Source organism: Artemia sp. Qi Xiang Cuo, chromosome 2 (genome assembly GCF_049724085.1).
Source record: "Artemia sp. Qi Xiang Cuo chromosome 2, ASM4972408v1, whole genome shotgun sequence".
Lineage (NCBI taxonomy): Eukaryota > Metazoa > Arthropoda > Branchiopoda > Anostraca > Artemiidae > Artemia > Artemia sp. Qi Xiang Cuo.
Genome location: NC_142795.1, coordinates 11,476,371 through 11,618,973, shown reverse-complemented (window position 1 = coordinate 11,618,973; position 142,603 = coordinate 11,476,371). Strand labels below are relative to the sequence as shown.

Sequence of the window (142,603 nt, the reverse complement as noted above, 5' to 3'; positions counted from 1 at the left end):
GTGTGTGTGTGTGTTCTTTGTGTGTGTGTGTGTGTGTTTGTGCGTGTGTGTGTGTGTGTGTGAGTGTGTTGTATGTGTAAGTTCGTGTGTGTGTATGTGTGTGTGTGTGTAAGTTTTTGTGTGTGTGTGTGTGTGTGTGTCGTGTGTGTGTGTGAGTTTTTGTGTATGTGTGTGTGTTGTGTGTGTGTAAGTTTGTTGTGTGTAAGTCGTGTGTGTGTGTGAGTTTTTTTTTGTGTCATGTATGTGTTTTGTGTGTGTGTAAGTTTGTGTGTGCGTGTTTTGGCGTGTGTGTGAGTTTTCGTGTGTGTGTGTGTGTGTAAGTTTGTGTGTGTGTGTGTGTGTGTAAGTTTTTGTGTTCATGTTATTTTTTGTGTGCATGTCAGTTTTCGTGTGCATGTGTATGTTTTTTTGTGTTTGTGTGTGTTTGTGTGTTTTTTTGTGTGTTTTTTCGTTTTAGTGTGTTCTTTTTTTTTTATTATTTCGTGTGTGTGTGTGTGTGTATTTGTGTTTTTTCAATTTTAAGTTTTTGTGTGTGTGTAAGTTTTGGCGTGTGTGTGTGTAAGTTTTTGTGAGTGTCTGTGTTAGTTTTGTGAGTGTGTGTGTGTGTATGTTTGTGTGCGTGTGTGTGTGTGTTTTTTTGTGTTCTTGTGTGTGTTTGTGTGTGTGTGTGTGTGTGTGTGTGTGTGTAAGTTTTTGTGTGTTTGTAAGTTTTGGCGTGTGTGTGTGAGTTTTCGTGTGTTTGTGTGTGTAAGTTTTGTGTGTGTGTGTGTGTGTGTAAGTTTTTGTGTGCATTTAAGTTTTTTTGTGCATGTAAGTTTTCGTGTGCTTCCCAAATCATAAGTTTCAGACAACACACTCCTATGAGTGGCTATGAAATCTAGCTCAGAAAAGTCAAAAATAGCAAATTAATCATCCCAAATCATAGGTTTCAGTCAACACACACCAAAGAATGGCTATGAAATCCTGTTCAGAAATATAAAAAAATATCAACCCACACACCCCCCAAATCATAGGTTTCAGACATCACACACCTACAAAAGACTAAGAAATCTTGTTATGAAAAGTCTAAAATAGCAAAATACATATCCCAAATCATAGGTTTCAGACAAAAATCATCTATGAATGACAAAGAAACCTAGCTCAGAAAAGTCAAAAATAGCAAACTAGTCATCCCAAACTATATATTTCAGACAACACACACAAATGAAATGCTAATACATCCAGGCCAGAAAGGACAAAATTAGCAATTCACCCACCCCAAATCATAGGTTTCAGACACTACACACATAATAGATACTAAGAAATCCAACTCAGAAAAACCTGAAATAGCAATCCCACACATCCAAAATCATAGGTTTCAGACACCTCACACCTACGAAAGACTAAGAAATCTGGTTATGAAAAGTCGGAAATAGCAAATTACACAACCCAAACTATTGGTTTCAGACAACATTCACTTACGAACTACTAGAACACCTTAGCTCAGAAAAGCCTGAAATAGCAAACTACACATCCCAAATCATAATGTTCTGACGAAACATACCTATGAAATTCTAAGAAACCGAGCTCAGAAAAGTAGAAAATAGAAAACTACACATCCCAAATCATAGGTTTCAGAAACTACACATCAAAAAAAAGACTAAGAAATACGGCTCAGAAAAGCCCAGAATAGTAATTTACAAATCCTACATCATAATTTTCAGAAATCATTCACATACTAAAAACTAGTAAACCTTAGCTCAGAAAAGTCTGAAATAGCAGACTATTCATCCCATACTTGAAGTTTCAGACAATAAACATATATGAGTGACTGAGACTCCTAACTCTGAAAAGTCCAAAAAGCAAACCACACCTCCCAAATCATAATTTTCTGAAATGACACACATATGATGGGCTAAGAAATCTAGCTCAGAAAAGTCAAAAATAGCAAATTAACCATCCCAAATCATAGGTTTCAGTCAACACACACCTACGAATGGCTAAGAAATCCAGCTCAGAAAAGTCAAAAAAATAGCAACCCACACATCCCAAATCATAGGTTTCAGACACCACACACCTACGAAATACTAAGAAATCCGGTTATGAAAAGTCGGAAATAGCAAATTACATATCCCAAATCATAGGTTTCAGACAACACTCACCTATGAAAGTATATTAAACCTATTTCAGAAAAGTCAAAAATATCTAACAAGACATCACAAAAGTTAGTTTTCAGTAGATTAAAACATATGAATGCGACAGAAATCCAGCTCAGAAGTCATAAGTCGCACTTAACCTACCCCAAATCATAGTTTTCTTAGAACACACACCTACGAAAGACTAAAGAAATCCAGCTCAGAAAAGTCAAAAATAGCAAACTACATGTCCCAAATCATCGGTTTCAGTCAACACACACCAACGAAAGACTAAGAAACCTAGCTCAGAAAAGATCAAAAATAGCAAACTATTCATCCCAAACTGTTAGTTTGGTCAACATTCACCTACGAAATACTAGAAAACCTTAGCTGAAAAGCCTGAAATAGCAAACTATACATCCCAAATCATAATTTCTGACAACGCATACCTATGAAAGGCTAGAACAGCCAGCGCCAGGAAGGATGGGTTCAGCGTAACGAAACCAGAGCGCATTTCACCGGTTTATCGAGTACCACACGCCTGTCATATAGGGACGTTTGTATAGGGAGGGGTTGCCGGAAATATAGTAGAGGGTGACCACGGAAAACAATTTTATTTTGAAAATAAAAAATGAAAACAGAACTTACATTGCTAATTGTGGCTGCCAAGGCTTCAAGTTCATCAATAATTTCATATGTTCTATCCATTGTGTCACAATACTTTCTGATAATTGAATGGGGGCACAGGGAGGGCCTTTGGGGGCCGGGGGGCCATGGGGGGCCCGGGGGAGGGCCTTTGGGCCCCCGTTGGTCCTTGGGGCGCGCGCGGGGCCGTTGGGGGGCCGGGGGAGGTCCTGGGGGGGACTGGGGGGGCCTTTGGGGGCGCCGGTGGCCCTTTGGGAGCTTGGGGGGCCTTTGAGGGTCCGGGGGACAGTTGGGGGCCTGGGGGACATTTGGCGACCGGTGGAGGGCCTTTGGGACCCCGTTGGTCCTTTGGGTGCTCGATGGGCCTTTGGGGGGCCCGGGGATGGCCTTTGGGGGTCTGGGTGGGTCTTTGGGGCTCCGGTGGCCCTTTGGGAGCTTGGGGGGCCTTTGAGGGTCCGGGGGGACAGTTGGGGGCCTGGGGGACATTTGGGGACCGGTGGAGGGCCTTTGGGAGCTTGGGGGGCTTTTGAGGACCGGGGGCTTCCTTCGGGGTTGGGGTAGGAGGATTGGAACCCTTTGGGGTTGGGTTAGAGGACCTCACAACACTGTTCAAATGAAACTTGTGTATTATAACGACCACACTCAAATTCTCTTCTAAAATCTATTCAAAAATCTTCTTTTAAAATTTCTCTATCTGTTTCGCCGAAATAGTTCCATAACCTGTCTAAAACGGTTTCGCCCAAATAATCACTAAACGCAAATTCAGCGTGTTCCTTTGTTATTGGCATCTCTGCGCTAACGCATTTCAAATTAATAGGAAACCTTTTCGCGCGCTAAAACAATTCATCGCTAAGATGTTTCTTGCCTAATTGTTTCCATGGCCTTTGGTTATTAATATCCTTGGGAGTTCGACCAGTAGAACTGTTCCCGAGGCAAAGACATTAATGATTTGGATCTATTCCTGGAGAAATGTTTCTAGGAGAAAATTTTTAAAGTCTGACAGATGATGTCATTGATTGATTGATCTGTCAAGAAAGGGGAAATTAATTTGTTGTTTCTAAGTGGAATTATTGATTCACGATAGGTGAATTGAGGTCGACAGCACAGGTGTTCTGACTCGTGACTACACCACGTGGTTTATGGTTTTCTCAGTGAGAAAGTTCCTGTTTTTCAAATTCTCACTGAGAAAACCATAAAAACATACAAAAATGTGAGAAAGTTCCTGTTTTTCAAATTCTCACTGACAAAAACCAACCTAACCTAACCTAAACATAAAACAGACATGACTTGCTGTTGACATCCATAAATGTGACAAAGTTCCTGTTTTTCAAATTCTCACTGACAAAAACCATTAAACATCCATTAAAAACATCAAATAAATCGACCCACACACATAAACATCCATGAAAACATACATAAATGTGACAAAATTCCTGTTTTTCAAATTCTCACTGACAAAAACCATAAACCACGTGGTTCTCGTGCCAATATATGGTGTTAAAAAAAGTTGTAGGTGGCAGCACGGTGTTCTCGTGGGGGCTTTAGGGTCCCCTCTACTCGTGTCCCCAGGTGGCGATAGGGAAACGCCCTACGAATATGTAGGGTACCTCCATTGGAGACACAGACCAAGGAGGAACCTTGTCCCTGGGGGTCTGTAATAGAAACTGGGGCACCCTCAACCAGGGTCATAAGTTCAGGTGGAGGAGGAAGAAGGCCCCTAGAATGTACACTCAATAAGGCCCACCAGTGTGTCCACAGGTCCTGTGAATTACAAACCTTCTCCCAGTAATGGGTTAAATTGCATGGTGATGCAGAACACCAACGCGGGAGGATTCTCTATAGGAGGACAACTGCGGCAGGGCGTAAGATCCAGATATTTGGACAACGGCCTCTGCAATGGGTTGCCTCGACCCTTTCGGGGTACCTGCAAGACTGGGGACCCTGCGGTCAATTCTAATCCCACTTAAGGAGTGGAGCCCCTTGAGGAAATTATAGCCTAGTAAACGACACAGCATTCGCACGGGATTCTGATCAATGGATATTTCTTCTGGGCTTGGTATGTTTTGAAGGACGTCTTCAGGCTGAGAAACCTCTCCTAGCTAATTTATCTACTATGGGCTGCCTCCCCGTAGTAGCATAATATTTTTAGGCATGAATATATAATGAGTCGGAGATAATAAGCTTGAGATTGTCTCTGCAGGAATTTGACTCTTTTTGATAGAAGAGCATCGCCAAGTGCTGAAAACTATGTTGCGACCAGGATGGGCCCAGGATTGCACAAAGCCTCCATCCATGGAGGTCCCAGGGACTTCTCGCTGTCCGGTTCTAAGCCGGCTTAGGTACTTCGGTGTAGACGTGAGAAGATATGTGATCCCCGTCCTGCACTGGTATCCGGGATCATTGCTTTTCCTGAGGCCAAAATAATTTTAATGATTTAAAGAACATGAAAATTGGAACTTGGAATGTTACGACGTTAATAAATGACCATCGTATCAACATTTTGACTGACGAATTCAGACGATTCGAACTGGACTTATTAGGAGTGTCAGAAACTCATATCCCAGGGGTAGGAAACATGAAATTGGATGACATAATTAGTTTACTCAGGCAGGAAGGATGGGGTGCATAGACAGGGAGTAGGGCGTATGATGAGTAAGGAAGCTGTTAAGTCTTGTTTAGGCTGGGAAGGTATTAATAATAGAATAGTAATTGCTCATTTTATGACTAAAAAGTTCAGGGTATCAGTAACAGTAGTAACTGTAACCGACTGACGTAACCTTGTAGAACCGACTGACGGAGATACTAGTGACTCAGATGAATGCTACTTACAGTTACAGGAGCAAATAGACAGGGTCCCAGGCAGAAATATGATGTTTTTACTAGGAAATTTTAACGCCCAGGTCGGTAGAAATAGGGTATCCTAGCCTAGGTAAGTTTTGGTGTAGGAAAAGAAAACAGCAATGGATACAGACTTTTGCAATTTTGTAGGTATAACAATCTAGTTATAACCAACACAGGGTTTGGTCTTAAAATGGCTCATAACTTAGCCTGGTATTCACGTGAGGGTAAGACAGCAAACCTTATTGATTATGTTATAGTAAACGGAAAACTGGCAGGATCAATACAGGATACTAGGGTATATAGGAGTGCTGTTATTGATGTTAAAAGTAAAGATCAGAATATGGTAGTTTCAAGGGTTAATTTAAAGCTCAAATTTCGGAAGGGTAGCTACCTCCCGGGAATTTATGATGTTGGTAGACTCCACGATGAGAATTTGAGAGAAACTTCCCAGGAACAGTTGAATACTAAACTTCAGAGTTTAAAATTTGATAATGTGGAAGATGGTTGGAATAATTTTAGAAAAAAAATTTGTGAAGTTGTTGATGATGTCTTGGGAAGAAAGTTAAGACTGCATCTAAGAACATTAGTTAAAAAGATTTATTTTTAAGAGATATAATAAGGGGTTGCCACAAGAATTATCTGAGTGATAGATCATATGAAAACAAAAGAACTATAAAGAAAGTGGATAAAGTATTAAAATACGAATTAAGGGGTTGTGAAGTAGAGGCCATGGATAAAATTGTCGAGGATCTGGAAAATGTCTGGAAAATGCAGCTAGACGGCAGAATAGTAAAATATTGTACTGGCATGTCAAGAAATTGAAAGGGAGTAGTCAATCTTGACTTTGCCCAGTTAAAGATAGGAATGGGGACACAATTAGCGATAAGGAAAGAATTAAAGAGAGAGGGGCAAAACATTTTGAGAATTTGCTAAACCGAGATAGAGTTCCAGGAATAGATATAGAGGAAAATGAAAAAGTGTGTGGTACCTTGGATGTGAAGGAAGATTTGTTTTGTGAGGAAGAATTAACGACAGTACTAAAAGGGTTAAAAAAATTGTATAAGGCTCCAGGTGCTGATAGGGTAGTAAATGAGTTTCTTAAATATGGTGGCTCTTAGGTTAGAAATAAGTTACCGAAGATTATGAATAAGATTTTTGAAAAAGGGGAGGTACCAAATAATTTTAGGGAAACATTAATTAAGCCATGTTATAAGAAAGGCGATAAAAGTGAGTTTGGTAATTATTGAGGTATTAGTCTGGTCTCTGTAGGTAGCAAATTACTTAGTAATATGATGCTTTTTAGACTGAGAGATGCCGTAGACAAAGTTATAAGAGAAGAACAGTGCGGTTTTAGAAAAGGTAGAGGATGTGTAGACCAAATTTTCACTCTTAGGTTAATAATTGAGAAGTGCATGAGTTGTCAAACACCTTTGGTCCTTAGTTTTATAGATTATGAGCAAGCGTTCGATTCTGTTGATAGAAGAGCTTTAGCAAAGGTTTTATCCTTGTATGGTATACCAGACAAATACATTAAAGTGATTAGTGCTATGTATGAGAATAACACTGCTGCGGTTAAGATAGGATATGAGGTTAGCAGCTGGTTTTGTATTAAATCAGGAGTTAAGCAGGGTTGTGCTCTATCCCCCTATATATGAATTATTTTGATGGACTTTGTATTAAGGAGCAAAGGAAAGGCAATGGGAGATCCCGGAATCAAATGGGGAGGGAAAAGTCTCCTGGACTTATATTATGTGAGAACCAGAGAAAATTTAGGTTTTCTCCTTCACCCAAAACCCAACGTCCTTCTATCCCCCTACATAAAGAGAACAGGGTATACTTACCCGGTTACTTGCTCATCACCTCTTAATGAAACCTAGTGACAGCATGCAATCTCTATAATGAAATATAATGTCTTGCCTTTAAGTAAAAGAAAAGAAAAACCTGATTTCTTATAAGAATCCAAAATTTCACTTACATATCTATCCTCCGCTCCTTGGGAAAACTTCTGTTACCTGCTCTATAGGATCTATAGTAATCAGATCGTAGTTTTCAGACTAGCCTATTGTATCACACATATACTGTATTATTATAATCATTTTACCCCTGTCCCAGTTACTATTTCATGAAAGTATCTCTTTTTTTCAATTATATTGTTAAATTGCCCCTTAAAGTTTGCCAAGGAAAAGGATTTTATATTTCGTCTGTCTTCTTCTTCTGAATATGCTGAGGTGCTGTCTAATAGATGACCAATTAATACCTGGCTTATCGAGGTTATATCAATTCCAGTCAATGTGGATGCACCTTGACTAGTTACGTATTCCTGCTTCTTTTGGCTAATTTTGTCTGAGGCAAACGAAGGCGTTACTTTAGGAGCTTGTAATCCAAAATCTTGTATTTTTCATTCAGTTATCGGTATTGTCGATGAAAAAGAAAATTTACACAATTTAGACCGTCATTTGTAATCTTATTAAATAAAAAAAAACAAGTTTTTTAAACTGAAAGTAAGGAGCGACATTAAAACTTAAAACGAACAGAAATTATTCCGTATATGAAAGGGGCTGACCCCTCCTCAACGCTTCGCTCTTTACGCTAAATTTTTTTATTGTTTTAAAAAATAAAGTTGTGAGACAGAGTCAAACTTTAGCGTAAAGAGTGTGGCGTTGAGGATGGGAAAGCCCCTTTCATATACGGAACAATTTCTGTTCGTTTTGAGTTTTAATGTCGTCCTTACTTTCAGTTAAAAAAAAACTTGTTTTTTTTATTTAATTTCTGATCGTTTTTTACTTAATGCAGCTTTTATTTTGGCTCACCGTCATTGAATAAGTAAACAAAATTTGCATAACAATTTAACTTTTCTCTTGCTAAATAGATGTCTCTAAATTTGGTTCTGACGTAATTTACAAATTAACTTACGTAACGAACTTCTATATTCGTAGGCCCTATATTTTTCTTCTGGCAAAAAATACAAGGTTGCAGATTTTTCCAGATATGAGCTTGAAACCTATGTAATAGGGTTTTCTGATACGCTGAATCTAACGGTGTGATTTTCATTAAAATTCTTTCACTTGTAGGGGATGTTCCCCCCCCCCTCTTTAAAAAATCAGGTAAATTTTCTCAGGCTCGTAGCCTTTGATGTGTAATACTAAACTTAATAAAATTTATATATTTATCACCAGTATTATAAGTGCATTCTTTTGATACATTTATTGACATCAAAATTCCGTTTTTAAAAGTTTCGAATACTATTGAGCCGTATCGCTTGTTTTTTCTATTGTTTTTTTTATTACGTATATGTTATTACGTATATGAGGGGGTTCTCCCCTTAGTCAATACCTCGCTCTTTGCGTTAAAAGTAAAAAAAAAAATTTAATTCACAAACCCCTGAATCAGAAAGGCCGTTTAATTAGAATAGATAGCTCTTTTGAAAGCACTAAAAAAAACTGTAGCGTAAGGATCGAGGTATTGACTTGGGGGAGAACCCCCTCATATACGTAATAATTTCTGTTCCTTTTAAGGTCTAATGTTGCTTCTTACTTTCAGTTGAAAAAACTAGTTTTTTTATTTAATTTCTGATTTTTTTTAAAATAATGCTTAGAAATCCGGCGCCCCCTTCATAGAAATGTCCCTTACTCCAAAGAAACATCCTCCACGGAAAGATTCTCCCGAGTAACCCCCTCCTCCATCCCCCCCCCTCCAGAAAAAATACTTCCTGAAAATGTCAGTATACTTCCCAATAACCAATACAATATGTAAGCAATGGGCAAAGTTCATAACTTGCAGCCCTTCCCTTGGGAACTGTGGGGGATTAAGTCATCCTAAAAGACATATTTATTAAGTTTTCGACTATGCTGAACAAAATGGCTATCTCAAAATTTTAATTGGGTGACTTTGAGAAAAAAATGAGCGTGGGAGGGGGCCTTGTTGCCCTCCATTTTTTTTGGTCACTGAAAAAGGGCACTAGAACTTTTAATTTCCGATCCAATGAGCCCTCCTACGATTCAAGGACCACTGGGTCAATACGATTACCCCTGGGAAAAAGAAAAAAAAACAAATAAACACGCATCCGTGATCTTTCTTCTGGCAAAAAAAAAGAAAATTCCACATTTTTGTAGATATGAGCTTGAAACCTCTAAAGTAGAGGTCTCTGATACGTTGAATATGATGGTGTGATTTTTATTAAGGTTCTAAAACTTTTAGGGGGTCTTTCCCCCTTTTTTCGAAAATCAGCCAAATTTTCTCAGGCACGTAACTTTTCCTTTTTACAATTAAACTTGATGAAACTTATATATTTGAAATTAAAATTAAAATCTGATTCTTTTGATGTATCTGTTGGTATCAAAATTCCGTTTTTTAGAGTTTCGGTTACCATTGAGCCGGGTCGCTCCTTAAAATCTCAAAATATTGATTGGATGTGTTAAGGGAAATAGTGGGCGTGTAAGGGGTGTGAGTCGCCTTCCGATCAGTTTCGAATATTAAAAAGGGCACAAGCCACTCCAATTTCGAATTGAATGAGCGCTTTTCGAAGTTTCTACGACAACTTCTTCGATACGAAGTGCACTGCTCTAAAGGAAAAAATTAATAAATAATCTCTTGTGCCAACATCGTTCTTATATGCCCCCAGGGCATACCTTAAAATCCTTGCCCTGAGGAGTGGGGGGGGGGAGTGTCCTCCTCTTTACTTAGTCCTCGTTGCTTGTCTCGTTCTCGAGTGTCCCCGTTCTTTACTTAGGCAGCGCGATCGAGCTGCCTAAGACTTATACAATAAATTTCTATATAAACCTTACATGCGCCCCAGGGCAGAATTTACAACCCTTGTACTGAGGGCTTTGAGGGGGTTATCTTCCTAGAAGACCTAATTTCCAGAACGTTTAACTACGTTGAACAAAATGGCAACCTCGGAATTTTGATTGGATGTGTTTTGGAAAATGATGGGTGTGAGAGGGGCGTTAGTCACTGTCCAATCACTTTCAACTATTAAAAAGGCACTAGCCCTTTCAATTTTCAATTGAATGAGCCCTTTTGAAGTTTCTACGCTTTCAATAAAAATTTTATACGCCCCCAGGGCATAATTTACAACCCTTGCACTGAGGGCTCTGAGGGGGTTGTCATCCTCAAAGACATCATTTCCACAACTTAAATCTACGTTGAATAAAATCGCCATCTCAAAGTTTTGATTAGATGTGTTTGGGGAAAAGGTGGGCGTGAAAGGCGGGTTAGTTGCCCTCTTAGTCACTTTCGAATATTAAAAAGGGCCCTAGCCGTTTGAATTTCCAATCGAATGAGCCTTTTTTGAAGTTTCTACGACAACGTCTTCTATAAAATATCTTATATGCCCACAGGGCATAACTTACAACCCTTGCCCTAAGGGCTGTGGGGGACTGTCCTCAAGAACATAATTTCTATCTGGAAATTAACTACGCTGAACAAAATGGCTATCTCAAAATTTTGATTGGATGTATTTAGGGAAATGGTGGGCGTGGAAGGGGTGTGAGTCGCCTTCCGATCACTTTGGAATATTAAAAAGGGCACAAGCCACTCCAATTACGAATGGAATGAGCGCTTTTCGAAGTTTCTATGACAACTTCTTCGAAACGAAGTGCCCTGTTCTAAAGGAAAAAATTAATAAATAATACACTGTGCCAACATCGTTCTTAAATTCCCCCAGGGCATAACTTAAAACCCTTGCCTTGAGGGTTGTGGGGGAGTGTCCTCCCCTTTACTTAGTCCCCGTTGCTTGGCTCGTTCTCGAGTGTCCCCATTCTTTACTTAGGCAGCGCGATCGCAATTCCTATGATTTATACAACAAATTTCTATATAAACCTTATATGGACCCAGGGCATAACTTACAACCCTTGTGCTGAGGGTTCTGAGGGGTTTATCTTTCTAAGAGACCTAATTTCCAGAACGTTCAACTACGTTGAACAAAATGGATATCTCAAAATTTTAATTGGATGTGTTTTGGAAAATGGTGGGCGAGAGAGGGGCGTTAGTTGCTGTCCAATCACTTTCAACTGCTAAAAAAAGCACTAGCCCTTTCAATTTCCAATTGAATGAGCCCTTTTGAAGTTTTTACGACAACGCCTCCAATAAAAACTTTATATGCCCCAGGGCATAACTTACAGCCCTTGCTCTGAGGGCTCTGAGGGAGTTATCATCTTAAAAGACAATTTTCCAGAACTTTCAACTACGTTGAACAAAATGGATATCTCGAAATTTTAATTCGGTGTGTTTGGGAAAATGGTGGGCATGAGAGAGGCGTTCCTCGCTATCCAATCACTTTCAACTATTAAAATAGGCACTAGCCCTTTCAATTTCCAATTGAATGAGCCCTTTTGAAGTTTCTACGACAACACTTTCAATGAAAACTTTATATGTCCCCAGGACATAACTTACAACTCTTACCCTGAGGGCTGTGGGGGGAGGGGTTGTCATCCTTGAAGACCTAATTTCCAAAACTTTCAACTACGTGGAATAAAATGGCTATCTAACAATTTTGATTGGATGTGTTTGGGGGAATCATGGGCGGTGGGGGGGCTAGTTGCCCTCCAATCACTTTCGACTATTAAAAAAGGCACTAGCCCTTTGAATTTCAATCGAATGAGCTCCTTTTCAAGTTTCTACGACAACGCCTTCAATAAAAACCTTATATGGAACCAAGGCATAACTTAAAACCCTTGCCCTGAGGGTTTTGGGGGAGTGTCCTCCTCAAAAACATATTTTCTATCTTGAAATCAACTACGCTGAACAAAATGGCTGTCTAAAAATTTTGATTGGATGTGTTTGGGGGAATGATGGGCGTGGGGGGGGGGGCTAGTGGCCCATCAATCACTTTCGACTATTAAAAAGGGCACTAGTACTCTCAATTTACAATCGAATGAGCCCCTTTTGGAGTTTCTACGACGACCCCTTCCATATGAAGTGCGGTGTTCTAAAGGAAAAAATAATACATAGTACATTGTGCCAACAACGTTCTTATATACCCTCAGGGCATAACTTAAAACCCTTGTTCTGAGGGTTGTGGGGGAGTGTCCTCCTCAAAAACATATTTTCTATCTGGAAATCAACTACGCTGAACAAAATGGCTATCTCAAAATCCTTATTGGATGGGTTTTGGGGAATGATGGGCATGGGGGGGGCTAGTTGTCTTCCAATCACTTTCGACTATTAAAAACGGCACTAGCCGCTCCAATTTCCAATCAAATCAGCCCTTTTCGAACTTTCTACGACAACTCCTTCGATACGAAGTTCCCGGGAATGGAGAAAAAAAAAACACATTGTGCCCACATCGTTCTTTACTTAGGCAGCGCTAGCGCGCTGCCTATGATACGCACATACACGCTAATCTTCATAAGCTCATAGATATTTAAATTTTACACATTTTTGTCATTTTACCAGTTTTATTTGTAATGTTAAGAGATCAGATTTGTTTTTAGTGACAATTAATTTTGTGTCTTTATTTGTAGTAGAATACAGATTTATACATTATAAAGTAGTAATTATTGATTATGGAGAGGAAATAGGTTAACTATTCCATGGCAAGGAGTAAAGAGCTAAGCTCTGAGCAGAATCGTATGAAGGAGGAGCACGCGCAAATTAACATAAGTTGGGCGCAAAACCCCTATGCCTTCTCAAGGCCAGAAAAAAATTTGCACTTTACTGAAAAAAATACAAATGAATGTGCATTGTCAGTTTAATATAAATATACTGATATTTAGTCATCAAAATGTTAATATTATTTCATTTATTAAAGTTATAAAGTAAAAACGTTTAGTATAGTGCAAATTATGTTCTGGCCTTGGGAAGGCATAGGGGTTTTGAGCCCAACTTATGTTAATTTCTGCTCGTTTTGAGTTTGACTCGGTTAACTATTGTAAGTTCTGTTTGTTTTGGGTTTCATTTATTTATCGATGCTGATTTGTGGTAGTTTCACGCTTGGTAGATTATTACATTTTATTTTTGCTCATTTTTTGTTTAATGGAGTTCTTTACTTTTCTTTGAAAAACTTGTTTTGTGGAAAAAGTTTTTTTTAAAATTAATTTATGTTCGTTTTATATTGACATAGTCTTTTCAGGGAAAAAGAAAATAATACTTAAAATCTTTTCGTTTTATAAGACTTTATAGTTTGGCCTGCTATTCGTATGCTGGATAAAAATTTTCAGTAATTTTTAACAACATACACCCTTTTTAAAATCTGGACACAAATAGTACTGTTTAATTTAGTTTCATACATCATCTAGTTGACCTGAAATGGAAAACTTGATACCATTCGCAAAAAAATCTGTTTAATTTCTTTGGTAGCTTTGATACACTTACGCTATTTTGATTTGGTTAAATTTTAAGAGCAGAAATGGGAGGCTTGGCATGGGAGGGTGGGAGTGGCAAGGGGATTAGTTGCCCTCAAATCACTTTCGACTATTAAAAAGGGCATCAGTCCTTTCTATTTTCAATCGAATGAGCCCTTTTCGAAGTTCCCACGACAACTTCTTCGATACGAAGTGCCCTGGTCTAAACAACAACAACAACAAAAAATAATATATAATACCCACTTCGATCTTTACTATACAATGTTAAGCCTTCCAATCACTTTCGACTATTAAAAAGGGCACTAGGGCTTTCGATTTCCAATCGAATGAGCCCTTTTGGAAACGACAACGCTTTCTATAAACAACATATATGCCCCCACGGCATAAATTACAACCCTTACCCTAAGGTCTGTTAGAGTGGTTGTCATTCTCTAAGACCGAATTTCAAGAACTTTCAGCTACGTTGAACAACATGGCTATCTCAAAATTTTTATTGGATGTGTTTGGGGAAATGGTGAGCGTGAGAGGGGTGTTAGTCGCCTTCCAATCACTTTCGTCATTTCTATACAAATGTCAAGCCTTCCAATCACTTTCGACTATTAAAAAGGGCACTAGGCCTTTCGATATCCAATCGAATGAGCCCTTTTAGAAACGACAACGCTTTCTATAAACACCTTATATGCCCCTTGGGCATAAATTACAATTACCCTAAGGTCTGTTAGGTTGGTTGTCATTCTCTAAAACCGGATTTCCAAGACTTTCAACTACGTTAAACAACATGGCAATCTCAAAATTTTTATTCGATGTGTTTTGGGAAATGGTGGGCGTGAGAGGGGTGTTAGTCGCCTTTCAATCACTTTCGACTATTAAAAAGGGTACAAGCCACTCCAATTTTCAATTGAATAAGCGCTTTTCGAAGTTTCTACGACAACTTCTTCGATACGAAGTGCCCTGCTCTAAAGGAAAAAATTAATAAATCGTTCTTATATGCCCCCAGGACATAAATTAAAACCCTTGCCCTCAGGGTTGTGGGGGTGTGTCCTCCTCTTTACTTAGTCCCCGTTTCTTGTCTCGTTCTCGAGTGCCCCGTTCTTTACTTAGGCAGCGAGATCGTGCTGCCTATGATTTATACAACAACTTTTTATACAAACCTTATATGCCTCCAGGCCATAACTTACAACCCTTGCACTGAGGGCTCTGAGGGGGTTATCATCCTAAAAGACCTAATTTCCAGAATGTTAAACAGCGTTGAACAAAATGGATTTTTCAAAATTTTCACTGGATGTGTTTTGGAAAATGATGGGCAAGAGAGGGGCGTTAGTCGATATCCAATCACTTTCAACTATTAAAAAAGGCACTAGCCCTTTCAATTTCCAATTGAATGAGCCCTTTTGAAATTTCTACGACAACGCTTTCAATAAAAACTTTATATTCCCCAAGGGCATAACTTACATCCATTGCCCTGAGGGCTGTGGGGGGAGGGGTTGTCATCCTTAAAGACCGAATTTCCAAAACTTTCAACTACGTTGAATAAAATGGATATCTAAAAATTTTGATTGGATGTGTTTGGGGAAATAATGGGCGTGAGAGAGGGGTTAGTTGCCCTCAAATCACTTTCGACTGTTAAAAATGGTACTATGCCTTTGAATTTCAAATTGAATGAACCCTTTTTCAAGTTTCTACGACAACGCCTTCTTTAAAAACCTTATATGCCCCAAAGGCATAACTTAATACCCTTGCCCTGAGGGTTGTGGGGAGTGTCTTCCTCAAAAACATATTTTCTATCTGGAAATCAACTACGCTGAACAAAATGGCTATGTAAAAATTTTGATTGGATGTGCTTGGGGAAATGATGGGTGTGAGGGGGGGGCTAGTTGCCCTCTAATAAATTTCGACTATTAAAAAGGGCACTAGCCCTTTGAATTTCCAATCGAATGAGCCTTTTTTGAAGTTTCTACGACAAGTCCTTCTTTAAAAACCTTATATGCCCCCAGGGCATAACTTAAAACCCTTGCCCTGAGGGTTGTGGGGGAGTGTCCTCCTCAAAACATATTTTCTATCTGGAGAATCAACTACGCTGAACAAAATTGCTATCTCAAAATTTTGATTGGATGTCTTTGGGGAAATGATGGACGTGGGGGGTTAGTTGCCCTCCAATCACTTTTGACTATTAAAAAGGGCACTAGCCACTCCAATTTCCAATCGAATGAGCCCTTTTCGAAGTTTCTATGACAACTCCTTCGATACGAAGTGCCCGGCTGAAGAAAAAAAAACACATTGTGCCCACATCGTTCTTTACTTAGGCAGCGCTAGGACACTGCCTATGATTGTGTGAATGGCAGTCCTAATCAAACAGTTCGTGGTAACGAACTGTAAGTAAGGAGCGACCCGGCTCAATGGTAACCGAAACTCTAGAAAACAGGTTTTTGATACCAATAGATATATCAAAAGAATCAGATTTCAATGCTGATTTCAAATATATAACTTTCATTAAGTTAAGTGCTACCCATCAAAACTTACACGCCTGAGAAAATTTGGCTGAATTTCAAAAAAGGGTGAAAGACCCCCTAAATGTTATAGAATCTTAATGAAAATCACACCATCAGATTCAGCGTATCAGAGAACCTTAATGTAGCGGTTTCAAGTACATATCTATAAAAATGTGGAATTTTACATTTTTTGCCAGAAGAAAGATCACGGATGCGTGTTTATTTGTTTGTTTGTTTGTTTTTTTTTCCCCAGGGGTGATCGTATCGACCCAGGGGTCCTAGAATATCGTGGGAGGGCTCATTGGAATGGAAATTAAAAGTTCTAGTGCACTTTTTAAGTTTCCAAAAAAAATGGAGGGTAACTAGGCCCCCTCCCACGTTTATTTTTTCCCCAAAGTCACCCGATCAAAATTTTGAGATAGCCATTTTGTTCGAAATGGTCAAAAATATGATAAATATGTCTTTTAGGATGACTTAATCCCCCGAAGTTCCCAGAGGGAGGGCTAAAAGTTATGAACTTTACCCAATGTTAACATATAGTATTGGTTATTGGGAAGTATACAGAAGTTTTCAGGAGGTTTTTTTCTGGTAGTGGGAGGGAAGGGTGGGTCGGTGGTTATGTTGGAGGATCTGTTCATGAAGGAAGTTTTCATGGGGGAAGGGAAATTGCCATGAAGGGGGCGCCGGACTTGCCAGCATTATTTATTGGTTATTGGGAAGTATACAACCATTTTCAGGAAGGATTTTTTCTGGAGGGGGGGGGGCTAGAGGAGGGGGTTACTCTGGAGAATATTTCCGTGAAGGATTTTTATTTGGGGCAAGGTACATTTCTATGAAGGGGGCGCCGGATTTCCAAGCATTATTTAAAAACGATCAGAAATTAAATAAAAAAAAACAAGTTTTTTTAACTGAAATGTAAGAAGGAATATTAGAACTTAAAACGAACAGAAATTATAACGTATGTGTGAGGGTTCTCCCCCATGTCAATACCACGCTCTTTAAGCTACAGTTTTTTTTTTAGTGCTTTAAAAAGAGCTATCTATTCTAATTAAACGGCCTTTGTGATTCCGGGGTTTGTGAATAAGAAATAGTTTTAAATTTTAAAGCGAATAGCGTCGTATTGACTAAAGGGAGAACCCCTTCATATAAGTAATAACACATACGTAATAAAAAAAACAGTAAAAAAACAAGCGATACGGCTCAATAGTAATCGAAACTTTTAAAAACGAAATTTTGATGTCAATAAATGTATCAAAAGAATGTGTTTATAATGCTGATCCTAAATATATAAATTTTATTAAGTTTAGTATTACTCATCAAAGGCTATGAGCCTGAGAAAATTTACCCGATTTTTTAAAGAGGGGGGAAACATCCCCTACAAGTGAAGGAATTTTAATGAAAATCACACCGTCAGATTCAGCGTATCAGGAAACGCTATTACAGGTTTCAAGCTCATATCTGCAAAAATCTGCAACTTTGTATTTTTTTTTTGCCAGAAGAAAAATATACGAATATAGAAGTTAGTTACGTAAGTTAATTTTTAAAGACATTCATTTAGAAAAATAAAAGTAAAATTTTTATTAAAATAAAAGCTGAATTAACTAAAAAACGATCATAAATTAAATAAAAAAAACAAGTTTTTTAAACTGAAAGTAATGAGCGACATTAAAACTTAAAACGAACAGAAATTATTCTTTATATGAAAGGGACTGTCCCCTCCTCAACGCCTCGCTCTTTACGCTAAAGTTTGACTCTGTCTCACAACTTTATTTTTTAAAACAATAAAAAACTTTAGCGTAAAGAGCGAGGCGTTGAGGAGGGGACAGCCCCTTTCATATACGGAATAATTTCTGTTCGTTTTAAGTTTTAATGTCGCTCCTTACTTTCAGTTTAAAAAACTTGTTTTTTTTATTTAATAACTCTAAATTTGACCCATTCGAAGTGGCCCTGTATGCTCGACAAATTCTGTTCTGGATGATTGAAAATGGACTTTGATACCTTTTCTGATCATAAGAATTGTGGTTATAATAATAGGTTGAAAATAGGATAACTACATAAAAAAAGACTAATTAACTTAAGAGTAAGTTCCTCTTCTATATTCATCAGGATCAAATATGTTTGGACTGTTAGAATTGTCCAATTTGTTCTCAAAGGCTGCAATACAAGAGGAAGTCACAACTTCTCCAGGCTTAAGAGACAAGGAGCTTTACCAATGTTATTTATAGATTCATTAATTATATTTTTAAATGAGTATACCGTGTAGAAGGAAACAGTTCAAATTGGGCAAAATTGATGAATAAATACTTACCGACGTTATCCCACGCTGGCTGGCCCATAAGGCAAAAACAATGCCCCTGCAGGACGATTTATCCAGTACTAAGGACCAAAGATAATCCAGGGCAACTTCAACATGGTAGGCTCGTAGCCTACCATGGGTAACACTAAACTTATTAAATCTTATATTTTGAAATCTTCATAAGAAACTAATTGTTTTGGTTTATTTATTGACACCAAAATTTTAGTTTCTACAGTTTTGGTTGATATTTAACCGAGTCGCTATTTATAGTTCGTTGCCACTTGCGAGTTTAAGATTTAAGAGTGTGGAAGATGGTTGGAATAATTTTAGAATACAATTTGTGAAGTTGCTGATGGTGCCTTAGGGAAGAAAGTTAGTACTGCAGCTAGGATTAAAGTAAGCATTAAAAATAAGCGTAAAAGTATTAAAAGTAAGCATTAAAACATGAACTAAGAGGTGTAAAGGGGAGGCCATGGCTAAAGTTGCCGAGGATCTGGAAGATACAGCTAGAAGGCATAATAGTAAAATATTGTACTTGCATGTTAATAGATTGAGAGGGGGCAGTCAATCCAGACTTATCCCAGTTAAAGATAGGAACGGAGCCCCAATTATTGATAAGGACAGAGTTAAAGAGAGACGGGCAGAACATTTTGAGAACGTGATAAACTGAGATAGAGTTGCAGGAAAAGATATAGAGGAAAATGAAAAAGTTTGTGATACCCTGGATGTGAAGGAAGATTTGTTTTGTGAGGACGAGTTATCGACAGCACTAAAAATTGCAAAAATAATAATGCTCCAGGTGCAGATAGTGTGGTAAATTAGTTTCTTAAATAATGTGGCTCTGAGGTTAGAAGTAAGTTACTGATGACTATGAAAACTATTTTTCAAAAAGAGGAAGTACCTAACTATTTTAGGAAAACCTTAATTAAACTTCTGTAAAAGAAAAGGGATAAGAGTCAGTGGCGTAACTGCTAAGGCATCATCCTGTTTCCATTAGGTAGTATATTACTTAGTAATATGATACTTTTTAGATTGAAAGATGCTGTATACAAAGTTTTGAGAGAAAAAAAAGTGCAGTTTTAGAAAATATAGAGGATGTATCGACCAAATTTTCACTCTTATGTTAATAATTGAGAAGTGCCGGAGTTGCCAAACACCTTCGGTCCTTAGTATTATTGATTATGAGCAAGCGTTCGATTCTGTTGATACAAGAGCTTTAGAAAAGGTCTTATCCTTGTATGGTATAACAGACAAATACATTAAAGTGATTAGTGCTAAGTAGAAAATGAGGTTAGTGTGGTAAAGCTTTCTAATTTAGTTAATTATGAATTTAATAAAAATATATTAAGACGCAAATACAAAGTTTAGAAATACCACTTTTTATTAAGATAAGGAATATATCCTGCCAAGTTTATGCTTAACGGGAAATTGAGAAATAACACTTCCCAGCTATTGCGTCGGTTGGTTAAAGGAAGGTGTGGTTGATAAAAATGTATAAAAGATATATTTTATGGTAAGGGGCAGATTTAGACTGATAGTAACTTTATGCCGGACTGACCTCTGGTCCGTTGTTTTTAGAAATACCTTGGAATATTGTTGAATCATTGTAAGTGTCTAAGTATCTTATTATATATTATTGTAGTTTCTGAGACTTGCGGTCTGCTTGGGACAGCCAGTCCCAGTAGAATATCTATATCTGAAATTATTATATGTTAATTGAATAAAAGTATTGCATTATAACCAACCTCTCTACAATCTACCTTTAGTCCCTCGTGCATGCCCAGTTGGTACGCCTCATTGGTTCGGTCATAGCCTAAGGCACGCTACCAAAGTTTAATTACCTTAGGGCCAGAGTTTATCTCCCCTGTAAAGGGAGAATAAAGCCATCTACAACAACATCACCCAAATAACATAAAATACCCTTTACAACATTAGCAGCTGGTTTTGCATTAAATCAGGAGTTAAGCAGGGTGGTATTGTATCCCCTCTATATGAAATATTTTGATGGAGTTTTTCTTAAGGAGCACAAGAAAGGCAAAGGGAGACCACGGAATCAAATAGGGGGAAAAAACTCTCCTGGACTTAAATTATGCAGATGATTTAAGTATCCTTGATGAAAGTGTGAGCAAATGAATGAACTCTTAGAGGTTTTGTAAGTTCAGGGTGCTAGAATAGATTCGAAAATTTTTGCTAAGAAGACTTGTTAAGAAGACATAGTCAGTCTTAAAGGACTTAATCAGGTGCCTTAAAAAAATCTATGAAAACAGCAATAAACTCTGTTTTCCCATTTATATTCCCCTTTTTTCAAAGGAGGCCTAATCAAGCGTCAAAACCCCATCGTAAACAATAGCACTTAGAAGATAAACTATTTGCTGGATGGATATAGAAATTTGCTTGCACCAGGTACTGATAATTTACCGACAAATGCTAAAAAAAATTTCAAGATAGCTCACAGCTGAAGAGGGTAGAAATTCACTCACTAACTTGTTCTTCTACGCAGAAATCTACGCAGAAGTAATAAAATAATGATTAAGAATTTTTTTTATATTTTACGCGTTTCTTTGCTTCAATTCCTTTGTGCTTAGTTTTATTTGTTGCCAAGGTCATATCCAGGGAGGGGGGTTAAGGTGTTTAAATTCTCTCCCATATTTCTACCTGACTCGTAAAAATGTAACAAGAATACAAAAAAAATTGATTTGTTTTAAAAACAAAAATTTGCACAAATTGCAAAGTCCGTTAAAACTATATTATAAAGGCTAAAAAATGGTTTTCCCTGCAAAATTGGAGGAATTACTCAGAATTGAGAATTTGTGCACCATTCTCTATTGCTAGCCTATAGCTCATATTTGTATTTTTTTTTTGTACCTATTTTGTTTACTTGTGTAATATTGTAGTGTAGAGCCGTTTTCAATGGTGATTTTGGTGAATTTAGCTCACCAAACAACCCAGAAATTTATCCAAAGAACATTACTGATTGTGGATATAGGATCGTTGCACCATCTACAAGTAAAGCAATCAGACTTCGGTTTGTAGACTTCTCAACTGAAGCAGAAAATGATGTTGTAACGGTAAGACCACATCTCTTTCCCAGTGATTCCATTTTTCCCATTTTTTGGGAAAATTCCCTAATTTCCTCAAAAGAAAATTGATAACTATGAAATCTTCCCAGAAATTAAGGTCAACAAAATTAATAGTTTGATTTCCTTGCTAGAGTTCATATATTGATGAATTTGAAATTTGTGAGAGGTTTTTGGGAACCCAATTTTCTTTAGTGGATATTCCAGATAACTCTTGTAATTGTGTCAATTTACTTTCGTAGTTATAGTACATTAGGGAAGAGGAGAAAAAAGAAAAGGGAATAAATCAAAATTTATAATTTATGGGGTTGACGACGTTGCGAGCGATGAGGCTCGACTCTCCGTCCCTGGACAGCAGTGGAAATCCGTCAGCGCACCTCAACGTAGCGTAGGGGTGTAAAACTATCGAACTTCATGCCGAGTAAGATTGTGGCTAACGCGCTCCGGGTGTTCCAATTCATTAGTTGGTCTGTGGGCTAGTAACCCGACACCGAAAAAACTAATTACTCAAGAAACAGCAGCAGATAGCCTCATATTGACTTCACATTCTTCTGTGATGACGACTAATGCACGCCCCGGACAGGATTTTGAAAACGGCCGAGTGCTTTTATATTGGATACTGGAATGTTAGAACAGTTAATCAAGAAACACAGCCAGGGAAACTCAACAGTGTTATGAGAACCCTTGATAAGTTCCGTATTAACATTGCTGGACTTCCTGAGACCAGGCTTACTGGTTTTAGGACTTTGGAAACTGAGATTTACCACGTCTTGTATTCCGGACTTAAGACTAGAAAAGAAGCAGGTGTCGCAATGGCACTAAGTAATCGGGCCAATAAATGCCTAGTGGACTGGGAACCAGTTAGTGAGCGGATTCTTCGTGCCCGTTTCTCCACTTCACAGGCCAAATTGACTGTTATTGTAGTGTACGCCCCAACGAATGACGCCTGCGATCAAACCAAAGACGAATTTTATCGTGTGTTATCGAATGTTGTTGTAAAAACGCATTGTCATGATATTGTGACCGTGTGTGGGGACTTTAATTCTAAAGTTGGAGGTGATGCTTCTTATGCCCCAACTATCCTTGGTAAACATTGACTGGGGGAAATTAATGACAATGGTGTGCGAATAATCGATTTTTGCGCTACTCATGAACTTATCGTCGGCGCAACATGGTTCCCACATAAACATATTCATAAGTATACTTGGAACTCGCCTGATGGTGTAACACGAAATGAGATAGACCATATCCTAATTGCGAGGCGTAGGCGACGATGTCTAGAGGATGTTAGAACCTTCCGAGGTGCCGACTGCTATTCCGATCACCAATTTGCTGTTGCCAAGTTCAAGCTGAAACTAAAAACTGTGACAAAGCCCCAGTGGCCAGTGAAAATCTTCAATTTGAGGAAATTGCAGGATCCGAACGTATTGCAAAAGTATACTACAGCTTTATCAAACAAGTTTTCCCTTCTAAGGGACGAAGTGTCGCTTGATATTCAGTGGGAAAAAATTGCAGAAACCGTGAAAGAGGTCGTACGAGAAGTTGTGGGCTACAACAGGAAGAAGAAAGAGCAGTGGATATCTGAAAGTAGTTGGGATATTATTGATCAAAGGGCACAACTCAAAATCCTCGTTGATAAGTATGACAATAGCACGACTTGTTCTAGAGAGTATGTAGATAACCTGAAAGCGCAGTACAAGCGTCTCCATAGTTAAGTCAAAGCAGCAACCAGGGATGATAAGAGGATGTACCTCGAAACTATGGCCCAACAGGCTGAGGCAGCCTCTAGACGGGGAGATAGCCGTACTGTATATGCCATAACCAAGCAGTTAGCGGGTATTTCAAAGGCGTCTTCGACCCAACTTCAAAGCAAAGAAGGCATCTTATTAACCCAGACTGATGACATAGTCCGACGCTAGAAGGAACATTTTAGCGAGGTACTAAATCAGATGGCTCCCACAACTACTTTAAATATCCTTGAAGAACCACAGTTTAATGTCAAAATATATTCGGGACCTGTCATGCTTAGTGAAGTCACGGAGGCCCTAAAGAATTTGAAAAACAAAAAGGCTGCAGGCAACGATGGCATATCACCAGAATCACTGAGGTACGGTAGAAGCGCCCTAGCCAAACCCATATTTGAACTTCTTTCCCGTGTTTGGGATGAAGAAGAAGTCCCTAGTGAATGGTCGAAGGCAGTAATTGTAAAACTCTTCGAAAAAAGGACAAAAGACAAAATGTGATAATTGAAGAAGAATTGATTTGCAGTCTGTTGGTAGTAAAGTCCTGTGCCGAAAAATTCTTTACAGGATTCAGAAAAAAGTGGAGAATGTGCTGAGAGATGAGCAGCAGCACGGATTCTGGCAGGACAGATTATGTTGTGACCTAACATTTAGCCTGAGAGTCCTGCTGGATGAATCCAATGATTGGCAAGTTCAGCTACTTATAGAATTTATAGATTTTCTCAAAGCCTTCGACTCGATACATCGCGGAACCATGTGGAAGATATAAGTGCATTATGGAATTCCGACCAAAATTGTAAATATAATTAAAGCGCTATATCATGATATCATGTGCGCAGTACAGACAGAGGGTGGCCTAACGGAGTGGTTTTCTGTTCAGTCAGGTGTGAGGCAGGGCTGCATTCTATCACCATTACTGTTTGCCATAGTGATAGATTTTGTTCTTCGTGAATGCAGTTTTAATGGCGGTCTACAATTAAATCAACTGAGGGAACTCAATGATGGTGATTTTGCTGACGATGTTGCACTTATTACCCACGACCCAGAAGATACGCAACGCAACATTAATGAACTCGGTCGTATGGCAAATGCTGTCGGACTCTCCATAAATGCTAACAAGACCAAATCAATGTCGAATGCAGTCACACCTGACTTAGCCGAAGGACTTTTGGTTAATAACGAGGAAATTGAGGAAGTGAGAGAGTTCAAGTATCTCGGCAGCATTCTTACACAAGATGCCAATTCCGAAAGAGAAATACTGTGCCGAATAGCATTGGCTGGGTCTGCTTTCTGTTACCTTAGAAATTTTTGGAGAAATAATAAATATTCCCAGAAGCTAAAGCTTAGAATTTATGATAGAAATGTGGTCTCCGTCCTTACGTACGGCTGCGAAACTTGGAGCATCACTGCTCAGCTAGAACGACAACTCCAGGCTTTCGACAACAATTGCCTAAGGTCTATCCTAAATATACATTGGACGGAAATAACACGAAATGATGAAATCTATCGTATGACAAATCATACCCCCATCCTTGATCTCATTAGAAAGCGGCGATGGATGTATTGGGGGCATATGGTGCAAATGGGGGATGGAATGTTGCCGCACAACGCATGGTGTTGGACACCCCCCGGTCTCCACAAATCAGGGAGACCGAAAATGACCCTTGGCAGGTCGCTAAAGAAGGAGGCGAAGCTGGTGAGGTCCTCGTTGGAGGAGCTATTGTTTAAGGCTCAGGACAGGTCGTCGTGGTGAACCACTGTTGCTGCCTTATGCGCCGCCAGGCGCAGGAGGACATAAGTCTAAGTCTAGGACACACGTGGAAAGGCTGGCAACTAGGGTGGAGAAGCACTGCTAAGAAGAATTTTTCACTTAGTAAATTGTTACATTATAATAAAGAAAACTTGAAGTTGGCCTTATTGGAGAGTTGCCTTTATTGGAAGTTGCCTTGAAGTTGCATTTACTATGAAAGAGGCATTAGTGCCTTCTAAAAGAGCAACGTCAAAGTAACGTTTGAAGACAGCGTAAATAAATCGTAAAAGATTGTAAGTAGTCCCTCTGTTTTTCTGTGAAACAAGAACATTAAAAACACATTACGTTCTGGAGATCTATTGCGAAGTTTAGTCAAACTCAATGGCTAAATTAGAGTTTTAGAAATAAAAAAAAGTTAATAAATCTAAAAACATTAAGTTTTTCTACCACATCAGCATACTTATTAATTTATGAAATGCAGCATGATTCAGAGCCCTATTTGCAGAATACATGGTATTGGGAACAGGAAGGTGATTTTGGAGCTCAATAATTTTGGTTAAAAACGCTGATAAGGAAAGCCATTCGCCATTTTTTTTGTAGGTGGAAACCCCTCCCCCTGAACTAAGAATATTTCTCCGCACAAGTAATTTTTATTCGACTCTTTTTCTAAAACTAGGCGAATTTGTAGTTCGAAATATGCATTGGTTCACATTGGTTATATTTTACTTAACTTGTTTTAACGCGAGGTCATTAATGTATCTAGCGGAGGTTCTAACCTTTTCCATATCTAAATACTTAATAGAACTACATATTTTTTTTACATTGTGGAAATATAAAGATTTTTTGGACACCCTTCCTTGCTTGTTTAACAAAAAAGCCTTCCCCTGAAGTAAGTTCGGAATCCCAAGCAATTGAATCATATCCAAGACCCTGCTTTTGATAAACGTTAATTAACTTCTTGTTTCTTTTCTAAGTGTATGAAACAGGAGAAGAATTAATCAAGAGCGAAATCGGTATTTGGCTCTATATTGTACCTGAGGATCTAAGTTTGACTCAAAGCAATTAAGTCATCAAATTTTAATAAACTAGTTATATAACTAAATCTCAGTAATTTAACTTTGAAGTAAGTTATGCTTTTTTGACACTCAAAAGTCGATAATAAGCGTTGTACTGAAATATGTACGCGATCAAATAGTAACGAAAACCGTTGGACATATAAATGACGAAAACTTCCCTTTGAGCTGTCTCTGGTTCAAAAAGAAAGACGAAAAAATGTGCGATAGAATATTAGAATAAACTGAGAATAATAGAATATTGACTATAGAAAATACAATAGAAAATTAAAAATATATGAAACAAAAAATTACGCCCCTCATATCTTGCCTTTTTATTTTGTTTTGTGTATTATAGGGCGTCAACCCGACGCCCTATATACCAGTAATGGCTCTAGGGGATCTTTATCATTATCCTTTTTTGGGTAGATAAATTCGGAGACCACACTGCCTTTTTCATGACGATAAATAAAAGTTCAAACAGGGATCAAATCCTTTTAATAGATAAAAATTTTTGGTCAAATCATCCCCATAAATATGACGTAGATAATTTCGGAGACCACACTGCCTTTCCATCACTGGTGAATTTTTATCACTGTTTGTGAAGCACTGTCTATTAAAAGGATTTTTTCTCTATTTGAACTTTTATTTATCGTCTTTTTTGGATATTTTAGCCTGTTTTAAAATTGTTCTTTCTTTCTACACTTTCTTGAGTGTTTTGGCCGAGCTATATGCATTAGGCTCCAGTTTTCCTCATGGATTTATTCGAACTTAGGAAATTTTTGCTGGTAGCTTGAAAGAAAAGTTGCAAGGACCTCCCCAAAACAAATGCTGCTCGTATGTGTTTGCATGTCATATGCGTTTTCATGTCACCTTTATATAAATTGATGCAAGTATGTTTTTTAATAGCTAAACCCTATTGTCATTATTTGTTTTAAAGGTTTTACTTACATCATATTTAGCCAGGGTAGTCTTGGACCTTATCTACTAACAATTACAAGCAACATTTTGTTCTTTTTAAGGTCTACAATGGTGCGGGTTCAACTGCAACTGTCTTAGCAACCCTAAGTGGTACCGATCTAACTGAAAATGAAGCTGTTATTACAGGATCAGGCAACAGCCTTTATGTTAGCCTCACAACAGATTCTTCAGTAAACGATCGTGGATTCTTAGCAGAGTGGTCTCTTGTGAGTTTTTTTATTCCGTTTCAAAGTTCCGTTTCAAATGAATAATGAGTAGCTTATGTAGTAAAGAGAGAAAGAAAAAAAATGCACGAAATAAATTAAATGCACTGATAAACAGAAAAATTAAGAGACATAGGTTTTGCCCCTAAAAGGTTTTGGGTGATTTCAAAGAAAATCTCTCATAATTAATTAGAATAGGCAATTAGCCCTTTTCTGATAAAATTAGGATTTTTACCCAGGCTTTGCACCAATATTTTGAACTTTTTTTTAATTTTGTGGTTTTAGAATTCTCAAAAAATCAATTGTAGTTGTCCAGTTAAGTGTCCTGATGCAGTTTATTGTGTTAACTCAAAACTTCCATCAGACCAAGGTGTCACTAAAATCAGGTCTTTAGTACCTAGACCAGATCTCAATTCCATCAAAAATATGGTAATATCTTGCTAAAATCATTGCCACTGCTATCCTGTCTAAAGACAGGATAGCAGCTTGCTAGTTTTGTTAACCCCAGAAAATCCAATAAATATAAAAATATGGCATTATAGCACCTCCCAGCTTAAAAGGAGCTCCCTACACTCTAAGGAAAACGCATAGATCACAGAGTTTCCTAATTTGAATCGAAAGGGTTGGCCCTCTGAAAAATGGTCCTTTTCCCTTTTTTCCTCAGTTAATGCAAAAATATTTTCCGTATATAATTAATTTTTGTTCTCATAATTTTATATTTTGTGTTGAGGAAAGGAAAGGGCGGAAATAGTACATAAAAAAAATATTTGTCCCGATGTTTTTTCAATTTATAATGTTGAACTATTACGGTTTGAATAAACAATAATATTAGTTGTAACGAAAGCATGTTCAAAAGCAGGCAGATTTTTTTTTTTTGATAAAACAGTGGGGTATAAATGTATGACCACGCCAGGTCATAATAAGACATGTTAAGAAAACAATTCTTACTTCATAATACGTAAAATCATCCTAGTTAATATATTTTCCAGGGGGACCAACTTTACCCTCACTATTTTCCTTGTTTTTCCAGTTTTTCAATTACATTTTTCATTTTTATGCCTATTCTCCAAGTCTTGAAAATCGTTTATTTACATAAACACCTTAAGAGCCATCTAGCTAATGTAACCTAACCAAATCTAACCTAACCTAACTTAAGCTAAAATTATGAATTTTTGCCTATTTGTATCTTTTAGTTAGATGGCAGTAATGGTGTTTAACTTTCATATAAATGCGGTGAAATCTGTTTATTTTTCGCAATTTTTCTTAAAAAAATTGTACAACAGTGAAAATAGTGAGGATAAAGGTGATCCCCCTGGAAAATATATTAACTAGGATAATTTGCATATTATGAAGTAAGAATTGGTTTCCTAACATGTCTCCTTATGACCTGGTGTGGTCACACATTTATACCGACAGTGGAAAAAAAACAAAAAAAACTCAGTTATACAGAAATAGTTATGAAATTCCCAATATTTTAGGTTCGCATACGGGAGCCTTTATCAATGGAAAAAAAGCTATTTTGAATAACGCTACATGAAAAAACTAAAACAAAAGGAAACTCACATTTAAACAAAACCTAATACGATATTTCACGTAACGAAAATAAAACGAAAATAACCAAAGACAAGAAAAGATGCCACAATTATCTATCACTGTCCCAGCAGTCTTCTCAACGATATCCCTTGACGCAGTTTCATGCTATCTACATTAATTTACTGATTTTTCTGAGTGTCGAACTTAACAGATAGCACCCCAGTTTTAGAAGCCTTAATTTATCTGGATGCTAAAATTAGCAAGCTGCCACCCTGACTTGAGATCGAAAGAGGCCTAGCCCGGGTAGCAAACAACCATTTTCAGACTTGCCGACCTAGTTATTTCTAGCACCCTGATTTCTTGTGTTGTGTCCTCCTAAACTCTTATTGCGTGAATTGCTGGTATTTTAGAAAAAGGATGCGATTCCGAAAAACTTCATTTAGGAAAGAATTTAAATGATGTAAAAAATCATTTTAAAACTCAGTGTCAAAATTTCAATCAAGACCATGTACTTTCTGGAGAAAAATATTTTTTACTCTATTTTACAGTGTGAAGTACCAAAAACATCAAAATAAAAACACTCTTTGACCCCTGGAGCATGTCTTAGGTCAACTCATGCTTTAAAACAGTTAATTTTAAAGATGATTATTTGAGTTGTTCCAAATGAATGAAGTTTTCAGGACAGCACAACATTATCGTCAGTGGTGACACGTTGGGCCGTAAGAATAAACTACCAAAATCAGTTAGATAAATTTAACTATACAATTTTTTTGCAAGGAATCACATAGCCTATATACTGGCATATATTTGACATTTACTGACATATAAGGGCTTTTTAGGACATATGTATCATTTTGGGATTTAAACAAAAAGAAAAGTTAAGTAGAAAGCAATCACACGTCAAGGGAGAAGATGGGATATTTAATGTACGAAAGGATAACTCTTCCGGAAGTGTTTTTTCCGGAAGTGTGAAAGAATGTCCAAATATGACTGAAATTAAATAGGATATTTCATCCAAAGAAAGAAAACCCTTTAGCCTATTCCAAAATACAATCCTTTAAAATACCCTGATTAACCTACCCTATTTGTTCTATTCACCCAAAACACCCAGTTTGTGAATTGCACAAGGGACAGTTACAATTTGTCGAAAATCCTTAAATGGAAAAGCAAATTTGGAATATATATTATTACGTTGTCGAGACATACTCGATACCTAAATGTATTTTTTTCACCACCTTTTACCACTTATCCTGACAATCCAGATGTAATAATTAAACAATACCACTTGCCCACTTAATCATGACACATTCTCCTAATTATATTTTGTAGATTGGGATATGTTTTGTTAAAATAAAATGATCCCTGCCAATTTCCAATAGAAAAAGAAGCTAAATTGAAGTTACATTTGAACACCATTCATGTTTTTAAAAAAAAGAATGTTTACTCTTCTAAAGAAAGTTTTTTCCTTTTTTTAGGCGTATAATATCTGTCTTGGGACTGATGGTTTTCTTTTCCTCTAGTTTTGGGGTAGTTTTCTGCGTTAAATTGAAATAAATCAGAATTAAACAAAAGTACCAAGGGATCGAGCTTCGCTCGGCGAAAGAAATTCAGTTTTTTTTTTAATCTCTTACGCAAAAACTTCTAATTTCATTTAATTCACTGTTGATCAAATCAACTCCCCAAAATTACGTTTGAAGGACAGGTACACTGCACACGACCTCGTGACTGACCTCGCAAAAGATGGAACGACAACTTCAATGGCCAGAACCTCACCCAACTCCTGCGTCTTGCACTAGATATAACCGAATACCGTCGCCATATTCAACGACTACTTAGAAGAGAAGAAGCCCCAATACAGCCACAAAGGCCGGATGGGATATAAGTCAAGTCAAGTCAGAAAGTAAAATCATTAGGATGTTAGATGTCTGGGTATTTGTGACGTCACTCATACTAAAAATGTTTTTTTTCCAAATTAATTAAGGCCTCAATGAATTTTTCAAAAATTCAATCGCTTTTTTTCCGGTAAAAGAATAATTATCTTATTACGGATAATCTTATTTAAATAACAATAATCACCGAGTGAAGCTTGGTCCCCTGTTATATAAATTATTATTGTAGTTTTTTGCCACAATGCGTAGCATTTAATACGAAGCAATTAAGAATCCAAGACCTGCTTAGCAGCTATCAAGTTCTCTCATATATATTTTTTCTAAATTCTCAGAGTCAACTGATGTGTCAACAAACAAATTAGGTTTTGAAATATCTTCTATTTATGCCCATGGCTTTCAACCTTCAGGGGTTTCTAATTTCAGTCAGATGATGATTTGTGAAAAGCGGACTGGGAGGAGTAAACACATCATCCCAAAGTAGCAACCTGTCTAGACTGTTTTTCCAATCCGGAGAATGGGAGCTTGCCAATCTTCAGAAAAAATAACAGTGCCGTTTTCGAGAAAAGAAATTGAAGACGGGGATAAATTTATACATATACACAAATATATAATTATTTCTATTAATAACATAGAATATACTAGTCCTCATGATGCGTAATCAAAGTCCTTAGAATTCTTAGATGTCATCTCTTTTTAGTGTAAGAAGATTTCTGCAATGTTGAAACCTTTACTATACATGCTGGTGTAAAACTTTGTTTTGTTACATTTACAATCTAATTTTGATATTCAGCCTTAGGGAACATATATTTCGCTTTGTCGAAATTTTAACTCTCTCTCTCTCTCTCTCTTTCTCTTCTCTCTCTCTCTCTCTTCGTTTCCCTAACTTTACTTATTAGGCTTATTACTTCAGGCATGTGGCAGTCGCTATACAAGCATCAAAGGTGAAATCCACACTCCTGGTTACCCAAATCAATATGCCGACAACTTGGATGAGTGCTATGATATATCAGCACCCGCTGGTAAAGCTATTCGATTGGAGTTTGCAGAAGTTGACACAGAAGCCGATGTAAATTTTATACGCGTGAGTTGACTATATTCAGTTATTGGGACTGACGTTTGAAATCTGTTTTATTAGAACTATCTTTAAGTTTAGTTTTAGAACGGACTTTGATTTTCTACGAGTGATGGTATTCTATTAATAGCTGACTTTTGAATACTGATTTATTAGAACTGACCGTGATATTAGTTTTTAGAAGTGACTTTTGTGAACTGCTTATTAGAACTTACTTTGGATTTAGTTATTTGAAATGGTTTTGTTTTATAGGAGTAAGTTAATTATATTCAGTTAATGAAGCTGAATTTTCAGGAATGATTATTAGAACTGACTTTAAAGTCAGTTTATTAGAAATAACTTTGATTATATACGAGTGGCTTGATTATAATTAATTATTCGAACTGACTTTCAGGACTGATTATTAGGACTGATTTTGAATTCCATTATTAGGATTAACTTCCACTTTATATGAATGAATTGATTATATTTTACTATTAGAACTGACTTTACTGATAACTTGTAAAACCCTTTTTTAACTTAAGACAGGAGCATAGCTAGCCAAAGTACATAGTAGATAGGAGGAGGGGATTTTATGAACTGACTCTTTTTTACCCAGCTATTCATCCTAAAGATTGTGGGATTTCAGTAAATAGGGTTAAAACTTTAATAATATGAGTAGAATTACATTACAGGAGTCTTTTTAATGAATGAAAGAATGGAAATGGTGGGGAAGGAAATTTTCTACCTTCCATGTGATGAAGCAACTGATAGCAAAAACTGATAAGGTATTTAAACATTTTCAGGAATTGGATTGGTTGCCATAAGAAGTCACGATACTGGACCTTAACGGAATTATTTAAAAAAATAAAAAAAATTCAACTGAAACTAAGGAGCAACATTAAAACTTAAAACGAACAGAAATTATCACATATATGAGGGGAATGGCCCCCCTCCTCAATACTTCGCTTTTTACGCTAAATTTTTACTAGTTGTTCCAATTATTTTAAATGACTCCTGAAACACAAGGGCCGTTAAAAGTTCAAAAAAAACTTTGGCGTGAAGAGTGAGGTATTAAGCAGGGGGAAATCCCCCTCCTAAATTTAATAATTTCTTTCTGTCTTTAGTTTTAATGTTGCTCCTTATTTTCAATTGAAAAAACCTGCTTATTTTCATTGAATTTCTGATGGTTTTTTAATAATGCTGGGAAATCCTGCTTCCCCTCAATAGAAAATTTTCTTCCTCCAAGAAATATTCATCCATGGAAGGATCCTCCCGGGTAACCTCTCCGTCAGAAACATACCCCCCCCCCCAAAAAAAAAAATGTAGCAATAAAAAAATTTGGCATTTGTAGCGATGAGAAATTTTTGCTTGCTATACTAAATGTGGTACTAAAAGAAAGGGGACTGGGCTTAATTGTGGTCATAAATATTGACCGCGTCAAATCTAATATCATACCTTGAAGCTGTGAACTTACACCTTATAAGTTCTCCGATAGCGCCGCCTATAGCGCTAAAGATTGTGTCAACTAGGCTAGTGCCGCCGTCAATTAATGAGAGAAAATAGAATATGTAGACATATGAATGTGGCCTCTTTTTTTCTCGAGCTATCTGGAGATCAGATTCCTCTGGGAGCGTTACCTTGGAGATTTTGCGAACTAATTACCTGCTATTAGGCTAGAATCAGACATATAAAATGAAATAAACACAGATAAAAAAAAGCAATGGATTTATTGAGACTTACATATTTAGGTGAACAGCAGTGGGTCACTCCAAATGACAATAACGGTGACCAAGATACGACATGAAAGGATTGCAAGGATCGTACGCCAAAAATTCTGTCTGAATGGTCCTGATTCTACTCTACGAATCCTTCCAAATCTGATTTACGAATAATAATACCAAAAAGCAATTTTACCCCACTATCCAAGGTAGCTCTTCAGTCCTGCGCTTTAAGGACTGGCTTGCAATTGGCTCACGTGGTCCAAGGATGCGAACCGTTCGTCCAATAAATTCTTTTAAATATTTCCGATGATTTAGGCGTTCACACGGTTCTTATCGTTTAAACTTCCTTAGAAATATTGTACGTAACATCTTTTTTATTGCTCACTGTCTTAGCGAAATTCAAAGCTTGATAGCGCCGTTCTTTGTCTGGGGGTGACTGCACTTTTTCTTTTTGCTGATTAAGGACTTTTCATTTTTGAAACTAGATTTAACTTAATTAGAGGAAGTCGGAATTATCTTTAAAAAGAAGGAACTTTGGTATTTTAAATACATTGCATTTTACTCACGGCACAAAAAAAGAAATGTCTGTATGCTTTCCAATATCCAATACTATATGTAAGCAATGGGCAAAGTTCATAGCTTGCAGCCCTTCCCCTGGGGACGGTAGGGGGTCAAGTCATCCTCAAAAACATAGTTATTAGATCTTTCGACCATGTTGAGAAAAATAGCTATCTAAAATTTTGATCGGTTGACTTTTTGGTAAAAAAAGAGGCGTGGTAGGGGGCCAACTGCCCTCCAATATTTCTGGTCACTTGAAACAAGGCACTAGAACTTTGGATTTTCGATTAAATGAGCCCTTTCCCCATCTTCTAGGATCACTTTTTCGATACGATCAGCCCTGGGGAAAACAAACAAAAAACATGCATCCGTGATCCTTTTTCTGGCAAAAACATGTCAAATTTTACATTTTTGTATATAGGAGCTTGAAATCTCCACAGTAGGGTTCTCTGATATACAGAATCCAATGGAGTGATTTTTATTAGTATCACTTGATGTTTTGAGGGTGTTTTTCCTTTCTTCAAAAATTGGGCAAATTTTTTCAGGCTTGTAACTTTTGATGGGTAACATTAAACCTGATGAATTTTATAGATTTTGAATAAACATTAAATTTGATTCTTTTAATGTAACTTTTATTATCAAGACTATTTTTCTTAGAGTTTCGGTTACTATTGAGCCCGATCGCGTACTTACAGTTCATTACCACGAATTGTTTGAAAACGAGTAATATCTCGAGTAATATCTTAACGGAAAAACGAGCAAGAACAGAATAAAGTGTAATATATTAACCAAAAACGAGTAATAACGGAAGTATCTATCGACTATTTGGTTTTAGTGAGAAGTTCTGTCAACTTTCATGTTAACATTGACAGTAAAAATTCTTAAAGACCTGTTAAAATTCTGGAAATAAAAAATACTAATCTAAATTTTTACAGAAAACAAACAACGATATTCGTACCCATCGACTATCTAATCTGGGGAGGGGGGCTCATTTCTAAATGTGATTTTACTGTTCAATTTTGAGTTTCTTGTTTTTTCCTTTTATGCTATCTCTTGTTTTCTTTTTTCAGATCCGTGCAATAATTTTCTAATATGTACTTAGCTTTAGTCGTTTTGGGAACCAACGTTTGGGATATGTCTTACATATTGCTAAATTTACACTAAAGTTTTGTTAATTGCTATGAATCCTCCAAATTATTTCGAACTCTTCGACGAATTCCGTGTTTAAAGTGAGCTATTCAAATATGTGTAATGAGAGAAAACTATAATCATTTGATGAAAATGATCATATCTGGACTGGTTAATTATTTTTTCTACCATTTCAGGTTCACGATGGTGATTCTGAGGCTGGTAACCTATTAGAAGAATTTATGGACAGTCTGCTGGTGAAGTGTTTGTTTCAACCATGTCCAACCTTTACGTTGTATTTCGATCAAATGCTGGAGGATCAGGTCAAGGTTTCATAGCATATTATAGACAGGTATAGGTGACCATTCCATTCTTTTTCTATCAGGTTTGCGCCCATTTTTTAATACTAATGATATGCAGAATATTAGAGTTTTGTATTTCCGTTATTGTAAATATCTTTTATATTTGCCTCGTTGGTATAGAAGCCGTAAGATTATTCGAATATTTAATGCAACTGATATATTGACGTCATATAATAAGTTGGACTCCAAGTTAAAAGATGAGGCCTGCAAGAGGTTGGGTCTTTTTCATCCTCTTGTGCGATTGTTTTGATTTGTATTTGTAGTTTTTATATTGATATTGTTTTGCATGTGTTTTGTTTTTGTATGTCTTTACTTTTTATTTTCTTTTGTTACTCCACTTTTTTATAATTGTTAGTGGGTCAAAAATAAATTATTATTATTATTAGTATTATAGTGAATTCCTTAATTCTTGTGTAATTTCTTTGGCATTAGCAAAATATTTTTCTTAAAAAAAAATAATATAGGACCAATACCTGCTGGGCAGAATTTGCCCTTTTTCTTTGTTGAAGAGCCTTTCTTGGTAATGTCAAGGTGTTGACCGTTGTTTTCCCCCACTTCAAACAAGCTTCAGACTAGCTTGCTAAGGTAAGAATCATCCCTCAAAACAGAGAAGAGAGTCACTCACCGCTCCTCCAGCCATCAGTTAGTGCAATCGGCACTTAATTTTCAGAGCTCGTGCGACAACAGAATTTCTTTCTTCCACATGAGGTTGCTCCTCAAGGGATCCTTACTTGCGTCAAAATTAGTGCTTCTTATGTCCTGGAGTATTGACCCCCAGGCATTATTTTTGCGGTCATTTCTGGCTTTAGTCCATCCAGTTTCGGATGTCACACCTCAAATTCCCCACTTTTGTAGGTAGGAGTTTGAACCTGTACAACAGGGTTTTCTGATGTGCTGAATTTGACAGTGACATTTTTATAAAAATCACTTGCCCCCTAAGCTTCTTTTTTCCTTTTTTTTGAACCAGGCCAGTTTTCTGAGTCTCGTAGCTTTTAATGTGTGACTTTAAACTTGATGAATTTTCTACGTTTGGAATTATCTTAAAAATTAAATTCTATGATGTATGCATTGCTATCAAAACCTTTTTTAAAAGATTTCAGTTACTTTTAGCCATGGCTGCTTCTTACTTACAGTTCGTTATCACCAATTGTGATAACAATGCAATTGTATTTGAAAAAGATGGATTTGATCCCCCTGTCACTTGTTCTCACTATCCAAGTTTAGCCCCCGTCAAGAATTCATCTAGAACCTCTGACCCCATCTGTGATATAAAAAAAAGTAAAGTGTAAAAGCGGTACCTTCACAAGTCGCTTTCGATTCCCCACACTTTTGTTGAGCAACGCTGAAAGCCTTAACTTTGAAAAACTTAATGAATTAGACACCCTTTCTAAAATATATAGATTAGATGTAATCGCTATTACTGAAGTTCAAGCTTAAAATTTTGCACGTGTTAAAGATTAACATTTTTTCTCAATTTGTTAAAATCAGACCAGAAAACCACCCTCTGGGTAAGAGAGGTGGCGGAATTCTGTTCTTTGTTCATAATGACTTGTACCCAAGTGAAATCTCAATTCCGTGTCTTGCTCCCTTAGATGAGATTATGTGGGTATGTGCTCAACCTTAAATCTTGCCAGATCCTTTCAGTTTAATTGTTCTGTTTTGAATTCATCACTATCTTAATCCGATTTCTTGTGACAAAATAAATTTTATCGAAGAATTACATGCAAGTGGTGACTTTATACTATTAACATACCCAAATGCAGGAATTTTCCTGATGTGTGATGAAAACGATATAAGACTTGATTCTAAATGTAATGCTATTAATTTATAACAGTTTGTTAAAGTCCAAACTACATAAGGCAATACTACTCTTGATTTAATTTGCATTAATCTTTCAAAGTTTTGCAATACCGTCTCCACTCTGACCCATCGAGGGAGTTGTTACCCCTTCAGCCTTTTCATATCTCTTCTGGCTAAAGTTATTTTCTATAACTGAAACCCCTTATAGACCTCTCACTGACTCGGGACTTTTTAATTTTGGCTCCTGGATTACTACTGAAAATTGGTCCACTGTGTATCAAACAAATGACGTAGACTACATGGCTTTGTCCCTCCAAAATTTATTGAGGAGTAATTATGAATCCCACTTCCCTGAGAAAAAATTTAAAACGTGATCTACAGATAAGTCTTATATTACTGAGTCTTTTAAAAAACTTATAAGGAAAAAAATAAATTTTTTCAAAGCAGGTCGTATTACTGAGGCTAATAGTCTAAGGAAGTTCCTAAAGAGAAAATTAAGAAAAACAGCTTCTAATTATTATAACAGTAAAGTCAAAGATCTATGTTCTAACAAGCCCAAGCAATGGTATAGAAAAATTAAAGAAATATGCAGAAAAAGTCCTTCCGAAGTTGATTTTCATCTCCCTGAACCCCCTAATAAGACTGCCAACGATTTGAACTTGTACCTTGCTTCCATCGTGCAAAGTCTCCCCTCTTTCACTGGCTCAAGTCAAACTATTCCTCCCAATACTTCCATCCCCTTTATTTCTCCCTCTGATGTTATACATAAAATTATAAAGATTAGAAAATCAAGTATTTGTCCCCTGGACATCCCAGTTAACTTAATTAAAGCCTTTTAAGATGAAATTGCTGACCCTTTATAAAATATTTTCAACCACATCACAAAATTTGGTAGATTCCCAAGTTGCTGGAAACAAGGTTTTATAACACCTGTCCCAAAAAAATGCACCCGTCTGACTTATGCCAACATTCACCCCATTACACTCACTTCAGTTTTTTCCAAACCTTATGAAAGTTTCCTCTGCGACTGGCTTAGGGATATAATTTGTCCGCGTATTACCGGCAGTTTGGTAACTTAAGGAAAACTTCCACAATCCATTACCTTCTGCACTTAATGCATACCATCGTAAGTAACCTTGATAAACCAAATGTTTGGTTGAACCTTGTGTTAGTTGATTTTCATAAAGCTTTTGACCTAGTTGACCACACCATCCTAATTCGTTCACTACTGGTTAACTTTGAACTTGATCCTCTGTTAGTAAATATTGTTAAGTCGTTTCTTTCGAATAGATCTCAAGTTGTTAAATACAAAATATTTTCTCTAACCCCCCCCTATATATTGTGGAATTCCTCAAGGAACCTTATTGGGACCACTTTTATTTCTAGTCATGATTAACGATATTGGTAAGGATTTCCCCCAAAAGTGGAAATACGTGGATGACTTGTTGATCCTTGAAGTATGTCACAGGAATACTAAAAGTCACCTCCTCGAAATCCTAACCCACATTTTGGATGAAGCTAAGAACCTAAATATGAAAGTAAATTCCACCATATCAAATATAATGACGATAAATTTTTTGAAATCCACTCCCGCTTTCCTTGACCCTATCCCACCCGGAAAGCTTGTGAAACATGTTAAACTCCTTGGTGTCACAATTTCAAATAATCTCAAATGGGACATGCATGTTTCTAATGTTGTTAAACAAGCAAACGTTTCATTATGTATGTTAAAAATTTTAAACAGATTTAATTGCCCTAAGATGCAGTCCCTGCGTGTTTATTTATCATTTATCAGGCCGCTATTAGAATATGCATGTCCGGTCTGGCATTCACATTTTTTAAGCGAGCTTAGTGACAAAATTGAGTCGGTCCAAAGCGTTCGCTCAGGATCATCTACAAAGAGAGCAAAATTCCATACTCCTTCCTCCTTAAATCCGCAGGTATTACCACATTAAAAGAAAGGAGAGTATAAATTTGTTTGTGCTTTGCTAAATCCGCAATATCTAATCCTCGTACTGAGGACATCTTCCCGGATTTACATAACCCCATTAGACCCCATCTCCCCGGTTTAACGTCTTTGGTAATTCTAGTGGAGTTAAACATCAATAATATTAACTATATGACCTGGAAGTTTCATGTGCTTAATTTTGGTACAACGAAACAGTCATTGAACAAAGTCCTGTAAAAAACTTGTACACCTTGCACCTTATTTTAGTTGTTATGTATGTTCAAAATAATTAGGTGTCTTTTTTCTCTTTATCTTTGTCCATTTTATTTTCCCTTTTGTTGATACTTATTTATGCTAAATTTCTTTTCTGAAATTTAGTTGAAATTTTTTTTTCCTTTAATTGTATTCATGTCTTGTATTGTAAATATTTCTTTTGACAACTAATTTGGCTTGATTTTAAGTGTTTTTTTTAATTTTATGTATTTACTTTGAACACGATTTTGGCAATGTTTTGCTTCTTGATTGTGATTTTCTTTTATCCCCAACCCCTTCTTCTTCTATTTTTCTGTTTCTATTCTAGCCATTTTTTAAATTCTTATCAAACATTTTTATGCTTGATAGGTGCTTCTTTTATTGTTGTATTAATTGTTTCTTCGTTTTGCTTTGTCTATTTTTTTTGACATATGAAGTGAATCCAGCTCTATTAGAGCTTGTGATAGCCTTTGGAAAATAAATATTATTATCTAACTGTTTGATAACATAAAAGATAATTTAAGAGATTAGTGCTATGGGCGAGAGTAGTAATGCTGCATATTATAGGAAGTGATGTTAGTAGTTGGTTTGGTGTTGGATCAGGAGTTTGGCAGGATTGTACTTAAATGATCTATCACAGTTTATATGGATGATTTTAATGGATTTTGTCCTGAGGAACACAGTAAAAGCTATGGGACAGGATTAAGTCAAATTAGATGGTGGAACTCTTCTAGACATCGATCATGCAGATTATTTAAGTAACTAGATTAAAATGTTAACAAAGTGAATGAATTTTTAGAGATTTTGAGGTTTTAGGATGCGAGAATATGTTTAAGAACTAATGTTAAAAAGATCAAGTCACTTATACCAGGATAAGGTAGGGTGAAGAGGTAGTGTAAGATAACGAGAAAATCGATCAAGTGGATATCTTCACTTAGCTGGGTAGAATAATCGGTTAAGATGGTGGGTGCATGAATATGTAAAAAGTAGAATAGCTAAAACCTTGTGTATTTTTCAAAGTTGAAAAAAACTTGAAAGATTAGGAAAATAAGTCTTCGAACCAGGATTAGAGTATCAGAAGCTGCAGTGATGATAGTGGTAAAGTATGGCTCTGAAACCGGGGCGCTTCAAAAGGATGAGGAAGATTCGTTAAATGATCTCCAGAGGAATTGTACAAGGATATCCTTAGGTATCCATTCGACTGACCGTCTATCAAACAATAAGCTGTGCAAAAATCTGGTTTGATCCTATTTTGTAAAGCTATGATGAAAGAAAGGTTAATGTACCGTGAGTAATATGTGATATATTTAAAATACAAAAAAATAAAATTCTTTCCTTCTAAGGATAATTCCGACATGAATCAAACTTCCCCTAATTAAGCTTAAATCCCGTTTCAAACTTGAGTCTAAATTCTTAATCAACGAAAGAAAAACTGCATATTAGTCTCAGCCAAACATTGGCGCTAATCAAGGGAGACGATTTTGAATTTCGCAAAGATACTTTGCAATAAAAAAAATCACTAAATACAAAGTTCACAGGAAGTTTAAGTTATCATAGCAGTATGAATGTTTAATCATCAAAAATATTGAAAACAAATTATGGGATGGGCAGTTAGCACAATGAGTTTAGTTTGCAAACATAATCACAAGGTAGCGGGCCCTCCAAAGAGTTGGGCCAGTCGTGAAACAGCTCTTAGGGCGCAAAATCAAGACTAGTGTTTTATAATATTAGAAAAGTGTTTTTCGGATTATTATTATGCAGAATCCAGGCATTATGTTTACAGACATTATGTTTCTATCATTCTGCGAGTAATTATCACTCAGATTAAAGTGAAGCCTTGCTCATATATATCCAGTGTTGTACACCTGAAATGTAAGTCTCAATAAAACCATTACTTTTCTATTTGTGTTGTTTTATTTATTTGCCTGCATTTTTCCGTAAGTAGATGACTATTTCAATTTTACTCCATAGGCAGTGCTCCCTAAGGAATCTGATTCGGAGATAATTTGAGGAAAAGAAGTTACTCCTTTGTAGTTACATATTTTATTTTCTCTCTAAGATTGAGAGTGGCATGGTCACCCATTTACCTTACTCCCCATTGCTGTGGCGCAGTCCTCGATGGCACAATTGGCACAATCCTTAGCGTTACAAGTGGCGCGATCGGTATACAGATTAAACCCCTTAACATTACATTTGGCGCGGTCGTAAACTTGGAGGAAAACATGCGAACTAGTTATGCTACAGAGTTCGTAATTTAAATTTATATCATTGCAGAGATACAGACTTATAAGAAAAAGTGATTAGGCCTATTACCGCTAAGTTATTATAGGAAAACGCTTTAAAATATTTCATAGGAGATAATAGCCTCCCCCAAAATAGGTTAAGTGAAAAAAAAATTATTTAGAGTTATTCAAACGCAAAAATGTCAGAAGAACTAAGCGAACTATTAATGGCGCAAAAGTTGGTCGCAAAAAATGTAGAGATAACAAAATTTATTCCGCAATGTGATGGACAAACAGATATCGACGAATTTAATATCCAATTGGCCCAGTTTGTATAATTAACAAAAACAGAGCTAGAAACGTTAGTCGGTATGCTCCTACTAAGATTAAGCCTTAACCTTCCTAAAGCAAATTGAAAATAATATAGGAGGATATGACAATTTGCCGGTAAATACAATAGAAAAATTGTTAACGGCATTCAAAGATAGATTCATCGAAACTAATTCAACTAATAAATTAAAACGCGGAATGGTATGCTTTGACCATACACAGAATATAAGAGAATATTTTCACAATATACGGATTTCAGTAGAAGCAAAATTCGGGAAAGGTTCAGGAGAAATGTACGAAAAAATCATACTACACGCCTTTTTGCAAGGACTTCCCCCAAATTATATAGGATGGTAATATCCAAAAATATTGAGACATGGAAGTCGCAGTTAAGGAGATGGGACGAATGATCGAAATTGATACGATTGTAGCAAACCACAGTAAAGCAAAAATAAATAGCCTAGGCGAATCAAACGAAAGCCTGACCTTCAAGGGCGATAAAGCTTCTCCAAATTTCTTTTCAAGGGATAACTCCCCAGTGCTACAAAGGAATTGAACGCAAGAACCCAATAGGCAGAAATCCCTGCGTTTTCATCCTATTAAACCAATCAATTATGGAAATAGTTCCACAATTGTAAGATGCTATAACTGCAATCGACCTGTGCATATCGCGAGATAGTGCTGCCTTAGGATTAGAGACAAAACGACACCAAGGATTGCCATCGGTAATACGCAAAATTATGGCAACCATTTGTTCGGGGGAACAAATTTTACCGCCAATGGTGCACTATGCTATAGCCAGGGAAGATTGCGCCAATCAGTACCTCAAAACGCGTACCAACCAAATTTGTACAATCCTCCCCCCAATAGACAAAATAATTATCGATTCGAAAACCCAAATACTCGTCAAAACCAATATGGTGCAAGAATGGTATATAGAAATTCCGAAAATTTGCCGACGGGAAATGAAATTTTTTAAGCCAACGGCATTTGCAGTCGACGTCCGTACCCAGCACTGGCGCAAGACATCTAAACTACCGTAATAATACATGGCAAAATCAACAAACAAATGCAAATGATTTGGATGGAGAATCCATGGAGAGATCGGAGTCTCTAAGTTAGGCAATAATGTATAAAGTAAATCCTCAGAGAAAGATTTCAGGGTTCTAAAAAGACAAAACTGGACCGAGCGAGTGCACAAACAATCTTATGCACTCAAAACAATAATAGTATTATTGCTTTTGTATGTTCATTAGCCACCACTTGTACTTATCGATTTTAGCGTGTCAAATGTTTAATTTGAGGATTTAAACCACTCTAGTGTATCGGCGACTATCATAAGTTCATACGTATTTAATATGTTGCCTCTGCATATTAAGCGATAGATGAATTTTAATAATCCCAATTTAACTAGCGTGATAGGGCATAAATTGGATGCAAAAGGTTCAATTCGCCTAGACATAAAAAGGGATAATAGAATTTTTCCGACAAACTTTAAAATATGCAACAATTTTTCGTATGAAGCCATCATCGGCGCAAATTTTTTAAGGTCTAATAGAGTACTATTAGACGTAGCGAACGAAAGGCTTGTCTACCCGGCTAAGGTAGGGGAAGTAATTTCTACCTCAAGAAATTGTAACAGAGGTTACGAAGAGACTGTAACAATAAATAAATTTTCTGGCGGTATAATGTCGCAATCTTTTGAACCTTATTTCTCGCTATAAAGAGGACATGGCATAATCAGAAATTTTTTCACTTATTCTGAAAGGCATTGCAATGATGAAGTAAATTTAAATGATAAATGGGTTTAATCTACAAAATGAAAATAGGAAACATGCAACGGTGTATGTCGAATGATATCAAGTAAATAGTGGAACTAAGGAAGAAAGAAAGGAACCCCAATTCGGTTCAGACGCTGCCAATGATATTGGCGGATAGCGCCAGTCTAAATTTAATAGACAATGAAAATAAAGAAAAATATTATGGATTCGTAATACGGAAAACAAAATTCATTCCCAAAACGATGCAAAGATTTCAAATATCACAGATGATTGAACAAGTGGATAGCAATTTGGAAATATGGCTCGCGATCCCGTCAAATGAAATTCCTGAAAATCTGTTATGCGAAGAACAGATTATATCTTACGAAAAAGGAGAAGATATTATTTGGGTAACTAATAACCACGAAAATGATACAATTACAATAAAAAAAAGGGACGTGTTTAGTTCAAATCTAAATTATTTCGGAGAATGATTTAGATATATGGGAAAATTCCAAAAGAAACCTAGTTAACGGCATTAAAACCTAAATTAACAAATACCCTCTAACTAAATCACAATTCTTAAACAAATTTAATATTGATCATATTACGGACTTAGAACTTAAGATAAAATTATCCGAATTATTATGTAATTTCAAAGATGTATTTTCCGCATCTGAAGATGACATCGGACTGATACCTTTTTATGAACATTCAATTCTAACGACCGGTAATCCTGTCGCGAAACAGTCATATCGTGTTCCGTATAAGCACAAAGAGTGGTTAAAAAATAAAATTCATGAATTAAAAAAAAAATGAAATTATACGCCTCAGTATAAGTCCGTATTCTGCACCAGTGATCTTGGTACCAAAAAAGAATGGTGATCTAAGACTTGTAGTAGACTATAGAGCCCTTAACAAACAAGTAGTTAGTGATAAATTTCCCTTACCAGGAATAGATGAAATCCTTGACTCTATCTCGAGCAAAACAAAATTTTTACTTCTTTGGATCTTACCCAAGGCTACCACCAAGTGAAAATAGCCAAAAAATATGTCCATAAAACTGCGTCTTCTACAACTGAGTGTGGTTCCTATGAATACTTAAGAGTACCTTTTGGACTTAAGACAAGTTCAAGCACGCTATGTAGTCCCTTATTACATCTATTACGAGGATTAAAGAATATCATTCATTTTGTTGATGATGTCATATGCGTAGGAGAAAAGACTGAATAACACTTAGCAACATTAGCTAATGTGTTCGAGAAATTCAGAGAGGGAAATTTAAAATGCTGGCCTGAAAAAGTAAATTTATTTCAACCTAAAATAAAATTTTTAGGAGCAGTGGTGACGCAAGGAGAGATATACCCAGACCCAGACAAAATAAAATGTGTTGAAAACCTCAAACCCCTAGAACTATGAAAGAATTAAGAGGAATTCTAGGTCTTACTGGTTACTCTAGAAAATTCTTGCGCAAATACGCCCAAATTGCGAAATCCCTCACAGAGTTAACCAAAGGAGACTCCCAAAATGCTACCTGATTCCAGGAAGCTCAAACTTCCCTAGACCGTCTCAAAAAGGCATTCACTTCGGAACCAATATTATCGCTGCCTGATTTTGAAAACGGACAATTCGTGGTCACAATCGATGCAATTTCGAAGGGCAATGGCGCTATTCTTTCGCAAATAATCCCGGTAGAAAACCTTAATCCTCTAGAGGGAACGCCTAAACAAAATATAACAGAAAAAGTTATATACTGTTCGAGTAGAACTTTATTAAAAGGCAAAAGTAGTTATTCCGCCATCAACTTAGAATTATTATATATAATCCACAACTTGGACAAATTTGGAAATTATTTAATTGGTAGAAAATTTATACTACGTTCAGACCATAAGACCTTGCAGTACTTGCACACTTTTAAAAGCCCCACGGTAATTCTAGCTAGATGGATTATGAAAATCTAAGATATAGATTATAAATTTGAATATTTAAAAGGTAAACAAAATGCAGCTTGTGACTTTTTAAGTAGATTCCCAGAAAATATGCCGTCGGAAGCCGTGGAGAACGAAATTAACGGTATCAATACTAAGAGTAAACATAAATGAAACAAAAACAAAGTCAAAGACACAGTAAAAGAAAATAAGGATAACTATTGTCCCTTATCTTTAAAAAAATATAAAAAGAAATCAAAAAGGACAAAATGTGTTTAGCACTTATTAATTATTTTGTGAATGATGATGTGTTACCAGATAAATTCAAAACTCTTAGTAAAGAAATAGATAATTTTTACCATGATTATGATGAACAAATACTATGCAGAATCGTGACTGCTGAGGAAAATAGAAACCAAACCTCAATAATACCTGTATTACCCCAAAACTTAATAATACCTGCATTCGAATATTTTCATTCAGATATAGGTGGACATTTAAGAATAACAAAAACTTTCCACAAATTCAAACAATATTTTTACGTGCCGTAGGCAGTAACAAAACTTAAAGAATTTGTAAGCACATTCGAAGCGTTTAACTTAAGAAAAACCCCCAAGCCTATCCTAACCCCCAAATGGGAAGAGTCCCGGTAGCGAGGTTCCCCTTTGATATTGTCTCATATGATTTATATGGAACCAGTGGAGGCTTACCTGTTTCCAACAGGGGCCATACTTGTATTCTTTCAGTTATAGATCATTTTTCTGGATTTACTTTTGCTAAAGCATTAAAGAATCAAGGTTGTTACGCCACGAGTAAGGCATTAGCGAAATTATTTTTTAAATTTGGCAGTCCAAATAAGGTTATGAGTAATAATGGAAGCAATTTTGTTTCAAAAGTAAAAAAAGACTTAATGAGTTTTCTTAACATAGAGAAATTGGTGACATCCCCATATCATCCACAAGCTAAAGATAAAATAGAAAATAGGCATAAAATATTTTCGAATGTATTAAGCATTTATAAAAAAGACAACAGGAGCGATTGGGATCAATTCTTACCTTATTTAACCAACATAATCAATACTGCTTATTCAGAAACAACCAAAGAAAACCCTTTTTATTTATTATTTGGTCGCGACTTCAGAATACCGTATTATGATATTGTTGAACCCCGACAATATTATAATAACTCGGAGGATTACAAACAAAAATTAATAAATAGGATGAGGAAAACTTATAAGATAGTTAGGCAAGAGTTGGAAAAATCTAAAATAAACCAAGAGCTAAGAAACTAACCCAAAGTCAAGGGGAACATGGATTTTAAGATAGGAGATTGCGTCTACCTAAAAAATGAGTCAAAGGCGGAAGGCAAAAAACTTTCCAATAAATATTCTGGACCGTACAGAATAGTAAAAAAGTATGATAACGATTTTACTTATAAAATGGCGAACCCCGATAAAGGAAGAACCTATAAGGCACATGTTAGCTGAATACAAAGAGCCAAATTTCCGGAAAGATGGGTACCGCGTCCCTCGTCTACCGATTCGTCAGATGCAGAAGATGAGCTCCCTAAATCAAGATTGGTAGAGCTAAAACCCTTTAATTTCAAGCAAGACTATTTCGAGAATGATGGTGACGAGGAAAACTTTGAAGAATTTTTAGCTATGAAAAATATAGTTATTCCTAAAGAAAATCCCTAATACCAGTGAGAATAAAAACGCCAAAAAGCCCAAAAAGTTCATCATCAGAGAGTGCAGGAGAATTATATTATACGATATCTCCGAAAAACAAATTTTTTCCTGATAGAATTTCGACCCCTTGTCCCCCCAAAAGATTTCCAGATAATATTGTTTCCCCAGCAACCCCAATAGAGAGACCCCTGTCGTTACAGGAGGAATTTAACAGAGCTGTAGAAACTCCGGGTATTACTGTAAAGAAAACTCCTCCCAAAGATTCAATTAAAACAAATATGTGAGAAGCTATGGATTTAATAAACTTCCCCATAAATACGAGGCAAAGTACATTGCCCTAGAATCAAACTCCCGATGATGTCCAGCAAGTACAGTATCATGATGTAACCATATCGATGGTCAAAGCCAGACAGTGGACTTCATGGAGGGAAACACTAATGCAAAAATGCCCCATCTCCCTGAAGACAAGGCGTTTAAAAAGTGAAGGAACCCCGCAAAAAATGTTGATTTCTATCAGAGTTCTCAAGAGTCTTTCAAATCTCCAGAGTGTAAAACACAAAGTGAGGACTTAGAGAATAAACCCTCTACTTCCAGAAGAGTAGAAATTTATGAAGGAAGGGCAGGTGATACCTCAAAAACGCAAAGTGCCACTTCTAAGAGTTCTAATGCGGAATCATCGGAAACCAGTTCCGAAGAGTCTGACGGCGAATCAGACCATATGGTATTTAAATAAATAGGAAAATCAAAACCGAATTCAGCGGCCGCGCATGCAAAAAAAACAAAACTAAAAGGTCAAGAATTTTTGAAAAAACAATACAAAAAGTCTGATCTTATATCCCTAGCAAAACCGAAAAAGAAAAAACCGCAAGAAGTCGAGGAGAAAGTAACGACACAATCGGGTAAAACGGTTAAAAAACCTGAACCAAAACCTGAACCTAACCTGATAGATGGAATTACATTTAGTCAGTACAGGATTAAGAGATTTTTAATGGGTAGGCGTCATAAAAGAATAATAATTTAAAAACTTTTAGCTCACAAGTAAAAAACATACAATTACAAAAATGCTATAGAAACATTTTGTTCAAATTATATCAGTTGCCGAAAACAAATTCTAATTAAAAAGTCATATTGCATATAATTAATTCGAATAATTTCCTTTAATATAAAAAGTCTACCCGTACCATTTCAGTACGATGTATCCAGTCCATCTGAAAGAAGGCGGAGTGTGGCCTGGCGGTTAGGAGTTTGGTGGGTAATGATATTGAAGTTAAAAAGGCAAAACTTCGAGCCGACAGACTGGCTCCCAAATCCCCCAATTCCTGGACAATTCCCAATTCCAAAACCATTTCAAGTGAAGTTAAATTAAAAAATTGTAGAGGCACTGTTAACTATAAGAACAACCCAAAGATCAGGCTAAGAGTTTTCATAAAAATAACAATGTCTCATATTGTGCTCCCAAATTGTACTCCCAAAGCAGTATGATCAACCGTAAAGCAATATAGTTTAATTAAAAATATAAGTGGCTAACGAGAAAGGCCTGATGTAGGAAGCTCGTGGTCGACTGACGACGACAAGTGGTGTTGGACCACGTTTTTTGGGAGGTCTGGGAGGAGCTCGCCCTCAAGTAGCGTTTGCTTTCTTGTGGGCGTGCTCGTCCTCGGTTTTCTTATGAAAAATCGACTCATGGCCTAACAAGAATTGATGGTATCCAAAACCAAAAATAACAGTATAAAAGTGTGTAATGTTAAATTGATCACTTTCAGATGTATATCAAGGCAACGGAATCAAAGCCTATCCGTAAGGCGATAATTGATACTGAATTTATTACAATAACGAACGTGAAGGAAAACATTATATATTCGTCAACCACCAACATAGTATATTTAAGGATATTTTTATTCTCGAATCATAGTAAAGATTAAAGAATATTATATATTCGGCATCTCAAGCATCAACATAGCTGGTTGACGAAAAAGGAAATCAGATATATGCGAAAGAATGGGATTTAACCTACAATCTTAAAGGATATGCACCCCACACTTATAAGTACGGATTAGCACTCGCAAATACCCCCAAGTATCGTCCGGCTAGAGGGGAAGTCAAAACAAAACATAGAAAAAGAAGCGCGAAACAACTTGGTTGTTTACAACTGTTAATGAGACGTCTACAAAAGAACCTCAATATCAAATATTTCTACTCTAAAGGACCCACTCAAACAGACCTTTTACTCCTTGATAAATGCAGAAGCCCAAAAATTTGCTATAATCTTGAAAAAAATCCCCAATGTGTCAAATATGAAGGCATACATCATCCTTTAGCAGAAATTCAATATTACAAACAATTTTTATTTGACCCTGAATCTGCAGAAAACAAATCCCTGGGTAGTAAATTGTTTCTAAAACGAATGAAAACACACCAAAGAAAAAGTATCGCCTATAAAATAATAGCAAGAAAATTAAAAGAAGATTCTAAACTCTAAACCTAACAAAAAAAAACATCATAACCTCTGTTTTGGAATTTTTTTTTTCGCAGAATATAATAATAATAATGAATCAATTGAATCAATACTAAGGAAATAGGAATATGTAACTATGGAATAAGTTAATCTCATATATATAAATTATTTTGTCTTAGTGCAGATTCCAATAATTCTACTGGCAATAACAAAAATAATCTTATTAAAAGGCTTATAATGAAAATAGGTTAACAGCGTATTTATATGTTGCTTGATTACTTATTTATGTGTTGCTTATTCGAAAAATATAATGTAAGATTAAGTCGTATAGTAATTATTAACTAGGCCTTTAAGGTATATCACAACCAAAGTAAAGATAAGACTTCCGCGACCATATTAATCGCAAAACATAATTCATAAACAGAAATTCCATTTTGCGTATACAATTTAGTTTTGTTCGGACAATGCCATAAAGCAATTCGAAAATTGAATTGATATAAAATAATAATAAAATAGTAAATAAACGAATTTTGCAAAAATGGGTAAAATTAATGATAAATCAATTCTAGAAACAAATAATAAGATGAGGCTTAAAAATATCATCATAGTTCTCGTTGTTCACGCAGCCTCCCAATATATTGTAAAGCATGGAGTAACATTCAAGCATAAAAATTCATTTCTAGCTAGCAATGATTCATGGAACACTTTTATGGAATTGGACCCCAAACCCTTCGAAACCTTGTTTCAACAAGTAACAAGACTAGAGAAAAACACTAGAGAATGAACTCAAAGAATCGATATTTCAAATCCTAATGTCGGATAAAGGATTACAGGCCAGTAAAATGATGCATAGTAAAGATAATAAAGAGTTTCCAATTCCAGTTGTCCCCAAAATAAAATCAAAATTCGTAATAGATGACTTTGATAAGAAAATGGCAGAAATTGATATAGCAGTTGGGATGAGCGCCAAGAAAGATAGAAGGAAAAGATCAGCGAATAATATTGAGTACTCGCCAAGAGCCTTACTACAACTAAATCTATAGAAAACCCTAAATTACTGACTACAAGAAAAGGAAACCTTACGATGGAAATTACGCAATGATAAACGAACAACCATTACCTAATCTAAATGAGAAAAGCGCCCAAAAAGTCTCACCTCATCAAGCCTTCTTAATTTTATATTGACAAAGATTACAAGCCTTATTTGATATATTTAATATGGAAATACAAAAATTAAAACAAAGTATCACGAAGATTTTTGGAGTATTCTTTCGATGAAATAAATACCGTGCGTCTAAAGGCCTCATTCTCATCAGTGGAGAACTCACCTCCCATCTTTTTGGTTTAACACCGGAGGAAGACTTAAACAGCCTGAGGGAAAATGTAAAAAAGTCGAATAATTCCATGAACATAACATTACACGTTCAGAAGATACAAGCCAGTATAGCAAATTACCAGAGAGATAAAATTGAAATGCTGTCTAAGAAAATCTCAAAAACTTTAAATGTAATGAATTATTTAAGGAACGAAGTGGATCGCGTGGTGACGGACTCAAGCCTTACCATGGTATCACACGATATAATTACCATGTCACTACTAAACCTAGCAACAGATGTTACTAAGTTCGAATTCACATTATTTGTCCTCACGGGAGAAACTTTGTCATACGACCTAGTATATCCTTCTAACCTAAAAAGTATGTTAGACGAAATGAAGACGCACCTAACCTTTGGTTTACATTTACCCGTGGAGCCAGAAGTATCAAATTTATTTCTTTACTATACCAAATAAAAAGTCCCCATCACGGAAATAAATGAACAGTTATTCGCAGTAGTAACAATTCCATTGATAAACCAGCAATCCATTTGCGACTTGTACAAAATTTCGACGTTCCCTGCTAATATAAAGAAGACAAATTCCTTTATGCCTATCACACCTGCAGCAGAGTATTTGTTTGTTGATCAAGGTAGACGAAAGTATGCCCTTGCCAATCCACAAGACTTAAAAGAGTGCGTATCCTTCAGAAACCTATTATGCCAGCTTACGTTTCCTATTTGTAACGTCAAATCTGGATCTTTTATGTTAAATATATTTTTAAAAGACACACAACTGGAAGAAATACCTGATTCGTGCGAAGCCTTGATAGGAAGTACTAAACGAGAAATATTCATGCACCTAAGAAATGATCTTTGGTTATTTTCTGTTCCAAGAGAAACTGTTGGAACTTTGTCTTGTTATAATAATACAGAAAGAATAGATCCAAGTTACAGGACAGAATTACTATTACAAAATGTAGGTACGATAACAATAAAACAAAGATGTGGACTTGTAACTAAAGAGTCAACAGTTCAAACGCCGTTAATAGCCACGAGCACAACTATAATAAGTCCTAAAATAATCAATTTTAAGGCAAACAACCTGTCGTACACCATTCCCAATGTAGTAAGTGAGGAAATGAAAACCTCGATAAAGTCCACAATAGAAAAGAATAAAGGGACATTAAGGCTTACAAAAATAAGAGAAGCATTAGATTACCAGATCCCCCTATTTACTAATGAAGACCAGAGACTAACGTACGTGGATAATAGATACGGATTATTCTATAACAATTTTTGGTGGAACATACTACTGACCGTATGTTTCGTATTCGCAATTTCCCTGACCATGAGAACCTTACTAACTTTTAATTATGGAAGATTTTTGAGACTAAGAAGGCAAAACCCAAAAGAAGAACAGGGGGAAACGGCTGAAATGCAGGAGTTAAACCCGGAACCCCATGAGAACGTCTAAGCCAAGAAAAATGGAAGACATTAGAAAACGACTGGGTATAGAGGTCTCCACTCGTCCTTGCTATGTCTTGTTCCCTCATGGTAAGTGTTGTTTACGTAAAACCGTGCGGTTACGACGCTACAACATGCGTTTCTTAAACAGCACTGACAAGCGTGAACAATGAAGGCATGAAATATGTTGTAAACTGAGACCTCAAACTAAATAATGTAGTGTAACCTATGTTTAAATGGTTATTTTAAATCTAATGTAGAATTAAATAAGGGCTGAAGAAGATTAAGATAAAGTGTGTGTAATAACGTATACTAAGGAGAATAATAAGAGACCTTACTTAAAGTAACAATGTCATTTTGTTAAATTCAATACATGTGCATTAATATTGGCATTTGCTTAATATTGCCTTGTAGCGTAACGTTAACCATTAAATGTAACCAATCGTATTGCTTATTATGTATAATGACGACTCGTTTTAAAGAAAGTGTGATTCTGCCTAGTTATTTTTATTCCAGGAATTGGAATGACATATTGGGAATCAATTATTACAATACGTAGTCCAGTGCAGATACAACCTAGTAGCATCTATTTTCATCATACCTCAACCAACGAAGAGTACTCACCATAGATTCCAGGCAGTTTTCGTCCTAGCTTCGTTTACGAAAACTACGGTTACCTTTTTGATCGTTGTTCCTCGATCACAAACCATATTATGCACCAGGTAACACTATCTAATAAATCTCAGTATCCAGTGCATTATCGAATTATATAAACACATCAATTCTGAGAACCACATCAACCAGCACAAGATATAAGTACATAAATATCACCCTTGATAATTGTTATTGACCCATGCACCATGTAACTGTATAGTTACGATATTTGATGAACCCAAATTATTTACGTGTCACAGAATCACGCGTTGAATCACTTTCGACCATTTCTCGGGACCCATCCTATCACCTCTATCAAATGCGAAAAGTTCCTATCTCTGTTGTCCCATAAATGTTACGAGATAATTTCTGAAAAATGGATCTGGAAACTAACCACTGAATTAAAGAAACCAAAATTAATCCCAGTGAATAACCCCTCTGTGACAATATAATCCTCCCACAAGTTACAGACAATATGTTGAAGGAGTTACTAAAGTTTGATGTCGACCCATTCTAAATCCAAACATCAATTCCCCTGTGATTAACCAAGGAGTCACCGCAAAAACTAATAGATGCAAGCCATGAACGAACAATTTTATAAGAGAACTTAATCTTTAAGTGCACGAACGAACAATTTTATACGAGAAATAAATTCTCTATGTACTTTAAAATATCCCAAGAACTATATTCTGAGAAGAAAATCAGCCCATCTATTATCAACGCAGTCCCAGTGTTCAACCCCTTAACGATAAGGCACCTTATGAACTATCCAAAAACAGCAGGTGAGAATGAACTCTAATATCAAAATTCCACACAACTGTACCTGGGAGTATCATTTCCCGTTTGACAATTAGAGAAAGCTTTTCGTCAAAGATGAACATAACCAAGCTCGAACCGTTCTCTGAAGAAACTATATTGTAAATGTTTAGAATTTTTTTGCCAAGACGAAAGGAGTGAAGGACCATTATTTACAACAGAAGGAGTGAGTACGCTAAGAGACACGTAAGGTGGTGAAGTAGGTGTGAATTTACACATGTCACATTTTAATAGTTTTGATAAACAATAGTTTTGAAAAACAACTTCGATAACTTATCATCAGAATTATATAACAAACAAACCCAGTGAAAATGTTTTAATGATCACCAGTGAATTTAGTGAACATATTATTGTATGCTTTAAGTCGTTCATATATATGTACTGCTAGTTACTTAGACAAAGTTAATGTAAAATCGATGTATTTCCCCATTAATTTAGCGTAGATAGGAATCATAATTATCCTATAGTTAGCAAAGGATAAAAACTTGTAAAAGATGAATTTTCAAAAAAAAATCTTGTAGTAATAGTAGAATAGTCCCAACCACATAAAACATTTCCCATGATGATGTTTGATACAGTTGGAAATGTAGGAGTCATCAGTGTTCGATGTAGAAAAACAAAAAAAAAATCTTTAGTATAGTAGCTAGGCTATAACCATAGATAATCCTAGTCCGGTAGAGGAACTTTAGAAAGGGATATATAATAAAATAAGAAAAGTAATAGAGAAAATTTTTAGTACTCCTGATTAAGCTTATATAAAAGTATAAAATAATACAATGTCAATTAAAATTACGTAGGACCAAAAGTAAATAAATCGCGAATATTTCAAAAACCCAAGGGCAAGCAAATCCTAATGACGGGACGTCATTAAATAATGAGAAGGGTAATATGTACCGTGAGTAATATGTGATATATTTAAAATTATAATAATGTTAGTAATATGTGATATATTTAAAATTATAATAATGTTTTATAATGTTAGAAAAGTGTTTTTCGGATTATTATATTATGCAGAACCCAAACATTATGTTTACAGACTTTATGTTTCTATCATTCTTTGATTAATTATCTTTCTGACTAAATTGAAGCCTTGTTTATATATATCCATTGTTGTATACCTGAAATTTAAGTCTCAATAAAACCATTACTTTTCTATTTGTGTTGTTTTACTTATATGCCCGTATCTTACCGCAAGTAGATAACTAGTTCAATTGTACTCCATAGGCAGCGCTCCCTAAGGAATCTGATTTGGAGGTAATTCGAGGAAAAGAGGTTATACTTTTGTAGTTACATATTTTATTTTCTCTCTCAGATTGAGAGTGGCGCGGTCACCCATTTACCTTACTCCCCATTGCTGTGGCGCAGTCCTCGATGGCACAACTGGCACAATCCTTAGCGTTACAAGTGGTGCGAGCGGAAAACTTATAATGTGCAAGTTCACAGCTTTAAACCTCAACGGCGCAGTGGTCCCGATCGGTATACAGATTAAATCCCTTAACGTTACATTGAGATAGATAGGCCACGTTTTATGGATGAAGGATGACAAATTGCCAAAGATGACAAATTGCCAAATGTTTGACTCTGTCGCACAACTTTGTTTTTTAAAACAATAAAAACTATAGCGTAAAGAACGAGGGGTTGAGGAGGGGGCAGCCCCACTCATATGCGTAATAATTTCTGTTAATGCCGCTCCTTACTTTCAGTAACTTACTTTTCAGTAACCACTTGTTCTATTAAATGACCTGGAATCCAAACTAATATTTGATATAAATAAAATGATTCCATTTAAACAATAGGAAATTCTTCCCTTAAAAATTTTCTCCGTGACTTTAGACAACGGTGACAGAATCACAATTAGGCGAAAGTTATTTATATTAAAGTTTTCTCCTTATATTATATAAGGGTATTAAATGTATCTGAACTCAAACTGGAATTAATCATAAGAAGAAGTAGTTCAAGAATTTAGTTTGTGATAATTTGTAGAAAGTTCACTATCATAGCTCACTATCATTTACTTAGGCAGCGCTGGCGCGCTGCCTAAGTAAAGAACGATGTGGGCACAATGTTTTTTTTTGTTTTTTTTCTCTTAAGTCGGGCACTTCGTATCGAAGGAGTTGTCGTAGAAACTTCGATAAAAGCTCATTCGATTGGAAATCGGAGTGGCTAGTGTACCGTGAGCAAAATGCGATATATTTAAAATACAAAGATTCCTTCCTTCTAAAAATGATTCTGACAGAAATTAAACGTCCCCTAATTGAGTTCAACTACCGCTTCCAAGAGTCTATATTCTTAATCAGCAAAAAGAGAAATTGCATTCTAGCTTCAGTCAAACAACGACGCTAGTCGGTTTGAATTTCGCTAAGATAATTAGTAACAGAAAAGATGCTACGCACAATATTTCTAAGGAAGTTTAAACTATAAGAGCCGTGTGAACGTTTGAATCATCAGAAATAATTAAGACAGATTATTGGACGAAGGGTTCGCATCCTTGGGCCACCTGAGCCAATTGTGAGCCAGTTCTCACAGCGCAGGATAAAAAACTATGTTTGATAGTGGGGTAAAAGTGCTTTTTGGATCATTCGTAAAGCAGAGTCAGGATCATTTAGACGGAGTTTTTCGACGTTCATTCATAAATGAGATTCAGGACCATTTAGATAGAATTTTTTTGATGTTCAAGCTTCGCAATTCTCTCATTGTTGTATCTCAGTCACCGTTGTGTCACTTGAAGTGACCTACTGCTGTTCACCTAAATATGTAAGTCTCAATAAATCCATTGCTTTTTACCTGTGTTTATTTCATTTTATATGTCCGTATCTAGCCTAATGATAGCTAATTAGTTCGCATGTCTCCAAAGACACGTTCCCAGAGGAATCTGATCTCCAGATAGCTCGAAGAGAAGAGGTCACATTTATATGGCTACACATTTAATTTTCTCTCATTAATTGAGGGTGGCGTAAGCCTTGTTGGCACGATCTTTAGCGCTATAAGCGGCGCTGTTGGAGAATTTATAAGGTGTAAGTTCACAGCTTCAAGGTACGATATTAGATTTGACGTGGTCAATATTTATGACCACAATTAAGCCCAGTCCTTTTTCTTTCACCGCAATAATTTCCCTTTATAGCAACAATTTTTCATTCACCGCTACAAATGGCGCGGTCGGAAATTGGAGAAAAACTTGCAAACTAATTAGGTTATAAAACCTTGTAATTTAAATATAATTATTGGAGAGATACAGACATATAAGTAAAGTGACTAGGCCTATTGCTGCTAAGCTACTACAGGGAAACGATTTAGATATCTCATAGGAGATAATAGCCTCCCCAAAAATAGGTTAAGTAGGTTAAGTGAAAAAATAAATTTATTTTGAATTGATTCAAAAAAAAATGGTGGACGACCTTAATGACTTATTAATAGTGCAGAAGTTAGTCGCGAAAAATATAGAAATAGCAAAATCTATCCCGGAGTACAATGGTCAATCAGATATTGACGAATTTAATATCCAATTGGCCCAGTTTGTACAACTAACAAAAACAGAGCTAGAAGCGTTAGTCGACATGCTCCTATTACGACTAAAAGGCCAGGCCTTAACCTTTCTAAAACAAATTGAACATACCATAGGCAATGACACCAAATTGCCAATAAATACGGTGGACAAATTATTAAAAGCATTTAAAGATAGATTTATCGAAACCAGTTCAATAAATAAATTAAACCACGGAACGGTGAGCTTTAACTATTCACAAAATATAAGAGAATATCTTGATAATATACGCATTTCGGTAGAGGCAAAATACGGAAGAGGTTCTGGGCAACTGTATGAAAAAGTCATACTAAATACCTTTTTGCAAGGGCTACCCCCAAAACTATATAGAGTGGTAATATCCAAAAATATTCAGACGCTGGATCTTGCAGTTCAGGAGGTAGAGCGATTGATCGAAGTTGATACAATGGTCGCTAATCACAGTAAGGCAAAAATAAGTAGCCTAGGCAATTCAAACGCGAACCCAATCTTCAAGGGCGATCAGGCGTCTCCCAATTTCTTTTCAAGGGATAACTCCCCAGTGCTACAAAGAAATAAAACGCAAGAACCCGCTTGGCCAAAAACAGTACGTTTTCAGCCTGTCAAAAAATCTAATGACAAAAATAACCCTACAATAATAAGGTGCTATATTTGTAAGAGACCTGGACGTATCGCGAGAGAGTGCCGTTATGTCCCCAATCGCATACCAAGAATTGCTGACGGTAGTACGCAAAATTATGGCAACCGTTTGTTCGGAAGAACAAATTTTAGCGCCGGTGGGGCACTAGGCTATAGCCAGGGAAGATTGCGCCAGTCAGTACCTTACAACGCATACAAACCAAATTTTTATCCCCTCCCCCCAATAGACAAATTAATTACCGATTTGAAAACCCAAATAATCGCCAAAGCCAATATAATGCGAGAATGCTATATAGAAATCATGAAAACTTGCTGACGGAACATGAAAATTTTGCAAGCCAACGGCATTGGCAGTCAGCGCCAGCAAGCGGCACTGACACGAGACATCCAAGTTACCATAATAATATATGGCGAAGGCAGACAGATGTAAATCAATTAGATATGCCCACGGAACCTCATATGCCTGAATATCTATTACAGGCACCGACATATGAAATAAATCCTCAGGGAAACGTTTCAAGCCCCTCAGAAATATAAATTGGACCCAGAGGGTGCCCAGAATATTTAATAGGTCCAAAACAATGGTAGTACCGTCTTGTAGTGATAATAATAATAGGTTGCTTATATTTAATGATTTTTGTGTAGAAAACAGTTACTTTAAAGCCTTAGTTGACAGCGGAGCTACAGTCAATATCATAAGCGTCTGCGTATTTGATATGTTGCCTCCCCATATTAGACAACAAAGAAATTTTAATAATCCCAATTTAACTAGTGTGACAGGACATAAATTGGATGCAAGAGGTTCAATTTGCCTAAACGTAAAAAGGGACAATAGGATCTTTACGACAAATTTTGTAATATGCTATAACTTTCTGTATGAAGCAATTATAGGTGCAAATTTTCTAAGGTCTAATAGAGTACTCTTAGACGTAGCAAACGAGAGGCTTGTCTACCCAGCTAAGGTAGGGGAAAAAATTTCTACCTTAAGAAATCGTAACAGAGGTTACGAAGACAACGTAACTGTAAAAAAAATTTCTGACGGCATAATGTCACAATATTTGAACCTCATGTCTCGAAAGGAGGAAAAGGAATAATCAGAAACTTGTCCAATTATTCTGAAAGACATTGCAGAGATGAAGCAAATTTAAATAATAAAAGTATTGAATCCGCAAAAATAAAAATAGGAGATATGCGACAGTACAGGTCGAACAAAATCAAGAAAATAGCCGAATTATGGAAAAACATAGTAAAACCCAACGTGACGCCACAAGATGCCGCAATGGCGCAGCATAGCACCAGTATGAATCTATTAAACAATGAAAATAAAGAGAAATATTACGGATTCGCGATACGGAAAACAAAAGTCCCTCCCAAAACGATGCAAAAAATTCAAATATCACAGATGATTGAGCCAGTGGTTAGCAAATGTGAGGAACAGATTATATCTTATGACAAAGGAGAAGGTTTTATTTTGGTAACTAATAACCACGAAAATGATACAATTACAATAAAAAAGGGAACGTGTTTAGTTCAAATTCAAGTTTTATCAGAGAATGATTTAAATACATGGGAAACTTCTAAAAGAAACCTAGTTAACGGCATTAAAACCTCAAATAATAGGTACCCTCTAACTAAATTGCAATTTTTAGACAAATTTAGTTTAGAGTTTATTACAAACAAGGAGCTTGAGAACAAATTATGCGAATTATTATGGAATTTTAAGGATGTATTCTCTGCATCTTAATATGACATCGGACTAATACAGTTTTATTAGCACTAAATTTTAACGACTGGTAATCCCGTAGCAAAACAGCCATATCGTGTGCCATATAAGCACAAATAATGGTTAAAAAATAGAATCCATGAATTAGAAAAAAATGAAATTATACGCCCAAGTATAAGTCGGTATAGTGCACCAGTGATCTTAGTACCAAAGAAGAACGGTGACCTTAGACTTGTAGTTGACTAGAGAACCCTCAACAAACAAGTAGTTAGCGATAAATTTCCTTTACCAAGAATAGATGAAATTCTTGACTCTATTTCAAGCAAACACAAAATTTTTACTTCTTTGGACCTCACCCAAAGCTACCACCAAGTGAAAATATCCGAAAAAGATGTCCATAAAACTGCACTTTCACCATATGAATGTGGTTCATATGAATACTTAAGGGTACCTTTTGGACTTAAAACAAGTTCAAGCGCGCTATGTAGACCCCTATTACACCTGTTAAGAGGATTAAAGAATATAATTCATTTTGTTGATGATGTCATATGCGTGGGAGAAAACACTGAACAACAATTAGCAACATTAGCTAAGCTCTTCGAGAAGTTCATACAGGGCAATTTAAAATGTCGGCCTGAGAAAATAAATTTATTTCAACCTAAAATGAAATTTTTAGGAGTAGTAGTGACAAAAGGAGAGATGTCCCCAGACCCTGATAAAATAAAATGTGTTGAAAACATCAAACCCCCTAGAACCATGAAATAATTAAGGGAAATTTTAGGTCTTACTAGATACTTTAGAAAACTCGTCCGCAAATACGCCCAAATTGCGAAACCTCTAGCGGGATTAACTAAAGGGAATTCCCAAAATTTTAACAGGTCCCAAGAAGCTCAAACTTCCCTAGACCTCCTCAAAGAGGTACTCACTTCTGAACCAATATTATCACTTCCTAGTATTGGCTACAACCAATGCCAGTTCAAAAGGTATTATTGTTATTCTCCCGCAAATAAGTCCCTTAGAAAACCCCAATCCTTTAAAAGCACCTTTCAATCAAAAAAAAATAGAAAAATTTATATGATTTTTGAGCAAAACTTTATAAAAGGGCCAAAGTAGTTATTCCGCCACAGACTTAGAATTATTATCTATAATCCACCATTTGGAAAAATTTAGACATTATTTGATTGGTAGAAAATTTATACTACGATCAGACCATAAGAGCTTGCAGTACCTGCGCACATTTAAAAATCCCATGGGCATTCTAGCTAGATGGATTATGAAAATCCAAGACCTAGATTACGAATTTGAACATTTCAAAGGTAAACAAAACGCAGCTTGCGACGTTTTGAGTAGATACCCAGAAAATATTCCGTCGGAAACTGAGGAAAATGAAGTTAACGCTATCAATGCTAAGAGCGAACATAAATGTAAGAAAAACAAAGCCAAAGACACAGTAAAGGAAAATAAAGTTAACTATGGTCCCTTGTCGTTAGAAAATATAAAAAGAAAGCAAAAAAAGGACGATATATGTCCGGCGCTTATTAATTATTTTGTGAATGACGATGCGTTACCTGATAAATTCAAAACACTTAGAAATGAGATAGATCATTTTTACTATGCTCTGGACGAAGAAATACTATGTAGAGTCGTGACTGCTGAGACAAATAGAAACCAAACTTCAATAATACCTGTGTTACCACAAAACTTAATAGTGCCTGCATTTGAATATTTTCATTCAGATATAGGTGGACATTTAGGAGTAATGAAAACTTTCCATAAATTAAAACAATATTTTTACGTGCCTTCGGCAGCAATAAAACTTAAAGAATTTGTAAGTACATGTGAAGCGTGGAACTTAAGGAAAGTCCCCCAGGCTTATCTTAACCTTCCAATGGGAAGAGTCCCGATAGAAAAGTATCCCTTCGAGATTATCTCATTTGACTTATACGGGACGAGTGGAGGCTTGCCTGTTTCCAGCAGATGCCATACTTGTATTCTTTCAGTCATAGACCATTTTACCGGATTTGCTTTTGCAAAAGCATTAGAAAATCAAGGTGTTTATGCCACAAGTAAGGCGTTAGCAAAATTATTTTTAAAATTTGGCATTCCTAATAAAATTTTGAGTGACAACGGGAGCAATTTTGTTTTAAAAGTAACAAAAGACTTAATGAGTTTTCTTAATATAGAGAAAATGGTGACAGCTCCGTACCATCCACAAGCTAATGGTAAAATAGAAAATAGGCATAAAATATTCTCGAACTTATTAATTATTTATACAAAAGACAATAGGAACGACTGGGATCAATTCTTACCTTATTTAACTAACGTAATCAACACTGCTTATTCAGAAACAACTAAAGATAATCCATTTTATTTACTCTTTGGTTGTGATTTTAGAATCCCAAATGATGAGATTATTGAGTCTCGGCAGTATTATAATAACTCGGAGGATTACAAACAAGAATTCATAAATAGGATGAGGAAAACTTATAAAATAGCTAGGCAAGAGTTGGAAAATGTAAAAGAAACCAAGAGCTGAGAAACCAACCCAAAGTCAAGGGGAGTATAGATTTCAAAGTAGGGGACTGCGTCTACCTAAAGAACGAAGCAAAAACGGAAGGCAAAAAACTATCCAACAAATATTCTGGACCGTACAGAATAGTCAAAAAGTACGATAACGATTATACTTTTAAAATGGAAAACCCTGGTAGTGGAAAAACTTACAAGGCTCATGTTAGCCGAATAAAAAGAGCCAAATTTCCAGAGAGAGGGGTATCACATCCCTCCTCTGCTGATTCGTCAGATGCAGAAAATGAGCCCCCAAGATCAAGATTGGCAGAGCTAAAACCTTTTAATTTAAAGCAAGACTATTTCGAGAATGAGAGCGATGAGGAAAACTTCGAAGAATTTTTAGCTATGAAAAATCTAGTTATTCCAAATAAAAAATCCCTAATACCAGTAAGAATAAAAACGTCGAAAAGTTCAAAAAATTCATCATCAGATAGCGTGGGAGAAATGGATTATACAATATCTCCGAAAACCAAATTTTCCCACAATAGAATTTTACCCTCTTGTCCCCCCCAAAAGATTTCACGACGATATGGATTCCCCTGCACCGCTAATAGAAAGGCCCCTGTCTTTACAGGAGGAATTAAACAGAGCTGTAGAAACCCCCGGTATTACTGTAAAGAAAACTCCCCCAAAGATTCAACTAAAACAAATCTGCGAGAAGCTATGGATTTAATAAATTTTCGCATAAAAACAAGTCAAAGTACATTGCCCGAGAATAAAACTCCCAAGGATGACGAGGAAAGACAATATCATGATATAACTGTGTCAAAGGTCAAGCCTAAACAGTGGACTTCATGGAGAGAAACCTTAGTGCAAAAAATGCCCCATCCCCCTGAGGACATGGCCTTCAACCAGTGGAGGAACCCCGCAAAAACTATTGATTCCTCCCAAAGCTCTCAAAAATCTTTCAAATCTCCCGAGTTGAAAACTCAAGGCGAGGACTTAGAGAATAAACCTTCTACTTCCAAAGGAGTAGAAATTTACTAAGGAAGGGCAGGCGATACCTCAAAAAGTGCCACTTCTAAAATTTCTAATCCATATTCGTCGGAAACTAGTTCCGAAGAGTCTGGCGGCGAATAATACCATATAGTAGTTAAAGAAATAGGGAAATCAAGACCGACTTCAGCAGCCGCACACGCGAAACAAACGAAATTAAAAGGGCAAGAATTTTTGAAAAAACAATGCAAAAATTTCGACCTTATTTCGCTAGAAACACCGAAAAAGAATAAAAATTGCAAGAAACAGAGGAGAAAATAACGACACAGTCAGGCAGAACGGTTAAAAAACCTGACAGATGGATATATCCCTAATTAATGTAAAGACAAATTTCAGATCCCTTATGAAAATCAACTTATGATCCACCATAATAAATTTAACAGTGTGCAAGTAAAGTTAACTAAGTAAATATTAATGAAAAAAAATAATAATAATACAAGTGATGTCAAAACGTCGGCGATCAGGGAGAAAGGCCCAAGGTGGGAAGCTCGTGGTCGACCGATGGTGACAAATAGTGTTTTTAGGTCCTGTGTGGCACATTCTGCCTGCTAGGTAGCTACCTTACGAAAATCAACTATACCCCTATAAATGTGAATTAATCAGTTGGATAACCTATAATGTACCCAGTTATCGAGATCAAGAACGGAACTTATATCATGGGTAGGGGAGGTTCGGTCTCCCCTACCGACCGTGTTTTCAAAGTCAATATCATCGATTCTATATGTGTTGTCGTTGTAATTGGTCATTAGAACAACACATATAGAATCGAGGATTTAGGATGCTCACCTAGCCCAAGTAGCCTATTTGAATTTAGCAAGGATACCGTCCCTATACTCCTCCATGGAATCGAACTTATATTCGACAAATGAACTATGGAAACCCTCCTCTACCCAGTAAAAAGTTGTGTCAAATCCAAATAGATGGACCACGTTTTGTGGGAATTCTGGGGAGGAACTCAAAGCCCACGCGGCGCTTAATTTGCTGGGTTTTGGCGGTCCCCACGGATTTTCTATAAAAAATCGACCCAGGTCCTAACTGTGAGAATTTTCAGATCATGACAATGGAATCAAAACCTACTCAAAAGGTGATAATTGATACTGAGTTCATTACCATAATGAACGCGAAGGAAAACATTATATATTCGGCAGCTATGTTAGTCGTGGACGAACAAGGAAATCAAATATATGAGAAAGAATGGGATTTGACCTACAACCTTAAAGGGTATCCACCCCACACTTATAACTATGGTTTAGCACTTGCAAATACCCCCAAGTATCGTCCGGCTAGAGAGGAGGTCAAAACAAAATATAGGAGAAGAAACGCGAAACAACTTGGCTGTTTACAATTATTGATAAGACGCCTACAAAAGAACCTCAATATCAAGTATTTCTATTCCAAGGGACCCACTCAAACAGACTTATTACTCCTCGTTAAATTCAGAGCCCCCAAAATTTGCTACAACCTCGAAAAAAATCCCCAATGTGTCCAATATGAAGGCATACATAATCCTTTAGCGGAAATTCAATATTACAAACAATTTTTATTTGATCCTGAATATGAAGAATACAAATCCCTTGGTAGTAAATTATTCCTGAAACGTATGAAAACTTACCAAAGAAAAAGAGACGCCTATAAAAACAGCAACAAGAAAATTAAGAGGAGATTCTAAACTCAAAACTACCTATTAGTAGGTAACTGTTGAAGAAATTAACCTCATATATATAAACTATTTTGTCTTAGCGCAGATTATAATTATTTAGGCCTACCCAAAATATAGGATACCAGTGTAATTATGTGTTGCACGTTTACTTATTCATGTGTTTATTACTCGAGAAATATAATATAGAATTAAATCGTCTAGCGATTATTAGCAACGCTTTAAAGTTATGTCTCAACCAGTCATAGAGGTATATCACGACCAGAATTAAGCTCGGAAGTCCTAACTTTACTTTTCTAACCTATCTAATCATAAAAATATTTATTCTATTTTACGCCTACAAATCAGTTTTTTTGGCCAATGCCACAAAATGATTACATAATAAGAAATAACCTAAGTAAAAATTAAAGTGCCTTTGAAAAAAAAATATATATAATAACAAAGCAGTAGACAAACGAATTTTGCAAAAAATGGGTAAAATTAATGATAAATTAATTCTAGAAACAAACAATAAGATGAGGCCTAAGAATATCATCATAATCCTCGTTGTTCACGCAGTGGCCCAAGATATTGTAAAACATGGAGTAATATTCAAGCATGAAAATTCATTGCTAGTTAGCCATGACGCATGGAAGATCATTACGAAATTGGACCCCAAACCCTTCGAGACCTTGTTTCAGTAAGTAACAAGACTAGAAAAAAACACGAATGAACTCAAGCAATCGATATTTCTATTCCTTAGGTCGAAAAAACGAGTACAGGCCGGTAAAATAATGCACAATAAAGATAATAAAGATTTTCCAACTTCAGTTGTACCCAAACAAAAATCGAAATTCGTAACAGATGACCTTGATGAGAAAAGGAAAGGAATTGACAAGTGACTGGGAACAAGCACTAAGGAAGACAGAAGGAAAAGACTGGCGGATAATATTGAATACTTAGCGAAAGACGTTGCTAAAACAAAATCGATACAAAACCCTAAATTACTGACTACAAGGAAAGGAAAACCTTACGATGGAAATTACGCAATGATAGACAAACAACCCTCACCCAATCGAAATGAGAAAAGTGCCCAAAAAATTTCAAGTCATCAAGCCTACTTAATACTATATAGACAAAGATTACAAGCCCTACAAAGTACCACGAAGATTATCGAAGTATTCTTTCGAAAAAATAAATACCGTAGGTCTACAGGCCTAATTCCCATCATCGGAGAACTCGCCTCCCACCTTTTCGGTTTAACAACAGAGGAAGACCTAAACAGCCTAAGCGAAAGTGTAAGAAAGTTGAATAATGCCATGAATGTAACATTACATGTTCAGGAGATACAAGCCAGTGTAGCACACTACCAGAGAGATAAAATTGATATGATATCTAAGAGAATCTCAAAAACTATAAACGTAATGAATTATTTAAGGAACGAAGTGGACCGCGTGGTAATAGACGCGAGCTTAACCATGGTTTCACTCGATACAATTACCATGTCACTACTAAATCTGGCGACAGATGTCAGCAAGTTCGAGTTCGCACTATTTGCCCTCACGGGAGGAACTTTGTCCTACGACCCAGTAGATCCTTCTAGCCTAAAATATATGTTAGAAAAAATAAAAACGCACCTAACGTTTGGTTTACATTTACCTGTAGAGCCAGAAGTATCAAATTTATTTCTTTACTATACTAAATTAAAGGTCCACGTCACGGCAGTGAATGAACAGCTATTTATAGTAGTAACATTTCCATTGATAAATCAACAATCCGTTTACGACCTGTACAAAATTTCGACCTTCCCTGCCAAAATAAAGAAGACGAATTCATTTATGACTATCCCGCCTGAAGCAAAGTATTTGCTTGTTGATCAAGATAGTCGAAAATATGCTCTAGCTAATCCACAAGACTTAAAAGAGTGCGCACTATTCAATAACTTAGTATGCCAACTTACGTTACCTATTTGTAATGTCAAGTCTGGATCCTGTATGTTAGATATATTTTTGAAAAACACCCAACAGGAAGAAACACCGAATTCATGCGAAGCTGTAATAGGAAGTACTAAGCGAGAAATATTCATACACCTTAGAAATGACCTTTGGTTATTTTCTGTCCCAAGAGAAACTGTTGGAACTTTGTCTTGTTACAATAATACAGAAAGAATAGACCCAAGTTACAAAACAGAATTACTGTTGCAGAATGTGGGTACGATAACCATAAAACAAGGGTGTCGACTCGTAACTAAAGAGTCAACTGTTCGAACGCCGTTAATTACCACGAGCACAAAACTAATAAGTCCCAAAATAACCAACTTCAAGGCAATTAACCTGTCGTACACTATTCCCAATATAGAAAACGAGGAAATAAAAACCTCGATATAGTCAAAAATAGAAAAGAATAAAGGGACAATAAGGCTTACAAAAATAAGAGAAGAATAAGATTCCCAGATTCCCCTATTTACAAATGAAGACCAGAGATTAACGGATGTGGATAATAGATACAGATTGTTCTCAACCAATTTCTGGTGGAACATACTATTGGCCGTATGTTTCGTATTCGCAACTTCCCTGGCCATAAGAACCCTATTGACTTTTAATTACGGAAAAATCCTGAGACTAAGAAGGCGAAAACCAAGAGAAGAACACGGGGAAACAGCTGAAATGCAGAGGTTAAACCCGGAACCCCATGAGAACGTCTAAGCCAAGAAATAGGGAAGACATTAGAAAACGAGTGGGTATAGAGGTCTCCACTCGTCCTTGCAATGTCTTGTCCCCTCATTGTAGTATCGTTTACGTAAAACCGTGTAGTTATGACGCTGCAACATGCGTTTCTTAAACAGCACGGACGTGCGTGAAAAATGCAGGCATGAAATATGTTGTAAAATGAGACCTCAAATTAATCATGTAGCATAAACTCTGTTTAAATGATTATTTTAAATCTAATGTAAAATCAGCTAAGTGTTGAAAGAAGTAAAATAAAGTGTATGTAGTAATGTATATTAGAAAGCATAATAACAGACCACACTCAAAGTTAAAGAATTAATCTTTTATATCGTCGTTAGGCTATAACAACTTAGAAGAAACTTCTATGTATTGAATTTCCCAATGGGAATTATGTCGTTTTATTATAACCAACACGATAAAAATTTTGTTTTCTGTACTAATATTAGTGTTTTTATTTAACTCTGTCTCATAGCGTAAAATTCATGTACCCGATCAATACGTGACTTATTTGTACTATGAGTATTTACTTTAAATAACGTGTTATTCTGCCTCGTTATTTTTACTACAGGAAGTGGATTGACACATTGGATCTCAAGCATTACAATGAGTTGCCAATTACAGATACAACCTAGTAGCATCTATTTTCATCATCCCTCAACCAACGAAGAGTACTCACCATACACTCCAGGCAATTTTCATCCCAGCTTCGCCTACGAAAACAACAGTTACCTTTGATCATTGTTTCTTCGACCACAAACCCTATTACGTACCAGGTAACATTATATTTGAATCTCAGTATCCAGTGGTTTATTGAACTATATAATCACATAAATTCTGAGAACCCCACCGACCAGTACAAGATATAAGTACATAAATATCACCTTTGATAATCATTATGGTTCCATATACCATATGACCATATAGTTATGATGTTTGATGACCCGAAAAACTATTTATGTGTCACAAGACGCGTCGAATCCCTTTCGACCATCTCTCGAAATCCATCCTATCCCCTCTGTGTGGGAAGTTCATATCTCTGTTACCCAATAAATGTTACGAGATAATTTCTGAAAAATGGACCTCGAAACCAAAATTAACCCCAGTGACCAACCCCTCAGTGACAATATACTCCTCCCATAAGTTAAAGACAATATTTTAAATGAGTCACCATAGTTTGATGTCGACATGTTCCAAATCCAAATTTCAAGCCCCCAGTGATTAACCTAGGAATCACCGCAAATGGTTAATAGATACAAGCCATGAGCTAACAATTTTATAAGAGACACAAATGAACAATTTTATACGAGAATACATTCTCTATGTGCCTAAAAATATCCCAACAATGATATGCTCTGAAGAAAAAAAAACGCACTCCCAGTGTTCGATCCCTTTAATGATAAGGCACCTTATGAACTGTCAAAAAGCAGGTAAAAATGAACCCTGATACCATTACCCACACCTTTAATTGGAAGCTCATTTCCCAGTTGACAATTAGAGAAAGCTTGTCGTGCGAACACAATCGTGCTTGAACTGTCTCATGAAGAAACCATAACGTAAGTGCTTTAAAAAATTTTGCCAAGACAAAAAGAGTGAAGGACACTAATTTACAACAGAAGGATTGAGTACGTTAAGGACTCGAATGGTGATGAAATAGATGTGAATTTACATAGGTTACTTCTTAATAACTTTATGTTAACTATATGTTACCTCCAATACCCCATCATTAACGTTGCGTAGCAAAATCCCCAGTGAAAGTGTTTTAATGTTACCAGTCAACAAGGTAAACCAAATGTTGTGTGTTTTAAATCGTTCTTGTATGTAGTGTTAGATGTCCAGATAGAGTTATGTGTGGCGTAGTCGAGCTATTCATTTAATGTAGCGTAGATAGAAAGCAGTGTGCCCTATAAACAGCAAAAAAAAAGCCTTGTAAAAAGTGAATTCAAAAAAATATTATGTAAAGGTAGAATAGCCCCAACCTTGTTGGAATGTAAAAGTAATCAGTGTTAGATGTAGAAAAAAAATATCTTTAGTATAGTAGCTAGCCTAGAACCAGGAATAATCTTAGTCCGGTTGGCGAATTTTAGATAGGGATGTAGAATAAAATAAGAAAAGTAATAGAGAAAATTTTTAGCACTCCTGACTAAGCCATAACATAAATATAAAATAATTATGTAGAAGAAATAGTTAATAAAATGCAAACATTGTAAAAGCCCACAGGCAAGCAAGTCATAATGACGGGACGTCATTAATTAATGGGTCGGGTGATATGTACCGCGAGCAAAATGCGATGCGTTCAAAATACAGAGATTCTTTCCTTCTAAAGATGTTTCAGACAGAAATTAAACGTTCCCTAATTGAGTTCAAATACCGCTTCCAAAAGTCTAAATTCTTAATCAGAAAAAAGAGAAATTGCATTCTAGCTTCAGTCAAACAACGACGCTAGTCGGTTCGAATTTCGCTAAGATAATTAGTAATAAAAAAGATGCTACGCACAATATTTCTAAGGAAGTTTAAACTATAAGAGCCGTGTGAACGTTTGAATCATCAGAAATAATTAAGACAGATTATTGAACGAACGGTTCGCATCCTTGGGCCACCTAATCCAATTGTGAGCCAGTTCTCACAGCGCAGGATAAAAAACTATGTTTGATAGTGGGGTAAAAGTGCTTTTTGGATTATTCGTAAAGCAGAATCAGGATCATTTAGACAGAGTTTTTCGACGTTCATTCGTAAATGAGATTCAGGACCATTCAGATAGAACTTTTTCGATGTTCAAGCTTCGCAATTCTCTCATTGTTGTATCTCAGTCACCGTTGTGTCACTTGAAGTGACCTACTGCTGTTCACCTAAATATGTAAGTCTCAATAAATCCATTGCTTTTTACCTGTGTTTATTTCATTTTATATGTCCCTATCTAGCCTAATGATAGCTAATTAGTTCGCATGTCTCCAAAGGCACGTTCCCAGAGGAATCTGATCTTCAGATAGCTCAAAGAGAAGAGGTCACATTTATATGGCTACACATTTTATTTTCTCTCATTAATTGAGGTTGGCGTAGGGCTTGTTTGCACGATTTTTAGCGCTATAAGCGGCGCTGTTGGAGAACTTATAAGGTGTAAGTTCACAGCTTCAAGGTACGATGATAGATTTGACGCGGTCAATATTTATGACCACAATTAAGCCCAGTCCTTTTTCTTTCACCGCAATAATTTCTCTTTATAGCAACAATTTTTCATTCACCGCTATACTAGTGCCCCTTTTAATAGTCAAAAGTGATTGGAGGGTAACTAGCCCCCCATGCCCATCATTCCCTCAAACACATCCAATCAAAATTTTGATATAGCCATTTTGTTCATCGTAGTTGATTTCCAGACAGAAAATATGTTTTTGAGGAGGACACTCCCGTACAACCTTCAGGGCAAGTGTTTTAAGTTATGCCCTGGGGGCATATAAGGTTTTTATAGAAGGAGTTGTCGTAGAAATTTCAAAACAGACTCATTTGATTGGAAATTTGAAGGGCTAGAACCCTTTTTAATAGTCGAAAGTGATTGGAGGGCAACTAGCCCCCCTCCCACCCCCATCATTCCCCCCAAACACATCCAATCAAAATTTCGAGATAGCCATTTTGTTCAGCGTAGTTGATTTCCAGATGGAAAATATGTTTTGGAGGAGGACACTCCCCCACAACCCTCAGGGCAAGGGTTTTTAGTTACGTCATGGGGGAATATAAGGTTTTTTTAGAAGGCGTTGTCGTAGAAACTTCAAAAAAGGCTCGTTCGATTGTAAATTCAAAGGGCTCGTGCCCATATTAATAGACGAAAGTGATTGGAGGGCACCAAACGCCCCCCCCCCCCGCCCATTGTTTCCCCAAACACATCCAATCAAAATTTTGAGATACCCATTTTGTTCAGCATATTTGATTTCCTGAAAGAAAATATGTTTTTTAGGAGGACACTCCCCCACAAACCTCGGGGCAAGGGTTTTAAAATATGTCCTGAGGGCATATAAGAACGATGTTGGCACATATACTGTTTATTATTTTTTTTTCCTTTTGAGCTGGGCACTTCATATGGAAGAGGTCGTCGTAGAAACCTCAAAAGGGGCTAATTCCATTGGAAATTGAGAGTTCTAGTGCCCTTTTAAATAGTCGAAAGTGATTGGAGGGCAGCTCCCCCCCTCCCCCCCCCCACGTCATTAGTCATTTTGTTCAGCGTAGTTCATTTCCACATAGAAAATGCGTTTTTGAGGAGGACACTCCCCCACAACCCTCAGGGCAAGGGTTTTGAGTTTTGCCCTGGGGGAATATAAGGTTTTTGTAAAAGGGGTTGTCGTAGAAACTTCAAAACAAGCTCATTCATTTGGAAATTCGAAGGGCAAGTGCCCTTTTTAATAGTCGAAAGTGCTTGGCGGGCAACTAGCCCCCCCCCCCCCCAAGCCCATCATTCCCCCAAACATATCCAATCAAAATTTTGAGATAGCCATTTTGTTCAGCGTAGTTGATTTCCAGATAGAAAATATGTTTTTGAGGAGGATTCTTCCCCACAACCCTCAGGGCAAGAGTTTTAAGGTCTGCCCTTGAGGCATATAAGGATTTTATAGAAAGCTTTGTAGTAGAAACTTCAAAAAAGGCTCATTCGATTGTAAATTAAACGGGTTATTGCCCTTTTTAATTTTCGAAAGTGATTGGAGAGCAACTAGCCCCTCGCCCCCCCCCCACGCCCATCATTCCCCCAAACACATCCAATCAAAATTTTGAGATAGCCATTTTGTTCACCGTAGTTGATTTCCAGATAGAAAATATGTTTTTGAGGAGGACAATCCCTTACAATCCTCAGGGCAAGGGTTTTAAGTTATGCCCTGGGGGCATATAAGGTTTTTATAGACTACGCTGTCCTCATAAATTCAAAACAGGCTCATTCGATTGGAAATTTGAAAGGCTAGTGCCCTCTCTAATAGTCAAAAGTGATTGGAGGACAACTAGACCCCCCTCCATGATCATCATTACCCCAAACACATCTAATCAAAATTTTAAGATAGCCATTTTGTTCAGTGTAGTTGATTTCCAGATAGAAAATATGTTTTTTAGGAGGACACTCCCCCAAAATCCTCAGGGCAAGGGTTTTAAGTTATGCCCTTTGGGCATATAAGGTTTTTAAAGAAGTCGTTGTCGTAGAAACTTCAAAAAAGGCTCATTCAATTGGAAATTCAAAGGGCTAATGCCCTTTTTAATAATTGAAAGTGATTGGAGGGCAAATAGCCCCCCGCCACGCCCATCATTTCCCCAAACACATCCAATCAAAATTTTGAGATAGCCATTTCGTTAAGCATAGTTTATTTCCAGAAAGAAAATATGTTTTGAGGAGGACACTTCCTCACAACCCTCGGGGCTAGGGTTTTAAAATATGCCCTGAGGGCATATAAGAACGATGTTGGCACAATGTACTATCTATTATTTTTTTTGCCTTTAGAGCTGGGCACTTCATATGGAAGGGGTCGTCGTAGAAACTTCAAAGTGGCTCATTCGATTGGAAATTGAGAGTTCTAGTGCCCTTTTTAATAGTCGAAAGTGATTGGAGGACAACTAGCCCCCCCACGCCCCTAAAATCATTCTCCCAAACACATCCAATCAAAATTTTGAGATAGTTATTTTGTTCAGCGTAGTTGATTTCCACATAGAAAGTATGTTTTTGAGGAGGACACTCCCCCAAAACCTCCAGGGCAAGGGTTTTAAGCTTTGCCCTGAGGGCATATAAGGTTTTTAAAGAAGGCGTTGTCGTAGAAACTTCAAAACAGGCTCATTCAATTGGAAATTCGAAGGGCTAGTACCCTTTTTAATAGTCTAAAGTGATTGGTGGGCAACTCGCCCCCCCCCCCACGCCCATCATTCCCCCAAACACCTCCAATCAAAATTTTTAGATAGCCATTATTTTAAGCGTAGTTGATTTCCAAAAATAAAATATGTTTTTGAGGAGGACACTCCCCCATAACCCTCAGGTCAAGGGTTTTAAGTTCAGCCCTGGGGGTATATAAGTTTTTTTTATAGAAGGCGTTGTCTTAGAAACTTCAAAAAAGGCTCATTCGATTGGAAATTCAAAGAGCTAGTGCCATTTTTAATAATCAAAAGTGATTGGAGGGCAACTAGCCCCTCCCTCCCCCCCCCCACGCCCATCATTTCCCCAAACACAGCCAATCAAAATTTTGAGATAGCCATTTTGTTCAGCGTAGTTGATTTTCAGATAGAAAATATGTTTTGAGGAGGACACTCCCCCAGAGCCCTCAGGGCAAGGGTTTTAAGTTATGCCCTGGCGGCATATAAGGTTCTTATTGAGATCTTTGTCGTAGGTTTTTAAAGAAGGCGTTGTCGTAGAAACTTCAAAAGAAGCTCATTCGATTGGAAATTCAAAGGGCTACTGCCCTTTTTTATAGTCGAAAGTGATTGGAGGGCGACTAGCCCCCCCCCCCCCCAAGCCCATCATTCCCCCAAAACATCCAATAAAAATTTTGAGATAGTCATTTCGTTCAGTGTAGTTGATTTTTGATAGAAAATATATTTTTGAGGAGGAGATTCCCCCACAACTCTCAGGGCAAGGATTATAAGTTATGCCCTGGGGGCATATAAGGTTCTTATTGAGATCTTTGTCGTAGAAAGTTAAAAAAGGGCTCATTCGATTGGAAATTCAAAGGCATAGTACCCTTTTTAACAGTCGAAAGTGATTTGAGGGCAACTAACCCCCTCTCATGTCCACCTTTTCCCCAAACACATCCAATCAAAATTTTTAGATAGCCATTTTATTCAACGTACTTGAAATTTTTGGAAATTAGGTCTTTAAGCATGACAACCCCTCCCCCCACAGCCCTCGGGGCAAGGGTTGTAATTTATACCCTGGGGCACATAAAGTTTTTATTTAAAGCGTTGACGTAGAAACTTCAAAAGGGCTAATTCAAATGGAAATTGAAAGGGCTAGTGCCTTTTTTAATAAATGAAAGTGATTGGAAAGCGACTAACGCCCCTCTCACGCCCACCATTTTCCAAAACACATCCAATCAAAACTTTGAGATATCCATTTTTTTCAACGTAGTTGAACGTCCTGGAAATTCGGTCTTTTAGGATGATAACCCCCTCAGAGCCCTCAGTGCAATTTTTTTAAGTTATGCCCTGGGGGAATATAAGGTTTATATAGAAAGCTGTTGTATAAATCATAGGCAGCACGATCGCGCTGCCTAAGTAAAGAACAGGGACGCTCGAGAACGAGACAAGAAACGGGGACTAAGTAAAGAGGAGGACACTCCCCCACAATCCTCAGGGCAAAGGTTTTAATTTATGCCCTGAGGGCACATACGAACAATGTTGTCACAATGTATTATTTTTTTTCCTTTAGAGCTGGGTAATTCATATGGTAGGGGTCGTCGTAGAAACTTAAAAAGGGGCTCATTCGATTGGAAATTGAGAGTTCTAGGGCCCGTTTTAATAGTCGAAAGCGATTGGAGGGCAACTATCCCCTCCCCCACGCCCATCATTCCCCCAAACACATCCAATAAAAATTTTGAGACAGCTATTTTGTTCAGCGTAGTTGACTTCCAGATAGAAAATATGTTTTTGAGGAGGACACTCTCCCACAACCATCAGGACAAGGGTTTTAAGTTATGCCCTGGGGGCATATAAGGTTTCTATAAAAGGTGTTATCGTAGAAAACTTCAAAACAAGCTCATTCGATTGGAAATTCGAAGGGCTAGTGCCCTTTTTAATAGTCAAAAATGATTGGCGGGCAACTAGCCCCCCCCCCACGCCCATCAGTCCCCCCAACACATCCACTCAAAATTTTGAGATAGGCATTTTGTTCAGCGTAGTTGATTTGGTGATAGAAAAAATGTTTTTGAAGAGGAAAATCCCCCAAAGCCCTGAGGGCAAGGGTTGTAAGTTATGCCCTGGGGGCATACAAGGTTTTTAAACAAGGCGTTGTCGTAGAAACTTCAAAAAAAGCTCATTCGATTGGAAATTCAAAGGGCTAGTGCCTTATTTAATAGTCGAATGTGATTGGAGGGCAACTAGCCCCCCCCCCCTCCACGCCCATCATTCTCCCAAACACACCCAATAATAGTTTTGAGATAGCCATTTTGTTCAGCGTAGTTGATTTCCAGATAGAAAATATATTTTTGAGGAGGACACTCCCCCACAACTCTCAGGGCAAAGATTATAAGTTATGCCCTGGGGGTATATAAGGTTTTTAATTGAAAGCTTTGTCGTAGAAACTTGAAAAAGGGCTCATTCGATTGGAAATTGAAAAGGATAGTGCCTTTTCTAACAGTCGAAAGTGATTTGAGGGCAACTAACCCCCCTCTCACGCCCACCTTTTTCCCTAACACATCCAATCAAAAGTTTTAGATAGCCATTTTATTCAACGTAGTTGAAAGTTTTGGAAATTAGATCTTTAAGGATGACAACCCCTCCTCCCGCAACCCTCAGGGCAAGGGTTGTAAGTTATGCCCTGGGGCTTATAAAGTTTTTATTGAAACCGTTATCGCAGAAACTTCAAAAGGGCTCATTCAATTGGAAATTGAAAGGGCTAGTGCCTTTTTTAATAGTTGAAAATGATTGGATAGCATATTTAAAGCGTTGACGTAGAAACTTCAAAAGGGCTAATTCAAATGGAAATTGAAAGGGCTAGTGCCTTTTTTAATAAATGAAAGTGATTAGATAGCGACGAATGCCCCTCTCACTCCCACAATTTTCCAAAACACATCCAATCAAAACTTTGAGATATCCATATTATTCAACATAGTTGAACATCCTCGAAATCGGGTCTTTTAGGATAATAACCCCCTCAGAGCCCTGAGTGCAAGGGGTTGTAAGTTATGCCCTGGGGGTATATAAGGTTTATATAGAAAGTTGTTGTATAAATCATAGGCAGCACGATGGCACTGCCTAAGTAAATAGCGGGGACACTCGAGAACGAGACAAGAAACGGGGACTAAGTAAAGAGGAGGACACTCCCCAACATCTCTCAGTGCAAAGGGTTTAAATTATTCCCCGGGGGCACATAAGAGCAATGTTCGTACAGTATACAGTTCTTTGATTTTTCTTTAGAGTAGGGCACTTCGTATCGAAGAAGTTGTTGTAGAAACTTCAAAAAGCGCTCATTCAATTGGAAATTGGAGTGGCGTGTGCCCTTTTTAATAGTTGAAACTGATTGGAAGGTGACTAATACCCCTCTTACGCCCACCATTTCCTCAAACATGTCCAATCAAAATTTTTAGATAGCCATTTTGTTAACCATAGTTGAAAGTTTTGGAAATTCGGTCTTAGAGGATGACAACCACCCTAACAGACCTTAGGATAAGGGTTTAAATTCATGCCCTGGGGGCTTATAAGGTGTTCCTAGAAAGTGTTTTCGTTTCCAAAAGGGCTCATTCGATTGGAAATCGAAAGACCTAGTGCCCTTTTTAATAGTCGAAAGTGATGGGAAGGCTTGACATTTTTATAGTAAAGATCGAAGTTGTTATAATGTATTATTTTTTTTTATTGTTGCTGTTTAGACCAGGGCAATTTTTATCGAAGTAGTTGTCGTGGGAACTTCGAAAAGGGCTCATTTGATTGAAAATAGAAAGGGCTGGTGCCCTTTTTAATAGTCGAAAGTGATTTGAAGGCAACTAATCAGTAGGGACCTATCAGGAGGTCCGAGGCGAACACAAGTGCTGCCATCTATAATTGAGTCTAACGCTGACAGGACATAATTTATGTATGTTTTATGGTTTTTCTCACTGAGGATGTATTTTCATGGTTTTTCTCACTTTGATGGATGTTTTTTGGATGTCAATAACAATTTATGTATGTTTTCATGGTTTTTCTCACTTTGATGGTTGTTTTCTTGGATGTGAACAACAATTGCTGGGTGTTTCTTGGATGTCAACAACAATTTATGCATGTTTTTATGGTTTTTCTCACTTTGATGGTTGTTTTCTTGGATATCAACAACAATTGATGGATGTAGACATCTGGTTATTGTTTGATGGTTATGTGAGTTGATCAATTTATTTGTTGTTTTCTTGGATGTCAACATAAGTTCAACAACAACTTGGATGTAGACATCTGGTTATTGTTTGATGGTTATGTGTGCTGGTCAATTTATTTGTTGTTTTCATGGATGTCCACACAAGTTCACGACAACAACTTGGATGTCAACAACAATTGCTGTTGTTTTCTTGGATTTCAACATAAGTTCACAACAACAATTGCTGGATGTTTAATGGATGTCAACATCCGATTGGAATACTATGATAACAAGGTGACATCATCAGATAAGGAAATTATTTTCTTGAATGTCAACATCCGGTTGGAATATTATGATAACAAGGTGACATCATCAGATAAGGAAATTTCAATATTGGAATATTCTTATCCGAGAGTTGAAAATACAGGACAAGACAACTGATCGACACAATTTCTCCATGAGACAAGATAAATTTGAAAGTAGAAACGAAAATGGTAAACCATCTGAAGGAATGCTAACGCCTATTAAGAGATATATATCATTTTTTTATTAGGGCGGTTCTCGACTGTGTTCGGTATAATACAAAACTACCATTTGAAGAGTGTTATAAGGTCCCCTACCCCAGCCCCAAATGTCCCCCGGGCCCCTCAAAGGCTCCCGGGCTCCTAAAGGTCCCCCCGGGCCCCTAAAGGTCCCCCGGCCACCAAAGGTTCCCCATGGGCCCCAAAGCGCCTCCCCCGGGCCCCAAAGAGCTGGAATATTTTATTGATATGTAAGAGTTGGAATATTTCAGTTGTGTTTTGTTGTGGTTTACCTTGTCACTGGTACATTCTCTTGATATTTCAAAGTTCATTTTAGTTCTTTTTCGTTGAAATGCAAGAGTTGGAATATTTCAGTAGTGTTTTCTTGTCGTTTACCATGTCACTGTTACATTCTCATGATGTTTCAAAGTTCATTTTGAATCTTTTTCGTTGAAATGCAAGAGTTGGAATATTTCAGTAGGGTTTTGTAATGGTTTACCATGTCACTGTTATATTCTCTTGATGTTTCAAAGTTCATTTTGGATCTTTTACGTTGAAATGCAAGAGTTGTACTATTTCAGTAGTGTTTTCTCATGGTTTACCATGTCACTGTTACATTCTCGTGATGTTTCAAAGTTCATTTGGATTTCTTTCGTTGAAATGTAAGAGTTGGAATATTTCAGTAGTGTTTTGTTGTGGTTTACCTAGTCACTGTTATATTCTCATGATGTTTCAATGTTCATTTTAGATTTTTCTTTCCTTGGAATGTAAGAGTTTGAATATTTCAGTAGTGTTTTGTCGTGGTTTACCATGTCACTGTTACATTCTCTTGATGTTTCAAAGTTCATTTTGGATTTTTTTGTTGAAATGGTTGAGTTGGAATATTTCAGTAGTGTTTTGTTGTGGTTTACCTAGTCACTGTTATATTTTCGTGATGTTTCAATGTTCATTTCAGATTTTTCTTTCCTTGAAATGTAAGAGTTTGAATATTTCAGTAGTGTTTTCTCGTGGTTTACCATGTCACTGTTACATTCTCATGATTTTCAAAGTTCATTTTTGATTTTTTTTTTTCGTTTTAATGCAAGAGTTAGATTATTTCAGTAGTGTTTTGTCGTGGTTTACCATGTCACTGTTACATTCTCATGATGTTTCAAAGTTCATTTTAGATTTTTCTCTCCTTGAAATGTAAGAGTTGGTATATTTCAGTAGTGTTTGTTGTGGTTTATCTAGTCACTGTTATATTCTCTTGATTTTTCAAAGTTCATTTTTGATTTTTTATTTTTTTTTGTTGAAATGCAAGTTATATTATTTCATTAGTATTTTGTAGTAGTTTTCCTTATCACTGTTACATTCTCTTGATGTTTCAAAGTTCATTTTAGGTTTTTTTTTGTTGAAATGCAACAGTTAGATTATTTCAGTAGTGTTTTGTCGTGGTTTACCATGTCACTGTTACATTCTCTTGATGTTTCAAAGTTCATTTCGGATTTTCTTCGTTGAAATGTAAAAGTTGGAATATTTCAGTAGTGTTCGTTGTGGTTTACCATATCGCTGTAACATTCCCTTGATGTTTCAAAGTTCATTTAGGATTTTTTTTTCGTTGAAATTCAAGAGTTAGAATATTTCAGTCGTGTTTACTTTGATTTATATAGTCACTGTTAAATCCTCTTTATATTTCAAAGTTCATATTTGATTTTTATCGTTAAATGGAAGAGTTAGATTATTTCAATAGTGTTTTGTAGTAGTTTACCTTGTCACTGTTACATTCTCTTGATGTTTCAAAGTTCATTTTAGATTTTTTCGTTGAAATGTAAGAGTTAGATTAATCCAGTAGTGTCTTATAGAGGTTTACCTTGTCACTCTTACATTTTCTTGATGTTTCAAGGTTCATTTTGGATTTTTTTTCATTGAAATGTAAGAGTTGGATTATTTCAGTAGTGTTTTGTTGTGGCTTACCATGTCACTATTACATTTTCTTGATTTTTCAGAGTTCATTTTAGATTTCTTTCGTTGAAATGCAAGAGTTGGAATATCTTAGTAGTGTTTTGTCGTGATTTACTTTGTCACTGTTACATTCTCTTGATGTCTCAAAGTTCCTTTTGGATCTTTTTCGTTGAAATGCAGGAGTTGGAATATTTCAATAGTGTTTTGTCGGGGTTTACCTTGTCACTATTACATTCTCTTGATTTTTCAAAGTTCATTTTGGATTTCTTTCGTTGAAATGTAAGAGTTGGAATATTTCAGTAGTGTTTTGTAGTGGTTTCCCTTGTCACTGTTACACTCTCTTGATGTTTCAAAGTTTATTTTGAATATTTTTTCGTTGAAATGCAAGAGTCGCAATATTTCAGTAGTGTTTGTTGTGGTTTACCTTGTTACTGTTACATTCTCTTGATTTTTCAAAGTTCATTTTTGATTTTTTTTTTCATTGAAATGCAAGAGTTAGATTATCTCAGTAGTGTTTTTTCATGGCTTACTTTGTCACTGTTACATTCTCTTGATGTTTCAAAGTTCATTTTAGATTTTTCTTTTTTTAAAATATAGGAGTTAGATAATTTAATTAGTGTTTTGCAGTGGTTTACCTGGTCACTGTTTCATTCTCTTCCTGTTTTAAAGTTCAATTTAGAATTTTTTTTCGTTGAAATGTAGGAGTCGGAATATTTCAGAAGTATTTATTGTGGTTTACCTAGTCATTGTTACATTCTCATAATCTTTCAAAGTACATTTTAGATATTTCATTCCTTGAAATGTAAGAGTTGGAATATTTCAGCAGTGTTTGTTGTGGTTTATCTAGTCACTGTTACATTGTCTTCATTTATTCAAAGTTCATTTCTAATTATTTTTTTTTTTCGTTGAAATGCAAGAGTTAGATTATTTCACTAGTGTTTTGTAGTGGTTTACCATGTCACTGTTACGTGCTCTTGATGTTTCAAAATTCATTTTGGATTTTTTTTTTGTTGAAATGTAAGAGTTGGAATATTTCAGTAGTGTTTTTTTGTGGTTTACCTTGTCACTGGTACATTCTCTTGATGTTTCAAAGTTCATTTTAGATCTTTTTCGTTGAAATGTAAGAGTTGGAATATTTCAGTAGTGTTTACTCGTGGTTTACCATGTCACTGTTATATTCTCATGATGTTTCAAAGTTCATTTTGAATCTTTTCGTTGAAATGCAAGAGTTGGAATATTTAAGAAGTGTTTTGTCATGGTTTACCATGTCACCGTTACATTCTCTTGACGTTTCAAAGTTCATTTTGGATCTTTTTGTTGAAATGCATGAGTTGGATTATTTAAGTAGTGCTTTCTCATGGTTTACCTTGTCACTCTTACATTCTCTTGATGTTTCAAAGTTCATTTTGGAATTTTTTTTTCGTTGAAATGTAAGAGTTGGAATATTTCAGTAGTGTTTATTGTGGTTTACCAAGTCACTGTTACATTCTCATAATCTTTCAAAGTTCATTTTAGATATTTCATTCCTTGAAATGTAAGAGTTGGAATACTTCAGTAGTGTTTGTTGTGGTTTACCTAGTCACTGTTACATTATCTTGATTTTTCAAAGTTCATTTTTTTTTCGTTGAAATGCAAGAGTTAGATTATTTCAGTAGTTTTTTGTCATGGTTTACCTTGTCATTGTTACATTATCTTGATGCTTCAAAGTTCATTTTGGATTTTTTTTTGTTGAAATGTAGGAGTTGGAATATTTCAGTAGTGTTTTTTCATGGTTTACTTTGTCATTGTTACATTCTTTTGATGTTTCAAAGTTCATCTTAGATCCTTTTCGTTGAAATACGAGAGTCAGAAATTTTAAGTAGGGTTTTCTCTTGGTTTACCATGTCACTGTTACATTCTCTTGATGTTTTAAAATTCATTTTTGGATATTGTATGTTGAAATACTCGGGTTGGAATATTTCAGAAGTGTTTTGTTATTGTTTACCATATCACTGTTACATTCTCTTGATGTTTCGAAGATTTTTTCTTGTTGAATTTTTTTTTTTTTTTCTTGTTTCGGATTTTTTTTTGTTGAAATGTAGGAGTTGGAATATTTCAGTAGTGTTTTGTTGTGGTTTACCTTATCACTGGTACATTCTCTTGTTGTTTCAAAGTTCATTTTAGATCCTTTTCGTTGAAATACAACAGTTGGAATATTTCAGTAGTGTTTTATCGTGGTTTACCATGCCACTGTTATGTTTTCTTGATGTTTCAAAGTTCATTTTGGATCCTTTTCGTTGAAATGCAATAGTTGGATTATATCTGTACTGTTTTGTCTTGGTTTTCCTTGTCACTGTCACATTCTCTTGATGTTTCGAAGAAGGTTAAGTTAGGTTAGGTAAGGTCAGCCTACTTACGCGTCCGTAAATAGGTTAACCTAACCTAACCTTTTGCAACCTAACTTATGTAACAGTGACAAGGTAAATCGCGGCAAAACACTACTGAAACATTCCAACTCTTGCATTTCAACGAAAAAAACAAAATGAACTCTGAAAAATCAAGAGAATGTAACAGTGACAAGCTAAATCACGACAAACACTACTGAAATATTCCAACTCTTACATTTCAAGAAAAAAAATCCGAAATGAACTTTGAAACATCAAGAGAATGTAACAGAGACAAGGTAAACCATAACAATAAAAACTACTGAAATATTCCAACTCTTGCATTTCAATGAAAGAAATCCAAAATGAACTTTGAAAAAAGAAGAGAATGTAACTGTGACAAGGTAAACCATGACAAAACAGTACTGAAATATTCCAACTCTTACATTTCAATGAAAAAAAATCTAAAATGAACTTTGAAACATCAAGAGAATGTAACAGTGACAAGGTAAATCACGACAAAACACTACTGAAATATTCCAATTCTTGCCTTTCAACGAAAGAAATTCAAAATGAACTTTAAAAAATCAAGAGAATATAACAGTGACAAGGTAAACCAAGACAAACAGTATTGAAATATTCCAAATTTTACATTTCAATGAAAAAAAAAATCTAAAATGAACATTGAAGCATCAAGAGAATGTAAAAGTGAGAAGGTAAACCATAACAGAACACTACTGAAATATTCCAACTCTTGTATTTCAACTAAAAAATCCAAAATGAACTTTGAGACACCAAGAGAATGTAACAGTGACATGGTACACCACGACAAACACTACTGAAATAATCCAACTCTTATATTTCAACAAAAAAAATCCAAATTGAACTTCGAAACATTAAGAGACTGTAAGAGTGACAATGTAAACCACTATAAAACACTACTGAAATAATCTAACTCTTACGTTTCAACAAAAAAAGAATCTCAAATGAACTCTGAAACATCAAGAGAATGTAACAGTAACATGGTAGAGCACTACAAACATGACAAGGTAAACCACAAGAAAACAGTACTGAAATATTCCAACTCTTACATTTCCAGGAAAAAAATCCAAAATGAACTTTGAAACATCTTCAGAATGTAGATGTACATTCTTACATTTCAACGAATCTAATTCAAAATCAACTTTGAAACATCAAGAGAATGTAAGAGTGACGAGGTAAACCACGACAAAACACTACTGAAATAATCTAACTCTTACATTTCAACGAAAAAAAATATCCAAAATGAACTTTGAGACATCAAGAGAATGTAACTGTGACAAGATAAATCACGACAAAACACTACTGAAATATAACAACTCTTGCATTTCAACGGAAAAATCAAGAAAATGTAACAGTGACATGGTAAACCACGACAAAACACTACTGAAAAATCCAACTCTTATATTTCAATGAAAAAAATCCAAAATGAACCTTGAAACATCAAGAGAATGTAAGAGTGACAAGGTAATCCGCTATAAAATACTACTGAAATAATCTAACTCTTACATTTCAATAAAAAAATCTAAAATGAACTTTGAAACATCAAGAGAATGTAACAGTGACAAGGTAAACCACGACAAAACACTAGAGGAATAAACTAACTTGCATTTCAACAAAAAAAATGAACTTTGAAACATCAAGAGAATGTAACAGTAACAAGGTAAACCACAACAAACACTACTGAAATATTCCAACTCTTGCATTTCAACGAAAAAAAAAATCAAAAATGAACTTTGAAAATCATGAGAATGTTATAGTGACATGGTAAACCACGACGAAACACTACTGAAATAATCTAACTCTTGCATTTCAACAAAAAAAAAATCTAAAATGAACTTTGAAACATCAAGAGAATGTAACAGTGATAAGGTAAACCACTAGGAAACACTACTGAAATAATCTAACTCTTACATTTCAACGAAAGAAATCCAAAATGAACTTTGAAAAATCATGAGAATGTAACAGTGACTAGATAAACCACAAAAAAACTACTGAAATATTCCCACTCTTACATTTCAAGGAAAGAAAAATCTGAAATGAACTTTGAAACATCATGAAAATGTAATAGTGACTAGGTAAACCACAACAAACACTACTGAAATATTCCAACTCTTACATTTCAACGAAAGAAATTCAAAATGAACGTTGAAACATCAAGAGAATGTATCAGTGATATGGTAAACCACGAAAAAACACTACTGAAATATTCCAACTCTTGCATTTCAACGAAAAGGATCCAAATTAACTTTGAAACATCAAGAGAATGTAACAGTGACATGGTAAACCATGACAAAACACTACTGAAATATTCCAACTCTTGCATTTTAACGAAAAAAATCCAAAAATGAACTTTGCAATATCAAGAGAATGTAACAGTGACATGGTAAACCACTAAAAAACACTACTGAAATATTCCAACTCTTACATTTCAACGAAAAAGATCTAAAATGAACTGTGAAACATCAAGAGGATTTACCAGTGATAAGTTAAACCACAACAAAACACTACTGAATTATTTCAACGCTTACATTTCAACAAAAAAAAAATCCAAAATGAACTTTGAAACATCAAGAGAATATAACAGTGATATGGGAAACCACGACAAAACACTACTGAAATAATCTAACTCTTGCATTTCAACAAAAAATCAAAAACGAACTTTGAAAAATCAAGAGAATGTAACAGGTGCATGGTAAACCACGAGAAAAAACTACTGAAATAAACCAACTGTTGTATTTCAACGAAAAGTATCCAAACTGAACTGTGAAACATCAAGAGAATGTAACAATGATAAGATAAACCACTAGAAAAAACTACTGAAATATTTCAACTCATATATTACAACAAAAAAAAATCAAAATGAACTTTGAAACATCAAGAGAATATAACAGTGATATGGGAAACCACGACAAAACACTACTGAAATAATCTAACTCTTGCATTTCAATAAAAAATCAAAAATGAACTTTGAAAAATCATGAGGATGTAACAGTGACATGGTAAACTACGAGAAAACACTACTGAAATATTCCAACTCTCGCATTTCAACGAAAGGGCTCTAAAATGAACTGTGAAACATCAAGAGAATATAACAGTGACATGGTAAACCATGAGAAAACACTCCTGAAATAATCCAACTCTTGCATTTCAACGAAAAAGATCCAAAATGAACATTGAAACAGCAAGACAATTTAACAGTGACATGGTAAACCATGACAAAACACTACTGACACATTCCAACTCTTGCATTTCAATGAAAAAGATTCAAATTGAACTTTGAAACATCATAAAAATCTAACAGTGATATGGTAAACCACGACAAAACACTACTGAAATAGTCTAACTCTTGCATTTCAACAAAAAGTCAAAAATGAACTTTGAAAAATCACGAGAATGTAACAGTGACATGGTAAACTACGAGAAAACACTCCTGAAATATTCCCACTCTTACTTTTCAAGGAAAGAAAAATCTAAAATGAACTTTGAAACAGCAAGAGAAATTAACAGTGACATGGTAAACCATGAGAAAACACTACTGAAATAATCCAACTCTTGCATTTCAACGAAAAAGATCCAAAATGAACTTTGAAACAGCAAGACAATTTAACAGTGACATGGTAAACCATGACAAAACACTACTGAAACATTCCAACTCTTGCATTTCAATGAAAAAGATTCAAATTGAACTTTGAAACATCATGAGAATGTAACAGTGACATGGTAAACCACTAAAAAACACCACTCAAATATTCCAAATCTTGCATTTCAGCGAAAAAGATCTAAAATGAACTTTGAAACATCGAGAGAATGTACCAGTGACAAGGTAAACCACAACAAAACACTACTGAAATATTCTAACTCTTACATTTCAAAAAAAAATGAACTTTGAAACATAAAGAGAATGTAACAGTGACATGGCAAACCACGACATAACACTACTGAAATAATCCAACTTTTGCATTTCAACGAAAATGATCCAAGATGAACTTTAAAACATCAAGAGAATGTAACAGTGACATGGTAAACCACGACAAGCACTACTGAAATATTCCAACTCTTGAAGGTGGTTGGGAGGGGGAGGAGGGGAAGGGGAGGATGGGATGGGCAGGGGGAAGAGGGAAGAGGGGAGGGGGAGGAAGGGTGGGGAGGAAGGGAGGGGGAGGAGGGGAGGGGAGGGAGGGAAGTGGGAGGGGGGCTCTTTGGGGCCGGGGGGAGGGGGCTTTGGGGCCCATGGGGACCTTTGGGGGCATGGGGGGCCTTTGAGGGGCCCGGGGGGCATTTGGGGTTGGGGTAGGGGACCTTATAACACTCTTCAAATGGTAGTTGTGTATTATACCGAACACAGTCGAGAACCGCCCTAATAAAAAATGATATGTATCTCTTAATAGGAGTTAGCATTCCCTCAGACGGTCTTCCATTTTTGTTTCTACTTTCAAATTTATCTTGTCTCATGTACAAATTGTGTCAATCAGTTATCTTTTCCTGTCTGTATTTTCAGCTCTTGGATAAGAATATTCCAATATTGAAATTTCCTTATCTGATGATGTCACCTTGTTATCAAAGTATTCCAACCGGATGTTGACATCCAAGAAAATAATTTCCTTATCTGATGATGTCACCTTGTTATCATAGTATTCCAACTGGATGTTGACATCCAAGAAACATCCAGCAATTGTTGTTGTGAACTTATGTTGAAATCCAAGAAAACAGCAGCAATTGTTGTTGAAATCCAAGTTGTTGTCGTGAACTTGTGTGAACATCCATGAAAACAACAAATAAATTGACCAACACACATAACAATCAAACAATAACCAGATGTCTACATCCAAGTTGTTGTTGAACTTATGTTGACATCCAAGAAAACAACAAATAAATTGATCAACTCACATAACCATCAAATAATAACCAGATGTCTACATCCATCAATTGTTGTTGATATCCAAGAAAACAACCATCAAAGTGAGAAAAACCATGTTTTTTCATTCTCAGTGAGAAAAACCATGAAACATGCATAAATTGTTGTTGACATCCAAGAAACACCCAGAAATTGTTGTTGACATCCAAGAAAACAACCATCAAAGTGTGAAAAACCATGAAAACATACATAAATTGTTATTGACATCCAAGATACATCCATCAAAGTGAGAAAAAATATGAAAATACATCCTCAGTGAGAAAAACCAAAAAATATACATAAATTATGCCCCGTCAGAGTTAAACTCAATTATAGATGGCAGCCCGGTGTTCGCCTCGGACCTCCTGATAGGTCCCTACTCTAATCCCCCTTCCACTCCCACCCTCCTACGCCAACCCTCTCATTTCTGCTCTTAAAATTTAACCGAGTGAAAATAGCGTAAGTGTATCCTAGCTATCAAAAGAAAATAAACAGACTTTTTTGTGAATGGTATCAAGTTTTCCATTTCAGGTCAACTAGAGGAGGTATGAAACTAAATTAAACAGTACTATTTGTGTCCAGATTTTTAAACGGGTGTATATTGTTAAAAATTGCTGAAACTTTTTCTCCAGCATACAAATAGCAGGCCAAACTATAAAGGCTTAAAAAACGAAAAGACTTAAAGTATTATCTTTTTCCCTGAAAAAAACTATCTCAATATAAAACGAAAAGAAATTAATTTAAAAAGGTTTTTTCCACAAAATAAGTTTTTCAATGAAAAGTAAAAAACCCCATTAAACAAAAAATGAGCAAAAATAAAATAAAATTATTTACCAAGCGTGAAACTACCACAAATCAACATCGATAAATAAATGAAACCTAAAACGAACAGAAATTACAATAATTAACAGAGTTAAACTCAAAACGAGCAGAAATTAACATAAGTTTGGCGCAAAACCCCTATGCTTTCCCAAGGCCAGAACAAAATTTGCACTTTACTGAAAAAAATACAAATGAATGTGCATTGTCATTTTAATATACATATACTGATATTTAGTAATCAAAATGTTTATATTATTTGATTTATTAAAGTTATAAAAGTAAAAACATTTATATTTGTTCAGTAAAGTGCAAATTTTGTTCTGGCCTTGGGAAGGCATAGGGGTTTTGCGCCCAATTTATTTTAATTTCTGCTCGTTTTGAGTATTTCAGGATGAGACTTTTTTTTATCATGCCTTTAGTCGGACTCCAAATTTTCCAAAGAGAACGTGATTTTCGAAAAAAAAATTTATGCCACAAGTTTTTACTCTTTAAAATTTATCTAACGATAGGCTTAAATTATAAGAGATATAATAAAATTTATCAAATTGTAGGTATGAATACAACTAACATTATTAACAACGCAATGCAACACTCGGCCACCTGAGGCCAACACAGCTGCAAACACTCTTCTTCCATCCCAACTTAGTCAAAACTTCCCTGTTTACACCTTCTCAAGAAGTTATAACTTATTTTAAATCCTTTCTTGAGACCTCTTTTCGCCCCATTCGTGGACCACCTGCTTTAATTTTGCCCTGGATAGATGGTCAAAAAGGATGATCTTTGGGAATCTGTCTTCCTTCATTTGCAAAATGTGTCAACCTTTCTCTAATTATAGCATTAGAAAGCGAGATAGAGCCACATTTTTTGTGCAGCTTATGGTTTGAAATACGGTCAGTCAAATGGGTGTCTAGAAATATCCGAAGACAATTCCTCTGGGGAAAAAACATTCACAAATCCTCCCCCGTCTTACGAAGCACCCACGTTTCAGAACCGTTTTCGACCACTGTCATCACAGTGTCTCCAATGTTATAATCCTCGTTCGCAGACTTATCTTCCTATTCTTTCAAACTTTTCGTAGATGTGAAGAAAACACCGCTGGACCCTGGCTATTCTACTTTAACATCTTCGTTTTACCCATCATCGTAACTAATAACACTACCCGGGTAACTGAAGATATCCTCTTGATCAATCTTCTCTTTATCCAGTATCATCTCTCCACGTGCATTTATTCCTAGTATAAACGATAAGTACGCTAACTGTACATTATTTTTTAAACTTTTTCTCGACCCCTGAAGTCAAAACCTTTAAAAAATCATTCATTTTGCTAACATTTTTATGTAGGTCACTCAATTCCTCAAGCTCTAGGTTCAAATTCTTTTTTTCATCGTTTTTTTTTCTTCTAGCTGTGTGGTAAGCTTTTTGCTGGACCATCTAGTCAAGTCATATATCCTAGATATCCTGATAATTATCCTAATAATGCTGATGAATGTTATTTAATAGAAGTAGCTGATGATAAAAGAATCTTACTTTCATTCGACGTCTTTGATACAGACCCTGAATGTGACTACCTCGATGTAAGTATCCCTCGTGTAGTCATATTATTCAGGCTGTTTCAGACTAAGTGACTTTACTTTTGACTTTGACTTTATTTAACATAATAAGCAAAAATATAAAATATTACAAATATAAATCCCTACGCTGGGGAAAAATTTAAATTTTGCTAACGCGTAGCGACTAACTACATAAACATTCTTAAGGGCATCCTAAACTAATAATAATTAAAAAGGAGAAAATACACAAATATTACTAGAAGAGTAATGGACTAATTAAAATTATAATAATAAAAATAAAATAAAATAAAAGACAGTCACCGTCTCCCAAATACCCCCCGGGTAACAACCACCATCCAAATACAACTCCATCCACCCCCACCCTTTTAACCCGTTCCTTCCTCCAGCCCTATAATCCATTCAAATACCCCCCCCCCAAAAAAAAAAGGAATAACAACAAACAAACAAAAAAAATCCCCAATAAATAGTCATTTAATCGGTTTTTAAACTGTATTAGTTATTTTTATAATAAAAACATCCGAGAAAGGCAGTATTTCTTAATCTTCTAGTTCCATTGTGAACGGGATATTCGAATCAAAAGAGTTTAAATGTGCCAAGAAATCCCTAAGAGAGTCCTCTCCATGTTCCCAAACAAAAAGGATATCATCAACGAAACGAAACTAGAGAGAACAATAGAACAATCTGATGTGAATAGTTTCCACTTAAAACACTCTCTCTGGTTTTTTTACATGTCATTTTAAGACACGTAAAAAAAAATTAAAGATGCCCTGGTTGTAGTAACAATGCCTCCACTAAGACCTTCCCACATCTTTGCAAACCAAGTGCCAAGACCATAGCTCGTTATTGATACATGATCTATGTTATAGTCTATTCTATAAGCCTTTGGTCTTGGACCAAGAGTAGCAACATAGCAATCAATATCAGGACAAACGAATACCTTTTTCAATTTTTTTTAAGATGATGCAAGTGTGTATCCTTCCAATGTACAATAATACTCTTTGAAAATATATAATAAACTATGTAGTATCGATGAGTAGTTATAGAGTACCACTAGTACAGGCGCATAAACAAAAGAATAATAAAAAAAGCTGAATAATTTTCAGTCAGAAAAAAAAGAAAAGTGTCACTACAAAAATTATTTTTCTAATAGTAAAAGTCACGACTAACATATCTATATCATTCTCATTTTGTATTTCGAAAATATTAAATGTTATTTTTTTGGTTTTAAGCATATTTCATGTCATTCTAAGATATTTACAAAAAAAGCTGAAAAAATTTCGATGTTAAAAAACAAAGAAAACAAAAAATAAAAGTTCTAAAAAAGTAAAAAAAACTCAACAAAAAAGTAAAAAAATGGGGGGGGGTAGGGGTTAAAAACTTGGAGGGGGATATTAGAGGTTTGGGGCCTTGGAGGTTGAGGTCTTTGGTGGTTAGGGTCTTTGGTGGTTGGGGACCTTGATGTTTCAAATCCATAACCACCTCACTACTTGATTTCTAAGGATTTCTAAGGATTGTTTTTAATTTCTACATTAAAATTCTTTTCTTGGCACCTACGACTTTATTAATTTCAAATTTTTAGCATACTCCATTACTAAGGAATATTTAAATTGGCTGCACTCCTCATTATGTACTTGTGTATTATAGCGACTACAGCCAAGAAGCAAAAGCTAGGTCAGTTCGCAGGGTTGCTAACCGTTTTCACAGATTGGTACCCATGACGTTATTCTAATCATATTCTAACATTTATTTCGTCAGACGTTGCGTGAGACTTACCATTACCTCAGACTTACCTTAACTGGTAAGCAGTTTTAAACCTTTACCTGTTTCATTCAATCCGTATAATAATATTCTTGTTATCGTCATCTGGTTTTATCAGAATATTGATATACCTAGTCAAGACCATTATTGAGTGATCCAAAATACTTGTTACTCAAAAACTAGTTTTTTTTACATTTAAAACTGGTATCATTATAAGCCAGCATAACGTGTTTGGTAGGTAGGCGTTGTTGTTCGTGTCAAATAGTATTCAATACAGCTATTGGCCCAGAAACCTGTCTGGTTTAGCCCAGAAACCTGTCTGGTAGGTTTTCGTAGAGTTGAAATCTATTGATGTCCTACTACTCAAAATAACCAAAAGATATATCAAGAAGAAGAAGAAGAAGATTTTATTTGAATAAATCAACATAACAAAAAAACATATACCCCCAACAGAGAGCAAAGCTCGTAAAGTTGGGTATTAATAAAAAAAAAAAAAAAAAAAAAAAAAAAAAAAAAAAAAAAACATTTCCTCATCATAACAAAAGAGAGAAAGAAAAAAACCTTGTTAAAGAAAAAAACAAAAAACATAACAAACATAAAGAAAACAAACGCTGGACAAGTGGGGCATGGAAGGCTATCCCAACATGGGTAACAAATATAAACAAAAATAATAATAATAATAATAAAAAAATTTCTATTCCACCATCACAGGTCAATACATAATTTTAATATTTTCTTCCTTAGAACTGATATTTGCCGAAATGACTCAATTTGAATTCTATCTTTCAGCCTATATTTATTTGAAATCAATGGTATTTGGTATCTAATTGAAAATCTAGATCTTTCACAATTAACAAAGGGAATTCGATATGTTCCAGAACACCTAAGAGCCGAAGGAGGGGGCAGAATCAACAGAGATTTTTCATAAAAATAACTACTAGGATCTTGTATTTTAAAATGCCATATTGACATATTAAGTTCTCTTATATGTTTCAGATCTAATAAATTCAAGAAAAGAAATAATGTTTCAGTTTCCGATGCATCTCTAAGTTTTGATGGACGATGTAAAAAATTTCCAAGTATTCTCACTGCTTTATTTTGAAGGATCTGTAGGGGTTTTATATGCGTCCAAAAAGTATTTAAATAAATAATTGTGCAATAATTTAAATAAGGAGCAATCAAAGAATGATAAATTATTTTTAAAATTGAAAATGGAAAAACATGTTGCAAACGATACATAGACCCAATATTTTGCGAAAGTTTCACCCTTAAATGATCAATATGAGTTTGAAATGACAAAAGGGGATCAATTAAAACTCCTAAATAACGATATGATTGAACTCTACGTATTTTATGCTCACCAATTTGAAGCTCCTGACATGAAATTTTTTTAGTAGCACGTTTTGAATGACCAAAAACCATAAATTCAGTCTTCTTAAAATTCGATACTAAATAATTAGAAACAAACCATCGATTAACTGAACTAACAGTGTTAAACAGATTTTGAATAAATTTATATGAATCCTTCGATTTAAAATAAACCGCTGTGTCATCTTATAATAAATTTTCAATACAATTATTTCCCTTAAAAAATCGTGGTATATAATTAATATAAATCAAAAATAAAAGCGGACCTAATACCGATCCTTGTGGGACACCAATATCTTCAAGATCATTTAAACTAGACAAATGTCCATCAACATCTACCACGATTTTACGTCCATAAAGGTATGATCTTATTATTTCTGTCCTTTCCCTCTTATACCGGAATTTTCCATTTTATCAAAAAGAATTTCATGGTTTAAAGTGTCAAATGCTTTTTTAACATCATAAAAAACAGTAGATACAAGATAATTACTATCTAAGCAGTCATTTATTTCTAATACAAGAGCTGCAACTGCTTGTTCCGTCGAATGGCCTGCCCTAAATCCAAACTTATGTTTGGTAAAAAAAATTTATTTTATCTAGATAATTAGTAATCCTTCCTTTCAAAATTTTTTCCAATACTTTAGACAATGGTGATAAAATTGCAATAGGATGATAATTATTTGTATCAGATTTATCTCCTTTTTTATGCAATGGTATTACACGTGCAATTTTCCATCTTTTAGGAAATGTACCTGAGAAAATACATAAATTTAAAATATGAAGCAATGGTTCAAAAATTTCACCAGCAATATTTTTTAGCAAATTAGTTGAAAGTTCATCATATCCCAATGAATTACCATTTTTTTTTTTTTACCAATGAATTACCATCAAGAGAATTGAATTTTATGCTGATTCCAAATATATAAGTTTCATTAAGTCTAGTCTTACCCATCAAAGGTTACGAGCCTGAGAAATTTTGCCTGAGTTTCGAAAAAAGGAGGAAACACCCCCGAAAAATAATAGAATCTTAATGAAAATCACGCCACCAAATTCAGAAAATCACGCCTGATTTTCGAAAAAAGGAGGAAACACCCCCGAAAAATAATAGAATCTTAATGAAAATCACGCCATCAAATTCAGTATATCAGAGAACCCTACTGTAGCGGGTTCAAGTTCCTATCTGCAAACATGTAGAATTACGTATTTTTTGCTGTAAAAATATCACGGATGCGTTTTTTTTGTTTTTTTTCCAGGGGTGATCGCATCCACCCAGTGTTCGTAGAATATCTGAAGAGGGCTCATTTGAACGAAAATTAAAAGTTCTAGTGCCCTTTTAAGTGACCAAAAAAATTGGATGGTAACTAGGTCCCCTCCCACGGCCCTTTTTATTTCAAAATCGTCCAATCAAAATTTTAAGATAGCCATTTTTTTTCAAAATAGTTGAAAGGTCGAATAAATACACTTTTGAAGATTTAATGGCCCCCAACAGCCCCTGGGAAAGGTCTTTAAGTTACAAAACTTGTCCATTGTTTACGTGTAGTATTTGCTAATGGGAAGTATGCATGCATTTTTCGGGTGAGGGGGCAAATTATCTACAGGTGGGATTTTCCACGGGGACAATTTGTTGTGAGGAGGGAAGTTTTTAGGGGTTGAATTTGTCAGGGGAATTTTTACACTGGTGCAATTTGACAAAATTCCTATACGCGATTCTTCTTATATCTTGCTTTCTCTTTGTCGATTCAATTTTAGATGCGAAGATCTTAAGGGTAATTGTCCGGGGTAAACTTTCATCAGGATTGAATTGTCTAAAGCAGTGTTTCTCAAAATTATCTAGACACTGTGTTCCTTTTTACCCACAAAACATTTTAGGTACCCCTTCTCAGTTACCGATAGACATACTAAGTAAACTATAGCTAAAATATAAATAAAATTACCAGTCCTAGAGTTAAAGGGTTGTTTTTTTTCGTCGGTCGGCCTTTTACCCCCTAAAAATTTTTGTGTACCCCAAAGGGATACGGGTACCACAATTTGAGAACCACTGGTCTAGAGAATACATCGATCCGGAGGAGGGATTTTTCGCTGGAGGTTTAGCCAGATTTCCTAGCATTATTTAAAAAAGATGAGAAATTAAATAAAAAAAAAAGGTTTTTCAACTGAAAGTAAGGAGCAACATTAAAACTTAAATTGAACAGAAGTTATTACGCATAGGAGGGGGTTTGCTCCTCCTCAACACCTCGCTCTTTATGCTAAAGTTTAAATTTTGTCCCAATTCTCTAAGAATGACTTCAGAAACGCTACGTTCTTTTAATTAGAACAATAAGAAGCTTTTTTTAAAGTACCAAAAAACTTAAGCGTTAAGAGCGAGGTATTCAGGAGGAGCAACCCCCTAATATACGTACTAATTTCTATTCGTTTTAAGTTTTAATGTTAAAACTTTTTTTTTTATTTAATTATATACTAGATCATAAGCTTAGGGCGCTGCTTCAGACTTTTGGAGCATTGTTCTTGATTTTTCAAAGAAAATTCGTGCTGACACACATGTAAAAGCAGTAAGAATACTTGTACTTGAAAACAAAACCATATTTTCTCAACTCAAAGTAAGGAGCAGCATTAAAACTTGGAACGGTCTTTGTGCTAAAGTTTGACTTTTTGTCCGAATTCGTTTAGGACTACTCCTGAAAGACAAGGACAGTTTAATTAAATAAAAAGCTTTTTTGAAGTTAAAAACACTTTAACATGAAGAGCGAGGTATGGAGGAGGGAGCAACCCCCCTTCGTCCATACCAAGAACTGCTACTGTGATTGTGGTTTGACTATTCTGGGCTTTTTCTTTTTGATATTTTAACTTGTCATTTACTGTTTGAAGTTGGTAATTATTAATACTTAAAAAAAACAAGAAGTCTTGAAAAAAATATCTCGGAGATAATGTCTGGAGATAATATGTTGACATCCTTTTAATGAGTAACAGCTAATTTAAAATCGTGAATAAATCATTAAATTGAATTGTTAATTATAAACATTACAGTGAAGTACATATTTCTAAAAACTAATTAAAGTGAAATGAAAAACAAATAGTAGTAGGTAAACGTTGTAATTAAGACTGTTATTCACCGTCTTAATTAAAGGTTTTATCGATTAATATGTTTTCATTCTGTCTAAGTATAAATGGATAGGAAGTTTGGTCTAAGAAGTTTATACATCTCTAAATGAAAGCAGAGACTGGGTTCTCAATGTTAATATTTACATCCAAGACTTCCATTTATTTGTTTTGATGCCTTCCAACTGCCACATTCTATAACCACCCATTGTGACCTGATTCCAAATTAAACTAGAATTATTATAAAATTGAAGTCAAGTTGTCAGCAAAACTATTCTCTTTGCCACAAAATTAATTATCTCCAAGACATATTTTGGAGAAAAAAGTTACTAGCACTTCTGACGTTTTTCCTTGTTGCAATGTTACGTTTTTAGGTATCGACTTTGACTTAAAGGGAATTTAAGAATTTATAGGTAATTTCCAGTAGGAAATTAGCAACCATATGTTTTCATGTTTGAAGTATGAAGAGATAGCTCTTGGCAAAATTCATACGCTGGCAGATTTGAACCTATTAACTGCAGAATTGCAGTTTTCTGCAGTTTCAGGTGCAGTTTCAGTTTATTCATGTTGTTGACTTTCCATTCCTATCCTGTCCTTCCTTGTTGGTTAGAACAAAAAATTATAGATTAAAAAGAAAGAAGTTTCGAATAATGCCTCAGAAGACATGCAACACAATTGCATTTAAATTTTCTTGGGCATACATTTAAAGGAAAGAGTGACCGGGACACTAAATATCTCAAGCCTAGTGGTAAAGCGTCTCTCCTGTTATATCGCTGGGACTACTACTCGACCAATGATGTCGCGAATGCTCAATCAATCAATCAGACCAAGAAACCGGGAAAAATTACAAGACTTCAGACCCCCACAAAGGCTCTTTGGCCTATGAGAGTGGAAGACTAAACATAACATTAAATAATAGCACTAAAATCAAACAGAAGGACAAGAAGAAGAAAACAAAATAAAAAAAGAAAAGTAGACCCTTCATCGAGGGTTTTCGATAATTCCTAAACCAATTAATATTGACTCAAGTTGCTTTGTGTACATTTTTTTTCTCTCCATATACCTACGTGAGGCAAGCGCTCCTGCTTTGTGTTTCCTAATCAGCTCCACGCTCTTTTTTACTTTGCTTTTCGTTATCTGTTCTGTGTTGTTATTCCTAACAGTCTTGTTCGGTTCTCTTTTTTCTAAGACTTTGTGTCGGATTTTTAGTTTTGCTTCAAAAACTTTATTTTCTAGCTGTTTCAGTTGAGAAGGTGGAAGCTTTTCCTTTTGTGATTGTTTTAGGTGAAGAAAATATCCCTTTTTCTTTTGTCTATACTTTCTAGTAGCGATCAAATTTCGTTCACGGAAGCTTTGCTTTTCATCTTTTGTGTCAGCTACTGAATCCTCTGCAGGATTAGTACTTAGAAAGCAACTTTTTTCAGGCGAATTTAAGCATTGCACCTGGACATCAAGAAGAACAGCTGCCTTGTTAGACTTGTCTTCAGATAAACTGTTCTTGTCTTCAAACAGATCTTTATGGTGTGTAGAATCTAACAAAGATTACCGTATATTATTCTTTCTGCCCTTTATTGCAATCGTTTTGTACTCTTTACTCTTTTCAATTGCGGTTTTGTTGTCGAATGGATGTTTCTACGATCCTGAGTAGAATCAGCCATTCTTGAAATGTCAAGTGAGCTAGAAGGTGTTTCTTCTTTATTTTCGAGGATAGCCTCGACGGAATAGGACCTCTTCACATCAAGAACAGCAGCCCTATTGTGAGGACTGTCTTGGGGTCAATCCTTTTTATTTTCAGGTTTGATATGCAATTTTATTGCTTTTTTCTTGTTTACTTTTATTTTGTTCTTGTTTACTGTTCTTTTCGCTGTCATTTTGCCGGGTTTTAAACACACAGCACTTTCTCTTAAATTGCGTGTGGAACGAGTTCTTTTTTTTTACAAGAGGCTGCAACATGGACAATTTAACAAGTTCTTGAGCTGCCCGAATGATATGGCTCCCTAGTATGGGTACTGTCTTGGGGTTGATTCTTTTTACCTTCAGATTTAACATGCAATTTTGCTGCTCTTTTCTTGTTTACTTTTACTTTTATTTTTTTCTTGTTTACTTTTCTTTTCGCTGTCGTGTTGCCGGGTTTCAAACGCAGAGCATTTTCTCTTAAATTGTATGTGGAACGAGTTATTCTTTTTACAACAGGCTGCAGCATGAACAAGTTAACAAGTTCTTGACCTGGCCGATGATATAGCTCCCTATTGTGAGGACTGTCTTGGGGTCGATGCTTTTTATGTCCAGATTTGATATGTAATTTTGCTTCTCTTTTCTTGTTTACTTTTACTTTTATATTTTTCTTGTTTACTTTTACTTTTATATTTTCTTGTTTACTTTTCTTTTCGTTGTCGTGTTCCCGGGTTTCAAACACAGAGCATTTTCTCTTAAATTCCTTTGGAACATAAATTTCTTTTAGTTATTACGGTGCTGGGTATCAGCCGTAAAGTGTTTCTATTAGTGAAGAAAAAGTTTTTCGTTTAGCGAGTGTTTTTCTTTTTACGATGGACTGTGACACAGGCAAATAAGCAATAGATTGTCTTGCTTTTTGCTTTGCATTTACTTCAGGAAGCCTTTTGGTAGTGTATATCATAGCTTCAGGTTGAGCATTTGACTTATCGCAAATGCTAACTTCATCGACTGTTTACTGTTTTTGCTCTGTAGCCAAACTCAGAATTTCTTCTTTCTTTTTCTCGTAGCTAGAAGAGGAAGGTAAAGAACCTTCTTCTGACAGGAAATCGACTCTTTCAACATTGAAACGTTTACCGCTGCTAGTTTGGTGCTGTGCATATTGCTGAATTTCTGGAACCCTTTCATCTTTCAAATTGTTGGGCGAAAAGCACTCATCTTGATTATTTGAACTATGACCTTCTTTTTTGTTGAATAATAAATCATCTTGCTCCAAAGCGTCCAAAATTTCTAATAATGAAAATCTCATATCTTGATCATTTAAAACTGCTTCTAAGAATGTGTCGCTTATTTCTGGTATGTCAACTGTCAATGTATCTTCTTGTACTTTGCTACCTTTTTGATTTTCTAGTTCTAAATTTTCGTCATATGTTAGACCATCTAACAGTTTTTCTGACACAAATTGTAAATCCAAATCAGAGGCAACGCTATAGCGTTGTCTATAGTAAAGGCCATACGGCTCCAATGTTGTTGTTTTTTTTTTCCTCAGAGGCACTTCATATGGAAAGGGTTGTTGTAGAAACTTCAAAGAAGGCTCATTCGATTGGAAATTGAGAGTTCTAGTGCCGTTTTTAAGGGTCAAAAGTGGTTGGAAGGCAACTAACAACCTTTCCAGGCCCCCACAGTTCCCCAAACAAATCAAATCAAAATTTTGAGACCGATATTTTGTTCACCGTAGTTGATTTCCAAATAGAAATTATGGTTTTGAGGATGACACTCTCCCAAAGCCCTCAGGGCAAGGGTTATAAGTTAAGCCCTGGGGGCAAAAATGGGTTTTACAGAAAGCGTTGTCCTACAAACTTCAAAAAGGGCTCATTCAATTAGAAATGAAAAGGGCTAGTGGCCTTTTTAATAGTCGAAAGTGATTGGAGGGAAACTAACCCCCCTCTCATGCCCATCTTTTCCCCAAACACATCCAAGCAAAATTTTGAGATAGCCATTTTGTTCAACGTAGTTGAAAATTCAGGAAATTAGGTCATTGAGGATAACAACCCCCACTGCCCTCAGGGCAAGGGTTGTAAATTATGCCCTGGGGGCATAATTTACAAGACACAATTTACATAACTTGCAGGTTTTTATAGAAAGCGTTGTCATAGAAACTTCAGAAATGGCTCATTCGATTGGAAACTTAAATGGCTACTTCCCTTTTTAATAGCCGAAAGTGATTGGAAGGCAACTAACACCCCTTCATGCCCAAGGTTTCCCCAAACACATCCAATCAAAATTATGATATAGCCATTTTGTTCAACGTAGTTGAAAGTTCTGGAAATTATATTTTTGAGCAGGACACTCCCCCCACAGTCTTCAGGGCAAAGGTTATAAATTATGCCCTGGGGGCATATATGGTTCTTATGGAAGGAATGCTCGTATAAACTTCAGAGAGGGCTGATTTGAATGGAAATTGAAAGTTCTAGTTCACTTTTTAAGTTTCAAAAGATATTGGAGGGTAACCAGCTCCCCCCCCCTACCCAAACCGTTTTTCCCAAATGCATCCAATACATGTTTTAAGATATAGAAAGCTCTAGTTCACTTTTAAAGAGTGAAAAGAGACCGAAGGCTAATCAGCCCACCCACGTCCCTTTCCCCCAAACCCATCCAATAAAAATTTTGAGATAGGCATTTTGTTAAAAATAGTTCAAACATCAGATAGTAAAAAACCCCTAGGTTGACACAAACCCATTTTTTCACTTTGATATTGTTACTTTGATGAGGGTTTTGATACTTTGATGAAAACTTGATTTTTTTTTTTTTTTTTTTTAAGTTTGATTTTGAAATAAGGAATTTCTAAAAACTTGAAACTTTTTGCAATCAAAAACGAACAAAAATGAATTAAAAAACAACTTTCCGAAAAATAAGTTTTTCAAAGAAAAGTAAAGGCCATTTTAAACTTAAGCTCAGCAGATACAAATACCTGTTAAAATCAAACAGTTCGTGGTAACGAACTGTAAGTAAGGAGCGACCCGGCTCAATGGTAACCGAAACTCTAGAAACCGGGATTTTGGTACCAATAGATGCATAAGAAGAGTCAAGTTTTGATGCTGACTTTAATAATACTAGTTTCATGTACTTTAGTTTAACCCATCACAAATTACATACCCTAAACAATATAGCTGATTTTTGGAAACATGGATTAAGACCCTATCAATACGGTTGAATCTAGATGATAATTACACAATCAGATTCAGCGTATCAGAGAACCCTACTTTAGAGGTTTTAAGCTCCTATCTACAAAAATGTGGAATTTTGAATTTTTTGCCAGAAAAAAGATCACGGGTGCGTGTTTATTTGTTTGTTTGTTTTTGTTTTTTTTTTTCCAGGGGTAATCGTATTGACCCAGTGGTCCTAGAATATCGTAAGAGGGCTCATTTGAACGGCAATTAAAAGTTTTAGTTCCCTTTTTAATTGACCAAAAAAAATGGAGGGCAACTAGGCCCCCTCCCACGCTCATTTTTATCTCAAGGTCACCAAATTAAAATTTTGAGATAGTCATTTTGTTTAGCATGGTCGAAAGTTTAATAAATATGTCTTTTAGGATGACTTAATACCCCACAGTTCCCAGGGGAAGGGCTGCAAGCTATGAACTTTGCCCATTGCTTGCATATTGTATTGGTTATTGGGAAGTATACAGCCATTTTCAGGAAGAATTTTTTTTTGGTGGGGGGGAGGGGGTCTGGAGGAGGGTTTTAATCGGGAGAATCTTTCCGTGGAGGATGTTTTTTGGGGGCAAGGGACATTTCTATGAAGGGGGCGCCGGATTTCCAAGCATTATTTAAAAAACGATCAGAAATTAAATTAAAGAAAACTAGTTTTTTCAACTGAAAATAAGAAGCAACATTAGAAATTTAAATGAACAGAAATTATTATGTATATGAGGGGGTTCACCCCCAAGTCAATACCTCGCACTTTACGCTACAGTTTTTTCTAGTGCTTTCAAAAGAGCTATCTATTCTAATTAAACGGCCTTTGTGATTCAGGGGTGTGTGAATTAAAAAAATTTTTAACTTTTACCGTAAAGAGCGTGGTATTGACTAAGGGGAGAACCCCATCATATACGTAATAACATATACGTAATAAAAAAAAACAATAAAAAAAAACAAGCGATACGGCTCAATAGTAAGTGAAACTTTTAAAAACGGAACTTTGATGTCAATAAATGTATCAAAAGAATGGAATTATAACGCTGATTCTAAATATATAAATTTTGTTAAGTTTAGTATTACTCATCAAAGGCTACGAGCCTGAGAAAACTTACCTGATTTTTTAAAGAGGGGGGAAACATCCCCTACAAGTGAAAAAATTTTAATGAAAATCACTGTCAGATTCAGCGTATCAGAAAACCCTATAACATAGGTTTCAAGCTCATATCTGCAAAAATCTGCAACTTTGTATTTTTTTCCAGAAGAAAAATATACGAATATAGAAGTTCGTTGCGTAAGTTAATTTGTAAATTACGTCAGAACCAAATTTAGAGACAGCCATTTAGCAAAAGAAAAGTAAAATTGTTATGCAAATTTTGTTTACTTATTCAATGACGGCGAGCCAAAATAAATGCTGCATTAACTAAAAAACGATCAGAAATTAAATTAAAAAAAACAAGTTTTTTAAACTGAAAGTAAGGAGCGACATTAAAACTTAAAACGAACAGAAATTATTCTGTATATGAAAGGGGCTGATCCCTCCTCAACGCCTTGCTCTTTACGCTAAAGTCTGACTCTGTCCCACAACTTTATTTTTAAAAACAAAAAAAAACTTTAGCGTAAAGAGCGAGGCGTTGAGGAGGGATCAGCCCCTTTCATATACGGAATAATTTCTGTTCGTTTTAAGTTTTAACGTCGTTCCTTACTTTCAGTTAAAAAAACTTGTTTTTTTTATTTAATTCAAACTCAAAACGACCAGAAACTACTATTAAAGAATAAATGAAACCCAAAACGAACAGAAATTAAATAAACAATCATAGCAAAAAACATAAAACAAGTAATAATATAAATGAATAAATGGATCTTATTGCGAGTAGTGCTTAGATGGAATACGAAAATCAAGCTTAAAACGAAAAAAATATTTTCCTATTGAAGTTTAAATGAAACTTAAAACAAACAGAAATTAAATAAACAATCAAAGCATACAATCGATATTAATTTAAATAAATAAATAAATCTTAAAACGAGTGAAACTTAAATTGAATATGCAAATCAAGCTTGAAACGAACAAAAATCACTGCAAACAAGAGTTTTGGTATCGCCTCCTTCTATATATATATGTATATATATATATATATATATATATATATATATATATATATATATATATATATATATATATATATATATATATATATATATATATATATATATATATATATATATATATATATATATATATATATATATATATATATATATATATATATATATATATATATATATATATCTGTGTTTATTAAGGGGGGAAATTGTCTTTGTTTTATGTTGTGATTTAAAATTTCATCTTACACTTTTTTCGATATTTCCATTATTTCAGAATCTGACACCTGTCCCCACCATAGTTTCTACACTAATATCAGTTGCTGATTTATTTTCTCATTTATTAAATAAATTTTGACTGCAAAAAAAACGGCCTTGGCTGTTCAACATTTCAGATTCCCATCAAATTCACCTTCTTTACTAATAATAATGCCTACGCAGGTGAAGATACTCACACTATCAGTTTTCTCGTTGCCTAACACGAGCTTTTGCCATGCCATTCCTCTTAATCCTCTGTTCTAATTCTCATTTAATCCTGCTTTAAGCAAGTTACTCTTGTGACCTCTAATTATTCAAAACTACTTCTGTCCATAGACTATCAACATCTACTGTATGACTTTAACATGTTTGCTTAGGAAACTCAAATCCTCTGCATAATCTATGTATAGGAGAGTTTTACCTTCCCATTTAATACCATTTTCTCCTATTGTGTTCTCTGCGTTCCGTAAGACAAAATTCATCTTAAATAAAAATTCAATTCAATTCGTACAAACATAACCGTGATGTATCATAATTCCACGCCCAACCAACAGCTAGCTTCAATTTTTAACCACTTTAACGTGCACACCATTTTCTCTCACCTCCGCTTTAAACATACTTTCCAATTAATATATGTTTTTCTCGTGCATAGTAATTATCTCCAAATCTTTTCTTTTTCAAGGTCTATGATGGTGCTAGTGAAGCCGCACCCCTTATTCAATCTGTTAGTGGCTCAAGTGCTGTTGCCGATATTGAAAGCACCGGAAACTCGCTTTACTTGCGTTTTGTGAGTGATTACTCCTACAGATATGATGGTTTCAGCTTAACCTACACTAAAATCTAATTTATTCTTGTTTATATGTCTCTGTTTGAAATAATATAATTTCAAAGTGAATTTGACTACTGTTGTTGCAGTTTTTGCAGTTTATTATCATTGTGATACGTGAATATACTCAAAGAGTTGTACCAATAAGCTTACTAGAGGCGTAAGATTTGCTTAAGGGGGGATTCCTAAAATTCGCAAATAATGCAATTCAAATCCTCAATGCTTTAGCAGACGTCCTTCATACTCATGCTCAAACAACTCTTTCTACACCCTCCACCCTAAGTTACGAGTGTTTACGCAATAATATGAATTCTATTGCTTTAGCTCTTCCAGTACTGATCCAAATCTTAGTTTTCAAATTTTCTGTGTAATTGAGTATTATTTATTATACCAGCATTAGAATATTCCTGCCAATGTCAGCATCATTGTGTTTCAGTTGAATTAAAACCAAAATGAGTTAAACCAAATTGCACCTTAACAATCATGCATAAAGAGGTCCCTTGCTCTTACTTGCTGAAAATGGACGCTGTGTACATTGAAGTATTTAAAAGAGGGAGGACTACCCTTTGTTTAAATTTTACCTAGTCACCTTTGATTAATTGTTGAGCTAAGTAATATTTTTGGAAGTGCCAAGGGCATTGAAAATGAAATCTGATTTTTTGTTTTGGTTAAATGGAAAATTACACAACTAAATGTATCTAAAAAGTAAAGAAACTGCAGGAATTCAATTATCATAAATATAGGCATAGGCATATTATCATATCATAGGCTAAGTAAAGAACGATGTTGGCATAATGTGTTATTATTATTATTATTATTTTTTTTTTTTACAGCAGGACAATTCGTATAGAAGGAGTTGTCTTAGAAACTTTGAAAGGGAATCATTCGATTGGAAATTAAAAGGGCTAGTTCCCTTTTTAATAGTCAAAAATTGAATGGATGGCAAACAGTCCCCCCCATGCCCATCATTTCCCCAAACACATTCAATCAAAATTTTGAGATAGCAATTTTGTTCAGCGTAGTGGAAAGGTCTGGAAATTATGTCTTTGAGGATGACAAGCCCCCCCCCCACAGCCCTCAGGGCAAGGGTTTTAAGCTATTCCCTGGGGGTATATAAAGTTTTTATAGAAAGGGTGGTCATTTAAACTTCGGAGGGTGGTCATTGGATTGGTAATCAGAAGTTCCCTTTTTAAGTGTCCTTTTTAAGAGTCAAAGTGATCAGAGAGCATCTACACTCCCCCCCCCCCTCCTAGCCATGCTTTCCCGAAATAAATCAATTAGAAATTTTTAGATAGTTATGTTATTCAAAATAGTCCAAAGATCATACAAAAAGGCTTTTGGGGTTGATACAAACCACCAGAGCCAGGGAGCTAGGGTTGTAAGTTATCTCTGGGGGCATTTAAGGTTTTTATGGAAGGGATGGTTGTATAAGATTTAGAGCTGGCTAATTTGGTTGAAAATTGGAAGTTCTAGTTCCCTTTTAAGAGTCAAAAGTGATGGAGGGCAACTATCCCCCCTCAATTACCCCTATTTTCACTAAACGCATCTGATTGAATTTGTGAGGTAGCCCTTTTTTTTAAAATAGTCCAATGAATATGTAACAGTGCCTCCAGGGTTGACACAACCCCCCAAGGCCCTGGGGTAAGGGTTGAAGGCCATGCCCTGGGGGCATATAAGGTTTTTGTGGAATGGGGGTCGGATAAACTTCATTGGGGCTCATTTGATTTGAAATTGGAAGCTATAGTACCTTTTTTTAAGAGTCAAAAGTGATTTGAGCGCAACCAGGCCCCCCCCCCCGACCATCATTTCTGACCAACCATTACTTATATTACAGTTATCTGTAAGGCTAAGACCAGTAAGATTAAAATTTTAAGAAGTATATGAATATATATACAGGTTATCAAAATGAAATATCGACAATGTTATAGCAATGGCTAATTCTATTAAGTTAAGTACAAATACTACTGATGTGACTACTATTACAAATATACCTTTGGGTAGGAAGTTGAAATTTTCAGAGAATTGCTAGGGGAGTAGGTAAACTGAATCGCAACACGCAATCCGTATGCAGGTTGTGAAAAAGGCATATCAGTAACATCTTTGGAACAGTCTGTGTGTGAAATTAAAACCAATGCTTGTTGTGGGGGATGTTGAACTAACCAAAAGACAATATTTGCATCTAAAACTACTGCTTCTTCTCCTACCACTACTACTACTGCTACTATTATTATTACTGCTACTACTGTTACTGCTACTAAGGCTACGACTGCTACTATTAATTCTACTGCTACTACTACTGCTGCTGCTAAAGCTAAGGGCATTAAGGCAAAAAAAAATTCCAATTTTGAAATTGTATTGAATTGAATCGAAAATCACTGTGCCCATATAGGTTGTAAAGATGACGTATCAGCAATGCTTCAGGAATGGTTGATGGTATTAAGTCGAAACTTTTATTGTGTTTTGAAGGGGATGTTTAAAAAAAACCAAAGGTTCCATGTGCATGCTGCTACTAATGCTACTACTGCTACTGCAACTATTGCTATTACACGAGTTAATTTTATTAAGGGGAAGCTTTCAAAGAATATTTAGGCGGATGTTGAACTAAATCAAAACGAGCTATGATCTTATAGATTGTCAGAAGGGTGACAAAGCAATATCACGATAACGGCCTACATTATTAAGTTAGACCTTTCAGGGTAAGTTGCGGCAGATCTTGAACTAGCCAGAAGACACTATGTGTAACTTCTCATTACTTTGAAACTTTTAGAGAATGTTTAGGGGGAGTTTCAGTTAAACGAAAAAACTATATGCATGCAGGCATTAAAAGGACTTATAAGCAATATCATAAACAGCACTGCTCTACCATAGCTAGTAATATCATTGATATTTTAAAGGAGCTCATTGCATTGAAAATTAAAAGTTATAGTGCCCTGTTTAAGAATAAAAAGTGATTGGAGGGCAATCAGCCCTCATTTTTAGGCTATAATTTTCCAAACACTTCCTATCAAAATTTTAAGACATCCATTTTGTTCACCATAGCTGAGCGGTCTAGTAACTATACCTCTAGGGCTATTGGATTGGTCAGCCCCCAAAAAGATCAAAGAGAGAAAAACTCAATGAAGAAACAAACAAAAGAGACTACGGCCAGTAGAGGAAAGATAAAAAACCAAAACGACGCGAATATTTCGCCTGTATAAAACGAGGCGTCTTCAGCTTAGAAGAAACAGTGTTAAAAAAAAACATAAAATAAACTAAAAACACATAAAAACTGCCACCAATATTAATAAACTACAATTGTCGAAACAGATCCACATACTTCACTGCCACTAATAGAGTTACTTCAATGAGAACATAAAAACAACTATACTAGAACCCCCCATAGTTATGCAATTTGCCCATTATGCTTAAGAACTAAATGTTGCTTAGAATTGAAGTTAAACGCACTGTGTATAATCTGGTTGCCAATAAACGTCTCAGCAATATCCCAAGAACAACAGAGGGTACTAAGTTCAAACTTTTGGGGCTACTTATATTACTACTTCTGCTTTTAAACCAAATCAAAAGAGTGTAAGTGTATCCAGGCTGTCAAAGATCATAGATAGATTTTTTGGTGATTGTATTAAGTTTTATTTTTCTGGTTAACTAGAGGAGGTATAAAACTAAATTAAACACTACTATTTGTGTCCACATATTTTAAAGGGTGTATTTTGTTAAAAATTGTTGAAAAAGTTTCTCCATCGTATAGATAGGAGGCCAAACTATAAATTCTTAAAGAAAACCGAAAAGACAAAGTATTATTTTCTTTTTCCCTGAAAATACTATTTTTATATAAAACGGACAGAAATCAACTAAAAAAAACTTTTGCACATAATAAGTTTTTCAAAGAAAAGTAAAGAGCTCATCAAAACCAAAAATGAGCAGAAATAAAGTAAAATAATTTTCCAAGTGTAGGACTACCACAGATCAGCATAAATAAATAAATCAAACCCAAAACAAACAGAAATTATAATAAATAACCGTGTCAAATTAACAATGAGCAGAAATTAACATGAGTAGGGCTGATAAACCCCTTACTGTCTCAAGACCACAGCATAATTTGCGCTTTATTAGTAGAAGGGCCTTATTGACTCCGAACATTACCACGTGGTTTATGGTTTTCTCAGTGAGAATGAAAAAACAGGAATTTTCTCACTTGGAAAAACATGAATTTTGTCGCATTTATGGTTGTTTTCATGGATGGTTATGTGTGTTGTTCAATTTATTTGATGTTTTTCTCGGATGTCAACATCAAATTATGGATGTTTAATGGTTTTTGTCAGTGAGAATGAAAAAACAGGAATTTTCTCACTTGGAAAAACATGAATTTTGTCACATTTATGGTTGTTTTTATGGTTTTTGTCAGTGAGAATTTGAAAAACAGGAATTTTGTCACATTTTTTTATGTTTTTATGGTTTTTGTCAGTTATAATTTGAAAAACATGAACTTTCTCACTTGGAAAACCATAAACCACGTGGTGCTGTCACGAGTCAGAACACCTGTGCTGTCGACCTCAATTCACCTATCGTGAATCAATAATTCCCCTTAGAAACAACAAATTAATTTCCCTTTCTTGACAGATCAATTTTATTAACAAAAATACAACTGAATGCGCATTGTCAGTTTCATATACATATGCTGATCGTTATTCCTTAAAATCTTAATAAATTTTTATTTATAAAAGTTATAAAAGTGAAAACATTAAAATTTTTTCATTTAAGGGCAAATTGTGTTCTGGCCTTGAGAGGGCACAGGGATTGTGAGCCCTACTCATGTTAATTCCTAATTGTTTTGAGTTTGACTCGGTTATTTATTGTTCTTTCTGTTCGTTTTGGGTTTCATTTATTTATTGATGGTGATCTGTGGTAGTTTTACGCTTGGTAGATTATTTGATTCTGTTTTTGCTCATTTTTGGTTTAATGGAGCTCTTCACTTTTCTTTGAAGAACTTATTTTGGGGAATTTATATTTTAATTAATGAAAAGAACCTTCATATAGAAGTTTTTAGTAGCGTGGTCACCAAATTTCGAAAAAAAAAAAACATGGGAGAAAATCGGCAGAAAATAAGCTAAAGCATATTACACAGAACAGCTTACTAAGTTTTACTTTTCCTTTGAAGGTTTAATTGTCACTGGAAACGCTGTGAATGTTTGAACTATTACGGACGAAAGGCATTCGGGAACTTAACTAATTATTTTTGCTTGTTCATTTACATCGTTCAACGTGGTAACACTGACAAAAATGTTGTACTTGCATAACAAATTCTTGCTAGTTTATTTACGATATGATACAATACGATACGAATTTATTGTGTCAAATAACATGAAATAAATGAGACACAAAGTATAATTTAAATATTCACTCTTCCTTGTCACTTACTTATTAAAATGAGACACAAAATATTATCGAAAAGACAATCTGTATCGGTTGGTAACCACGGGCTTACAAGGCTCCAGTTTCTTCTGGTGCATTGTATTACACCCTGTTCGTGTCGCTTCGTGGAGCAAGCCTCGATGCCTGCTTGACTCCAAAAGCTTCTGTCCAAAGGCCATTGTAAGCTGGTGTCATCTGGCTTCAAGTCCTTTTAGGCCTAGGATTTTAAGGCCATCATCATAATTCGTGAGTTCCGGACCTAATATCACACGGGTAGCTCGTTTCTGCACATTCTCAAGGTCATTTCTTCGCTCTTTACTTAGCCCTGGATGCCACACAGGACAAGCATACTCTAAAATACTCCGAATATACAGTTTATAAAAATTCAACAGTGAAAAACGGCTAAAACCGAATCACCAAATTGTAACTAGATTACACAACGCTTTATTCACCTTCTTAGTACAATTATTTACATGATCCATCCATGACATTTAGAGTTAAAAATCACAGCTAAAATTTTCATATTATTTACAATTGGCACACTTATATCACTTCGACTAGGACCTTCTTTTTTCAAAAATGAGACTCTCATAAGTGCTGACTTTATCCTATTAATTGAAAACCGTTTTTCTTCGCAGTCAGCTTCCAAACGGCGAATTATGCCATCCGTACTAATCATGGGTCCTAGCTTCTGAAGTATCATTAATGATAAATCATCTGAAAACTTTCCTATGTTTTCATGCCAAATCGCAATTTTGTTACACAGTATTAAAAATAAAACAGGTCCCGTTTTGATACCTTGGGGTATTCCACAGAAAAGCTCAAGAAAATCGGATTGTACCCTATCAGTACTAACACACTGTTGCCGTCCGTGTAAAAAACTATAAACTATCCGAATTAAAAAACCTCTAAAATATTTCATTGACTCAAGAATATAAGGATGGCTTGATTTGGCGAAAGCCTTTTCTAAGTCTGCTTGCAATATTTCTACAAATGCATCTTTATTTCCTAAATGCTCCTGGGCTTCTTCCACAATTTTGGTAAAATAACACACTGTGCTAGATTATTTGATAAATCCATACTGACAGGGATCTATTTTATCTCAGAAACCTTCTAGTAACCATTTCTTTAGAAAATGTTCGAAAACTTTAGATACAATAGGGGTTAAAGATATAGGTCGTAGGTCACTCACCCCTTTTGGATTCGAAACTATAGGTATTGGTGTTGCGACTGCTTTTTTTAAAAGATCCGGAAAGATACCATTCAACAGACACTGGTTTAAAAAGGTAGTCAAAGGTTCAGCTAGAAAGGCTGTGTTTTCTTTATACCGGGTTGCTGAAAGGTCTTGAGGGTAAGTTGCCTTATTGGGATCAAGTCTATCAAGAACCTTTGCAACTTCGTGAGGGAAAATCACAGATATTTTAGATGGAACATCCAATCGGGGAACATTGGAAATTGGTGGATTGCTTCTGAAAATACTAGCTGCAAATATTACTGCAAATATTTTTTCTGCAAATACTTATTAATAGCGTTTGCGTCGTGCTTATTCCCAGTTTCGTTGCATACGTTTACACTTTGCCTTACGGAGGAGCCAGTGAGAAGCCGTATTCCTTTATAGTAACCGGATGGGTGTGTGGTCATGAGCTGGTTCATTTTGGAACCGAAGGACTTCTCAACCAACCTATATTCTTAGATCACTTGATTTTTCATCTTGGAAGCTTCGCCCATCTTTCCCTTTTTATGGAGCCTGTTGCGTTTCCGTATCAGCCTTTTCAGGCACGAGTTAACTCAGGACTTGTCAGCTGAGTTTACTGTGACTGTCTTCTCTGGAAAATATACATCATAAGCTATCCGTATTTCAGTGGAGAATATTCTATACATGTCGTTGAGATTGCTGTTTTCGTACAAACATTTCTAGTTTTTCGAAATAGCCCATTTAGCGAATCGCTCTTTTCCATACTCAGTCAGAGGCCGGCTTAAAAAACTCACTTGGTTCCTATTCTCTTTTCCTCACTGGGACACCAGTGTACACAGAAGTGTGTACTTTTACCAAGACTTGGCAGCGTTACTGGAACACTATGTAAAATGGAAATATCTGTGAAGATGAGATCGATGACAGACTTTTGAGTTGTTTTTTCACGTTCAATCCAGCTTGGTAGTAAGTCGTTGAAGTCATCCATAAGAACCACGGAACTGTTTGGGTGTCTCATTTTAATCTCATCTAAACATGCTTGTAGATGGGCTATGAGCTCCCGCCTGTAACTCGTCCGCGGTGGAAAATAGAGTACTCCAACTACGATCGAGAAAACTTACGGGGAAGAACTTTTAGTCTCAGTATTACCCTCAACAACTCGTACTCGGTAGTCTGAGAAGCTTCGTATATATGATACGGTAATTCGTTTCGAATGCCTACTCCTCCTCCATGTGTGACAACAGCACCTTCCTTGTTTCTCCTGCTCTTGACGAGAAAATTATATTTACTTATCTGGGCGTTACATTCATTGGCAGACCTCGTCTCTGTTATGCAGCAAATATCACTTCTATTGTCACTTAGTCTTTTCGAAAGTTCCGTCACTTTATTGCTTAGAGATTGGGCATTAACAAGGAGAAAAGAGGGGAGGTCGGTTGGAACTGGATGTTTCTTTCTTCTTATATACCTGGGGTAGATAGCCGAAAAATGCTGTAAGTTTTCCAAATTGTTAGAACTTGTGGGGACAAAGGGCGTGGGGCCTGCAGGAGCCCCAAGAGATAGCCAGTAGCTCGTTCTACTCCAGTTGGGAGGGAAAACTGGGCTGGGTTGAACAACTTGGCCGTTTGAGTTTGAGCTGGTAAGCCTTATATCTTGAATAAAAAACGAATTTTTTATACTTTGGATGTTAAAGCCACTTTTGAAATAAATCTTATTTTTTGCTGCGTGGAATCCTTCAACTTTAATATTGTCACTCGCCTTTGCACACGTTTTGCCAGATTTCCTGATATTCAAAAGAGAACAAGAAATTTTTAGATATCTATAGCTACAAACACCCTTTATTATTGCTTCGTAGTTTTATGGTAGTAACCAAAGCTTATTATTTGTCTGACCATATTAATAGCAATTCACTTGTTCTATACGATCTTCCCTGAAGGAAAGAAAAACCAAACAAACAGATTAAATCTGAGTGACTAGTGGTTTGACACGATTGCCGCTGATCAAACAGTTCGTGGTAACGAACTGTAAGTAAGGAGCGACCCGGCTCAATGGTAACCGAAACTCTAAAAAACGGAATTTCGATACCAATAGATACATCAAAAGAATCAGATTTTAATTTTGATTTCAAATATATAAGTTTCATCAAGTTTCATTTCAACAATTTTACCTATCAAAAGTTACGCGCCTGAGAAAATTTGGCTGATTTTCCAAAAAAGGGAGAAAGACCCCCTAGAAGTTATAGAACCTTAATAAAAATCACACCATCGTATTCAGCGTATCAGAGAACCCTAATGTAGAGGTTTCAAGCTTCTATCTACAAAAATGTGGAATTTTCCATTTTTACCAGAAGAAAGATCACGGATGCGTGTTTATTTTTGTTTGTTTTTTGTTCTTTCCAGGGGTGATCGTATCGAACCAGGGGTCCTAGAAAATCGTGGGAGGGCTCATTGGAACGGAAATTAAAAGTTCTAGTGCCCTTTTTAATTGACCAAAAAAAATGGAGGGCAACTAGGCCCCCTCCCCCGCTCATTTTTTTCCCAAAGTCACCCGATCAAAATTTTGAGATAGCCATGTTGTTCAGCAGGGTCGAAAATATGATAACTATATCTTTTAGGTTGACTTAATCCCTCGAAGCTCCCAGGAGGAGGGCTGAAAGTTATGAACTTTACCCAATGTAAATATTTAGTATTGGTTATTGGGACCCGGCTCAATGGTAACCGAAACTCTAGAAAACGGTATTTTGATACAAATAGATACATCAAAAGAATTGGATTTTAATGCTGATTTCAAATATACGTATAAGTTTCATAAAGTTTAATCCTACCCGTCAAAAGTTACGCGCCTGAGAAAATTTGGCTGATTTTCGAAAAAGGGGGAAAGACCCCCTAAAAAACATAGAACCTTAATGAAAATCACACCATCATATTCTGCGTATCAGAGAACCCTACTGTAGAGGTTTCAAGGTCCTATATACAAAAATGTGGAATTTTGCATTTTTTGCCAGAAGAAAGATCACGGGTGCGTGTTTATTTTTATCTTTTTTTCCCAGGGGTGATCGTATCGACCCAGTGGTCCTAGAATATAGTGGGAGGGCTCATTGGAATGGAAATTAAAAGTTCTAGTGCCCTTTTTAAGTGACAAAAAAAAATGGAGGGCAACTAGGCCACCTCCCACGCTCATTGTTTTCCCAAAGTCACCTGATCAAAATTTTGAGATAGCCATTTTGTTCAGCACGTTCGAAAATATTATAAGTATGTCTTTTAGGATGACTTAATCCCCCGAAGTTCCCGGGAAAAGGGCTGAAAGTTATGAACTTTACCCAATGTTAACATATAGTATTGGTTATTGGGAAGTATACAGTACAGACGTTTACAGGGGAGATTTTTCCCGGTAGTGGGGGGGGTAGGGAAGGGACGTACGCAGGGGGGGGGGGGCCTCCGGGCCCGGGAACCACCGAAATCTCACGATTTTTTTCATTTACCATAATTTTCTGATTTTTCTCACAGAATAATGGGTTTGAAGGATTTGGCCCCCCCGAAACAAATTGCCCCCCCTCCGAAACAAATTCCTGCGTACGTGCCTGGGGTCGGGGGTTATGTAGGAGGATCTTTCCATGTAGGAATTTTTCATGGGGGAAGGTAAATTGCTATGAAGGGAATGCTGGCCTTCCTAGGATTATTTAAAAAAAGATCAGAAATTAAATATAAAAAAGACAAGTTTTTCAGCTGCAACAGCAGCAACATCAAAACTTTAAACTAACAGAAAATATTACATATATGATTGGGCTTAACCCCTAGTCAATACCTCACTCTTTAAGCCAGAGATTTTTTAGTAATTTCATAAGAGCTATTTATTCTAATTAACGGCATTTGTGATTAAGGGGTAATTTTTAAACAATTGTAACAAAATTCGAACCTTAGCTCAAAGAGCAAGGTATTAACTAGGGGGCGAACCCCCTAATATACGTGTTAAAAATATATGAATATAGAAGTTCGTTACGTAAGTTAATTCGTAAGTGACTTATATTTATTACTAATAAAAACGTTCGTAAATAAAATGAAACAAGTTTCGAGAAAGCCATTTAACCAAATATAAGTAAATTAATATGAAAATTTTGTTTTAATTATTCATGTACTGTGAGCCAAGATCAAAACCTGCATTTATACAAAAACGTTCGAAGATTAAATAAAAAAAAACAAGTTTTTTTAACTGAAAGTAAGGAGCGACATTAAAACTTAAAACGAACAGAAATTATTCCGTATATGAAAGGGGGTGTCCCCTCCTCAACGCCTCGCTCTTTACGCTAAAGTTTGACTTTCTCACAACCTTATTTTTTTTAAACAATAAAAACTTTAGCGTAAAGAGCGAGGGGTTGAGGAGGGGACAGCCCCTTTCATATCCGGAATAATTTCTGTTCGTTTTAAGTTTTAATGTCGCTCCTTACTTTCAGTTAAAAAAACTTGTTTTTTTTATTTAATGATAAAAAAGAATCGTCTCCGTAAGTATTTTTCTCTAGACAAATACAAAATTCCGTTTTTTCATATATGGAGCTCGGTCCAAATGTTCTCAGACATTTGTAATTTGATAGTTTTCTTTTCATCAAGATTGTTTCCTTATTGGTGATTCTTTTCCCCATTTCCCCAAACATTAAAATTTTAAATGCTATTAACTTCTAATGAACAACTCTTAACTTGACAAATTTTTCATATTTGGAATCACCATACAATAAAATAAAAATATTGTTTATGTTTCGATATTTGCACCATTGCTTGTTGGTATTTTTTTCTTAGAATTGCATTTTATGTTCACAAGGGTAGCTCTTTATTTCCTATTCATGGGCATGAACAGTTTGAACCTAGGCAAATAAGAAAAATAAAATGCCACATCTATCTTTAGGTTTATTCATGATGTCGTGCAGTATTGCCGACAAAAGACAATTTTATAAAGCCAAAACTGGTTCGAAATTTTACTTTTAAACGCTGTTTCCATCATTTTCGCCGTAATTTAAGTTGTGGTTTGTTATGATGCTTGTCGCATATCTTCTACCCTCATATTTCGATGTTCTTCATTTTCCTTCTTCATTACTGCAGACATCTTATCCATGCCTTTTGCTTTAGTTGTAAGGATTTATTCGTCACCTTGTATAATTTTGCATGCGTCATAGATAGCAAAAATGATACTATCACCCCTGGGGGAAAAAATGATGAAAGTTTTTTTTTTTTAAATACATGTGAATGTAAGGTCATTCATATGAAAAATATTTTTCGAAAATTATGGCTCTAAATGGATCATTCTAAAGTCGTGACCTATCTAGATTGTTTTTTTCAGGTCAGAAATTGCTAGTGTACCAATTCTAAGGAAAAGGTTAGTTCTTAAAAGTATTCAGCTCTGGTTGTGCCAAATTGAGAGTTAATCTCGTTCTAAGAGGTCATTCTTTTTCTTTTTAAATTTCAGGTTTAATTCTTCAAAAAAAAAAAAAAATCTTTTTGTACCATATAAGCCTCCTTCAACATTTTAAAGGCTTAAACTGTTTTAAAGGCTTGTCTAACTCATGGCTACTTTTTCGTCGCTTGAATGTTGCTACTTTTACGTCACTGGCTACTTTTGCGTCGCAAGCCAGTAACTTAACTGGCTTGGAATTATTCGGTAAATTCTCGTAAAAATTATCAAGTAGAATCCTTAACTCCTCGTCATAGAGTAGGTAATATTTAAGAATTTGTGGAATATTCCAATTGTTGATGTCGAATTTATCGTATGTTTCATGATTTGCGAAGACACATTCCCGGCACTTTGATTTCAATGTAGATTTTCGTCCTAATTTACAGAAAAAAGGAAGCAAGGTATATAGCATCTCAATAGAGTCACTTTTGAGGGAGATTCTTAAGCACTCTTTAATCCACTCAAGTACTGTACTGTCTTTGTCTTTTTCTGTATTCTGAGGTATTGGATGATATTCGCCTTCGATTCCCTCTGCTTTTTCATTTGTTTTTGGTTCTTGTTCTGATAAATATTTTACGATGGAAAGCTCAAGTAAGTTGTAAGTCACGTTGCGACTGGTTAAAAGTCTTGTCATTTCAATGTCGTCATTTTTTATGGCCTTCTTTAGTGTATCACGGTATTGTTTTTCGATGGCACCAACAACATTTAGCCTTGCCTTTTCTTTTAGAAAATAGTTGATAATTTTATAGCGTTTGTTCTTAACAGCCACTTGTAGTGGAGTTCTTTTTAAACTATTTAAAGCATTTATACTTGCACCGTAGGAGACAAGTTCCTCACAAATATCCAATCTACCATTCTTAGCAGCAGTGTGTAATACTGTTTCTTGCTTTTTATGCTGGATATTTGGGGATGCTCCAGCTTCTAGCAGGGATTGAACAACTTCGAGAGAAATTATTGCGCTACCTATAGCAGAATATAAAGGTGTTTGTTCTTTTATATTTAGCGGATCTATATCTGCACCAAAGGAGATGAGGAGCTTGCAAATTTCAGCTCTTCCAGAGCAAGCAGCAAGATGAAGAGGCGTCTCAAGGAGTCGATTTTTAGCATTTGGATTTGCACCGTTTTTTAGAAAGTATTCTGCTATCTCAAAACGGTTATAGGGAACCGCTTTATGCAACGGTGTATCATTTAAAAAGTTCAAAGCTTCTAAATCTTCACCAGATGTTACTAACCGCTTGCATTCAGAAAGTAAACCGTATGAAGCACAATCATGCAGCTTTGTTGTCGTGCAGTTATATGGCCAGAATAACATAGCTATAACTTATTCTTGAAATGTATGTGTCAATTTAAACATAGACTTGAAGTGTTGTAGAATACCTTTTAATATCCTCGGCTGCCACATTGATTTCTGACTATAGTCTAATTTAAAATAAGAATCCGATTACTTATAATTAGCCCAGCATTTTTATGCAATTTTGGATTTTCTTTTTTCTTTTTTTAACGAATCAGGAATGCTTGCAATATCAGGAATCAGGAAAGCTATGGAAATTGTGAAGCCATGACGTAATGTAGATGAGATGAAACCAAAAAAAAAAAAAAAAAAAAAAAAAAAAAAAATTGAAACTATGGTTTGATGTCAAAACGAATTTATGAAATACGCATAGATATGATAATTAGCTTTCAAATAAGCCCTTGAACAGCCCTTCAGGGTATTCCAGTATCCTACTAGTAGCAGAAGGAAAAAATGGAGAAACATCAATGGTATACAGGATAAACTATCATTTTCTTGGGTTTTTAAAATGAAGGAGTGAAGACTTATTGTCAAGGGTTTTCAACCATCGTAATTCCAATGATCTACTGTCCTTTTTGATCTGGTTTTATTTTCAAGGGATCTCAAGCTATTATTAGAAATCATCATTGATTTAATGGGAATTAACTTACCTAAAACGGGAGCCCGAGCGTAATTCCAGCCCTGGCACTCGGTACGCCTGTATATACGGGTTCTAAAATCACAAATTAGCATAATGATTATGTTATTCCTTAGTTTTTTGTCATAAGGTGGCAGATCCATAATTTCAATTGATTTAATAGATTTTAGCCTCCATTCCGTGTATTCTTGAATGAATAATATATTTTATGGGCTTTGTGTTCTCCTGCGATTTGTTGTGATTCTAGCTGTTGCTTCTCTTCTAACCACAGATTTTGTTATGCGTCATATTCTTTTACGATTCGATGAGATTTTGGCTGCCGCCTGTCTTCTAACCGCAAATCTTGTTGTGCTTCATTGTCTTTCGTCATTGCCTCATATATTTTCCCCGTGCCTATTGCTTTAGTTGTTCGGATTCATTCATCATCTTGTATAATTTTGCATGACGTCAGAGATTAAAAAAAAACATATTTTCCAGCTATTTCCCAGTAATTTGTTCTGGCTACGTCACTTTATAACTCAGTAACAGCCAGGCATGTTCCATTGCACATACCCTCTGAAATATCTAAATTAGCTACGTAATAGCATAATTATCTTGTTATTCTTTAGTTTTACGTCATAGGGTGGCAAATCAAGCAATTTCAATTGAATAAGAAATCGTGGCACGACTTCAATTCCTCTTTCATGTTTATTTTTCACAAAGACATAAATCCTGTTGGATTTGTGTTCTCTTGGGAGGCAATTGACAATTTCAGTCTAAATTTTACTTACTTCTTTTTCGAGCGACTCTAAAATAACACGTTAGGCCGATCCATTGCACTCAGCGCGCGGTAGGCTCGTATATTTTTGATTCTCGAATTATGTTAACTCTAGCATAATTATTGTATTATTCTTTACTTTTAAGTCATGCCATGACATATCAGCAATTCCAATTGAATTAAGAAATTCTGGCGTGAATTCAATTCCTACTTCCTTTTCATTCTTCAAAGAATCATAAATTTTAGGATTTGTATTCTTGCGGTCGCCTATTCATTGTCTTTTGTTTCAGCTGTTTGGGGTCATTAATGTTGTCCGTGAAGTAAGAAATTCCTTCGTGAATTCAGTTCCCCTTTCCTGTTTATCCGGGTTGCAGCGGTAGCTAGCAATCTAGCAATCCTTCTCAGAACCATTTATTTTCTAGAATTCGTATTCTCATGGGACTCCTTGTGATTCCCGCCGTTGCTTCTCTTCTAACCATAGAGTTCGTTGCGCGTTATTTTCGTATATGTACGAATCGTGCGACTATATCGTACAACTCAATATGATCCTCGCTGTCGCTTGTTTCCTAACTACGGATTTTATTATCTGTCATTTTCATTGGTGGTTTATTGTGATGGTTGTATCATAAACATGAATCGGTTTGTATTCAACTTTCAACCTCAGTCTAAAAATCAGAATAAGAGATTCTTGATCCCAAAAAGCAATCACAACACATCAGATAACACTGATTTGGATATTCTCGACAACACTGGAACAGTTCTTGAACAGAGATGCACCAAACGTGTCGTCAATCCCTTTAGCGATTTCTTAAAATTTCTTTCCACAACATTCACATTTGATCTACACAATACTTACCGGACTGAGTTTAGAAGCCGCCTTTTACTAAATTGTCAAAATTGACTATTACTCTCTCTCACGGGCGATAAAGGTTTTAACACATTTATGACTGACTGTTTTATCAATCACAACTGACATTTCTAAGGATTGTGAATATCACACTATGTCATTGTGATATCGGTTGTCGCTTGATTCGTTTCAATTGTGATAGAAGCAGCCCCGTCCTCAGGTAGCACATTGAAGTATGAAACAGTTCGTGGTAACGAACTGTAAGTAAGGAGCGACCTGGCCCAATAGTAACCGAAACTCTAAAAAACGGAATTTTGATACTAGTAAATAAATCAAAAGAATCAGATTCTTATGCTGATTTCAAATATATAAATTTCATCAAGTTTACCCATCAAAAGTTACGCTCCTGAGAAAATTTGCCTTATTTTCGAAGAAGGGGGAAATCAGATTCAGTGTATCAGAGACCCTATTATCGAAGTTTCAAGCTCCTATCTTCAAAAATGTAGAATTTTGTATTTTTCGCCAGAAGAAAGATCACGGATGTATGTTTATTTGTTTTTTGTTTTTTTGTTATTTTCCCAGGGGTGATCTTATCCATCCAGTAGTCCTAGAATATCGTGAGAGGGCTCATTTGAACGGAAATTAAAAGTTCTAGTGCCCTTTTTAAGTGACCAAAAAAATTAGAGGGCAACTTGGCCCCCTCCCACGCTCATTTTTTTCTCTAAGTCTCCCAATCAAAATTTTTAGATGGTCATTTTGTTCAGAATAGTCAAAAACCTAATTAATATGTCTTTGAGGATGACTTAATCCCCCAGAGTTCCTGGGGGAAGGGTCGCAAGTTATAAACTTTGCCCATTGTTTACACATAGTATTGGTTATTGGGAAGTATACAGGCATTTTCTGGAGGAATTTTTCTGGTGGGGGGGGGGTCGGAGTTGGGCTTACGGGGGAGAATCTTTTCATGGAGGACGTTTCCTTGGGAGAAGGGACATTTCTATGAAGGGGACGCTGGATTTCCCAACATTATTTAAAAAAACGAAGAAAAATTAGATAAAAAAAAACAAGTTTTTTTTAACTGAAAGTGGGAGACTGTATTGAAGTATAAAATGAGCAGAAATGATTACGTACATGAGGGGGTTCACTACCTCCTTACCGCATCACTATTTGAGCAAAAGTTTATTTAGTACTTTCAAAAGAATTATCTATTATAATTGAACGGCTTGTTTTATTCAGGGGTTTGTGATTTGAACAAAATTCGAACTTTAGCGTAAAGCGCGAGGTATTGACTAGGGGGCGAACTCCCTAATATACGTAATAAAAAAATATGAATATAGAAATTCGTTACGTAAGTTAATTCGCAAGTTACGTCAGAACAAAATTTTGAGAAAGCCATTTAGCCAAAAATTAATATGCGAATTAAAATGAGTGAAAGCCATTTAGCCAAAAAATGAAAATTAATATGCAAATTTTGTTTTAATTATTCATGTACGGTGAACCAAAATCAAAGCTGCATTAATTCAAAAACGTTCAGAAATTAAATAATTTTTTGTAACTGAAAGTAAGGAGCGACATTAAAACTTAAAACTAACAGAAATTATTGCGTATATGAAAGGGGCTGTCCCCTCCTCAACGTCTCGCTCTTTACGGTAAAGTTTGACTCTGTCTCACAACTTTATTTTTTAAACGATAAAAACTTTAGCGTGAAGAGCGAGGCGTTGAGGAGGGGCCAACCCCTTTAATATACGGAATAATTTCTGTTCGTTTTAAGTTTTAATGTCGCTCCTTACTTTCAGTTATAAAAACTTGTTTTTTTTTATTTAATAGATCACAAAGGCGGCTATATGCTATAGGCAAACACAGAACCTGTGTGAGAGGTTGTATCACGAAAACAGGCATTCTACAAATAGCAAAATTTTTCTTTTTCTAAGTTAATCCAAGTACATTCTTTTGGTGATACATTGAAGCATTAGGCCAAGTATGTTTTTCAACATCTAAAACGATATTCTTTCCCATAACAGCGTCTTCCCCTTCCCCATATCTGTCAGCTCATAAAGTCCACAGATGATTTCAAAAGAAGGGAGGAGTACAAATACTAAAGTACAACTGTAAACGATTGGAACGTTCAAAGTCCACGTTCGGCTTTCGTACATATTCATATCTGAGAGAGTAACAGGTTTAAGGACCCTTCGCATTGAAAATGTAGTTAGGTTATTTGTGTTTATAACTAACGTTTTTTCTTAACTTTATGCCTGTTACCCTTTGGAAAACAAGGTACTATCCCTTTATGCGAGCCTCTCGGGTTAATCACTATAGAGAAGGCAATGATAAAACCTGTTTTGACATCTTAACTGTTGTAAAGTAGGCTATGATAGCAAGGTTTCCATTGTGTATGCGGTATTAAACTGTGGTTTTTTGGGGTCTAGGGGGGGAGGTACCTAGGTTAGATTAGGTTACGTATTTAATTAATGCACTGCTTTACCCCCCCCCCAATCCCCCCTAATGTGCAAATACATAGCCCAAACTTGTTTATAAACTATTATGTATTCATCCTATTTTGTTTTATTTCATTAGCATTAACCAAACTTGACTTTTTAGAGAGGCCCGCATAATGGAATAGAACTGAAAACAAATTAGCATAAAAAATGGACATTGACTTCGAATTGTGTAGCGTATCCTTCTTTTCTGAACTTTCTTCTTTATAATTTGGGGAGAGATGCAGAAGATGCAGTTATTATAGACCTTTTTGGAGGTGTTCGTGAAGTTCATTCGTAATACAATGCTCCAGATCTGAGTCAAATGTAAATCGTTCTCTACTGATATGGTGTCTAGCTTCTGGTGTTTAAAAGATAATTTCATATCTTTGTTTACTTTATCCAATTTTTGAGCATAATATCGTAGTAAGTACATAATGAAAGGGTTTCTTTTGTTTTCCTTGAATATAGTTTCTTTGCTTAACAATGAATTTGCTTGGTTAAGCCATAACATCAGTTTGAATTTTTATAGGTTATCATAGCCACATCAAACACTCTTTTTCTCCATAGCTATTCGCCTTAATTTTATGTAAATTAATATAATAAATTTCAAATGATTATTTTATTGAAATAATTACTTGGGCACTGGCCCAGCTTTTTTTGTTACGTATACCCTTATTTTGCGCAAAAACGCTGTCTGAAATTGACTTTGTCCATCTTTAAAATGAAGTTTGTCATTATTATGAAACTTTCTGGTTGTAATTTATGGCCAAGGTGAATTTTTTAATTATAATTAATCCCAACTTGTAATAACCCGATATTTGTATTCCACTATACCGTAATTGATGCACATTACCTTCTATTGTATTTAATTCTATTGAATCAAATTGTATTTGTTTTTAAGGCTTATTCTTTTAAGGCTTAATTGAGTCTAATTCTACATCACAAGCTATGAATAATTTACATGCTTTGGTTCAATTAAATGCTGCTCAGTAGGATCAGCCTCCTCAGCATGAGTAGTCAGTTACATATTTTATGGGTCTAACAAATGTTTGCAATCGGCTATGGAATTTTTAATGGGTTGTAGATTTTTTTGTAACTGCCAAGAACATTAAAGTAAGAATTCCTGCCCCCCCCCCCTCGGGATTGGTCTTAAGTCTTTTCATATCCTGGCTGAAAACTGTGAGTCTCTTGAATTTTTCAAGAGACTCACATGTTTCTTTTTCAAAATTTTGAAGGGCAGAATCAAAGTTTTGTTAGTGTTGCCAAATTCAGCCATGAAAAATAAATAAGTAAAAGCAATTAGTTGAATTTTGCTGCGCTTGTTGTCCTTGATACTTGAATCTTTACGAATTAGTTATTTCCCAAACAACTACACCTTCAAATGACAGCTACACCATCTTAGGCTATTTATTGCTGTGTTTTAGCTTGTTTTTTTGCGGATTTTTCACCCTCATTTCTTTCTTTTCAAATTCAGTGCCCGATACTACTATAAATTGCACAACTACAGATGGGGTTCTTTTTCATTAAGAATTGAATTCCTGATTTTTCGAATTTTCTAAAATATATATAGTTTTGTATGTTTCCACTTAATTCCAAAAATCAGGTTTTGTTTTCACTCTGCTTGGTCCTTTAACAACATTATAGGCAGTGCAATAGCGCTGCTCATAGGCAGCGCAATCACGCTGCCTAAGTAAAGAACGATATTGGCACAATGTATTGTTTTTTTCTTTCTTTCTTTAGGCAAGGACACTTCATATCGAAGGAGTTGTGGTAGAAACTTCGAAAAGGGCTCATTCGATTGAAAATTCGAGTGGCTTGTGCCCTTTTTACTAGTCAAAAGTAATTGGACAGCAACTAACACCCCTTCCACGCCACCCTTTTCCCCAAACACATCCAATCAAAATTTTGAGATATCCATTTTGTTCAGCGTAGTTGATTTCCAGAGAGAAAATATGTTTTTTTGGAGGACACACCCCCACAATCCTCAGGGCGAGGGTTTTAAGTTATGCCCTCTGGGCATATAAGAAATATGTTGGCAATTTATTATTTGTTCCTTTTGACCAGGGCACTTCGTATTGAAGGAGTTGTCGTAGAAACTTTGAAAAGGGCTCATTCAATTGGTAATTGGAGTAGCTTGTACCCTTTTTAATACTCGAAAGGGATTGGAAGGCAACTAGCACCCATTCGACGCCCACTATTTCCCGAAATACATGCAATCAAAATTTTGAGATAGCCATTTTATTCAGCGTAGTTTATTCCCCAATAGAAATTATGTTTTTGTGGAGGACACTCCCCCACAGCCCTTAGGGCGAGGGTTGTAAGTTATGCCCTGGGGGCATACAAGCTTTTTATAGAAAGTGGTGTCGTATAAACTTCAAAAAGAACTTATTAGATTAGAAATTAAAGGGATAGTGCCCTTTTTAATAGTCGAAAGTGATTGGACGGCATCTAACCCTTCTCTTACGCCCACCTTATCCCCAAGCACATCCACTAAAAATTTTTAGATAGCCATTTTATTCAACGTGGTTTTAAGTACTGAAAATGAGGTATTTGAGGATGACAACCCCCCCATAGCCCTCAGAGCAAGGGTTGTAAATTATGCCCTGGGGGCATATAAGGTTTTTATAGAACGCGTTGTCGTAGAAACTTCAAAAAGGGCTCATATAATTGGAAATTGAAATGGCTAGTGCCCTTTTGAATATTCGAAGGTGATTGGAAAGCAACTAACACCCCTTCCACGCCCACCATTTCCCCAAACACATCCAATCAAAACTTTGAGATAGCCATTTTGTTCCATGCAGTTTGAAGTTCAGGAAATTTATACCTATGAGCAGGACACTTCCCCAATAGTCTTCAGGGCCAGGGTTATAAGTTATGCCCTGGGGGCATATAAGGTTTTTATTGAAATCATTGTCATAGAAACTTAAAAAAGGGCTCATTCGACTGGAAATTCAAAGGGCTAGTGCCCTTTATAGGAATCGAAAGTGATTTTAGGGCAACTAACCCCCCTCTCACGCCCACCATATCCCCAAACACATCCAATCAAAGTTTTAGATAGCCATTTTATTCAACGTAGTTGAAAGTTTTGGAAATTAGGTCCTTAAGGATGACAACACCCCCCTCATAAGCCCTCAAGGCAAGGGTAGTAAGTTATGCCCTGGGAGAATATAAGTTATTTATAGAAGGCGATGTTGTAGAAACTTTAAAAAGGGCTCATTCAATTGGAAATTGAAAGGGCTAGTGCCCTTTTTAATAGTCGAAAGTGAGTGAAGGGCAACTGACCCCCTCCCACGACCACCATTTTTCCAAACACATCCAATCAAAATTTTGAGATATCCATTTTGTTCAACGTAGTTGAAAGTTCTGAAAATTAGGTCTTTTTAGGATGATAGCCCCATCAGAGCCCTCAGTGCAAGGGTTATAAGTTATGCCCTGGGGGCATATAAGGTCTATATAGAAAGTTGTTGTAGAAATTTCAAAAAGGGCTCATTTGATTGGAAATTGAAATTGCCCTTTTTAATAGTCGAAAATGAGTGGAAAGTAATTAACCCCTCTCTCACGCCCACCATTTCTCCAAAAACATTCAATCAAAAGTTTAGAGATAGCCATTTTGTTCAAAGTAGCTGAAAGTTCTGGAAATTCTGTATTTTAAGGATGACAACCCCCCCCTCCCTGAGCCCCCAGGGCAAAGGTTTTAAGTTATGCCCTGGGGTCATATAAGGTTTTTATAGATAAAGTTGTCGTAAAAGCTTTAAAAGGGGCTCATTCAATTGGAAATTGAGAGGCACCTAACAGATTTCATCAATGGTGCTCTCGAAAAAAGTGTAGTGGCGCTTTTGGTATTTATAGACTTTAGAAAGGCTTTTGACACGTTAGTTCATAAAGTGTTATGGCGTAAGCTAAGTCATTTAGGGGACCAAGGGGCTATTTTGAAAAGTTGTGAATCTTATCTTAACCAGTGGATTATTCAAGTCTCTAATAAAAATTATATTTCAAAAACTTTTATCGTTAATTCGGTGTGCCTCAGGGTTCCGTGCTTGGCCCACTTCTTTATCTAATTTACGTTGATACCATGCGTTTTTATATATCAGATGCACTGATAACGTCTTTTGCTGATTACACGGTGTTTACGATTGCAGCTACTTGTCTGAACCAGTTAATTGAGAAGACAAATAAGGCCCTCGCTGAATTGATAAGTTTTACAAATTCTAGTTATTTGATAGTGAAGATTTCAAAACAAATTTCGTGACATTTTGTAGAAATGGAGTTTCATGTGTTTTAGATAATAAAATTGTTTTTAATGGTGAATTTCTAAAGCATGTAATTGGTGTTAAATACTTGGGCTTTAGTCTTAATTTTAATTTAAGTTGGATATCACATTGTGATTTTATGGCAGTTAAGATTTCGAGAGGTTTGGGTGTGATAAGAAGACTGAAAAATCAACTACCGTCAAATGTATTACTTTTACTATATCATTCTATTGTTAGCCCTTATTTATCGTATGTTTGCATGCTATGGACTAGTAGTTTTATTTCAAGTTTTAGAAAGGTCTAAATTTTACAGAATAAAATATTTCGTATTTTAGGTAACTATATTCAGTTTGAAAATAGCACGTTGAATTGCTATACAAGTTTGAAAATTTTAAATATTTATCAGTTACGGGATTACCAGTTAGCAATTTTTACTTATCAATGTTTGAATAAGTGTTCACCGGAGGTATTTTGGGAAATTTTTAAAGTTAACTCATCTTATCACTGTTATGAGACTATAAATGCGAATGACCTTGCATCTGAGCTCCGGAATACTCAACGTGCTGCGTTTCTGCCTCGTTTTGCGGGAACGGGGGCGTGGAATCCCCTCCCGGATGCTATTAGACAAGATGATAATGTAAGCCAGCTCAAGATTAGATTGAAGCGATACCTATAGAGTTATATTTGAATGATTAGAAATTTGATTAATGTTTGGTATGAAAATTGTTTGGATAGATAAAGGTGGGATTTTCGCGAAATTACCCAGCCAAAGCGCACGGAGTCGGCTCTATAGCCTAGCTGATACTTATTGATTTTGTCATAGTTGATTTAGTTATAAGTATCTCATTTTTTTTGTTTTTTGTTTTGTTTTTTTCTGTACCTCTGTTGTTGCTTTTTTTTGCTTTTTTTTTAGTGGACGTTGTAAGTATGATATGTGATATTTCTCACTTGCGATTTCTATAGTGTAATCCTTCTAGATTATGAGATGTTCTTTATGTTGATTTAATTCAAATGCTGATTTTTCTCCGCAAAGAGATAGTTGTTGTGTGGATGTAGAGCTTTATAATAATGGATTTGCAGCCATCGTAAACAAACCTTCGGGTTTTTGTAGATGGCTGCTGTAAATTTGTTTGTATTTTTTATGCTAAATAAATTAATTTGAATTTTGAATTTGAATTTGAATTTGGCTAGTGCCCTTTTTAATAGACTATTAGTTTGATAGTCGAAAGTTACTGGAGGGTAACTAGCACCCCTCTAACGCCCACCATTCCCCCAAACACATCAAATCAAAACTTTCAGATAGCCATTTATTCAACGTAGTAGAAATTTCTGGAAATTAGGTCTTTGAGGATGACACCCACCCCCCAGCCCTCAGGGCAAGGGTTGTAAGTTATGCCCTGTGAGCGTATAAGGTTTTTATTGGAAGCGTTGTCGTAGAAACTTCAAAAGAGCTCATTTGACTGGAACTAGTGCCTTTTTAATAGTTGAAGGTAATTGGAGAGCGACTAACGCCCCTCTCACGCCCACCATTTCCCCAAAAACATTCAATCAAAATTTGAGATAGCAATTTTGTTTAACGTAGTTGAAGGTTCTGGAAATTAGGTTTTAGAGGATTACAACCATCCTAACAGACCTTGGGGTAAGGGGGCATATAAGGTGTTTATAAAAAGCGGTGTCGTAGAAACTCAAAAAGGGCTCCGTCGATTGGAAATCGAAAGGCCTAGTGCACTTTTTAATAGTAAAATCGAAGGAGTTGTCGGAGGAACTTCGAAAAGAGATCATTCGATTGAAAATAGAAAGAGCTGATGCCTTTTTAATTGTCGAAAGTGATTGGAGGGCAACTAATACCCTTCTCACGCCCACCCTCCCATTTGCCCATTATGTTTAAAAACTAAATGTTGCCTTAAGATTAAATCAAAATACACTGTGTTAATGCTAGTTCCCAGTAAGGCATCTCATCAGTACCCCAAGAACGACTCAGGGTATTATATTCAAACATTTGGGGCTGCTTCTGCTCTTAAAATTTAACCAAATCAAAATGGCGTAAGTGTATCCAAGCTATCAAAGAGAGTAAACAGATTTTTTTGTGAATGGTATCAGGTTTTCTTCAAGCTCTTCAAGTCAACTAGAGGAGGTATGAAACTAAATTAAACACTACTATTTGTGTCCAGATTTTTAAAAGGGTGTATTTAATTAAAAATTGCTTAAAATTTTTCGCCAGCATACAATTAGAAGGCCAAACTATAAAGTCTTAAAAAAACGAAAAGATTTAAAATATTATTTTCTTTTTCCCTGAAAAGACCATGGCAATATAAAACGAACATAAATTAATTAAAAAAAAATTTTACCACAAAATAAGTTTTTCAAAGAAAAGTAAAGAACTCGAATAAACAAAAAATGAGCAAAAAAAAATCAAATAATCTGCCAAGCGTGAAACTACCACAAATCACCATCGATAAATAAATGAAACCCAAAACGATCAGAAATTACAATAAATAACCAAGTCAAACTCAAAACGAGCAGAAATTAACCTGAGTTGGGCTCAAAACCCCTATGCCTTCCCAAGGCCAGAACATAATGTGCACTTTACTGAAAAAATAAAAATGAATGTGCATTGTCAGTTTAATATGCATATACTGATATTTAGTAATCAAAATGTTAATATTGTTGGATTTATTACAGTTATAAAAGCAAAAACATTTATATTTTTTCAGTAAAGTGCAAATTATGATCTGGCCTTGGGAAGGCATAGGGGTTTTGAGCCCAACTTATGTTAATTTCTGCCCGTTTTAAGCTTGACTCGGTTATTTATTGTAATTTCTGTTCGTTTTAGGCTACATTTATTTACCGATGCTGATTTGTGGTAGTTTCACGCTTGATTGATTATTTGATTTTTTTATTCTAATTTTTTGTTTAATGGAGTTCTTTACTTTTCGTTGAAAAACTTATTTTATGGAAAAAGTTTTTTTAAATAATTCACATGAATAGTCAGTGATCCAGGGACCGTTATCTTTCAAGGGGTGGCTCACATTCGCTGCAGATGGTTTGAGAATGGACTCTATGGTAATTGGGGGCGCTGATAACGAATATCGGGGTGCACAAGTAGAATATGGTCATTGTAGCCTATAAAGTCAAATTTGGTTTATAACGACGTCATACGGCTCTTGATTTTATTTACACGGTAAAATAAACTGAAAATTTTATAAACTTGACATATTCTGAATCCTAAGAACAAGTACTTTCACCTAATATTTTTAGTTTTCCCCACAATCTTTTTTTTGTTAACCCTTGTTAATTTTGAAACAAGGTTTTTAAATATACTTTATCTTAGTTTTTTTGATTTTTCTGAAATTTCTGCTTGCATAAGTATTTTTTTATGCTTTATTTGAATTCTGCTTGTTATTACAAACCAAACCATGTACCTCTTTTAAAAAAAATCTTAATCCTTAAGCAACTATTTATTTTTTCTAAATAACGTCATAGATTTCAGAAATTAGCCTACAATTACCAAGTTTTTTTTAATTTTTTTTTTAGCTGTTAAAAAAAATGGAAACGAACGAAACTGCATATCATTCGAACCATCAGAATGTCCTTTACATGCTGTTAATAAAAACAAAGTCAAGACTTGAAACTGCAATAACATACAAGCGTTTGAAAAAGAGAATCCCCCCCTCAAAAAAAGAAAATTTTCTGAATAGTGGCGTTTTACTCGATATGTTTTCAAGACAACCTATGATTTTTATCTCACCAAACGATAGATCGCTCTTTTTTTAATCAAATCATTTATTTAAATTATGTACAATTAATATTTTTAACCAGGAAAAAAAACAGATGCCTAGTTCTGCGATCGCATGCGCGAATTGGTATATTTTTTATGCTTTATTTGAATTCTGCTCGTCATTACGAGTCAAACCATGTGCCTTTTTTTCCAAAAAATCTTAATTGTTGAGCAAATATTTATTTTTTCTGTAGTATTGGATACAATCTTGCTTACGTAGGCTCATAAACGAGCCTCAAGGTGGCGAAGCCGTGTGAACGTGTGGTGCAGAGGTGACTAAGGCTGATTTAAGATACTATTTTCTTTAATTCCCAACCTAGCAGGGGCCAATGATCCAATCACTTAGATTGGGTCGACGGCCACTGATGTAGTAGACGGTAAATGTCATGATCAGCTGAAATTATGGTTTTGACGACTGCATTAGCAGTTTAATATCATAACAAATAAAAAATCAAATATTTAAAACTGAACATGAAATGGTGGCTCAAATCTCTTTTTCTTCTTCATCTTCGTCTTCGGACTCGTTCTGATTCACATCGGAAAGTAGGCATTTTTGGGAGTCAGCTCCACACTTGCATGCGCTGTCACAGCAACCAATTTTGGAGCATTTGCAGTGCCAGCCACACCTCGTCTTGTCAAAGTTGCAAAAAATAAGCAATGCTAGCCCATGCGGCATCACAGAAGCTAGGTTTGTCTTTATTTTATGATCTTCAATTCTCCAGCCCATATCAGTAGCCTGAGGTAAATCAAATACAGGGCTTGTTGCTTTGGATCCAAATCAGTGACTGGAAAATGCAAATTTTCAAGTAAAGCAGAAACGAGATATCAGTTGGTGGTAAACGCCGCAAATCCTCCAATCTTGAGTACAAAAGTGCTCGAAGATCACAAACTGCTTACAAACGTTGACTAAACCATCACTTTGTGCAGATGATGGCTTCTCTGCAAGGGCTCGAACTTCATCACCTAGAGACCCCAACAAAGTTCTGAAGACTTCGCAGCTCGAAAAAAGTGGTCCTTTCCAATTTCATACAGAAAGCCTGTGGTGTCACATCCTCTCAAGCTGTGGACAAGCGGCAAGGCGTTGCAAAATATTACTCCTAGTTTTTGTGCTGCCGTAAGCATAGGTATGCAGTAGCACGGAAGCTTAACCCAGAGCTGCTTGAGGCCCAGACTAGCAAGATACTGGAAGTAGTATACAGCTAGAAAGACGATATCAATATTGTTGGCTTCAATATCACAAGTGTGCTCTTTCGTCATGCAGCAACTGCTGTGTGTTATAATACCCGAGTGTCTGCCTCCTCATGGCAAGACGAGATATCGTCATCAACAGAGCTTCCATGGGGCGTAATGGTAACAGCTCTATGTAGTCTCTAAATACCTCCAGATAGAGGAACCATCGGACAGTTCGGCATTGTTTCCTTCCAGGCCTCGATGAAATCTTTTAAGAGTCAACCTTTTGCTTAGCAATTACTGAGAATTACATACCAAGGTGTTGCAACTTTGCTTGAGGAATTGAACGTGCTGGAAATATTTCCTTTCGGATCTTCTCTACTTTCTCGACAGCCAGATGCTTCTTTGAGGTTGAACGAGTAGTCATTATGGGTTTTATCGTCACTAAGACCGCCATACCTGTCACAAACCAAATAGCTAGACTGACAAGCTTCGGGTATGTTCCTAGGAGTCCCATCGTAAAATCTTATTCCAAAATCTGCAACCGTCTCATTTTGTTCTGGTTGATAACACCTTATGGCACTCATTACATCAGCTATATAGTCAAATCGAGGAGAGTCTTCAAAAAGCGTATGTGGAATCATTTTTGGCCATGACTGCAAGCCGGACTGTTGCAGAATGTAGTTCAAGGCTGTTGACTTTGTACCAGTACGTAGCTGAGGCTCCTTACGACTTGATGATAATACTGCAAGTGAGGCCGGATATGGCTGTAGCTCGTACTTCAGCAGATCACAGAGGGACGGAGTTTGTTTTGAATTTGCAAGATCCAGAGCTCGTTTAAACAGCTCAGTTTCCCCAAAATATTTTTTTGTGGCTCTTTCTTATTTCCTTTTTTGGCAACAGAGGTGATAGTTTGTACTATGCCAACTGTTACTTTCGTGGATGTCCCGTTGAAATATGAGCTCATGGCTTCGAAGCCAATGTCGTGAATGTTCAGCAGACTATTTGCTACGGCTTCTAGAGCTCTATGCTCTGTCATGAAGTTGTACACCTCTGTTTTCGTCGTCTTGAATGGGTTTCCGAGCAACTCTACCAAGTCCATAACCCGATTTTTACCTTTTATTGTCAGATTCGTAAACGCAGTGGTATCTTCATTATACTTCATTGCCTCATCATCCATATTCAGGTTTGCTTTCAGCGTTCTGATGGCCGCTGTGAGAAAATGGAGAGTAGCCAGATATCGTTCCCTGGCATTTTCATTCATTGTCGCACCAAAGACACCAGAAACTCTTCGATGACCTTTGATGTCCAGATTCACGGTCGACTCTAAAGCCAGATCGCATGCAATGCTGCAAAACGGCATAGTTGTTTTCGTAACAAAAAAATTGCCACTTACAAAATCTCTGTGAACTTTTGGCGCTTTTTCAGGCAGGTGTAGCATTTCTTCTAGGTAGTTAAGCGCATCTGCGGCGTATTTATGGTTTCCAGGTGCGAAGAAAATCGGAATCATCTCTCTTATGGCGTTTAAGTGTGATCCCTAGTCCGCAGCTCTTTCAGCATAAAGATAGTCATTTCCGGTACGGATAAGATCTAAATAGTTGATCTAGAGGCTATGATTCCTTATGGTAGACCTGGACTCGTTGCGCTTCGAGAAAAGCGGAGTAATGCTGTCCAACGCATCTTCTATTTGTTTACATGCTTTAGAACTAGTTGTACCAACATGGTGTGCCTCACACAAGACAACTGACACCCCCTAAAATTGTTGTTGCCGGAATCCTTACCTTTAACTCGATCAGATAAATATCCCAAATCCTTTCCTTTTATGTCGTAGTTTTCAGTACTTTATGCAATAGTCAGTGATCCAAGGCTCGCTATCGTTCAAAAAAGAGTGGGGGTGGCTCACATCAGCCGCAGTAGGCTTGAGTATGAATTCCTGGGTAATCGAAGGTGCTTAAAAGGAATATCAGGGTTCTTACACTCCCACTAATATAGAGCTTGACGATTTTAGCCTATAAAGGAGAAATTAGCCTTTTATGGCTAAGTACTTTATGAAACTGAAACCCGATATGTAAGATGCTCGGCTTTTCGCAGAACGAGGTATCTGTTGTTTTTTTTTTTCGGTTAAGAATATTAGTTTTATAGAATGTAAATAAATTATTTGATTAAAAAAAGAGCGATCTATCGTTTGGTGAAATAAAAATTATAGGTTGTGTTGAAAATATTTAGAGTAAACCGCCACTATTCAGAAAATTTTCTTTTTTTTTGGGGGGGGATGTTCTTGTTCAAACGCTTATATATTCATACAGATTCAAGTCTCAACTTTGTTTTTATTAACAACATGTAAAGGACATTCGGAAGGTTTGAATGATGTGCATTTTGATTCATTTTCTTTAACGGCTATAAAAATTAAAGAAAAAATTGGTCATTGTAGGCTAATTTCTGAAAGCTATGACGCTATTTAGAAAAAATAAATTTCCGCTCAAGAATTAATATTTTATTGAAAAAAGGCACAAAGTTTGACTCGTAATGACAAGTAGAATTGAAATAAAGTATATGTAAGATATGTAAGATGCTCGGCTTTTTTTTATTGCTGTGGAAACCAAATTCGCGCATGCGATCGCAGAACGAGGCATCTGTTGTTGTTTTTTTTCCTTGTTTAATATTAGTTGTATAGAATGTAAATAAATTATTTGATTAAAAAAAGAGTGATCTATCGTTTGGTGAAATAAAAATTATAGGTTGTGTTGAAAATATTTAGAATAAAACACCACTATTCAGCAAATTTTCTTTTCTTGGGGGGAAATTTTCTTGTTCAAACGCTTATATATTCTTGCAGATTCAAGCCTCGACTTTTTTTTATTAACAACGTGCAAAGGACATTGATCTGCAGTTTGATTCGTTTTCATTTTTTTAACAGCTTAAAAAATTAAAAAAAATTGGTCATTGTAGGCTAATTTATGAAAGCTATGACGCTATTTAGAAAAATAAATAGTTGCTCAAGAATTAATATTTTTTGGGAAAAAGGCACTAAGTTTGACTTGTAATGAAGAGCAGAATTCAAATAAAGCATAAAAAAATATACTTATGCAGGCGAAAATTTCAGAAAAACCGAAAAAACTAAGAAAAAGTATATTAAAATACCATTGTTTTCTAAATCAAATAGGGATAACTAAAGAAATAAAAGTTGTGGGGGAGAACTAAAAAACCAAGTGAAAGTAATTTTTCTTAGAATTCAGAGTATGTCAAGCTTATAAAGTTATCAGTTTATTTTACCATGTAAAAAAAATCAAGAGCGGTATGACGTCGTTATAGGCCAAATTTGACTTAATAGGCTAAAATGACCATGTTCTGCACGTGTGCGAACTTATGCACGCCGATATTCGTTGTAAGCGCCCCCGATTACCCTAGAATCCACGCTCAAACCAACTGCAGCTGATATGAGCCACCCCTTCCCTTTTCTTGAACGATAGCGAGCCTTGGATCACTGACTAAAAACGATACTTCAACTAACTCATTTCTGGGTATGGATTGGGAGCATAATTCTACGTTAATTAGCCTCCTTGACATAAGTATTTGATCAATTTTTTATGTTAACGTTTTATTAGTTTGTCAACTCAATATTTAAACTGAGCAGTGATTTTATTTGTGGAATCAATTGTAAATGTGAGATGCAGAATCAACTGTGTGTTACCTTTTGTATTTGTTCCTCCTTCTCAAGTAGTTGATCTAATTTTTTAGGTGTTTTATTTAAAGGTGGCAAGGGTAATGGCCGCCTTTATGTATATTCCAGTCTCTTTCTGTAAATGCCACCCGGATAATCCAACCCGGTTGGAGTAGTAAGAGATGAGGCTCAGTATGGCATTATACCCCCGACAAGTAACTTTTCAAAAGGTGCTTTATCATATTAACTCTTAGTTATTGTTTGCCGTGGTTTGTTCTTTACTAGGTTCCAGCTATATCTGATAAAATAGTCCCCATTTATAATGAACTATATCGATCCTTTATGTATATTGAAAATAATCATGAAAATCTGATTCTTTTGATGTATCTATTGGTATCAAAATTCCGTTTTTTAGAGTTTCGGTTACTATTGAGACGAGTCGCTCTTGCTATACAGTTCGCTACCACGAACTGTTTGATGACGACGTACTTCAGAGAATGAGGCACTAAACTAAGCCCGATATGTGTTATGGTTTATTCTTTACTAGGTTTCAGTCAGCTCTACAGCTATGATACCGATGAAACTTACATAATCCCCATTTATAATTAACAAGATCGATCCCTTATATAATTTTCTTAGTTTATTAGCAAATTTATTATCATGTCTTATATGTAACTTATATTTCAAGAGTCTGCTGTAGTAGAATGGGAAGCATAGCTGGTACATAAAAATGTGTTTTTTTGTAAAAAGTGATGCTAGTCACCATCCAATTTTTTGGTCACTTAAAAAGCGCACTATAATTATTAATTTCCATTCGAATGAGCCCTCTGGGAACATTCTAGGACTACTGGATCGATACAATCACTCCTAGGGAAAAGAAAAAAATAATAGTAAACACAGTCGTGATCTTTCTTCTGGCAAAAGATAAAAATTCCACATTTTTGTAGATATGAGCTTGAAACCCCTACAGTAAGGTTCTCTTGAATCTGATGGTGTGATTTTCATTAAGTTTCTATGATTTTTTTTTTGGGGGGGGGGTCCCCCTTTTTTGGAAAATAAGACACATTCTTTCAGGCCCGTAACATTTGATTGGTAAAACTAAACTTAATGAAATTTATGTATTCAAAATCAGCATAAAAATTCAATTCTTTTGATATATCTATTGGTATAAAAATTATTTTTTAGAGTTTCTGTTACTATTGAGTCGGGTCGAAACAGTTCGTTACCACGAACTGTTTGATTATTGCGTCATGTCATATGGTTACAACCAATTACTATGACTTCATCCATCTATTTTGTAAATGAGAATACAATTTTTTTTAATATATTATATATTTAATTGCAAAGGAGCCCTCCAATTTGACCAAAACCATATTTAAACACGTTTATTGACAGTTTTGTCAGTAAACGTTCACAAGCGAAAACGAAGGTTAAAAGAGAAATCTATAAACTCTATTTAAATTAGCCTTCGGTAACATTTGCGAAAGCGTACGAAACAGAAGTCGATGTGACATTGTAACGAATCCAAAAGAATGTGTTCGAATCGTTGCCTACCCCAACTTCACACCATTCACTATCATAGATTCCAATATGGGTTTCCTACATAGTAAAAACAGAAATGTCGTTTAAACAAAAGTATTGCTGGTGGCAGTTCAATAACAAAAATCTTCAAGAAACTCATGATGTCATCCTTTTACAATGTGTGTAAGGTGCAACGGCTGAGAGAGGGGGCAGTTTACGCGTACTACGGAGACACTGATTCACTCCTTTTAAAAGTTAAAATGGAAAATTTACTCAATGATTTGGAAAATTGTAAGCACATTAACTCTCGGATAGATTTTACCAATTGGAATGAGTCCACTTATCCGGTGCTAGTGAAGCGCCAGACCCAAAATCAGCTGTTAATGTTAAAATCCGAGACGGGGAGAGACTTGATATCCTATTATGTGTTTCTAGGTCCGAAGGTGTACTGTGTGGAAACACACAATAAAGCTATCAAACAGGGGTGCGAAGGGGTGCCTAATCACTATGTTAAAAATAATTTTGACATGATTGTTTATAGAAACTGTGTGGAAAGTAGTTTAGCACCAAGAGTAAAAGTCATGGCGATTCACTCTTTACAATTTAAAAACTACAAGATTAGAGTAGAGAAAAACCCATGACAGTCATATCTGCCAAAGTCAATGCACGTGAGGGTGGTTTGAATGTACTGCCTTATGGAAACTGCCGTATTTCAGACGGAGTTGATTTTATAGACTAGAGAAAACAACTCGATTTGGATAAATTCAAATAAATCAGCAATAATACTACTACTACTACTAGGTGAAGTGTTCGGGTGGTGGAAACGTTTTTTTTCTTTATTAAAACATTCTATCTATGTTGAAAAGCAGCAGCAGCAGAAAAGTTTATGTATGTGTACAAGACAGAGTATTATTATTATTATTATTATATTTTCAATGTATTTTTTTAAGTGCCCGTGCCCTTGCCAGCCACAGCAGGTCCCCACACCTTCCATTTCGGCCTTCGGCCACCGTTTCCGGCCAAGCCTTCACTCGCCGCAGCGGTCACCCCTGGGGTTAGGGAATGGGGCCCCAATTTCTAATTTTTTTTGTGTGTTTATAAAAATGTGGTGTTTATATATGTATGTTGTTTTAAATAAATAAAATGAAAAAAGTGTTGATTTTTTAAAAAACAAGTCTGTGATATTATTATATATATTAGACTGTAATCATTTTTAAAGTGACAATTAGTTTTTTTTTTCTTTTAATTGAAATTTTCTTATACAAATAAAAGAAAACATGATTCTAAATTGTTATTGTTGATGTTACTATTCTTGAACATCGTACTAGGACTGCAATAGGTAAATTATTTATTCATTAGACAACTATAGTTCACGGTTAGTTGTAGTCCAGCTGTTGAAGCCAAACACGAAATTTGTATCAATTTGAAACACCATTCAGATCGTTTCTTTGTGGTACATCAATGTCAAGCAAGACAACACTTTTAGCTAAAATAATTAAAAATTGTAATAAATTGTTTATGGAAAAGCGTAAAAGAATCTAGTATTGCAATAGTGTTTGGCAAGAGTCATATGACAAAATAAAGGTTTTAGCTTGTGCATCAGATACTCTGATGTTTCAATATTATTGAACCATACTTTTGGCTGATTATTGATGATTTAGCTGAAGCCATTGATTAATGTTCTCAAGAAATGCTAAAATTGCTCACTGTTGGCTCACGTCATGAACAGATTTCTATAACCCTAGTTCTACACAATCTCTTTCATCAGAGCAAATATATGAGAACACTTGCTTTAAACTGTACCTACTATATTATTTACAGAATTTTTAGTGATTCAAGTTCTCTAATAACTCTCAATAAAGTTCTCTTATAACTCTCAAGTTCTCTAATAACTCTCAACAAACAAACCCTTTGGTTACATTCTATTGGATCTTAATCAGAATACACCCGAGGATTTGCGCGTAGTTACAGAGACTTTTGACAATGAAATTACAGTATATCTTCCTATGAATAGTAAAAAAGGTTATTAGCTGCCATCATGACAATGAAGGAACTACATGAAAATAGATATTTATTTTTCGGTCGAAGCACTTCAAAACCACCACTTAGGAAAGCCATAATCAAACATGGTATTGACAAAGAATTTATTAATTTAATATCTGTACTTTTTTTTAATTTAACAAAGGGCAATGTTCAATTGCCAGAAGGTATTAGACAATAGGCAAAGCAACATCGTTCCACTGCACGAGCCTTGGCTTGAAAAAATAAAGAAAAATATTTAAAAAGAAAACGTCTTCTCCCTACGGGTGGTAGCGTTTTTTACACTTTTACTGCCAATAATTGCTGATCATGTAAACAGTTTTTTCTAGATGGCTATACTCTACAAATTGAGGCCAATAGAACTCACCCTTTCACCAATGGCACACTTTGAGGACAATCTACTTAAAATTAATTAATGATGAGAATACTGCCGATGATAAAAAAAAATAGTAGTACTTCAAGATGCACTTCAACGAGTGGACCAATAAAAACCATATCGCAAAACACCAGTCAATGTAAGTTTTGTTAATCCCGAAAAGGAAACATCTATTCAAGATTCTGCTGCTGGAAAAAATAACACAATCGAAGGAGAAGGACTTGAATTCAATATTGTCGAGCATTGGAAACCTACTACCACACTCGTATCGTGAAAAAATTAAAAGAGTTTTAACATATCTCATGTTGAAAAGTGATCAAGATCACCCTGCTCAAGTTTATAGTAATGGGAAAAGAATTATGATTCAAGAGAAACGAAAGACATCACTCTTGTCAAAGAAAAAGAAGAAGAAGAAACAAATGAAGAGAATTGTTGGATCAAAACAGGATTTCTTTTCCTAGAGTGAACAATAGTGTATGTACCACACAAGGATTCTCATCCATTAATCACTTCATTTTTAAATCTATTAAATGCAGAAAATGTATATGTGAGTGTAAAACATTGTTACTATTAACAATTCTGTTCACAATAACCGCTTTCTGATAATACCCACTTTCAAATTTATTCTACTGAAGGCTATCTTATGGATATGTCTTCAACATTTATAGATTTACGTGTGGTAGTCAAGAAATCTGTCAGTACATGTCAATTCTTACCGATGAAATATCTTATGAAAACTGTATATTGTATAATTTATTTCGACAAATCAGTGTCTACATAAGTGTAGCATTGGTGAGCACTAGCAACAATCACTCAAATTACATGAACTATGTATAGTTCATGTTGATGACACCAAATTTATACAAGGAATTGAGGGGCGCATCCAATGGATGTGAATATACTGCAGATACTGATAGTTCAGATGCATTTACAAATGCGACAACTAGTGAATTACATCTAGTTGGGAAAATAAATCATGAGATATTTAATATATCCCCACGGCTAGCACAAAATAAAAAATTAGATATAAAATTTACGCTTGCTCCGTCCCGTTTCATTTTACGAAAGGAACTTCCTGCCAATCCTGGTGCAACACTCTTTCTCACTTCGGCAATACTTCATGTACGAAATCAACAAGTTGTGAGTACTGTTGCTTCTGCAGTGGAAAAACTGAAAGCTAGTATTAATATCAAATTACTTGTTCCTCATCCAATCACCAATGAGCGTCATATTGCCACTGGCTCACGCACTTTCACCAGCTCTTCATTTATCAAGGGTAAAATTCCATTAAAATTAGCTTTGGCATTTTTAAAAAGTGCTAGTGCAATAGGATCGTGGACTAGTTGCCCAAATAAACCTGTTTGGACTTTCATCTCTTGTGTATCAAGTAAATGGTATTACACTCTATAATTTATCTTTTGATGAATCCTATAGGACACTACATGTGTTGCCAATGCAATCCCTAGATCAAGATTTACAACTATTTGAAAAGGGTATAACTGCAACAATGTTTGCTAAAACTTACGGCATCATTGTACTGGACTTATCTGGCACTCAAGATATGAATATTATACGAACGGGGAGTGTACCTATAGAGTGTGCATTTTCCGAGTTATTAGCTGAGATTATTGAAAGCTGTGGGAAAACTATTATGCAAAACCAGAAGAGAGTGCAGGATTTAACGACTAAAATTTGTGGTTTTCATTCACTATTATATTTCGTTTTCAGATGTCGTAGCAATACTTCAAAGTGAACAATATACTTCCGCACATTTTTAATGTTGATTTTAGTGCCCTACGAATAAAATGTTTTAAAAATCTATGTAAATTTGTTTATTAATAAAATTGATGTATATACATAAAAATGACTTTTTTTCTCCTCTTTGTATTTCTTCTCCTATGTATAGGGAACTGTCGTGAACAACTAATGATGGTAGATCATTTGAATTCACTCTATATTGATCTTGATTGGCTGCAAATTTAGGTTCAAATTTTCTAGAGTACAATGTAACTTCACTCTTATTGTATCTCTTTGTAAAGTCTATGATGCTATTTTTATTCATATTGTGAAACTCACGTGTTTTAATTTGCCTATTTGAACCAATATCAGATAGAGTATTTTCAAATTGTGAATCACATTCTGTAACAGCCAAATAAAAACCAGTAGGTTTATAATCAAAGTAGCCATTGTCTTCACAACGATCACGTAGAAACCAAATTGTCTTGTCACTCCAACAGTTGAATCGTAGACCTGATTCTTCCTCCCAATATAATTTAAAACCGTGACAATACCAATCTCTTAAAAATAAACAAAAATTTCGTTTAGGGTTCTTTCCAATCATGCCAGGATAGGTATTCTCCCACTGATGACATTTATCATAGTGACAATTGGAGCATAGCTGTCCTCTAGGGTCAGAGTCAGAAATCTCTTCAAGACAGGAATTACAATCTTTAATTTGTACTGCAAATCGTCTTTGCAATTTACATGGATTGCATAATCTACACTTTTCATAATACTCGTCAATAATACTGCCCTGTGTATACATGCATAGTGGACATGTATACAGCATTTTTCCAGTGTTAACTCTCTCACCGCCAGAATGAAACTGATCTACTACCGATATATTGAGGGAGAGACAGAGGGAGATAGAGAGAGAGAGAGGAGTAATCTTGTGACATCACAAAACCTGTTTGAACATGATCTTCTAAATTTTATATTTATTTATTGTTCTCATTTAGATAGATTCTTAAATTTCTAAGGTAGTGTGTTCAAAAGCAAATCCAAAATATAATTTTTTTAGTTTCAATTATTCTTTGAGAAATATTTTGCCTTGAAGAGATAAATCTAGAGAATCATCATCTAGAATCAAACACTTTTCCATAATAAAAAGATTCAGCATAATTTTTTTTTCTCAAATCCCTCCATTTTTCAATCCTAACATTCTAACAGATCACTTCAGAATAACCAGGATTCCTTCTGTTTCAAGAATATTCGGTCACCTACTAAAATTTAACAAGAAAACAAACATTTTAGATTTAGAAACATTTTTATTATGTACACAATTACAACAATAATATTTATATCACTCAATTACTGATAACACTTATTCTCCTTAATATATTTTAGTATTGCACTTAAAGCAGCTTGAAGTTCATGTATATGCA

At 35.7% G+C, this 142,603-nt stretch overlaps 1 protein-coding gene and 1 pseudogene across 2 annotated transcripts; both read left to right on the top strand.

Moving 5' to 3' along the window:
- The first annotated feature begins 22,331 nt into the window (after window positions 1-22,331).
- LOC148954903 (protein CFDP2-like) lies at window positions 22,332-22,862 on the top strand. The gene has a single exon (XM_089105545.1). It carries the CDS (start codon window positions 22,332-22,334, stop codon window positions 22,860-22,862), a length of 531 nt encoding a protein of 176 aa, XP_088961671.1.
- An 852-nt stretch (window positions 22,863-23,714) lies between these two features.
- On the top strand, window positions 23,715-104,674 carry LOC148954902 (dorsal-ventral patterning tolloid-like protein 1; annotated as a pseudogene). Its single transcript, XR_016143398.1, has 6 exons — window positions 23,715-23,963; window positions 27,311-27,496; window positions 31,826-31,996; window positions 35,574-35,728; window positions 90,156-90,326; window positions 104,457-104,674. The product of XR_016143398.1 is annotated as a dorsal-ventral patterning tolloid-like protein 1 (transcript).
- The last annotated feature ends 37,929 nt before the right edge of the window (window positions 104,675-142,603 follow it).

Bases quoted from the DNA above. Each gene is read 5' to 3' on its own strand.
- LOC148954903 (XM_089105545.1), top strand. From the start codon at position 22,332: ATGCACGCCCCGGACAGGATTTTGAAAACGGCCGAGTGCTTTTATATT.